A 140,721-nucleotide genomic window follows, 5' to 3' on the forward strand; every position below is an offset into this window, starting at 1 on the left:
TCACAGCGTTAGCCTGTAGAAAATGTATTTGTGTGTGTGTACAGCTTGCTGTGTATATAGATAAAACAGTAGGTTGTTCACCTTGTCTTTTTTCATATAAGAAATAGCATCGTATTTGTTTTGTCTGAATCCAGGTCCAAGGCCACCTTTAGCTAAATCAAGCAGTGTGATGTGCATCCCAGAGACAACTTATAAATATCCTGATTTGCCTATAAATCGATGTAAGGAAGAGGTAAAATTATTTTCGTCATAATGTAATTCTGTTGTTTGACTAAATACCGGTGACCCAGCCCTTGGTTTCTGGTCTGAAAGTGATGAGGTGCTTGGGCAGGCACCCTGGGGAGGTGGTTTTGTGTAATAAGCGTGTTGATGGCCTTCCTTTCGGCTGTGCTTCACTTGTTCAGCCTTCCCCTGAGCTCATCTCCTCATATTTAATTATTCACCTAGTCTTCCCTGCTCTGAAATAAGTGTGAGTAAACACCTGCTGGGCCCCAGGAGAGCTGCTTCTCGCAATACCGGCTGCCCAGACTTTTTAGAAAGCAAATAATGCCCTCAGCTGCAGTCTTCTCTAGCATTCCCCTGGGTTTTCTTTACACTCTGCCTCATTTGTTTGCCTGGTGGTTGATCAGTCATTGATACGTAATTTTAAGAACAGTGTTGGGCAATATAGCAGCAGGATGATTACACTTCTAATTAGTTACATGTTATTAAACATGGGTAAAAGTAAGCATATTGAAACCTTAACTGTACTAGCGGAAGAAGTGGTTATAGATAGGAATAAACTGTAAATGTTCTAAATTTAATTTTTATTTTGCTTTAGATCGAATCATGCAGCTTTTGTAGAGTAGATATACTTCATTAATTTTTAAGAGGCCAGTATTCAAATTAATTTGTATTCCCTGACCATGGCAATTGCTAGAGTGATAAGAGCTTACACATATCTAGGGTGGAGGCGGGGAGCGGTGGGGAGAGATCGGGCTGGCGTTCTCGGGCCGCTCCATGCAGTCTGTACGTGGCGCACGAGAAGTTCATTGTTTTAAAGTGTGTCTGAAGAGTTTCAAATGAGAATTTAAAGCCGCTTGAGTGTAATAACAGCTGTGTTTTCATGTTTCTCAGTAGAATTACACGGAGGTTCATTACAAAATAATAGAAATTTAGACTTAGCAAGAGCTATAGAAATTCATTTTGGTGTTTTCATATTTATAGACGAAGAAATTGAGACATAGGGATCAGTGAACTTGGCCTGAATTTCTGTGGCCGTTAGTTATTGTTCACAGTGTTCAAATTGGTTTCAAATTCAGCAGCCATTAGTAACCTTCTTTCTCTCGTTTGTGATGTTTAGGTGGTTAGGTAATAATTTAACTTTTAAGGATGAAAAGAAAATAAATTCTGAAAGTCTTTTTGAGATAAAGCTTTTGGTTCATAGGTAATACTTTATTACATCATTGTTAAATTTGTGGCAATTTTGAAGGTTTGTTTTTTGTTTTAATTCTAGGTCATCTCTTTGATAGAAAGTAATTCTGTGGTAATTATACATGGTGCCACTGGTAGTGGTAAAAGTACTCAGCTCCCGCAGTATATCTTGGATCATTACATCCAACGCTCTACCTACTGCAACATTGTGGTCACCCAGCCACGGAAGATCGGGGCCAGCAGCATCGCCAGGTGGATCAGTAAAGAGCGCGCCTGGACTTTGGGTGGTTTGGTGGGCTATCAGGTGAGACTGAGAGAGGGAGCCATCTCTCTCTGTTAATTTTTGTTTTTAATTTACTTTTTGGCCATGCCACATGGCATGTGGGATCTTAGTTCCTTGACCAGGGATTGAACCCATGCCCCCTGTGTTGCAAGCGCAGCGTCTTAACCACTGGACCGCCAGGGAAGTCCCTCTTTGTTAATTTTTAATTTTATATAAGTTGATGATAAGGTGTGATTATTTTCTGCTGGAAAAGAAAATGAAATCAGTTGCTTATAGAGCAGAATTATGGCATAATTTTAAAAACAGTGAATCTCTGAAGTTCTTGAAAATATTGATAACTTTAGTTTCTTTCTCAGTTGAATAGAAAAGAAGTGAGAATGCTCAGACTTGAGAATGGCTTTTATATAATTTTATCTTTCAGTTATATCTTTATGTTGAAGATGTCTTCATACACAATCATTTTAACATAAAAATGATACGGGAAGTACGACTAGATAGGCCAATCTCTCCACCCATCACCAAAGAAGAAGAAGAAGAAGAAAAATCAACTTGAGAATTTCAGTTTTAATTTAGACCCTATATTTTTTGTGATATACAGTAATTTTTTCCCCTTTCTTACCTTCATTATGAAATGAGCATAGCATTTTTTGGTAATTAAATGTGAACCATTTAAACTGAAAATTTTCTCCTTTCTTTTTCCCTTCCCCAATTTTAGGTAGGGCTGGAGAAAATAGCGACGGAAGACACCAGGTTAATTTATATGACAAGCGGGGTGCTGCTTCAGAAAATAGTCAGCGCCAGGAGTTTGATGGAATTCACACATGTCTTCATCGATGAAGTAGGTGCTCTGCTCTTCTGTTCATACTCCTGTTTGGTGAGAGAACACAGTGCAAGTTACTTGTAAAGTGTCAAAAAGTAATTTGGGTCTACATCTGCTTATTCTACTTAGAATGTTGATTTTCTGTTTTTATCCTTTGCTCTTACTTCCAAAATGCGGGTGGGGAGGTTGAGGACTGTGAATCCTTGTTTAGAGCAGGGGTTGGCAGACTACAGCCCTCAGGCCAAAGCTGGCCCCTGTTTTTGTAAGTAAAGTTTTATCGGCACACAGTTTTGCTCTTTGTTTATGATTGCCGGTGTTCTACAGAAGAGATGAATAGTTGGGACAGGACCGTATGTTCCGTGAAGCTGGAAGTATTTGCCCTCTGGCCTTTTACAGGGAAAGGCTGCTGACCCTGGTTTAGAGTGTTAGCCACATCAGACAATTAGAACTTTAATTGTCTGTAGGTATTTTTAGTGCCTTACAGATACTTTCCATCTAGTAAAACAAGGACAATAATATCTTTTAAGAAAATGAATAAAGTAAATAGATGATATTGATCTATTCACTTTTCTAAAAAAATCTCTAATAAAGTATTGTGAACACTGTCTTTGTGCCAGTCTTAGCTTTCTCGACTTTTCTCAGTAAGGATGGAATATTTAATTGATTTTGATTTGATCCTATTCTGTTCTGTTTAGGCCGTGCCACGCGGCTTGTGGGATCTTAGTTCCCTGACCAGGGATTGAACCTGCGCCCTCTGCAGTGAGAGCGCCGAGTCCTAACCACTGGACCACCAGGGAATTCCCAATTTTGTTGATATAGAGTTTTTTGAGGTGGGGAGATGCTGTGTTCAAACAGTTTTCCCAGGAGCTTTGGAAATGCCTCTACCCCAAACTCTTGAGTTTTAAACCTCATCAGTAATTATGCCTTGAGAAGCTTTACTTATTTCTTGTGGCGTTAGAAACATCAGCAAATAAATAGGATTTGTGGGAGACTGTGAGGTGGGGCTGGAGTACCTGAGAGAGGCTGGAATGAAACCTCCTGAGCAGCCCTTTAGGGAAAGGTCTCTCCATTCTCTGGACATGTGTGATCAGTATAATGCCAAGACATATACTGCCGATGGAGACAATCAGTAAACGGTGATGGGAATGGAAAGAGTGTTACCTGAGCCAAACTGAGGACTACAGCCTGGGACACACAGACGAAAGAAGCACTTGAATTGTGTTCTGCTGGACTACAAAATGGGGGGCTTATAAAGGCAAAAACTGAAAAATACGAGTTGTTGGTTGAGAATTAGGATTGGAGCTGGGGAGAAATAAGGGTGCTAGTTAAGCGGGGATTGGTTGGGGTCTGGAATGGTTGCATAGTCATAAGCGGAGACCTTGAGACCATAATAAGGTTGCAGTCGGCAGCTGCTGGCAGATACTGTTTTGAGAATGGCTGGAGGTGTCCTTGAGTCTGATACAGTTCAGAAAATCCAGGTTCCAAGTGATGGAGGAACGTGTCTGAAACCACATCCACGAGGGCCACCCGGCTCCGTTTTGGGTGCCTGAACCATAGTTACTCCATCCTTATGTTTAAGCGCATCCTCGTCGTTAATGGTTAAAGCAGATGCGCAATGCCTGTGTGACAAGCCGCAAAACAAGGCTCTTCTAATTAGCATAAAGTCCAGGCATGTCATGTATGGGCCAGAATGACTTCCCCATACCTCAATATGTGAAAATTTCTTCCATCGACACTGCAGGTAAAGCTGAATGGGTGCATTTACTAGCTTGTGTACATTGACTTGGTTTTAAATTACTGTTGTTTGGGAGAGTAAAAGGTGGAAAATATATTGTTATTCTTTGCAATGCAGTGTGATGTGCAGTATGGTTCCTAATTTTTCTTCATGACTTTTGGCAGTTTTGAGTGTCTTTAGGTAGTGATGAAATTCAAACTTAGGCAGTATGCCCAAAGGTGGTATTACACAGTCCACAGTAGTTATTACCATTTGTTGTTGAGCCTTTTACTGAGGCCTCCAGATAGCATGGTGTTGTGGGGTAGTTCACTCCAGAGCTCTACTTCTCATGCCTCCATTTATTTCTGTAGGTCCAGCAACTTTCTGACTGTGTTAGGAGGTGTCTTTGCACGCACACGCCTGAGTGGCGTGGACATGCCCATGCACACTGCGTTACTGGGTGCATTCTCTCCCGAAGCTGTGTGCTGGTAGTGTAGGAGCTTGTCCTGCAGGGGAGTGCCTCGCCACTTGGTTGCACGAGCAGCTTCCTGCTCTACCACCGCGTCCCCAGCGCCTCGTAGGTGTTCTAAGAACTATTTGCTTAAAGAATTAATGGGCTGGATAGACCTGAAGTTTCCGTTTTACAAAGAATACTGTTCCTATCGTGCAGGATGATTTGAATTCCGAAAGAATCTAAGAAGTTGAAGGTGGCCAGGCAGCTGAGAACGGAATGACCACGTCCTCCAGTTCTTAGCTCTCGAAAAAGAATAAACTAGCCGCAGGTGAATCATTCGTTTAGTGAACATTTTTTGAGTGCCTGCCTCATTAGGGGCTGAGGTTATAAAGATGCGGGAGTTGTAGTGTCTGCTCTTAGCCACTCTGCTGGAGAGACACATATCTACTGAGATATGTGTAATTATGGGCAACGGAGAAGGGCCTGGGGCAGGGAGAGGACTGTGGGCATCCTGGGATATAGGGGTGAGTGGGGTCCTCAGGGCAGGAGGGGGAGGCAGCCCGGCCTCCAGCAACTGGGAGAAGCCGGGTTGTGTGAAGTCAGAGCTCTGGAGGCTGTAGTGGTGGCGTGGAGGCCAGGGGAGTCTCAGCACTAAGGAGAGGTCACTTTGGGGCTCTTGCCTGAGCACAGCCTTTATTTTTCTTTGTTAAGTACGCGAGGCAGGATGTTTGTGTTGAGGAAGTGCTCTGGGGTTTGGTGAGAGAATGAAATGAGAGTTAGATTAATAAGGCGTCTGTTAGGGTTTCCAGCCGTTAGGCCAGAACGTTAAATACTTTTCAGCTGCTGTTTTTTTCTTTTCTCTGTACTACTTTTGTCCATACCTGCTTCAGTGGGAAGTGCGGCCGGGAAGGAGCCGGCTAGAGAACAAACAGCGGAGCCTTTCGCCTGGAGGAGAAGGGAGCACCCTCTTTCAGACTCAGCTAATCTCTCCACCTGGGCAGAGGAATGTCCCAGAGTAGAATCTGCTGTCCCCTTGTGCCTTGGGGAGCCCGACTAAGTGTAGAGAAACGGCCACACGTGACTTAGCCCTGGGTGTTGGCTGGTTCGGGACAGGCCCTCGGGGACTCGGCCTGGAGGGCGCTGTCTGAGCAGCAGGCCCCCCGGGGGACCCCGCAGCCCCATTTCCCCGGGTGCTACTGCGGGGCTTCCAATTGCCCTCAGCTCTTCACCCAGCCCTGCGCTACCTGTTCTGACTGAGCCAGCTCTTCCGGAGCCCACCCTGTGAGTTCCAGCCTGCCAGGCAGGGGGCACTGCTGCCTGGGCATAGCCACCGCCCTGCACTCCCTTGCTGAAGTAGTAGCGTAAACATGCCCATGCAGAGGGGTGCTGTGGGCCGGGAGCGGCACAGGGAGGCTGGTCTGCTGCTTCTCGGTGGTGGCATGCTTTGTGTTGTCACAGTGGGCAGGGCCGAGAGCGCTAAACATTCCTCTGTCCAGATGCCAGCAGGGCCCTACAGAGAAGCACGGGGGCTGGGGGCGACAGTGACGCCCACGCCCCTCGTGTGCTCTCTGGTTTGTGGGCCGCCGTTCTTTGCTTCCTCTTAACCAGGAGTGATAGTTTCCTGAGGAACGGCGTTTAGCGCAGAGACTTAGTCCCCAGGCCCCTAGGCGCACCGTTGAACCCCTTGCCCTCCGGTCACTCAGCGGTGACATGTGCCTTCCCACGTTGGGGGTGCCCTCTTTCTATTTTGCAGGTACACGAGCGAACTGAAGAAATGGATTTCCTGTTGTTGGTCGTCCGCAAACTTCTAAGAACAAATTCACGTTTTGTGAAGGTAAAGTTGATTTCATGAGTAACTGAAACATTTAGAGTTAAGATTTATTATTTAGTTTTGTTTCTCTTTATTTTAATAGAAGCTAGTTGTTCATTGTCTTGTGTAGTCCTCCAGATCTTGCTAGGAAGCTGGCTAAAGGGCGCTCTTGTATGATCAGACTGTGGAGTACTTTTTGGTTATTATGTTGCATTAAATTGTGAAATATTCTCCAGGCTGCAGGAAATGATCGGATGATAGTTGACGCTAATGAAATGCTAGGTATTAGAGCACTGCTTTTGGTTGAATAGGTACCATAATCTGTAGGTATGTGACTATATCTGTAATCTCTGTTTTAAAAGTAGCACTGAGTCACATTGAAGTTTGAGAATAGTTATATGCACTGTTATTATAGGAGACTTGAGTTAGGAGCTAACTGGAAGTCCGTGGCAAAAATGGTAAACATGGCTTACATTCTGTTTGAGCAAAAAGGACAAAGAAATGAACTAGGCCAAAATAGCAAAAGGTTTATAATTACGCAGTTTAGACATAGGTCAACCCAGCCATGCTAAGTAGGAGTCTTTCAGAAGCAGCAGTGATTGGGTGCATGTCATTCATTATATAAAGGAACTGTGGAAGGATTTGCTGTTATTGGAAAGCAGATGCCCTCTAAATCATAACATATTTTGTCTTCAAGTGTTTCGTCTCTCTGTCCGTTCAGGGAGACATTCCCACCCTGCCCCAAGGTGGGGACATCAACCTTAGGAGGCTCACAGTCTCACCTGGTGGGTGCTGACTAAGTGGAACCCGAAATTTGCAATAAGTTGTCTTATTGCTTGAGATGACTATAAAATGAATGAGAGAATTTGGCTATTTCATTCCTTTTTCTGAATCTTAAAGATGACATTGAAGGTTGTTCAACAAGTCTGGACCTTTCTTTTTCTTTGTTTTTTGGCCGTGCCGTGGGGCATGTGGGATCTCAGTTCCCTGACCAGGGATTGAACCCATGCCCCCTGCATAGGAAACGTGGAGTCTTAACCACTGGACTGCCAAGGAAGTCCCCAGAATCTGGACCTTTCTTTTTTTTTTAAATACATTTATTTATTTTTGGCTGTGTTGGGTCTTTGTTGCTGCAGGTGGGCTTTCTCTAGTTGTGGTGAGCAGGGGCTATTCTTCGTTGTGGTGCGCGGGCTTCTCATTGCAGTGGCTTCTCTTGTTGTGGAGCACGGGCTCTAGGTGCATGGGCTTCAGTAGTTGTGGCTCATGGGCTCAGTAGTTGTGACTTGCAGGCTCTAGAGCGCAGGCTCAGTAGTTGTGGCGCATGGGTTTAGTTGCTTCACGGCATGTGAGATCTTCCCGGACCAGGGCTCAAACCCGTGTCCCCTGCATTGGCAGGCGGATTCTTAACCACTGCGCCACGAGGGAAGCCCCAAAATTCCTTTTTTCTTACTTTTTAGAAAGAGAGTGGCTGTCAGAGACTTAGATGCAGGAGCACGGGCAGATGGGCCTTCCAGTCCCCCCTTCCGCTCCCCACCCAAACCTTTAGAGGTCCCTGGCTTTGTGCCATCCCCCAGCCTGCTGACCCTGCTGTCACCGCTGGCTGACCAGACTCAGCCCAGGCCACCCTGGACAAGCAGGTGTCTTGGGCAGGCTGTTGAATGGTCTGTCTGGAGGAGAGGCTGAGAGCTGCTTGGGGGAGGGCGCACGACAGGGAAGTTGGTGGCAGCGCGGAACCTCATAGCTTTGAGCAGTCCAGATTTGACCTTCTTGTCGCCTGCTGCCTCAGTAGAACAAAAGCCTTGCAGCTCCTTCGCCTCACTGTTCCTTGGAAGGTGGTTTAGAGAACATCTGCTGCAATGGGTGTGCCCCTTGGGGGCCACTCTTACACCCCAAGTGGTTTCTCAGAGCCTGCCTTCTAACCACAAGCATCTTGTCTCAGTGAGTTCTGGTCAGCAGGACTTTGACCTCTTGTATCTAACATTAGCTGGGAAAATGCAGACATTTTGTTTACCCAGTAAGTGTATTAATAATACCTGTGTAAAGTTTTTACTTTTCTGCTAAGATTTACACTTCAGAAACGTAGTAGGTAGTCAGTGGTCAGCAGATTGCTGTGTTTACCTCCTGCTTAGCATTTTGGAGACTGGTGGGTGGCGCAGACCCTTTGTAACGCTGCCACCTTCTCCAGGGCACAGCTGATGGGCTGTGGATGCTGCCTCTGGTATTCATGGCTGAGTTTCTTAAGGATGTCATCCCATATTTGCTTTTTGGCAAAACTGAAACCTGTGGTGAGTCCCTGAGCCTCTGCTGTCCCACTTGGTCTGGACTGGTTCCCCTGGGCTGCTGCACAGTGGCCGTCCTGGGGCTTCTCCAGTTTCTCGGCTTAGAGTCAAGGTTTTATGGGCCCCTTTTCTTCTTCCTCTTTCGTGCCTTTTTTTTTTTAAAGAGCTTTTGTATATTTTTAATAAATTTATTTATTTTATTTATTTATTTTTGTCTGCGTTGGGTCTTTGTTGCTGCGCGTGGGCTTTTTCTAGTTGCAGCGAGCGGGGGTTACTCTTTGTTGCGGTGTGCCGTCTTCTCATTGCAGTGGCTTCTGTTGTTGCGGAGCACAGGCTCTAGGCGTGTGGGCTTCAGTAGTCGTGGCACATGGGCTCAGTAGTTGTGGCTCGTGGGCTCAGTAGTTGTGGCTCGTGGGCTCAGTAGTTGTGGCTTGCAGGCTCTAGAGCGCAGGCTCAGTAGTTGTGGCACACGGGTGTAGTTGCTCCACGGCATGTGTGATCTTCCCGGACCAGGGCTCGAACCTGTGTCCCCTGCATTGGCAGGCGGATTCTTAACCACTGCACCATCAGGGAAGCCCTTAAGTTAGCTTTCTGATGCAAAGTGTCCTTTTAGGTTAATGGTTGTAATTTAGCATAATTGGAGAAATGTAATTTCTCACTTGATAAAGCAATTGAAGAGAAATTTAAAAGTTGACATCTCTGAGCATTCTTTAAGCTGTAATAATTTGAATTACACTGGAGATCAAATTGAAGTATTCAGTTAAAGTTTTGAAAATTATTAAAACAGAAGACAAGCCTAGAATTGTAAAAGTATTTCATTTCAGTTATTATTATCATCATCATTTTGTCTAATGGGGTTTCTTACTCTGTAGGTAGTCCTGATGTCAGCCACCATCAGCTGTAAAGAGTTTGCAGATTACTTTGCTGTTCCCGTTCAGAACAAGGTGAACCCTGCTTATATTTTTGAAGTGGAAGGAAAGCCCTATGCAGTTGAGGAGTATTATCTTGATGATTTGGAGCACGTTCATCACAGCAGGGTATGTTGGAACGCGTTGTTTCTTTCACAGTGAATGTACTTTTGTATTTGATCACACCTGCATTTATTAGCTACAACTGCAAGGCTCTTTTGGAGCTTAAAATTGGAGCAGAGAGATGGTGTGGGATGGGGCTGGAGAAGAATAAGAGGAAGGAAGCTCCGGGCTTTGTTGTCATAAACGTGAGCATGATAAGCACTCTGTGTGTCCCGGTGAAAGTTCTTCAAACTGCTTTTGTACTTTATTGATGTTGAAGAAGAAATGTCAGCTTTTGGTCAGCTACAAAATTGCAGATTCAGCTGAGGGTAGGAGGTAATTTTATTTCTGTTAAATTAAATTTTCTAATGTAAGTTGTATTGCTCTAAACTGAAGAAGGATTGCATTGTGGGAACAGTGTGTGATAACATATTCTTATGAAAAGTTGCAGTTGATTTACAGTTGTTTTCACGTGGGTAATACATTTATAGGATTTGAAGATCGAAGAGTATATGCAGGTATAAAATATCTCCTTCCTACTCCTGTCCATTGTCTGCCCAGTTCCCCCACTAAATTATTGTCATTAATTTCTCTGGATCTTTCCATATTTACAGACAAATATGGATGTATTGTTTCTCTTTTTTACAGAATGATAGCGTTCTGTGTGCATCTTGTTTTTTTTTTTTTTCACTTAACCTTTTCACATTTTTTACATGTCATATAGTTTCTTCATTTCCTTTTTAGAGCTACATAACATTCTTTTATGTGAATATAAATATAAAGATTATTCTTTTTTATAAATAGAAGTATGGTTGATTTACAATGTGTTAGTTTCTGGTGTACAAAGTGATTCGGTTATATATATATTGTGTGTGTATATATATTCTTTTTCATATTCTTTTCCATTATGGTTTATCACAGGGTCTTGAATATAGTTCCCTGTGCTATACAGTAGGACCTTAACTGTTTATGTATTTTATGTGTAGTAGTTGGTATCTGCTAATCCCAAACTCCTAATTTATCTCTCCCCCACCCCTTTTCCCCTTTCGTAACCAGAAGTTTGTTTTCTGTGTCTCTGAGTCTTTTTGCAAATAAGTTCATTTGTATCATATTTTAGATTCCACATGTAAGAGATATCATATGGTATTTGTCTTTCTCTGTCTGACTTACTTCACTTAGTATGATAATCTCTAGGTCCATCCATGTTGCTGCAAATGGCATTATTTCATTCTTTTCTATGGCTGAGTAGTTTCCCATTGTATATATGTACCACATCTTCTTTACCCATTCATCTGTCGATGGACATTTAGGTTGCTTCTATGCCTTGGCTATTGTGAATAGTGCTGCTATGAACGTTGGGGTGCATGTAGTAAAGATTATTCTTTATTTAACTAATCTCCAGTGTTTCTTTTCTTTTGTTATTAAAAACAGTGCTAAAGAGAACATCTTTGTGTATGTGAAGGTATATCTTGTAGGCCAGGGTTTCTTAGCCTCAGCACAGTTGATATTTTGGGCCAGGTAATTCTGTATGGCGGGGGCTGTCCTGTGCATTGGAGGATGCTTGATATTTAATAGCTCTGCTGGCCTTGACCCACCAGATGCAAGTAGGGCTCCTTCCCATCCCCACCCCCCTGTGACAACCAAAAATGTTTCTGGACATCCCTGGGATGGGAGTAAAACACCCCTTTCGAGGACCCCTGTGGAGGTTGTGCCTTCCTGGAAGTGGGTCAGAGGATGTGTGCGTTTAGAATTTTGATGCACGTTGCCAAATTGCTCTATGTAAGAGTTTGACTTTTATTAAAAACATCTGTAGGGACTTCCCTGGCGGTCCAGTGGTTAAGACTCTGGACTCCCAATGTAGGGGACATGGGTTTGATCGCTGGTTGGGGAACTAAGATCCCGCATGCCGCGCAGCTCGGCCAAAAAAAAAAAAAAAATCTGTAATGTTAAACAGTCTCTACTACAATGAGTTGACTGACTAGGGTTCACCTCATTAGAAGATGTGTTTTGTCAAATCTAATTATGTCAGAGGGAGGCCAGTGATGGCCATTAGAATGTAGCACTTCTTTTTTTTTCTCCCAGCTTTTAATTTTTTTAAAAAAATTAATTAATTATTTATTTTTGGCTGCATTGGGTCTTTGTTGCTGCGCGTGGGCTTTAGCTGCGGCGAGCGGGGCTACTCTCCGTTGCAGTGCACGGGCTTCTCACTGCAGTGGCTCCTCTTGTTGCGGAGCACGGGCTCTAGGCGCGTGGGCTTTGGTAGTTGTGGCACACGGGCTCAGTAGTTGTGGCTCGCGGGCTCTAGAGCGCAGGTTCAGTAGTTGTGGTGCACGGGCTTAGTTGCCCCGTGGCATGTGGGATATTCCCAGACCAGGGCTCAAAACCTGTGTCCCCTGCATTGGCAGGCGGGTTCTTAACCACTGCGCCACCAGGGAGGTCCTCTCCCAGCTTCTAAAATGACAGTATTTCAAAACAGAAAAGTTGAAAGAAATTTTGTAGTGAACACCCGTGTGTCCATCACCTAGAGTCTACAGTTAACATTTACTTTGTAGCACTTCAAAAAAACCCCAAACCTGTCAGAACTAAGAAACTAACACTGGAACATTACTATTAGCTGAACTTGAGTTTGTTTGGATTTCACTGGTTTTCCCTAATGTTCTTTTTCTGCTCTAGGATCCCACATTGTGTTTAGCTGTCATGTCTCCTTAGGTTCCCCTGGGCTGTGACAGTTTCTCAGACTTCTCTTATTTTTGATGACCTTGATGATTTTTAGGAGAACTGGCCAGGTATTTTGTAGGATGCCCCATTACTGGAATTTTTCTGGTGTTTTTCTCATGATTAGACCGGGGCTATGAGTTTGGGGGAGGAAGACCACCGGGGTGAAGTGTTGTTCCATCACATAATGACCAGCAGCACGGCTCATTGCTGGTGACATGACCTTGATCTCCTGGCCCCGGTGGTGTTTACCAGGTTTCTCCCTTGTAACGTTACTCTGCCCTCCTTTTCTTTTTCCATATATACATATGTGTGCATATATATATGTATGTATGTGTTTGTGTATATATATACGTGTGTGTGTGTATATATATACGTATGTGTGTGTGTATATATATATACGTATGTGTATATATGTGTGTGTATATGTATATACGTATGTGTGTATATATACGTGTATATATACGTATGTGTGTGTATATATATACGTATGTGTGTGTATATATATACGTATGTGTGTGTATATATATACGTGTGTGTGTATATATATACGTATGTGTGTGTGTATATATATATACGTGTGTGTATATATACACGTGTGTGTGTATATATATACGTATGTGTGTGTATATATATACGTGTGTGTGTATATATATACGTGTGTGTATATATATATACGTGTGTGTGTATATATATACACGTATGTGTGTGTATATATATACGTGTGTGTGTATATATATACGTATGTGTGTATGTATATATATGTGTGTGTGTATATATATACGTATGTGTGTGTGTATATATATACGTGTGTGTGTGTATATATATACGTATGTGTGTGTGTATATATACACGTGTGTATATATACACGTGTGTGTATATATACACGTGTGTGTGTGTATATATACGTATGTGTGTGTGTATATATATACGTGTGTGTGTATATATACGTGTGTGTGTATACGTGTGTGTATATATATACGTGTGTGTGTATACGTGTGTGTATATATACGTATGTGTGTGTGTATATATATACGTGTGTGTATATATATATATACGTGTGTGTGTATATATATACACGTGTGTGTATATATATACACGTGTGTGTGTATATATATACGTGTGTGTGTATATATATACGCGTGTGTATATATACGTGTGTGTGTATATATGCGTGTGTGTGTATATATAGATACGTGTGTGTATATATATACGTATGTGTGTGTATATATATACGTGTGTGTGTATATATATACGTGTGTGTGTATATATATACGTGTGTGTGTATATATATACGTATGTGTGTGTGTATATATATACGTGTGTGTGTGTATATATATACGTGTGTGTGTGTATATATATACGTGTGTGTGTGTGTGTATATACCTCTGTGTGTGTGTGTGTGTGTGTGTGTGTGTATATATATATATATATATATATATATATATATATGTTAGGTTAGTTTTATTGTCTGTCACTGCCCCCCCCCCCCCCAAGGTTATGAACAGGGTAAGGAGACACATTCTTTCCTTTTCTTACTGGACTCTGTGGTTGGAAACAAGTCTCTCTAAGTGCAGCCCGTATTCAAGGTGGAGGGGAGAGGGCCCATATTTATAACATTTAAGCATTGTGCCTTGTCTGACCCATTTTGGAATATGAGTAATAATGCTTTACTAGTCTTTTCACCTGGCCAATGTCTGATTGACTTCTGTTGATGTGTATTTTGTGTTTGATTCCTGTGGATGTGCTGAGGAGCGGGGTCTGGCCTGGGCACGTGCCCTGAGCCCGTGTAGGCCCTGGCAGCAGATGGGTGCATCGTGTTCACCTGCTAGAGGACATCTGGTCCCAGCGCTGTTTACCGTATGTCCTGATCGGTGTCACTTAGGGTTTCAATGAACCGATACTCAAGACTTAACTCTGTATTAATTTTAAGCCTTACAGAAAAGGTGCTTTATGTAGATTCTGTTATAATTTGTGGAGTCAGAGGGCCTTCGTTAAAATCACAGTTTTATTACCGTGATTAGTCGTGCTGTCATGTGATTACTCAGCACGCCGTCTCATGTTGCGAGGGAGAAGGTCCTCCTCCTCCAGAGCAGCGGCCTCTTCACCCTGTGGTTGTCTCATCCCTTCCCACCTCCTTAGGGGCCTCGTCTGATTCACTGCCCTCCTCTCCGTGTCTTTCCTAGCATCTTGTCCACATTTAAACGGCACTGAGTCTCTTTCATCTTAAAAGACACCCACGTTAGGTGCGCTGTTTCTAATAGCTTTTGCCAGACTTTGAACTCCCAGTGCCCACTTCTCCACCCTCCCCCCACTCACTGCCACCTCTCAGCCAAGACTGCACCCCCCAGTGTCACTAGTAACCACCTCGTGAAGTCCAGAGCACTCAGCCCTACACCCCCTGAGCTCTCTCTAATATTTGACACTGTTGGCCACTTTGATTTTCTTGAAACTCACCATTCCCTTGGGTCCCATGATGCCCTCCTGGTCTTTCTGTTACCAACTCTGGCTGTTACTTTCAGTGTCCTTTGAAGAGCCCTTTTCATGCTTCATTTTCAACTTTTTTTTTAATTGCCGAAAAACCCTCACAAAACCTGCCCATAGGAAAGGACATAAAATGTAATCACGAACTGGGATAAATTGTGGCCACCCGTAATCTGCAGCCTGGTCCAGCAGCAGAGCATGGCCCACTCCCCAGGCCTCCCCGTGGGTTCTTTTTGGAGCACACTCCACCACCCTAGAGCATCACTGTTCTATAATTCTGCTTGGTTTTGCTGTAATCCATTTGAAGGGGAATTGGGAGGATGGTGTGGGACGGGTTGCTTCCCGGACAGGCTGGTTGGCCTGGGCAAGGCCGACTGGGATGGAGGCGGACAGGCAGGGCTCCAGGGCCTCAGCTTGGAACAGAAAAATCATGGTCGCTGAACACTGGGCACCAGTGGGTGGGCTGACTGGAGCCACCCTGGCCCCGCCTCTGTGAATAGCAGCGCTTCCCTCCACAGTCCCACTCCTGACTGAGCATGCCCTCTGCAGTGCACTTCACTCCACTGCCTGCCCACACTGTGCTCTCCGGGAATGCGGAGGCTTGTCTGTCGTGCCTCCTCCTGGTTTCCTCTCTGCAAACAGAAGGGGATGGGTTCAGCAGGTCGATGGGTGGGCTGTGACTAGTGTATGTCCTTTGTCACCTGTGTCAAGGCTGGCTTGGAGAAAGCAGGGCTATGTTTGGTATCTTAGCAGTGTGTTCAAAAAATATTCTCTAGGCTTGGATTCTAGAACTCAGTGAAATCACTTGTGAACTGATGTCATGCTTTTCCCACAACTTGTTTGTAGGAAAACAATTCTAGATGGATTTGGATCTGCTGTTGGAGTTTGTGAAAAGTATACCTTTTCTTCTATTTCTTTTTTGTCTGGTTGTGTTATGGTAAATACTGGTTATTGTTTGGGTAAAGTAGCAAATTATTTAAAGGTTGAACGTCAAGAATGCTTATTCAAAATTATTTATTTATTTATTTTTTTAAACATCTTTATTGGGGTACAATTGCTTCACAATGGTGTGTTAGCTTCTGATCTACAACAAAGTGAATCAGCTATACATATACATATGTTCCCATATGTCTTCCCTCTTGCGTCTCCCTCCCTCCCACTCTCCCCATCCCACCCTTCCAGGCTGTCACAAAGCACCGAGCTAATATCCCTGTGCCTTGCGGCTGCTTCCCCCCAGCTATCTACCTTACTACGTTTGTTAGTGTGTGTATGTCCATGACTCTCTCTCGCCCTGTCAAAACTCACCCTTCCCCCTCCCCATATCCTTAAGTCCGTTCTCCAGTAGGTCTGCGTCTTTATTCCTATCTTACCCCTAGGTTCTTCATGACATTTTTTTCCCTTAAATTCCATATATATGTGTTAGCATACGGTATTTGTCTTTTTCTTTCTGACTTACTTCACTCTGTATGACAGATTCTAGGTCTATCCATCTCATTACAAATAGCTCAATTTCATTTCTTTTTAAGGCTGAGTAATATTCCATTGTGTATATGTGCCACATCTTCTTTATCCATTCATCCGATGATGGGCGCTTAGGTTGTTTCCATGTCCTGGCTATTGTAAATAGAGCTGCAATGAACATTTTGGTACATGACTCTCTTTGAATTTTATTCAAAATTATTGATTAAATAAGAGTCAATTTGTCATATTTATATTAGTAGAATTGTAATTTTAATGAAACACGGATTATTTGAATTCTAGCTGACTTAATTTACTCTAAGTAAAAATTGGAAAAGGAGTTTCTCCTGAAGTCTTCTGATCTGTTTTTCACAAAATCAAATGTTGTGTCTTTCATACAGTACTTGATAAGTAAAATTATTAAATAAACAAAATAAACAAAAATATTCTTGGTGAAAAAACTCAGTATGGCTATAAAATAGATTTTATGGCAACAATGACATAACCTAATGCTGGATATTCTGGAGAGATATGCAGTGATGGCCTTGGTCCTATGAACACTCTCAGCTCAGACTGGTAATTCTAACCTCACCAGGGAGTCTGTGGATGTGGTTGAACCCCAGTGTTCCAGAGAAGCACCTGAAGGGCAAGTTTAAAGGAACTGGCCTCCATGTGGCTTTGTCTTAATACACAATTAAAAGTAGTCTAGGGACCCCCTCAAAAAGCTTGGTAGCTATAATATGACATGGTTATATTATTACTGTAAATTGGCAGATACAGATGGGCTGTTGCCTTCTCCCGGTACTTGTGATTTTTAGGGCTACTTTCCACATGATGCTGTTGCAGTCCTCAGGCGCTCTGAGGTCGAGGGCATGAGCACTGCCTCTGACCAGAAGCTCTTCCTGGCTCCACCGGCATTGGGAGCAACTTTTCCTTTGTTTTCGTAATAGATTTCCCACCAGAGGTCTCACTTCTGTACGTGTGGACCCTGACTTCTCCGTTGCTCCCGCGACGTGTGTGCCGTGAGTGTCGGGTCCTTGAGAAGGGCTTGACGCTTAGCATTCACCAGATACTGGCTGCAAACGATGCCATGTTTATTCGGGGTATTTGTTATGGTGGTAAACTCGCGGGTCACCCATCCAACCCGAGTTTCCTTGGTGATCCTGTTTTGGCTTTTCCTCTTCCTCTTTCTAGCTTTCTCCTCACCTCTTGGAGGAGCCAGTGATAACCAAGGACATCTATGAAGTCGCTGTCTCCCTCATTCAGATGTTTGATGACTTGGACATGAAGGAGAGTGGGTAAGAGGTGCTCCACGTGGCAGTGTACTTGAATGTATCTGAGAATTAAGAAATCTTTATTCGTTCTGAAGCTTTTTACTGTTTTTATAATAGTAACTGTAGATACTGTTTCAGTAGTCACTGTGTATATTTTAAAATAACGTCAGTATCTTGCAAATTTTTTTACTGGAAACTTCTATTTTAAAGTAGTTAAAATCATGCTAAGAACGGTTTAGGACTGACTGTGTTTAAAGCTAGAAACTGCAGCCTGAAGATAGAATAGTTTTTCCAGACACACACAAGTCATGTCAGGGCTTCCCTGGTGGCGCGGTGGTCGGGAATCTGCCTGCCAATGTAGGGGACATGGGTTCGAGCCCTGGTCCAGGAAGATCTCACATGGCGCGGAGCAACTAAGTCTGTGTGCCACAACTACTGAGCCTGCGCTCTAAAGCTTGCAAGCCACAACTACTGAGCCCATGTGCCACAACTACTGAAGCCCGGGTGCCTAGAGCCCCTGCTCCGCAGCAAGAGAAGCCACCGCAATGAGAAGCCCGTGCACCACAACGAAGAGTAGCCCCCGCTCACCGCAACTAGAGAAAGCCCACGCGCAGCAACGAAGACCCAACACAGGCAAAAATTAATTAATTAATTAATTAAAAAGTAGAAAGATAAAACCAAAAGCTAATAAAAATCTTTAAAAAGAAAAAAAAAAAAAAGGAAGTCATGTCAGTCAAGTCACTCACAGTCCTAAGGTAAAACTCAAAGGACCACATTAGGAGAAACTGTTGAAAGCCTTTCTTTGCCTTTGTTTCCATTTACTGTGAAGATATATTCCCGATTCTAAGCAGTCTCCCAGTGTAATCCAGACGTTTTTTCATTTAGCTGGCTCTTTGAAACCTAGAACATATTTATTTTCCCTTAAGGACAATTTTAGGTTCCAAGTGGTAGTTAGAGTCTTAATTTTCAAAATATTATACCATATTAAGACCTTTTACTGTGCTCATTTTGCTACAGCTCATAAATACTATTTATATATTGGGACAACAAACAGAATATAGATTCCACCTGCTCGTAGTAACCAGCACTCGGTTGCTGGGAAAGCTGTTCTCTTATAGGCCCTGGACACACACAGACATGGTATTTCTCTTCTTTTAGATGTTAGTTGTGTAACGTAAACATACAGAAAGTGTCAAGGTATTCACTGTCTTTAGTTCCTCCTCAAGGTATTCATTGTCTTACGTTCCTGGTGAACAGTACCTTGCAGTGAGGTGGCTGTATTCTGTGCCTTCAGAATAGATTTCCTGCCAGACATTTCACTTTTGTGTGTTCGGATTCTGACTCCCCCGTTTCTCCAGTGCCGGGGTCAGGGATGTGCCAGGATCTCCGTGTGTCTGGGGCCTTGAGTAGTGCTTGACACGTGAGTTGGAAAATCCAAGTTACATGCAGCTCTGTTTTTAAGCTCCCACACTTTTTTTGTTGTTTTTAATATCAGTGTGTTTAGCTTTACTCAGATACATATCATTTTATTCATCATTGTTTCATCTTAGACTTTCCTTTTTTTACTTTTTCTAATTTCTTAAGTAACTTTATTGAGGTATAATTTACATATATTAAATATACCCTTTTTTATTGTCTTTCAATATTTTACGATATTTTCCCATAATATTCTGGCTTCTCTTATTATGGTGAGAGGTTACCTTTTGGTTCAGCTGTTCCTTGTAGGTAAATCTGCCTTTGCCTGGTTAACTTTCAGCCTCCTTCCTTGTCTTTGTCCTGTGGTTTGACTGCTGTGAATAGGTGTGGCAGTCTTTTCATTGATCTTGCTTGAGGCTCAGTGGACTCAGGGAGTCTGAATGGTGGTGGCTTGGGTGTTGCCCAGCAACCTTTCATCCAGTAGTATCCACTGATGCTCTCTCCTGAGTTGTTGGTACATTAGTGAGGTTCTGATTTTATCACTTGTTCTTATTATTCTCTGAGATTGTTCTATAAAGAGGAATTTTCCTTTTATTACCCTGCCTCTTTTCTCCTTATCTCTCTCTCTTTTCATGTCACAGTGGACTCGTGGATTTTTTTTTTTCCGTTTTAAATAGATTTTATTTTTTAGAGCAGTTTTAGGTTCAAGGCAAAATTGAGCAGAAAGTACAGATAGTTCCTGTGTACCCCCTTTCCTACAGATGCACAGCCTCCCCTCCTATCGAGTCTCCTACCAGAGTAGCACATTTGTTACAATTGACACGTCATTATCACTTAGAGACTATAGTTTAGGGTTCACTGTTAACCCTAAAGATTCCTAGAAATCCTCTGTGCTTGACCTGTTCATCCCTTCCTCCTCCATAACCTCTGGCAATCACTGACATTTTACTGTCTCTATGGTTTTGCCTTTTTCAGAATGTCATAGAGTTGGAATCGTACATGTTGCAGCTTTTAGATTGGCTTCTTTCACTTGGAAATAAGCAGTTAAAGTTCCTCCATGTGTTTTCAGGGCTTTTTAGTGCTGAATCATATTTCATCATCTGGATGCACCACAGTCTGTTTACCTGTTCACCTACTGAAGGACATCTTGGTTGCTTTCAAGTTTTGGCAATTGTGAATAAAGCCACTATAAATATCCAAGTGCAGGTTTTTGTGTGGATGTAAGTTTTCATTTCATTTGAGTAAATACCAACGAGTGCATTTGTTAGATCATATGGTAAGAGTATGTTTAGTCTTGTAAGAAACTGCGAAATTGTGCTCCAAGGTGGCTGCACCATTTTGCATTCCCACCAGCAATGAACAAGAGTTCCTGTTGCTCCACATCCTCTCCAGCGTTTGGTGCTGTCAGTGTTCTGACAGTTATAATAGGTATGCAGTGGTATCTTGTTTTAATTTGCATTTCCCTGATGACATATGTTGTGGAGTATTTTTTCATAGGTTTATTTGACATCTGTGTGTCTTATTTGGTGATGTGTCTTTTCAGGGCTTTTGCCCATTTTTTACTTGGATTGTTCATATTCTTATTGTTGAGATCTAAGAGCATTATATATATATTTAGGATAACAGGTCTTTTTATCATATATGTGTTTTGCAAATGTTTCCTCTTGGTCTGTGGTTTGTCTTCTCATTCTCTTGAGACTCATGGATTTTATTTATTTAAAGTGTCAAAGTTAATCAGTTTTATTTTTTTAACAGTCAGTTGTCCAAAATTTGGCCAGCGGGAGCCTTTGGTAAGTTGGCTCCTGTATTATTTGACGTGACTTCCTTAGTTTTGGGGCATTTATTTGCTTTCTGGCACAAGGTGTTCCAAGCCATTCATCTTGTTCTTTCCCTGCACTAGACCAAGAATCATTTCTCCAAGGAACTGATCCTTGTAGTGAGGAATGTTTTTAGAAAACAGGATTTGGATTCTAAGTGTGCTCATTGCTACTGGGGTGTCTGTCATTGCTTCTAAGTCTTTTCAGTGGCTGTAGCTGGAAATGTATTATTTATTTATTTTATTGAAGTATAGTTGATTTACAATGTTGTGTTAGTTCCAGGTGTACAGCAAAGGGATTTGTGTGTGTGTGTGTGTGTGTGTGTGTGTGTGTATATATATATATGTATATATATATATATATATATATATATATATATATATATTCTTTTTCAGATTCTTCTCAATTAAAGGTTATATTCCACTGGAGTAATATTTCATTGTATATATGTACCACATCTTCTTTATCTGTTCATCTGTCAGTGGACATTTAGGTTGTTTCCATGTCTTGGCTATTTGAATAGTCTGCTGTGAACATAGGGGTGCATGTATCTTTTTGAGTTATAGTTTTGTCTGGATATATGCCCAGGAGTGGGATTGCTCTATCATATGGTAATTCTATTTTTAGTTATTGAAGGAACCTCCCTACTCTTCTCCATAGTGGCTGCATCAACTTACATTCCCATTAACAGCGTAGGAGGGTTCCCTTTTCTCCACACCCTCTCCAGCATTTGTTATTTGTAGACTTTTTAATGATGGCCATTCTGACTGGCGTGAGGTGGTACCTCATTGTAGTTTTGACTTGCATTTCTCTAATAATTAGCAATGTTGAACATTTTTTCATGTGCCTGTTGCCCATCTGTATGTCTTCTTTGCAAAAATGTCTATTTGGAAATGTCTATTTCTGCCCATTTTTTGTTTGTTTTTTGTTGTTGTTAATTTATTTTAACTGTCATACATGAAATGATATTTAAACTCAAATTTAATATTGTTCTTTTCTTAGCTTTTCTTTTATATGTTCGTTACTGAACCAAACTCAGGTCTGCTCACCCATGTGCAGTAAAGCCAGTCTACTGACACTGGTGGTGGTGAAGAAAAGTGCAGGGTTTATTGCAGGCGCCAAGCAAGGAGTCCAGGCAGCTAATGCTCAAAAAGCCCGAACTCCTTGAAAGCCTTTAAAGGCTTTTAAAGACAGGTTTTTAAAGACAGGGTGAGGGAGAGTTGTGGGGTGCGTGATCAGCTCGTGGACGCTCGTCTGATTGGTTGTTGATGAGGTAATCGGGAGTTAACATCCTCAGCCTTCTGGTTCCAACTGGTCTGGGGTCTACAGGCTTGTGGTCACCATGCAGTTAACTTCTTCTACCTGGTGGGGGTTTCAGTATCTGCAAAACAGCTCAAAGGATGTGGCTCAGAATAGTACCTATTGCCCTTGAGGAGGAACTAAAGGTCCTTGACTTTGTTTAATGGCTAAACTATTATTATTTTGTCTTGCTTGACTGTTTTCCTTTGTTTCTGCATTTTTTCACTTCTCTGATTAAATTTGCTCTTTGGAACTCTCAGAAGGCCTAGGAGGCTAAAGTTTTTCTACAAATAAGAGGAAGGTGGAGGACATGGTGTGTGTGGGGGGTGGTTTCTGTCCTGGGAAGGCCCCATAGGGTCCTGCTTGATTACATTTTTAGTGCTTTTCTTAAACACCAAAACTTTTGGTTGCTAAAGCATTATTATTTGTTTTCCCCCATAATATAATAAAAAAATAGTTTAACAAGTAAATAGTGATAGTCCTTCTAAAACTAAACCTGTGAGTGAAGTATAAAACTGCTTTGCTGTTCCTTTTGTTCCTAGAATATATCTCGCTGGATATACAGTCAGAGAGAGCTATTTTCAAATATTACTTTAAATAATAATTCTCTCTGTTTGGTAATCAGTTTATTTTACACCTAGGTTCATTTGTTTATTAGTTGCCTATTTAAAACATTTTAAAGAACCCTATTTTAATTGATTATTTGCCATAATTTCCTTCCTTCCACTTTTTTGGTTTACTTTGTTACTGTTTTTTAACTATTAAATTGATTGTTATTTTAGTTCATCCTTTTATTTTATCGATAGAAGTATTTAATCCATGAATTTTTATTTGGTGACTTCTGTGATTGTATCCCGTATGTTCTGACATGTAGTGTTTTTGTTATTTTTGAGACAGTCTCAATTTTGGCTTATATTTCCCCTTTGACCCAAGAGAAATTAAAATTTTTTTGATAAAAGGGCCTTTAAGCACTTTTTACTAATAATGTCAGGTTCGATGGAATTGTATCATAAAATATTATTTGTATTATTTTTGCTTCATGGAACTGAAGTGTTTTCTTTCTGTGATCCAGCACATGGTCAGTTGTCATGAATATTCTGCATGCCCTTGAAATGACAGTTTTTATTATCAGAGTGAAAAGTTTGACATATGGTCATAAGTTGCACACTGTCCATTATGTTGTTAGCTTTTTAAATTTATTTATTTTTTTAGAGTTTTTTTTTGATGTAGACCATGTTTTAAAGTCTTTATTGAATTTGTTACAATACCGCTTCTGCTTTATGTTTTGGGTTTTTGGCCCCAAGGCATGTGGGATCTCAGCTCCCCGACCAGGGATCAAACCAGCACCCCCTGCGTTGGAAGGCGAAGTCTTAACCACTGGACCGCCAGGGAGGTCCCTAAATTTATTTTTTGACCCTTGGGATGGTTGTGGAATGAGACTGGTGTGTGAAATCTCCTCTTACTAGTGTATTTCTGTTTCTCCCTTCATCATGTGTGGTTTCTGCTTTGTGAAGAGGGCTGCTCCAGTCTTTTGCTGCTAGATACTCATAACTGTCACAGTGTCGTGAACTATGGCCTTCTGCATTATACTGTGCCCTTCTTTGCCTTGCCTAATACTGTGGAGTCTGAATTCTACTTTGTCATGTATCAAGATTGCAACTCTTGCTTTCTTTGGTCTTTACCTCTAAAATCGTTGCCATCCATTTGTTTTCATTTTCTGAATTGCTCAGTGTCTAAGTGTGAGTTTTGCGTATAGCAGAGAGTTGGTTTTGCTTTGTGAGCTACTTGAGAATCTTTTTCTTTTGCTCATTGGCTTCAGCCATCCAGGCTTACTGATGTATGACTCATGTGTTCAGCCTCAGATATGTCATATTTATTGCACGGTCCTTCCTTTTCTTTTTATGTTTTGAATTTTTTCTTGGTAGTTAGGGATGTTTATACTTTTGTTTTTGTGTTTACCTTTAATACCTTTATATAAGGCCCATATGTCACATAGGCTTCTTATATTTGTTTTTTTTTTCCAATTTTTTTAAACTGACATATAGTTGATTTACAATATTGTGTTTTAGGTATACAGCATATTGATTCAGTTTTATATATGTGTGTGTGTGTGTGTGTGTGTGTGTGTGTGTGTGTGTGTGTATGTATATATATACTTTTTCAGGTTATTTTCCCTTATAGGTTATTACAAAATATTGAGTATAGTTCCTTGTGCTATACAGTAAGTCCTTGTTAGTTATCTATTTTTTTGAATTTTATTTATTTTTTTATATAGCAGGTTCTTATTAGTCATTCATTTCATACACATCAGTGTACACATGTCCATCCCAATCTCCAAGTTCAGCACACGCCCCCACCCCCGCCCCACTGCTTTCCCCCATTGGTGTCCATATGTTTGTTCTCTACATCTGTGTCTCTCTTTCTGCCCTGCAGACCAGTTCATTGGTACCATTTTTCTAGGTTCCACATATATGTGTTAATATGCCATATTTGTTTTTCTCTTTCTGACTTACTTCACTCTGTATGACAGTCTCTAGATTCATCCACATCTCTACAAAGGACCCAATTTCATTCCTTTTTATGGCTGAGTAATATTCCATTGTATATATGTACCACATCTTTATCCACTCGTCTGTCAATGGGCATTTAGGTTGCTTCCGTGACCTGACTATTGTAAATAGTGCTGCAGTGAACATTGGGGTGCATGTGTCTTTTTGAATTGTGGTTTTCTCTGGGTATATGCCCAGTAGTGAGTGGGATTGCTGGGTCATATGGTAATTCTGTTTTTAGTTTTTGAAGGAACAACCATACTGTTCTCTGTAGTGGCTGTATCAATTTACATTCCCACCAACAGTGCAAGAGAATTCCCTTTTCTCCACACCCTCTCCAGCATTCGTTGTTTGTAGATTTTCTGATGATGCCCATTCTAACTGGTGTGAGGTGATACCTGATTGTAGTTTTGATTTGCATTTCTCTAATAATTACTGATTTTAAACAGCTTTTCATGTGTTCCTTGGCCATCTGTATGTCCTCTTTGGAGAAATGTCTATTTAGGTCTTCTGCCCATTTTTAGATTGGGTTGTTTGTTTTTTTTAATATTGAGCTGCATGAGCTGTTTGTATATTTTGGAGATTAATCCCTTGATTTGTTTGCAGATATTTTTTCCCATTCTGAGGGTTGTCTTTTCGTCTTGTTTGTAGTTTCCTATGCTTTGCAAAAGCTTTGGAGTTTCATTAGATCCCATTTGTTTATTTAATTTAATTTATTTATTATTATTATTTTTTGCGGTATGCGGGCCTCTCACTGCTGTGGCCTCTCTCGTTGCGGAGCACAGGCTCCAGACGCGCAGGATCAGCGGCCATGGCTCACGGGCCCAGCCGCTTCGCGGCATGTGGGATCTTCCCAGACTGGGGCACGAACCCATGTCCCCTGCATCGGCAGGCGGACTCTCAACCACTGCACCACCAGGGAAGCCCCCATTTGTTTATTTTTGTTATTTCCATTACTCTAGGAGGTGGATCAAAAAAGATCTTGCTGTGATTTATGTCAAAGAGTGTTCTTCCTATGTTTTCCTCTAAGAGTTTTATAGTGTCCAGTCTTACATTTAGGTCTCTAATCCATTTTGAGTTTATTTTTGTGTATGGTGTTAGGGAGTGTTCTAATTTCATTCTTTTATATGTAGCTGTCCAGTTTTCCCAGCACCACTTACTGTCTTTTCTCCATTGTATATCCTTGCCTTCTTTCTCATAGATTAGTTGACCGTAGGGGCGTGGGTTTATCTCTGTGCTTTCTATCCTGTTCCATTGATCTATATTTCTGCTTTTGTGCCAGTACCATATTGTCTTGATTACTGTAGCTTTGTAGTATAGTCTCAAGTCAGGGATTCTGATTCCTCCAGCTCTGTTTTTTTTCCCTCAAGACTGCTTTGACTATTCGGGGTCTTTTGTGTCTCCATACAAATTTTAAGATTTTTTGTTCTAGTTCTGTAAAAAATTGCCAATGGTAATTTGATAGGGATTGCATTGAATCTGTAGATTGCTTTGGGTAGTATAGTCATTTTCACAATATTGATTCTTCCAATCCAAGAACATGGTATATCTCTCCATCCGTTGGTATCATCTTTAATTTCTTTCAACAGAGTCTTACAGTTTTCTGCATACAGGTCTTTTGTCTCCCTAGGTTGGTTTATTCCTAGGTATTTTACTCTTTGTTGCAGTGGTAAATGAGAGTGTTTCCTTAATTTCTTTCTGATCTTTCATTGTTAGTGTATAGGAATGCAAGAGATTTCTGTGCCTTAATTTTGTATCCTGCAACTTTACCAAATCCACTGATTAGCTCTAGTAGTTTTCTGGTGGCATCTTTAGGATTCTCTGCATATAGTATCATGTCATCTGCAGACAGTGCCAGTTTTACTTCTTTTCCAATTTGTATTCCTTTTATATCTTTTTCTTCTCTGATTGCTGTGGCTAGGACTTCCAAAACTGTTGAATAATAGTGATGAGAGTGGGCATCCTTGTCTTGTTCCTGATCTTAGAGGAAATGCTTTCAGTTTTTCACCATTGAGAATGATGTTCGCTGTGGGTTTGACATATATGGCCTTTATTATGTTGAGGTAGGTTCCCTCTATGCCCACTTTCTGGAGAGTTTTTATCATAAATGGGTGTTGAATTTTGTCAAAAGCTTTTTCTGCATCTGTTGAGATGATCATATGGTTTTTCTCCTTCAGTTTGTGAATATGGTGTATCACATTGATTGATATGCGTATATTGAAGAATCCTTGCATCCCTGGGATAAATCCCACTTGATCATGGTGTATGATCCTTTTAATTGTTGTTGGATTCTGTTTGCTAGTATTCTGTTGAGGATTTTTGCATCTAAATTCATCAGTGATATTGGTCTGTAATTTTCTTTTTTTGTAGTTATCTTTCTCTGGTTTTGGTATCAGGCTGAAAGGGGCCTCATAGAATGAGTTTGGGAGTGTTCCTTCCTCTGCAATTTTTTGGAAGAGTTTGAGAAGGATGGGTGTTAGCGCTTCTTTAAATGTTTGATAGAATTCACCTGTGAAGCCATCTGGTCCTGGGCTTTTGTTTGTTGGAAGATTTTTTTTTTTTTTTTTTTTTTTTGTGGTACGCGGGCCTCTCACTGTTGTGGTCTCTCCCGTTGCGGAGCACAGGCTCCAGACGTGCAGGCTCAGCGGCCATGGCTCACGGGCCCAGCCGCTCTGCGGCACGTGGGATCTTCCCACACCGAGGCACAAACCCGTGTCCCCTGCATCGGCAGGTGGACTCTCAACCACTGCGCCACCAGGGAAGCCCGGCAGGTGGACTCTCAACCACTGCGCCACCAGGGAAGCCCTTGTTGGAAGATTTTTAATCTTCAATTAAATCTTTAGTTTCAATTTCATTGCTTGTGATTGGTCTGTTCATATTTTCTGTTTCTTCCTGATTCAGTCTTGGAGGTTATACCTTTGTAAGAATTTGTCCATTTCTTCCAGATTGTCCATTTTATTGGCATAGAGTTACTTGTAGTAGTCTCTTAGGATGCTTTGTATTTCTGCAGTGTCTGTTGTAACTTCTCCTTTTTCATTTCTAATTTTATTGATTTGAGTCCTTCTGTCTTTTTCTTTTTTAAAAATTTTATTTATTATTTATTTTTGGCTGTGTTGGGTCTTCATTTCTGTGCGAGGGCTTTCTTGAGTTGCGGCAAGCGAGGGCCACTCTTCATCGCCATGCGTGGGCCTCTCACTATCGTGGCCTCTCTTGTTGTGGAGCACAGGCTCCGTAGTTGTGGCTCACGGGCCAAGTTGCTCCGCGGCATGTGGGATCTTCCCAGACCAGGCCTCGAACCCCTGTCCCCTGCATTGGCAGGCAGATTCTCAACCACTGCACCACCAGGGAAACCCTGTCTTTTTCTTGATGAGTCTGGCTAATGGTTTATCAACTTTGTTGATCTTCTCAAAGAACCAGCTTTTAGTTTTATTGACCTTTGCTGTTGTTTTCTTTGTTTCTATTTCATTTATTTCTGCTCTGATCTTTATGATTTCTTTCTTCTGCTAACTTTGGGTTTTGTTTGTTCTTCTTTCTCTAGTTTGTTTAGGTGTAAGGTTAGGTTGTTTATTTGAGATTTTTCTTGCTTCTTGAGGTAGGCTTGTATAGCTATAAACTTCCCTCTTTGAACTGCTTTTGCTGCATCCCATAGGTTTTGGACCGTCATGTTTTAATTACCATTTGTCTCTAGGTAATTTTTGATTTCCTCTTTGATTTCTTCAGTGATCTCTTGGTAATTTAGTAACGTACTGTTTAGCCTCCATGTGTTTGTGTTTTTTATGTTTTTTTCCCCCTGTAATTGATTTCTTAATCTCATAGTGTGGTGGTCAGAAAAGATGCTTGATATGATTTCAATTTTCTTAAAGTTACTGAGGCTTGATTTGTGACCCAAGATGTGATCTGTCCTGGAGAATGTTCTGTGTGCACTTGAGAAGAAAGTGTAATCTGCTGTTTTTGGATGGAATGTCCTATAAATATCAATTAAATCTCTCTGGTCTTTTGTGTCATTTAAAGCTTGTGTGTCCTTATTAATTTTCCGTTTGGATGATCTGTCCATTGGTGTAAGTGAGGTGTTAAAGTCCCCCACTATTATTGTGTTACTGTCAGTTTCCTCTTTTATAGGTGTTAGCAATTGCCTTATGTATTGAGATGCTCCTATGTTGGGTGCATATATATTTATAATTGTTATATCTTCTTCTTGGATTGATCCCTTGATCATTATGTAGTGTCCTTCCTTGTCTCTTGTAACATTCTTTATTTTAAAGTCTATTTCATCTGATATGAGTGTTGCTACTCCAGCTTTCTTTTGATTTCCATTTGCATGGAATATCTTTTTCCATCCCCTCACTTGCAGTCTGTATGTGTCCCTAGGTCTGATGTGGGTCTCTTGTAGGCAGCATATGTACAGGTCTTATTTTTGTATGCATTCAGCCAGTCTGTGTCTTTTGGTTGGAGCATTTAATCCATTTACATTTAAGGTAATTATCGATATGTATGTTCCTATTACCATTTTCTTAATTGTTTTGGGTTTGTTGTTTTAGGTCTTTTCCTTCTCTTGTGTTTCCTGCCTAGAGAAGTTCCTTTAGCATTTGTTGTAAAGCTGGTTTGGTGGTGCTGAATTCTCTTAACTTTTGCTTGTCTGTAAAGGTTTTAATTTCTCCATAGAATCTGAATGAGATCCTTGCTGGGTAGAGTAATCTTGGTTGTAGGTTTTTCTCTTTCATCACTTTAAGTATATCCTGCTACTCCCTTCTGGCTTGCAGAGTTTCTGCTGAAAGATCAGCTCTTAACCCTATGGGGATTCCCTTGTATGTTATTTGTTGCTTTTCCCTTGCTGCTTTTAATATTTTTTCTTTGTATTTAATTTTTGATAGTTTGATTAATATGTGTCTTGTTGTGTTTCTCCTTGGATTTATTCTGTATGGGATTCTGTGCTTCCTGGACTTGATTGACTGTTCCCTTTCCTATGTTAGGGAAGTTTTCAGCTATAATCTTTTCAAATATTTTCATAGACCCTTTCTTTTTGTCTTCTTCTTCTGGGACCCCTGTAATTCGAACGTTGTTGTGTTTAATGTTGTCCCAGAGGTCTCTCAGACTGTCCTCAATTCTTTTCCTTCTCTTTTCTTTATTCTGCTCTGCGGTAGTTATTTCCACTGTTTCATCTTCCAAGTCACTTACCCGTTCTTCTACCTCAGTTATTCTGCTATTGATTCCTTCTAGAGAATTTTTAATTTCACTTATTTTGTTGTTCATCATTGTTTGCTCTTTAATTCTTCTGTATCCTTGCTAAACGTTTCTTGTATTTTCTCCATCCTGTTTTCAAGATTTTGGATCATCTTTACTGTCACTACTCTGAATTCTTTTTCAGGTAGAGTGCCTATTTCCTCTTCATTTGTTTGGTCAGGTGGGTTTTTTTCTTGCTCATTCATCTGCTGTGTGTTTTTCTGTCTTCTCATTTTGCTTACCTTACTGTGTTTGGGGTCTCCTTTTTGCAGGCTGCAGGTTCGTAGTTCCCATTGTTTTTGGTGACTACCCCCAGTGGGTGAGGTTGGTTCAGTGGGTTGTGTAGGCTTCCTGGTGGAGGGGACTAGCGCCTGTGTTCTGGTGGATGAGGCTGGATCTTGTCTTCCTCGTGGGCAGGGCTGCATCCGGTGGTGTTTTGGGGGGGGGGTATGTGAACTTAGTATGATTTTTGGCAGCCTCTCTGCTAATGGGTGGGGTTGTGTTCCTGTCTTGCTAGTTGTTTGGCATGGGGTGTCCAGCACTGGAGCTTGCTGGCCGTTGGGTGGAGCTGGGTCTTAGCGTTGAGATGGAGATCTCTGGGAGAGCCCTCACCAATTGACATTACCTGGGGCTGGGAGGTCTCTGGTGGTCCAGTGTCCTGAGCTCGGCTCTTCCACCTCAGAGGCTCGGGCCTGACATCAGGCCAGAGTACCAAGACCCTGTCAGCCACATGGTTCAGACGAAAAGGGAGAAAAAAGGAAAGAAAAAAAAGTTTAAAAATTATTAGAATAAAAAAATAATAAAAGAAAAAAAAGAGAGCAACCAAACCAGTAAACAAACCCACCAATGATAACAAGTGCTAAAAACTAAACTAAGATCAACATGAAAATCAAACAAATCAGTCGCAGAGAACAAACCCCAAGTCTACAGTTTCTCCCAAGTCCACTGCCTCAGTTTTGGGACGATTCGTTGTCTATTCAGGTATTCCACAGATGCAGGTACATCAAGTTGATTGTGGGGATTGAATCCACTGCTCCTGAGGCTGCTGGGAGAGATTTCCCTTTCTCTTCTTCGTTTGAACAGCTCCTGGGGTTCAGCTTTGGTTTTGGCCCCTCCTCTGCATGTAGGTTGCCCTCAGGCATCTGTTCCCGCCCAGACAGGAGGGGGTTAAAGCAGTGGCTCATTAGGGGACTATTGCTCACTCAGGCCAGGGGGAAGTGAGGGGTAAGGTAGTCATAATTATAACGCAGGGCGAGCCTGCAGCGGCAGAGGCGGCTGTGATGTGGCAACAGCCTGGGGCATGCCGTGTGTTCTCCCGGGGAAGTTGTCTCTGGATCACGGGACCCTGGCAGTGACGGGCTGCATAGACTCCCGGGGCAGGGGGTTGGGGGGTGGATAGTGACCTGCGCTTTTCACGCTGGTTTTTTGGTGGCAGCAGCAGCAGCGTTAGCGTTTCATGCCTGTTTCTGGGGTCCAAGCTGATAGCCGCGGCTCATGCCCATCTCTGGAGCTTGCTTAGGCGGTGCTCTGCCTTCTGTGGGTAGGCAGGGAAGGAATCCCCTCTCTTGCACACCCCGAAACAGTGGTCTCTTGCCTCTTAGGCAGGTCCAGACTTTTTCGCAGACTCCCTCCTGGCTAGCTGTGATACACTAGCCCTCTCAGGCTGTGTTCACGCAGCCAACCCCAGTCCTCTCCCTGGGATCTGACCTCCGAAGCTCGAGCCTCATCTCCCAGCCCCCATCTGCCCCTGGGCGGGTGAGCAGACAAGCCTCTCGGGCTGCTGAGTGCTGGTCGGCACGGATGCTCTGTGCAGGGATCTCTGCGCTTTGCCCTCTGCACCCTGTTGCTGCGCTCTTCTCCGTGGCTCCGAAGCTTCCCCCGCCACTCCCCGTCTCCGCCAGTGAGGCGTCTTCCTAGCATGTGGAAACATTTCCTTCTTCACAGCTCCCTCCTAGAGGTGCAGGTCCCATCCCTATTGTTTCTTCTGTCTCTGTTTTTTCTTTTTTCTTTTGCCCTACCCAGGTACATGGGGATTTTCTTGCCTTTTGGGAAGTCTGAGGTCTTCTGCCAGGGTTCAGTAGGTATTCTGTAAGAGTTGTTCCACATGTAGATGTATTTTTGATGTGGAAGGAAGGTGATCTGCATGTCTTACTCCTCTGCCATCTTGAAGGTCCCCAACAATTGATTTTTGTTTATTGATCTTATATTCTGCAACTTTGTTGAACTCATTTATTAGTTCTAGGAGGATTCCTTAGGGTTTCTGTATATAAGATCATGTCATCTATTGAATAAAGATAGTTTTATTTCTTCTTTTCCAATCTGGATGCCTTGTATTTCTTTTTCTTGCCTAACTGCCCTGGCTAGAACCTCCAGTACATTGTTGAAAAGAAGTGTCAAGTGTGGATGCCCTTGTCTTGTTACTGATCATAGGGGGAAAATATCCATCTTTCTCTGTTAGGTTATCATGTTTGCTGAGGGCTTTTTGTAGATGACCTTCATCAGGTTGAGAAAGTTCACTTCTATTTCTAGTTTGTTGAGTGTTCTTTTTTTTTAATTAATTAATTACTTTATTTATTTATTTTTGGCTGCGTTGGGTCTTTGTTACTGTGCATGGGCTCTCTCTAGTTGCAGCGAGCGGGGGCTATTCTTTGTTGCAGTGCGCGGGCTTCTCATTGTGGTAGCTTTTCTTGTTGTGGAGCGTGGGCTCTGGGTGCGCAGGCTTCAGTAGTTGTGGCTCATGGGCTCTAGAGTGCAGGCTCAGTAGTTGTGGCACACGGGCTTAGTTCCTCTGCAGCATGTGGGGTCTTCCTGGACCAGGGCTCAAACCCGTGTCCCCTGCATTGACAGGCGGATTCTTAACCACTGTGCCACCAGGGAAGTCCTGCTGAGTGTTTTTTAAATGAAAGTGTGTTAGATTTTATTAGATGATTTTTGTCTATTGAGATAATCATGTGATTTTTGTCTTTGTTGATTTTTTAGATGTTAAATCAACTTTGCATCCCTCGGATAAATCCCACTTGGTCATGGTGTATGCTTCTTTTTATACGTTGCTGGATTTGGTTTACTTAGTATTTTGTTGAGGATTTTTACATTCATATTCTTAAGGTATTGGTCTGTAGTTTTCCTATGTCTGTCTGGTTTTGGTATCAGGGTAATACTGGCCTCATAAAATGAGTTGGGAAATGTTCTGTTTTTTTGGAAGAGTTTGTGAAGAATTGGTATTACTTCTTTGAATGTTTTTTGGAATTCAGCTGTGAAGCCATTGGGGTCTGGGCTTTCTTTATGGGTAGTTTTAAAATTACTAATTCAGTCTTGTTGTTTGTTATAGATCTATTCAGATTGTCTGTTTTTTCTTGGGTCAGTTTCAGTAGTTTGTGTCTTTTTAGGACTAGTAGTAATGTCTTCTCTTTCATTTCTCATTGTAGTATATGGACTCGCTTTTTTTCTTTTGGTCAGACTAGGTAGATTTGTCAATTTGTTGATCTTTTCAAAGAGCTAGGTTTTTGTTATTCTGTTGTTTTTCTTTTTCTATTTCATTGATTTCCACTCTAATCTTTATTTTTTTCTTGGAACAGTCAAGAAACAACAATCCATGCTGTGCCTGGGAACAGTAACTGCAAAGAAAGAGGAGGGGGTGAGAGGGGTAAACTAGTAACTGCAGCTCCGTGGCTCTTTGTCCCCTCTTTGTTCTTGTCACGGTCTTACTGCTGAACTGAAGGGGCTGATTCCCTTGCTTCTTGTCTGTCTCTCTAGCTAGAATGTAAGCTCCAAAGAGTGGGGACCTTGTCTGTCTTTCTGCTGTGCCTGCCTGCTGGAGGAGGGCCTGGCACAGGGGAGGGGCTCAAGGGTTTGTGGAGGAATGAAAGTTCTGACTTCGCACAACTTAAATATGTTGCTAACAGCAGGGAGGCGAGAGGACAGTTTGAGATCTTGGTCTATAAACATGCTTTCTAATAATAGTTTGGATTCCTTGGAGTTGAAGTTTTGTTTGTAGTAGTTTTTCTAAATGTTTTGTATTTTGAGGTTCTGGATTACAGCAACTGAATTTCAAAGAAGACTTTTTCAGATAGTCAGTTTTTATGGGAGAAAGTAGTCAAGAGGCTTGGGGTCCCTTGGGTGATCCTGGGGCTTTGGACAGTGTCTCACGTCCTGGGGCCTCTGTGTTTTCTTATGTAAAAGAAGGAAAATTATACTCGATGACCTAGATGTAAGAACCTTTCAGGGTCAGAAGCCATAATATGAGGATTCTGGAAGAACAGTGGCTACTTAGCCTTGATTAATACTTGTGCACTTCACATTTTAACAGGACCAAGACCTGGTCGGGCACCCCGTTTGTGTCAGAGCGGAGCAGTGTGTTGGTGTTTTTGCCAGGTGAGTGTCATTCTTCCGTGATCTAGAATCTGCGCTGGATGGAGACTAGTTTGTGTCTCGCACATATTGTGAAAAATGGTATTTGTAGTGCGGGTTTATTCTTTTTAGACTCTGGGAATGTGAATAAATGTGATTTTCGGTTTGACTTCTTACTATAACCTTTGTGTTGCTAAAAACGTTGATAATGAACAGGTGAACTTTTTGAGGGCAGTCTGACCCCCTTCAGAAAAAATTGGCTATGTTAAATTTGCTGTTTCATACATATGGTTGTAAATGTGAAGTAATTGTCATCTATCTGTATTTAAAGCTTATTTAATAACAATACCATTATTGTAATACCATGAAAATCATCAGGGTAGCCCTTGAGTTCCTTTTTCTTCAGTATTTGACAAAATAATCTCTTAAGATACTTAAAGATTAATTTTTGTTAAATTGTACTTTTTCAAAATGATGATTTTGATTTTTTAATCAAGTGGTATAGCTGAGGAAACCTTATGACAGTAATTCGTGTATTCTTTGCTGTTGCAAGGTAATATGTAGAACATGAGTATTTGTGCTACTTGTGGTGGAGAACAAAAAGCATGAATAAAGTAACATTTTACTTTGGAATGCAGCGTGGGAGTTTAGAACTTTGATCATGTTTTGCTTAGGTTGATACGGATTAGCTTTATATCCAGGAAACAAGCATTAGCTGACAGTGGTATGGAGTTGCATTTGTCCCAATAAATATTTGTCAGTGATTGCTGTGTGCATAATATTGTATCAAGGAAGAAATGACCAAAGTAGAGTCAGGGCAGTACTATCTTAAGAACACCTGATGTGAAAGAAATGCTTTCTAACTGCTAAACATTGCCTGAATAAAACATGTATAAATGGTACTTTACAGTTTAGTTTGTTGTTTTTCTTTTATGTGTTTATGTGAGTTCATTTGACAGTACATTTATTTCATTAATTGATCTTTGGGGAGTGGTTCTGTGTTAGTTTTTTTAGGGCTACTGTAACAAAGTGCTATAAACCAGAAAGCTTAGAACAAGAGATCTTTCACTCTGCTGGAGACTAGAAGTTCAAAATCAAGGTGTCAGCAGGGCCCTGCGCCCTCTGAGGCTCTGGGTAGTATCCTTCCTTGACTCTTCCCAGCTTCTCTTGGCCGTCAGTCTTTGGCCCTCCTTGGCTTGTGGCTGCAATACTTCTATCTCTGCCTTGATCGTTACGTGGCGTTTTCTGTGCAGGTGTCTTCTTATGAGGACACCAGTCCTATTGGAATAAAGGCCTATTTTTCTCCACTGTGACCTCATCTTAACTAATTATATCTGCAATCATGCTTTACTTACAAATATGAACCTTATGAAAAAAAGTTAAAACATCTCTGTGACAAAGACTTTTTAAATATTAATTTTTGGTTGTAAAATTTTGCATAATCAAAGTAGGACATTTGGAAAACCAGTGGCGGGAAGAGAGGAATGTAAAATTACTCATCTCCTATGGCCAGCACTCACAGGCCATTGCTGTGGAAAGGAAAACATAGAAAGAATATGGTTTTTCTCATATTTTTGAGTTAGTGGTAGTCAGTGTCATTATGCATTTTTCACTTGTAATTTTGATATATTTAGGTGAAGAGGATAAAAAAGTCAGATAAAATGAATTGGTAGAGCCATATTTATAAAAGATGTCATCTTAATTTAAAGGTTGTTTTCTAGAAATAAATACAAATCTTTTTTTCCCCCTCCACTTTTTTTCTTCCCTAGGTCTGGGTGAAATAAACTATATGCATGAACTTCTCACAAACATGGTTCATAAAAGGTGTGTTTAAAATGATACTGTTGTATTTTTACTTGTAAAGCATTGTATTGTTTCTAGCTTAAATAATTTTAATGATCTCAATGAGTAGTTATTCATTTTCATATATATCTAGTCTTTATGGATATTTTATTTCATTTACTTCTTTCTTAGGTTACAGGTCTATCCACTCCATTCAAGTGTGACTTTGGAAGAACAGAATAATGTGTTTTTAAGTCCAGTGCCTGGGTACAGAAAGGTAGGACAGCTGGGAGACCGTTTCTGAGCACTTAGGTACATTTTCCTTAGAGACTCTGCTCATGAGAAGTGCTGACATTCCAGCTGTTTGTACGATATGTTCTGTAGCTGGTGGTTAGTCACCTAAACAAGCACTTGCCTGATGAGTATGTTATTTCATTTTGTCTGTATTTTATAAGTCAGTTTGCTAAGGTTTTTTAGTTCCTCAGTCTCAGGACCTTGTTTCTAGTGGATTTCAGTGCCTCTTACCCCCAGCAGTTCTCAAACTGTGGGACTGTTCTCTTGTCCCTGGCACTGTGCTGGAGGTTTTGGTTAGAACCCACATTCTTAGTCCTGGTTTAAGAGTATTTCTTTAATTTTCTTTTTTATGTGTGAATGATGGGATTGTCTTATCACAACCCTTCTAGTGCTGCTTGAGATCATCAGGGACTCCAGACATGCAGCCCAGTCCCCTTGATTCCAGTGAGAAGGTTCTGCATCTCTAGGGGCAGCCTAGACCTTGCATGGCAACTCAGGGCTCTTATGTACTACAGACCTTCCTGGGAACTTTAGCCTGGTTGTGCTCTGTGCCCCTGGGTAATTCCAAGACCCCCTGAAGCTATCATATCTGAGGTCAGGGAGAGCTGTCTTTGCCCTGTTTCTTGCCTGCTGCTTTTATGCAACCTTCTGTGTTGCATGGGCCTGGTTTTCGGTACATCAGGGGCTTCCACTGGACCCCTGGAATGAGTCCACCAGGAAAAGGCTGTACCTTAACATTGAGGTGTAGGGGTTAAGAGTATGCGTGGGGAGTTGGACAGATGACATGGGTCTCTGTCCCCTGTAGGTGTGTGCCTCTGAGCACATCGCTTCTCAGACTTAATTTTACTGTTGGAAAGTAGAGTCGATAACACTTACCTTGCAGAGCTGTTAGGAAGGTTAATTAAAATAATATATGTCCGACCTTAAATTGTGGTAATGCTGCAGTGCCTGACACGAAGTAGGTGTCCAGTGATTGGATGCTGGCGCTACAGGTAATAGCTAATGTTTATTGAGCACTTGGTTCACGCCTGGAGCAGTTCTAAGCGTTTCACGTTTATTAACTCAAGTAATAGGGAAGATATTATTGTTATCTCCATTCTGTAGATGAGAAAACTGAGGTTACGTAGTCCAGGGTCCAGCGCTGGGGTCGAGCAGAGCTGGGATTCAGAGCAGGTTTGGCTGCTGAGTCCGCGCTGCACTGACTCCTCCTCGTGCCCCGCCCCCAGGACCCTTGACTAACTGTGACTTCTGTATGAAATAGAAAAAATGGCTAATTTCAAAATTTGAGCCCAGTACCTAATGCTTTCCTGTATACAGTGAGCGTGTCAGATCCTTTTTGATGTTTGATAGGTCATTCTGTCTACCAACATTGCGGAGAGTTCTGTCACGGTTCCAGACGTCAAATATGGTGAGATCCTGCTGTTCTCCTCACAAAGTAAACCATAGTATTTGTAGCCTGTGTCCCCCTCAGGAGTTGTGCTTCCCCGTCTCTTCCCCTGTTCTGGAGGAGAGAATGTAGGAAAGTGGGTTCCGAAGTTCCTCCTGTACATCTCTCTCCCCGACCCTCCTCTGAGCTCACGTGTCTGTTCAGCCGGGCAACCTCTGCGGCGCAGCTACTAACACACACAGGAAGCGATCGGGGGCGTCCCCGGGGCACTGTGGGCAGTAGGAGAGCTTTGGGGCTGCCCCTGCTGGACATAGTGACTGGAGGGAGGGGCCCGAGCCCGCCCCGTTGCTGCAGGTCGTTAAGAAAAACACCACGTCAGCGCGGGGTGAGGCCACTCATAGTCTGGCCTCCCACGTGTGTGTCCTTGATGACGCTGTGAGGTTGCGTTAATTCGTGTTCGGGAACCTGACGCTTGCCGGGCGCTGTTCTCGGTTGTGGGCAGGCGGACGGGGCGAGTGAGGCGTGTTGTCTTCCGGTGGGAGAGCCAGGCAGTTAGCAGGGGAAGAAATAGGTGCAATTTCAGGTCGAGGTAGATGTTATGTAGGGAAATAAATCAGAGAAAGCGGTTACAGTTAATTGGGTAAATGACCTTTTAGATGGGGTGATGTGGGAACACCTCTGTGAGGACGTGATAGCTGAGGAAGGCGTGACTTGGGTGAGGAGTGAGCGTGGAAAGAGGCGGGACAGCGTGGGGAGCAGCTGCGAGGAGCAGCAAGGTGGCCAGTGTGGCTAGGACAGGTCAGCCGGCGCCACGGCAGCCCTCCGTCTGGGCCAGCGGCCGTCCAGGTGCTGCGGGGACAGTGCACAAACAGGCGAGGCTCCGTTCTCCTGACACATGGGGGGCGGGTGTTGACACGCAGGCAATCAGTTAGACAAACAGCCACGTGCCGCCAGGTAGACTGCCGCATGTCCAGAGGAAGAGGTGGAGGAGCGGGGCAGGGGTCAGGGAGGGGCAGCCGGAGCTGCGGGGGCAGCGGCCAGTGGGGGCATCTGTGGGAAGGGCGTTTCTGTAGAAGGGACAGGAGGCGCCAAGTCCCTGAAGGAGCGCAGGACAGCCGGGAGGCCGGGCGAGCTGGACGGGGCGAGGTCAGGGGGGTCACGGGCACCAGGGCACCGGGCGCGGAGGCCACCAGGGCATCGGAGACTCCAGCTTTTCCCGAGGGAGCCGGGGACGTCAGCGACTTGTGAGGGAGGAACGACGTCACGTCAGGTCCGCTCGACAGCCTGTGGGGGACATGGTGGGGGAGACGGAGATGAGGCCGAGGAGAGGGCCGGTGGGCGTCGGGTGCCTTAGGAGGGGAGCCCGGGGGGCGGAGGCGGAGGCGGCCATTCCTGGGTGGAGCCTGCAGGGATTTGACTTGCTGAGGGGTCGGGTGCAGCGGTTTCATGGCTCGTGGTGACTCCCCGCCATGCGCCCCATCCCCGGGAGTCAGCGGAGACTGGCCCGGGCTGTTGAGGCGGCGGCGGATGTCCTGGTGGCGGCCTTGAGGAGGTTAGGGCGAGGGCTCCGCGCCGCCCAGGGATCATGAGCGGGCGGTTCAAGGGGGGAGCCTGTGGAGGCGCGGCCGGCTTGGAGGGGTCACGGAGGGTCGGCGCCGAGGCACTGGGGGTCGTGAAGCCAGACGGCGCTCCTGAGGTGGTGTCTGTGACGGGCGGGCGGAGAGCCGGGGCAGCGGCCGGAGCGCTGGCGGGCCGGGAGAACGTGTGTGCCAGGCGGCGCGGGGCCCAGAGGTGCAGAGGACGCGTGGGAGCCGGCCGTGGGGGCGGGGCGAGGCACCTGGTGGGCGGCTTGGCTCCCATCCTGGGGAGGAGGCCGATGAGGGCGGAGGGGTGCTGCCGAGGGGGTGCAGGGTCCTCTGATGGCCTCTGCGTTCCCCGTGAGCCAGAGGCCAGGCCTCAGCTGAAAGCCAGCGGGACAGGAAGTGCCGGAGGTGTGAGGAGGCTGGATGGACGGGGCAGCCTGAGTCCCGAGGGCCGCTGGCGACCGGGAGCTTAAAGGGCACCGTCAGCCTACAGCCCGTTTTGTTTCTCCCCTCTCCCGCTACTTGGGCTGCGCGGTGTAGGTGGAGAGCTGTGATCAGGAGGCCTGGGGTCGAGTCAGCTGAGCAGAGCAGGGTGACAGGAGGCCAGGGGTCAAGGCAGATGTGTGGAGTGGTCACAGTGGGGGCTGGGAGCCCGTGGCTTGGTCAGGAGGGAAGGAAGGTCATTAGGCGGAGGGGGGGACAGTTAGCAGCAGGCCCTGACGTGCACAGATGGCAGGTCCGTTTGTAGGGATTAAGGGTAGGGTTACAGGACGGGGGTGGGGGGGTGGGAGGGGAGGAAAGCGGCCTGGTGCCAGGGAAAGATGCTTGCGATTGAGATTGCGGGGGGGTCAGGTAGGGTGGTGGGAAGGAGATGCTGAGACAGGTGGGAGATGGGGTCTCGAAACCGAGGGCCTTGGCGCTGCCAGCACCGTTTTTATGGGAATGGAGATCCCCAAACGCTATGGCGGGAGGAGTGTTCAAGAGCCCTGGGGAGCCAGCAAGGAGGGCTGGTGGTGGTAGCGCAGTCAGTGAGCAGGAGGTTGCTGAGGAGGGAAGCGGCGCTGAGGAGCAGGCCGAGGCCGAGGCGGGCCGGGACAGGAGCCAGCACCGCCCCGCCAGCTGCCTGCTCTCCTTCCAGGGGCTGGGAGCGCGACACTGCAGCACAGAGATGCTGAGAGCGGCTGTCCACCCACCCCCCCCGCCCCGCCAGCGCGCACACGGGATTGGGACCTGGCAGTCCCCCACTTTACCTGTGCTCCTGCGCCGCCCGCGTAGGCTCGTATTATGACGTGTGGGCTCTTACAGGGCATGTGTTCTTTCTGCCCAGACTCCCAGGACTTAGAAGAAAGAATGGGACCCCGGCCTCCCCGTCCTAGGCAGTCGGGAATGGCCGGTGCATTTCCAGAGGCTTCTGTGTGTACACTAATTGTAAAGGCTGCGTGTTTCATAAATTGTCTTATCGCTACGCATTGTGATTGTTACACAATTATTTTTTGCTAGCCTGGTATTTACATTCTCTTTTTTAAATGACAGTTATAGATTTTTGTTTGACTAGAACTCTGGTTTGTGATGAAGATACGAATTACCAGAGCCTGCGATTGAGTTGGGCCTCTAAAACCAGTTGTGATCAGAGAAAAGGTAAGGCATTTGTGTTCCAGCACAATAATAGGAGTTGGTGGCGCATTCGGGTGTCTTCTTGAATTTTTTGCTTTTTGTACCTTTAGTCATACTCAGAGATTTCCTTTATTGGAACTGGTTTTAAGTTCTAAGCAACAGCATTTCATACTGTCAGGCTCTCTGGTCAAATCCACGATCCTCCTCGTGTCCATTGAAGTAGGTAAGAGCCTTTGCACATACTGGATGAGAGTCCTGTCATCTTTCACAGTGACTAGTTACGGAAGCCGTGTGGGTCCCTTGCAAATTGCTGTTAGTCCTTCCTGTGACTTCTCTCCAAGTTGTCCTCCTTCCGGGATGATCTTTCCTGAGCTGAGCCGGCTCCACGGAGGGGCATACTTTTCTGCGAGTGCACACGGTGTATTGCTGGGGAGATGAGGATGTGGAGTCGTTTGTCGGGGCCAGGATGTCGGGGGGTGGGGGGGGCTTTGGCCACAGTGGCCGTGCAATTGCCTGCGGGGAGTGGCCCCAGGGCACAGCCTTCTCGCCATGGACTGAGACGTAGCTTGTGCTTTATGAGAGAGCCTTCAGGGAGGACAGCTGAAGGACTGCTCCAAGAATACCTGTTGGGTTGGGTCATAAAGCTACCACATCAAAAAACAGAATAGAGGCCACATTTACTGAATGCTCGCCACAGGCCAGGCACGAGTCTAAGTGTTTTCCGTGTACTTACGCATTTACCCCTCATTCCCCCAGTGAGATAGCGCGCTGTTAACACCCCGACTTCTCAGTGATGCAGCCGACACACAGAAGGAGTAGCCTGCTCGGGTTACCCTGGGAAGTGCTGGGACCGAGACTAGGACCCGGACGTACGGCTACAGCCCACAACTTTAACCATGTTGTCGTGTTACCTCTCTTGAAATGACTTGCCTGGAGAGGGATTAAGAGAATGATTAAGGGACTTCCCTGGTGGCGCAGTGGTTAAGAATCCGCCTGCCAGTGCAAGGGACACAGGTTTGAGCCCTGACCCCACAGGCCACGGAGCAACTAAACTCATGTGCCACAACTACTGAGCCTGCGCTCTAGAGCCCGTGAGCCACAACTACTGAGCCCGTGTGCCACAACTACTGAAGCCCGCACGCCTAGAGCCCATGCTTCGCAACAAGAGAAGACACCGCAATGAGAAACCCACGCACCGCAACGAAGAGTAGCCCGCGCTCACCGCAACTAAAGCCCACGTGCAGCAATGAAGACCCAACACAGCCAAAAAAATTAATTAATTAATTTTAAAAAAAGAGAGTGATTAAGGAGTCACTGAAATATGGTCATAGAGAGCTTCTCATCACCTTGGGAAAAATTATGTATTGTTATAATCATCTCAACCCCCACCCCCGCCAAAAAAAACCCAGAACATAAAACTATGCTTAGAAGAAGTGATTAGAAATATTGTTGGCCAAAAAGTTCGTTTGGTTTTTGCCATAAGGTGTAATGGAAAAAAGCCAACCCAATAGATACACAAAAATGTTTAAAGTGATTATTTTTGGGTCAGTCTTGAGATTATAGGAATTGTATCCTTTGTCTTTTTGTATGTGCAAAATTTCTATGATTAGAAAAATTTTCCCATACAGGAAGTTGCAAAAAATAGTACATAGAGTCCCTTGAACCCTAGCCCCAGCATCTCAGCTTGTTAGTGGTGACACCTCCTACCTCAGTGCAGCGTCAGCCCAGGCAGCTGATGTCAGCACAGGGCTGGACCGCGGACCCTAGTCAGTTGCCCAGGTTCACACTGTGCAGGCCTCTCTCCAGTTGATCCCATGTGTAGCCACCGCCACGGTCAGGACACAGAACTGTTCCAGCTGCCTTGAAGGCGCTGCCTGGTGCTGCATCTCTAGCCACACTGTCCCCTGCCACTCTCTGCCGACCTCGAACCCCTTCTTCATAGCCATAGCTGTGGCCTTTCAAGGACATTATTTAGGTGGAATCATACCGCATATAACCTTTTAAGATTGGCTTTCTTCACTTGTAGTGAAGTGTAGTGTCCTTAAGCTCCATCCAAGTTGCTGCATGTGTCAAAAGTTTCCTTTTTATTGCTGAATAATATTCCATTGTATTTTGAAAATTAGTAAAGGGAAACCTCTCTAAAATGGAGGGGGAGGTCAGAAGGGGGCGCTCTTGTGCGGTACCACCTGAAGTACCACTGGAGCTCAATTATAGGAAGAATTGTCAGCTTCAGATGCCAACAAGAACCAGCAACAGGAAAAAAGCATCAGTTATAGGCTCCAACAGGAAAAACTGTGCCTTGCATCTCCCACAAGAAGTCATCTGCCCCAGCAACTCGGCCAGTGAGAAACCGTCCCCACCCTGAACTCTCACTTTTCTCCAGTGGACTTGTGTTCAAAATAACCCCCCCAGCTTCCTCCTTTTTCTCTATAAAATAATGTTCCTCTTCTTTATATGGGACTTGCCTATGGTTTTGGCCATAGCTTGCTTGTCCCAAATTGCAATTCTCTGCTATTTCTGAATAAACCCATTTTGCTGGTAAAATTACTGTTTTTATTTATTTATTTTGAATATTTATTTATTTGGCTGCACCAGGTCTTAGTTGCGGAACTCGGCATCTTTTAGTTGCGGCACTTGGGATCTTTTGTTGTGGCACGCAGGATCTAGTTCCCTGACCAGGGATCGAACCCAGGCCCCCTGCATTGGGAGCGTGGAGTCTTAACCACTGGACCACCAGGGAAGTCCCAATTACTATTTTATTTTTAAGGTCAACAGTACCATTCACCTGTTGAGGGGCATTTGAGCTGTTTGTAGTTCTTGGCGATTACAAATAAAGCTACTGTGAATATTGATGTACAAGTTTTTGTGTGGACATAAAATTGCATTTCTCTGGGATAAAAGCCCAGGAGTGCAATTACTGGGTGGTATGGTAAGTATATGTTTACTTTTATAAGGAACTGCCCCAAACTTTCTCCATGGTGGCTGTACCATTTTACAGTTGTACCAGCAATGTGTGAGATCTGTTTTTTTCACATCCTTGCCAGCATTTGGTATACCACTATTTTTTATTTTAGCCATTCTAAAAGGTACATAATAATATCTCATTGCAATTCTAATTTGCATTTCCTTAATGCTAATGAGGTTAAATGTCTTTTCTTATGCTTATTTGTCTTCTGTATCTCTTCAGTGAAATGTCTGTTCAAGTCTTTGGCCCATTTTCTAACTGGATTGTTTGTATTTTTATTGTTGAGTTTTGGGAGTTCTTTATATTATATATACTAGATACAGTCCTTTATTAGATAGGTGGTTTCCAAATATTTCACCCAGTCTGTATTTTGTCTTTTAATCCTCTTAACAGGGTATTTCATAGAGAAAAAGTTTTAAATTTTGGTGTGGTCTAATTTATCAGTTTCTCATTTTATGGATCATGCCTCTGGTGTCATGTGAAAAACTCTTCACCTAGCCCTAGGTTGCAAAGATTTTTCTCCTGTGTTTTCTTCTAGACATTTCGTAGATATGTTTTGCATTTGTATCTGTGATCCATTTGAATTAACTTTTGTAGATGGTGTGAGGTTTGCTTATGGATGCCCAGCTGTTCCTGCACCACTGTTCTCCTCCCGTTGAAGGCTTCTGTGCCTTTGTGAAACATCGCTTGGGTGTACTTTCCTGGGTGTATTTCTGATTCTTCATTACGTTCTATTATCTGTGTGTTTTTCTCTCTACCAATACCACATTGTCTTGATCACTGTATAGTAAGACTTATCACGAAACAGATGGATTCCTCCCACTTTATTCTTCATTTTCAGAATTGTTTTAGCTATTCTACTTTGCCTTTCCATATAGACTTTAGAATAATCTTGTCTATATTCACACACAAAAAAGCCTCCTGTGATTTTGCTAGGAATTGTGTTAACCTGTACATCAGTTTGTGGAGAATTGATATATTTGCTCTGATGAAGCTGCGTATCCCTGAACATAGTGTGTCTCCCTTTATTTAGGTCGTCTTTGATTTGTTTAATCAGCATTTTGTTATTTTCAGCATACAGATCCCTGTATATGTTTTGCTAGATTTACACCTAAGTAATTTGGAGGGATTATAACAATTGTGATGGCGTTTTTATTTTTATTTATTTATTTATTTATTTATTTATTTATTTTTGCGGTATGCGGGCCTCTCACTGTTGTGGCCTCTCCCGTTGTGGAGCACAGGCTCCGGACGTGCAGGCTCAGCAGCCGTGGCTCACGGGCCCAGCCGCTCCGCGGCATGTGGGATCTTCCCGGACCGGGGCACGAACCCGTGTCCCCTGCATCGGCAGGCGGACTCTCAACCACTGCGCCACCAGGGAAGCCCTGTGATGGCGTTTTTAATTCCGGTTTTCACATGTTCGTTTCTAGTGTATAGAAATGTGATTGATTTTTGTGTGTTGGTATTGTGCCCTGTGACTTGCTGATTTCACCGATTAGTTCTAGGAGTTGATTTTGGTTTTGTCATTACCTTGGGATTTTCCATTTAGACAGTCCTGTCATTTGAAGATACGGTGGATAGATGGTGGCGGAGGCAGCATTCTGGACTCTGCACTCAGTCTCCTGTGGCAGGACAGGTGGGTGGGGGCAGAAGGGGATGGGGGTCCAGGCTCCACAGGTGGGAAAGGAAAGCTCCTCCCTGGGCTGCCCTGTTTTTTAAAAGCTGAGTATTTGTGAAGGATCCCCCCTCCCCACCTGTCTCCTGTCTCTCAGATTTTATTGTGTTTGGGGATAAAGGAGTTTCCATTGCACAAGCAATACCATCACAAGAGAACAGTCGTTTATAGGATGGTCTCCGTGGTCCAGGCCTGGTTTTGAGCTGTTTGCGTGTGATCACTCATTTCATATGAAGCCATTGTCTTGAAGGACGCCTTTGCAGAGGTGTTGGGATGGGTAACAACCAGCCGTTTCACTGGGGCTTCTCTCGCCAGCTTGATTACTTTTGTTTGGTGACCTCTGTATTTTTACCAGTATGAACTATGCATTTGCAGGAGATGTGTGGTATTTAAAATGTTTAGATTGCCATTGTATTTTGGGGCCAAGGTGGTTCTCTTTAGAAATATGCATTGGATTTTCCACTATATATCACTGAGTAGGAGTCAGCACTTAATCTGTATATAGAAGATCACTTCTAACACTTATTCTGAAGTTTTTACCAAACTGACCTGGTTTGGTAGAAGATAACGGAAGTTTTTCTTAATATTTAATGGTTATTCTTAAGTATATCTTTATGCTAGTGTTAAAGTAATTAACGTCAGAGTTTGAATGTTTCTCCTTTGCAGGCCGTGCTGGACGAGTGTCTAAAGGATACTGTTACAGACTCATACACAAGGATTTCTGGGACAGCTCCATCCCCGACCATGTCATTCCTGAGATGTTGGTAATAAACTTTGGTCATCTTTATGACATAGTTTGTTTTTGTAGACAGTTTTGCTGAATAGTTTAATATAATTTTGAGTGTCGTATGATTTTGATCCCAGAAAAATCACTTCTGATCAAACTCGTCTTTAATCACAGAACTGGCTTCTAGGCACTAAGCACCAGTGAGGGACTTCACACCCATGTCACGTTTCTGGCCCTATAGGAGGACTGTCCACAGACGCTGCTGCTGTGTGTTTATTTATTTAGTTATTTGTTTGTTTATTTATTTTGCGGTACGGGCCTCTCCCTGCTGTGGCCTCTCCTGTTGCGGAGCACAGGCTCCAGACGCGCACGCTCAGCGGCCATGGCTCACGGGCCCAGCCGCTCCGCTGCATGTGGGATCTTCCCGGACTGGGACACGAACCCGTGTCCCCTGCATCGACAGGCGTACTCTCAACCACTGCGCCACCAGGGAAGCCCTGCTGTGTGCTTTTATAGTTCATGCTGTGGAACTGGCTTCTGTCTTTCCTCTCCTGCCTCTCTCTCCTTTCTCTCCCTCTCTCCCCGCTTCCTCTCCTTTCTTTCTCACCCTTTCCCTTTTCCATCTTCCCTTCTTTATCTCTGTCTCTCCTCTTCCCCCATCTCTTCATCTCCCATTTCTCTCTCTCCTTCTCCCACTCCTCTTTCTCTGTTTTCCTTTCTTCTTTTTCTCTCCTTCTCTCTCTAAAGTACTAGTCATGTGAATAGGTTAATTGATTTACTTAGTTTTACTGTTTCTGAGTTTAGGTTTTGTTCTTTTCAGCGTTGTCCATCAGGAAGCACAATACTGAAAGCGAAATTACTTGATATGGGCGAGCCGAGGGCCCTGCTGGCAGCAGCCCTCTCTCCACCTAGCCTGAGCGACATGGAACGCACCATCCTTCTGCTAAAGGAGGTGGGGCCACCTGATACTTGTTCGTCTTAGGAAAAGCTAAGATTTTTGGGGTGAATTTTAGAAGTTTCATACTGTGGATATCTTTAAGGTATTCTGACAGTTGTAAATAATCAGCATTTCCTTGGAAAAGCATGTCATGACTAATTTTTGATTCCAGATTTTATATATGTTGTTCAGACCAGCTTTGTTAGTTGTCTGAAGGTGAAGCTCCTACTCTCTCACCCGCCCCCGTGGGGGATTGCTGTTTGTTGGCGGGGCTGGGAAGCGCTGGATAGGAGATGGCAGCCGTAGAGCTCTGCTCTCCTGCCCTGGCTCTGTGAGCCTCCTCCCCACGTCCCCTCTAGTTCTGCTCTTCACCCTCATGCTAGCCTCTCCTCTTCCTGTTGCTGGAAGCCCTGCTCTGGTCCTGTGCATTCTCTGACTCTCCTCTGACCCACGCTCCGCTTTTGCTGCGTGCAGTGCCCGGTGCCCCGGCCTGGGCGCCTCCACCTGTTGGGCTGTGCACATCCTGCCTCAGACCCTCAAAGCTGGGGCTGCCTTTAGTACCTTGGGTACCTGCCTGGGCGTCCGTAAAATACACTTAGTCAAGTTGAGGATGTCGTTCTCTGCACAGTCTGTACGTTTTGGCTGTGAGTGACCACGTGACGTGGTGGTTGGAGGTTTGGTTTAGTGCTGTGCGTGCCATGTTCGTTAAATCTGGGACTTCAGTAGACTTTTGTGGGGGTAGCTTGAGCATCACCTCCCAGCATTAAAAAATAATAAAATGTGTTCTGAGTATCAAAACACGTATTAAAAAACTTTAGTGTCAGTCTTTCATAAGTTGACTTAGGTATCTTTTAGAGCCTTATTCACCAAAATTTGGTCGTTTCCTGTTTTAAACTCCCTGCCTTAAGGAAGAAAAGAGTGTGAATAAATCAGTGCTTGCTAATCGCACTAATTTATTTTATAAAGGTTGGAGCACTTGCGGTGAGTGGGCAGAGAGGAGATGAGAACCCCTATGATGGTGAATTGACCTTCTTAGGAAGAGTTTTAGCCCAACTTCCTGTTAATCAGCAACTTGGTAAACTCATAGTCCTCGGACATGTGTTTGGATGTCTAGACGAGTGTCTTATTATAGGTGAGTGTGGGAGCCGAGAAGCGGAAATGGGGGGTAATGTAAGGCTACTCCAACAGTCTTATCTTCTCTTTGTTTTTTCTCTTGTTAGCGGCATCTCTTTCTTTGAAGAATTTTTTTGTGATGCCTTTTAGGCAGCATCTTGATGGATACAGGTATTTAACATTCATATTTGTTTTTTGTTGTTGTTGTGTTTTTTTTTTTGCGGTACGCGGGCCTCTCACTGTTGTGGCCTCTCCCATTGCGGAGCACAGGCTCCGGACGCGCAGGCCTAGCAGCCATGGCTCACGGGCCCAGCTCCTCCGCGGCATGTGGGATCTTCCCGGACCGGGGCATGAACCCGTGTCCCCTGCATTGGCAGGCGGACTCTCAACCACTGCGCCACCAGGGGAGCCCCAACATTCATATTCTTAAAAGTCACTGTGTTTTAGTGGTGTCAAGTGACACTGTTCATTGTCTGTTTATAGGAACAAAGTGGATTTCTGTGGCAACAGTAAGAGTGACTGTGCTGCGCTTGTTGAAGCGTTCAGGGTAAGTTTTCCCAGCGTGAGCTGTGAAGGCGGCTGCCACCGCTTGTCAGCACGTGCCATCTCTATCAGAAGCACTGTGAGGGTTGCCGATGTCCATTAGTGAGCAAAGTGTGTTGGGAGATGGGGACTTCCCTGGCGGTCCAGTGGTTAGGACTGCATGCTTCCACTGCAGGGGGCGCAGGTGCCATCCCTGGTCAGGGAGCTGAGATCCTGTAAGCCTTGCGGCACAGACAAAAAAAAAAAAAATTGTGTTAGGAGAAGTAGATGAGGGTGGGAGTCCAATTCTATGAAGTAGATTGGAAAAATTAAATTTGTAAATTTTCTGTGGTCAGAATGTGTTGAAATTGGACTTACTTTATTTGCTAACCGAATTTTTTTATTTTGAAACTCTGGATCATTTGTTTTTAGGCTTGGCAGACTTGCAGGCAAAGAGGAGAGCTGCGGCATCCGAAGGTCGGTGAGCTGTTTCTTTGTGGATGGCTGCCTGTGTCGTGGAAGCTTTCCGAGCCTTCTCTAGCTCAGCCTCAGCGCTGTGTGTGAACCGGCAGTGTTCAGCCTGAGCGGAGGTCACTGTGGATGGTTCTTAGGGCCCGCAGTCCAGGGCAGCTCCTGGGCTCACCTTCAGCTGTAGTCACTTCCCAGAGGCAGCCGTGCTGCCTGTCGCCCACCCCTGGGTAGTAGTGACCCTTCCTGTGTCAGGAGCCTCTTAGCTGCCAGTACTGAATACTTGTGGGATGTGCCTCGGCGTGTTGGCTCAAAACTAGGAAACCCGAAGCTTTTCGTTCTGCTGTTTTCAGCAAAGTTTTAGATAACGGGCTTGAAAAAACCAACCTGTTAGCCTTCATTTTTGGGGGTGGGCGTGGTTGCGTGTTGTTCTTCTTCTAAACTGACTAGGTTCAAAAGATTGTTGATAGGTCTGTGTGTTTAAATTTGCCATGCCTAGATGTATCCTTAAAATAACTACGTGAGTTACTCGTGAAAGTCACCTTTTACAGAGTCAGCCATATTATTTTTCTTGTTGGTGTATATTCTTTTTGGTGTATACTTTTAGCTGAGATATATGGATTACAGTAGCCAAATTAGCTCTAATTTGTTACGTTAATATTGAATATTATCCTTTTATGTATTTAAAGGATGAACTTGACTGGGGACGGTTAAATTACATTCAGATCAAGAGAATTAGAGAGGTAAGTTATAAATTCTTTGAATGCAAGTAAAGATGACTTATCAAAGTTTATCAAGTACCAGCAGTACCCAGGGTAGCAGAGAGTATTCCAAGAAGTACATCCTCGTTTCCAGCTTTGGTAGAATTTATGTGTTCCATTCACGGTTACATTGACTACAGCTGAAGGACACAGATTAAGGTCAGCAAAGGTAAGAGGCGGGTGGGGAGGAGCCAGGAGAGACCAGGTGCCAGCTTGCAGCCGTCCTCTCCCGGTGGAGTCTTCTGGGCAGCTCGATGTGTGACAACCACGTGAAGTACTGCAAGCCAGGGAGGCTGTCCCGAGCCTTGGCGTCCAAGGTTTTATTGAGGGTTGGTTACATAAGTGTGGGGTGCCCACATGGCTGACCTTAACTTCCTTAGTTTTTAGCCCCTCCAGAGGTTACTGATACTGTATGTCCTCACCATACAGAAGTCACATTTCTACCATGAACTGTTTATTGTGTCCAAGGCCTCAGGTAAACAAAGTCACTCTTACAAGGCAGGATATTCCAAGGGCCTGGAGGTGACCTGCCAGGAGCCAGACCTTTCTTTGGAATGTCCAGGGTGTGGACAACCGGGCCTACTGACTTAATCCTTTACTGCACAGTTTGCAAGACAGTCTGTCTTTTTTGTTTGTTTGTTTTTGTTTGTTTTTTTATGAATCTGTTTTATTTTTATTTTCAGAGAACTTACTCTTGGTTTGATTTGTCAGTTTTACTGTGCAGGTGTTTTGAGGGAAGGGGAAAGGTGGAGGATTTCAAAGGATTGATTTTTAATTTTTTCCATTAATTTAGTTTTTCTGTGTCTCTTGGTTTACGTTTTTAGTCTTACTGGGATGAGAATTTAATTTCTTAATACTTTCAGTCTTTCTAATTAAAGGTATTTAAAGCTGTGAATTTTCTTATGAGCACAGTTTGGGGCACATCTCATTGATTTGTGACATGTAGGGATCTCATTGTTTTCCTTGTCTGTAACTTATTTTAGTGTTGGTTTCCTCCTTGATTCAGAGTTTTTAGAAGAATATTTGAGTTTACAGGTAGAAAGAAATACTTTTAGGTATCTTGTTTTTTTGTTAATATTTTTGTTTTTATTGCATTTTGATCAGAGAAAGTGACTTGCATAAGTTTTAGTTGATTTTTAATTAGAGAAGTTGTATGTATCAATACTACAGCCTTACAGAAGATTTTTTTAAATAAAATTATTTTTTATTTATTTATTTTTGTCTGCATTGGGTCTTTGTTGCTGCACGCAGGCTTTCTCTAGTTGCGGTGAGCGGGGGCTACCCTTCTTTGAGGTGACTTCTCTTGTTGCAGAGCTCGGGCTCTAGGTGCGCGGGCTCAGTAGTTGTGGCACACGGGCTCTAGAGCGCAGGTTCAGTAGATGTGGCGCACGGGCTTAGTTGCTCCGTGGCACGTGGAATCTTCCCAGACCAGGGCTCGAACCCGCGTCTCCTGTGATGGCAGGGAGCTTCTTAATCACTGCACCACCAGGGAAGTCCCCTCTTAGCTTGTGTTTAATCACAAAAGAAGTATACGTTTATGGCAGAGGTTTTGGAAGTATTTAAAGGACTTGAAGCAAAGGCTGTGATCATAGTCTCCTGTTCCTCTGACACCTGTAGATGACTGTGTTTGTGCATTTGCAGTGGTTTCCTGTGTGTGCTTATAAACTGGGATCATGAAGCATATACAGCTTTGTATCCTGGTATTTTCTGTTAATATTGTATTGAGCATCCTTTCCATTCTTTATTAATTAATCTTTAATAAGATGGTTCTTTAAATGAGTTTTTAGATTTTTTCATTTATTTTTTTGGCTGCATTGGGTCTTCGTTGCAGTGCAAGGGCTTCTCATTGCGGTGGCTTCTCTTGTTGCGGAGCACAGGCTCTAGAGCATGCGGGCTTCTGTAGATGTGGTGCGTGGGCTCAGTAGTTGCTGCTTGCAGGCTCAGTAGTTGTGGCACACGGGCTTAGTTGCTCCACAGCATGTGGGATCTTCCCAGACCAGGGCTCGAACCCGTGTCCCCTGCACTGGCAGGTGGATTCTTAACCACTGTGCCACCAGGGAAGTCCTAATAATATGGTTCTTCATAGCTGCAGTGTTTCATCCCATAGACATACTCATGCTTTCCCCATTATGTACTACTTTTCTAAGTGCATTTGCTATTCTGAATAATATAATCACTTGGAGACATCATCTCCCAGTGTGTTTTTCTTAGGTGGCTGAATTATATGAAGAATTGAAGACTAGAATCTCACAGTTCAACATGTATGTTGATTCCCGGCGGCCTGTCATGGACCAAGAGTATACATACAAGCAGCGATTCATCCTGCAGGTACTCTGGAGTTTCCTGGATGTCTCTTCCTGGTTCTTTCTGCTTATTAGGTCTTGTGGTTTTGACGGTGCTTATTTCCTCCTCCTTTTTTTTTTTTAATGATTTGGAAAGCTTACAGTTATTAATTAGAAATCTGACGGCTTTTTAAAATTTTTAATTAATTTTTGGCTGCGTTGGGTCTTCGTTGCTGCACGCTGGCTTTCTCTAGTTGTGGTGAGCGGGGGGCTACACTTCATTGCGGTGCGCGGGCTTCTCATTGCAGTGGCTCCTCTTGTTGCGGGGCACGGGCTCTAGGCGCACGGGCTTCAGTAGTTGTGGCTCATGGGCTCAGTATTTGTGGCTTGCGGGCTCTAGAGTGCAGCCTCAGTAGTTGTGGCACACGGGCTTAGTTGTGCTCCACGGCATGTGTGATCTTCCCGGACCAGGGCTCGAACCGGTGTCCCCTGCATTGGCATGTGGATTCTCAACCACCGCCCCAGCAGGGAAGCCCTAGTTCCCCTTTCTGATACAAATCATGCCTCACAGGAGATTTTAGGTCCATAGTGCTAATACTGTGTTTGGGCACCAAGAAAAACTCTGGTCTTATACCTAGTTTAGGTTTTCCATGTCACTGAGTTGATGATCCAGACCCATTTCTAATCTCTGGAGTAGTGTTTCTAAAGACTGCTAAATGTTATTACTGCTTCTGGAGAGATCCTTTTGTTTTGGCGTTTAAGAAAGTAAAAATGCTGTTAACATTATTATGTCGTTCTTCCCTTGCACTGAAAAATTATTTTAACTTTGGAGGCCATGATCAAATTAGCTTGTTGGATGGAACCATCTAGGCATTGTGTAGAGGGAAGTGTGTCCTAGAAAGGTGGCCAGTACTTCTGATGTAGGGGCTCAGAGGAGGAGTACCTCTTGTATGTGTCAGTGTGTTGGCTGACGCATACAGAATTGGGTTCTAGGTGGATCCTGTAAACTGGGGGATGCTGGGAAATGGAGTGTTTCTCTGGATGTAAAGTTACTTGAAGTTTAGGAGAGACTCTTCCATGGGTGTATGTTTCATATAGTATATTTTTATTGAAGAAGGGACTCCTCGCAGCATGCTTTTAGAAGTGAATATTCGATGCAAGCCTGCTGCTCTAAATCTAAGTGTCTTAATTGTAATTTTATCTAAACATTTGGGAAAGGGCCTGACCCATAGAAATAAGTATGTCAGGGAAAATGTAGAAGAAGTTGGCTAACCCCCGCGGCTCTCTGTGTACAATCATTTGTATCCTTGCTCAACTCACCACTGCTTTCTAAACCTCATTCTGAAAAGTACTTAGGCTCCTTGGAGGAAAGACCATGCAGAAAGTGTTTCGGTTATGGGGAAGTAACCAGAGTTGTGACTTTCTGCTTGATTGGTTTAAAGGTCCAGTGTTTTTTTTTGTTTTTTAACATTAAGCTCATCTTTTATATTGTAGATGATACTCTGGGATGAGGTTAGTATATTGGTGAGATAAAGTGATAAAATAATGCTGTTACTTCATGAAAATAAGTTTCTCTTCCAGGTTGTATTGGCAGGTGCTTTTTATCCAAATTACTTTACTTTTGGGCACCCCGACGAAGAGATGGCAGTGAGGGAGCTGGCGGGCAAAGACCCAAAGACAACCATTGTGGTAGGTGGAGAGATAGGCAGCCTTCTCTGGGGTGGAGGCCAGGTGCTCAGTTTTCAGATGAGCTTCATTCCAATGTGGCGAACACGGAACATTTTATTTCCCCACTTGCCTCTATATTTTCATAAGTACTAAGTGGATTTTTTTCCCCTAAAGTGAATTTCATGGCTTGTCTGACCTTTTCACATGCATCCACTAGTTTCTCAGTCTCGCTTCCTGTTTTGCAGACCTAGCCTTAAAAAAGGAAGCCTTGCAGAGTTAGGTATTCATGGCTAACCTTGACTGCTCATGTCCCATTTTGAAGGATTTAAGATACTTCTCCATAAATTTAAGAACATTTAGTTAATTGACAACTTCATCTTACACAAAGTAAAGAGTTATATGGTTGGCACCTTTGTACTGTGATTTAAACTCTGATCCCCATTCATGCTTAATAGAATCACCTAGAGAGTGTTTATTTTGAAATTCAGATTTGAGGCCCCATGGCACAGAATCTGAACTAGAAAGTGTGGCCTGGAAATCAGTGTTTTAACATGAGCTTTGGGCAAATCTGATGGTCAGTCCCAGGCACTGACTATCAGATCAACATTTGTGGACCCTTTGTTTAAACCTGAGTACAGGATCACTTCAGGGTAGGCAACTGGAATAAAGCATTTGGCAATCGGGCTTTTAGCGGACCCTGGGTTCCATTACCGGCCTATATCTAATAAAAAGGGGGTATAGAGCACGTGGCAGAGTTGCTGGCCTAAAGTAAACATGCCATCATTGCCAGCTCTTACTCCTCTTGTTGTTTCCATCACACTGTTACTGAAGAAGTAAGAGTTCACAAGGGAGAGGGTCTCTGCAGAGCACTGGAGAGGAGCTGGTGCTCACACTGGGGACGAGAGGCAGCTGAGATGCAGTTTGTACCTGGGGGCGGGTTTTACCTGAAGGGGCCGTCATTAGATCCTTTTTGCTCTCGAGGAGGTGTGGCTGGGCCTCTGCTTGTACTGACCGTCATGGTGGACCAAGCCCTTCTGGTTGGCTTCCTCTCACGCCTTGGTGGTGCTCCCTCCTGACCTGTGCACCAGGGGAGGGACCCCACAGCACATTTCCTCAGACGTGGGCTGTGCTTGCCTCCTTCAGCCTGTTCACCTTGCCAGCCAGGGGCCAAAAGGTTGCCTGCTGTGTGCGTTATAAAAACTAAGTGTGGCTAGTGTTTACGTAGCGCTTATCATCTGTGAGGGCCTTTGTCGAGTGCTTTTTACTCATTCTTCTCTGAGCTTCACATTGGCTCTCTGAGTCGAGGACTTATTGTCCCCCTTAATTAGTGATGTGGCTGTTGGCTCCTAGGGTGGCTCCATAACTTTCTGCCTGCAGAACCCTGACAAGCCAGGACTTGAGCTCAGACCTGAGTCCCCAGCCCTTGCTTTTCAGCCACCCACTGCCTCTCATGGAGCTGTGCTGGGCTCTGAGATAAGCAGGTCACGGGGCAGGGGACTCCCAGTTTCCAGCTGGAGCTCGGAACACAGATTGCCCTGGTGGGAGGGAGAAAGCACTCGGACAGGGAGGGGTTGCTGCAGCTTCTTTCCTGTTAGAGCAGCCTACGGGGCGAGGATGCACCCCCTCCTCCACCAAGTGGTGCATTTCCCTTTAACATTTAAGTTCCTGCTGTTGCCTATATAGAAATACTATGTTTTAAAAAGATGTATTTAGTCAGCTTGGTTATTTGAAGGTAAAAATGAAAAATAAGTCTTAACTTTTCTGTATCAGACTTTTGGACTCTTTTAACAGGGGAAGAATTAGCCTTTGTTTAACATGTATTATTAAAACTTATTATAATTTAGAAGTCATTAGTCCTTAAATACCCTGCTGTCGGGTCTACGTCTTGTGCTTAAGGACAGCGTGCTCTGTTTTTGTGGACGTTATGACTGTGAGCTCTGTGTTTGCTCCTGTTAATGCAGTGTGGTGTTTTACAGCTGAAGCACGTTCCTCCCTATGGATTTCTCTACTATAAACAACTGCAGTCTCTCTTCAGACAGTGCGGCCAAGTCAGATCCATCGTGTTTGATGGTGCAAAGTAAGTAGTGTATTTTTGTAATCCACCGCAATTACGAAAGAACCACGAGATTTTATGTTTACAGGGGCTGATTCTTTCAACTTGGGGGCGTGTGGAAATGGGTCATCAGATGGGCTGCTGAGGACAGCTCTTAAAGCACAGCTGTGGTTTATCTTGTCGTCAGGAGCAGTTTATCTTCTCTTTGAACCACGTTCCTCCTAAAGGACGTCTGGTGCCGAGAAGGTTCAGTAGGGTGATGAGGTTCAGGGCTGGCGTGATGAGGTTCAGGGTTGGCGCTCTGGAAGTGCCCTGCACTCGGGCGTGTCCATCTGAGATTTCACAGTAAGTTGCCAGCCGCCAGAGATGCCTGCAGGAGAGTTTATCTGCTTATAGTTATTTAGAACTTAGATGTTCTGAATATTTTTGGAAGACAAATATTGCAAAACTCAGTTACATTTGGCCTATTTTAATTGCAGATAAGGAGTAAGTGGTGTGTTTTGGAGTATCACTTTGAGTTTTCATTTCCAAGAGAGAATGCTTATGCACAGAAAAAGCTATTAGGGTTTTTTAATTGATTTTTAATTTTTAAAATTGGGGGCTTCCCTGGTGGTGCAGTGGTTATGAGTCCGCCTGCCGACGCAGGGGACGCGGGTTCGTGCCCCGCTCCGGGAAGATCCCACATGCCGTGGAGCGGCTGGGCCCGTGAGCCACGGCCACTGAGCCTGCGCGTCTGGAGCCTGTGCTCCGCAACGGGAGAGGCCACAGCAGTGAGAGGCCCGCGTACCGCAAAAAAAAAAAAAAAATTGGAAAAAATTTTCTCGTGTCCTACACATTTTATTAATTTACAAAGTTTTGTAAATCTAGTAAATACTTTTAGTTTTTCTTTGCTTAATGTCCAGTAACTCAGGTTGAGCATATTCACTCTGCTTAACTTTTGGATTAATTGCCTCACACATTTCAAGTTCCGTTCCTGTGACTAATATATTGATTTTCTTTGTAAGCATGTAAATGCCTCACATGGCAACTATATAACCCTAATAAGTAAAGTCTTTCTAGGTGCTTCTAACAACTGTTACAGATTTAATTAAACTTACAGTGTCTCAAGTTTTCTTAAATATTCTTATATAAATTAGCAGTCAAATTCTTAATCACATATCCAAAATTACTTACTTAAAAATTGGATCCTCGTAGCTACACCATCTTTCTTGAATATGGAAAGTCCATTTGCCTTGCTGAGCCTCCAGTTCCGTGTGCGTGGGTGCTCTTCGTACTGATTTGGATGGTGCAGTCTGGGCTCTCGCTAAGCTTGCAGCGGCCTCTTTCCTTAATCCTTACTGCTGGATTGCATTTGGTGTTCATTTCTTCTTCTTTCTGTCAGGGTTATCTATATAGGTATTCTAATTATATTTTACTCGATTCCTCATAGATTTCTGGTGTTTAGTCATAATACCAATGTCATACCAATTACTTGGGGATGTAACCGTGTTCTTCTGGTGATACCAGTCCTGTGCATCAAATATTAAAGGCAGAGAATGACATAAAATAGTTGCTGAGTCAAGACTGTCCTCCCCCTTGGGATCCAGCAGGGCCTGCTGTGTGCAGGACCAAGGGCACTGGAGCACAGGCCGTACGTGGGCGCACGTTTCCTCCTGTGAGACATTTTCAAATTAGTGGTCGGCGTGGAGAGTAAAATCAGTTCCACAGATGTTTGCCCATCGTGAAGTGTCCTGGGAGAGGCCTGGGGGGTTGGAAGAAGATATCGTATCTGAGGCTCGGAGTAGGAGCAGTGACATTCACCTGGGCCTTCCTCTGGAGGAGTTGGAGGGGCCTGGAGGGGAGGCAGCCCTGGCAGGTGGGGCAGGAGCCCAGTGTGAGCGGAGCTGTGGTTTGGGAAAGCGTAGGGTGTGTGCCAGGCGCAGCCAGAGCCCTCTTGCCGGGAGCTGGTTTTGTGTCAGATTGAGTCTGAAGAGTGGGCGTCAGGCGCTGTCTTTCGGATGGTATTTGTAGCCAGCTGACGAGTATGAACGCCAGTAGTGGGTATTTAGAGAGCCCTGGGTGTTCTGACTAGAACTGTGTTTTGTAGAACTTAATTGGGGAGTGATGAAGAGGAGACGAAGCCGGCCAGCATAAACTTGGCAGTCGTCCAAGCCCAGGTGACTTTTGACATGAAAAGGGGGCAGCGGATGGGAGGCAAGAGCTCTTGGATTCGGCTGTTGATGGCCCGTGGAGGACCAAGATGAGATAGGAGCCAGCGAGGGCCAGGACTTCAGCCGGGGGGAGTGGACAGGAGGGCAGGGCTGGGGGCTGAGGGGGGCGCGGGGAATGTCACGGGTTTGGCTCTCGCCACGTGTTGAGTTGAAAATACTCAGGGAAGACGAGAGTCTTGGAAATGTGCTATAGAGTATTTGAAAGAAATTATTTCTAAGGAGAGACTTAGGCTCCTTCTAGAGAAAGATGGCAGAAACGGAAGTGAATAAAGGGAGCTGAGGACAGGAGGAGACTGCACGTGCTCACTTGTAAGCTCATCCAGGGTCAGTGGAGGAGGCTTGAAAGGGAGCCGAGGGCAGGGGGACAGTGCGGTGCAGACAGGAGGCTGCAGAGAGGCCAGAGGACGGGGCGGGATGGGACGCGACAGGCTGCTCTTCATCAGCTCAGGGTCCTTCCAGGTCACCCAAAATCACACATTTCCATGACAGTAGTTGAAGCAGTCGTAAGTCTATTTTTCTGAGTATGATGTTTTGCTCCGGGAGATTTTGACATGCATATACAAACAAATGTAAACTTGAAGATTTTTCCCTTTTTGCAAGGAAGTGTCTGGCAGGCACCCTTACTGCATGTTTTTCTTTTTTTTAATTAATTTATTTTTTGGCTGCGTTGGGTCTTCGTTGCTGTGCGCGGACTTTCTCTAGTTGCAGCGAGCGCGGGCTACTCTTCATTGCGGTGCGTGGGCTTCCCATTGCCGTGGCCTCTCCTGTTGCAGAGCACGGGCTCTAGGTGTGCGGGTTTCAGTAGTTGTGGCACACGGGCTCGGTAGTTGTGGGTCACGGGCTCTAGAGCGCAGGCTCAGTAGTTGTGGTGCACGGGCTTAGTTGCTCCGCGGCATGTGGAATCTTCCCGAACCAGGGCTGAAACCCGTGTCCCCTGCATTGGCAGGCAGATTCTTAACCACTGAGCCACCAGGAAAGTCCCCTTACTGCATGTTTGATTCTTATTCCCCCAGAGGGAGGAATGTGATAATAGGGCGCTGCGATGTGGTTGGGTCGTAAGGTGGGGCATACCTCAACATTACTGGGTGATAAACTGGATGGTTTTTTGGATGGAGATCAGAAAGATCACTGAACTACTCAGTTGTGTGCTTTTCTCTGTCTGATTTTTATTTTACAATAAAATAGAAGAAAACAAAAACCCGAATCTGTCACTTTGTTCTAATGATGAGAATTAAGATTTCTTAGCCGAAAATTCCTTTTGAACTTAATCTTTATTCTGCATTATACTGAGTAATACATGAGGATGATACTTGGTTTTAATTTAATGGTATGTCATTGTAACTTTTATTTCTCTTAAGTGAATAATTTTCCCTTAGATACGTCTTCTTGATTAATTATTGAAGGAAGAGTTGCTGGTATTTTGAAGAGAGGTGTTACTGAAAATCTCTGTCTAAACTTGAGAGAAATTAACATGCCTCATAAACTTATTTTTTTAATTTACATTTGTGGAACAGAGCCTTTGTGGAGTTTTCACGCAATCCAACAGAGAGGCTTAAAACTCTTCCTGCAGTGTATATGGCCATTAAGATGTCTCAGCTGAAAGTTTCCCTTGAACTCAGTGTTCATTCTGCAGAGGAGATTGAAGGGAAGGTGCAAGGAGGGGCTGTTTCCAAGCTCAGGAATACAAGGTATTTTCAGAAGGGAGGCGGGCACAACTCTGTCCACCTGCTTTCACATTCTCAATATTATTTTTAAACAACTGTTTAACCTTGCTTAAGTTCACACTAAAAGCACTGGCGTGGTAGCCTGGTTTCATCATCTCCTAGCTGTGTGTGCTTGGGCACATTACTTGACCTCTCTGAACCTCAGTGTTTTCATCTGTTTAATAGCTATGATACCGATTGTACAAGGCTGTTTGGAGGATTGGGTAGAACCATTTGTGTCATTTTCAGTTTAAATCGAAGGGATTGACCCTAATGTTAGTTTCCTTTCTTCCTCCTTACAGTTACTGCCTTTCTCTTCCTAAGCAGAGGAGAGTCTCCCTTGCCCTTAGCAGAGCCAGCAGTGGGACAAGACGCAGGCGCAGTTGGGAGCAGCCCACCACTTGCCAGCACAGGCCACCCGTCCCTGTTGAGCAGGGTGGGGGGGCCGGACTGCCTGCAGGGGTCTGCTTGGCCCCCAGGCAGCTGCTGTGCAGTTCGCAGGCTGGCTTCTCTTGGACCAAATTAAATCGCCCTTCAGTGTTTCTGCCAGGTTACTTTGCCTTTCAGTCATATTCACACAGTGCTGTATGTAGGAATTCTCCCGCATCTTTTCTTGCTTGTAATCTTTTTAACCCCATGAGGAATTTGACAGGGATTTGAGGAATTGCTGAGGTAGGGAAGTATGTTCCATCGAGTTTCATCCAGTGTGGGATGGTTTGATTCTGCGAGTTTGGGAGTTGAGTGGGTTCAGTCTGTAATAACGTGGAGTAGGCCTGTCTTGCTGGGTAGCTTAGCCTGAGTCACTCTTGTTTAATAAGTGGGTTGGAAAATTGGGAAGAGAGGTGGATCAGATCTCTTATAATTCTTCCTCTTCATTTAAGAATAAAATTATTAGGAAAGGAAACTTCTTATCAATTTATGTTTCATCTCCTGGAATTTTAGCATCTATTACATTATTGCTTCAAGGGATGAATGATAATTCTTCAGTTTATTAGAAAATCATGTATGTGTTTCCTAAGAGCATTAAATAGGCTTGGATTCTTGTAGTTTTCTAAAAGTCAGAGTCAGTCACCTCTGAAACCACAAGTTAGGAAACATTGCAGGTCCTAGATTTAGAATTTATATCCTTAAAAGTAGATATTCTGTAACAGTCTTGACCTTTAGAATATATTCCTGAAGGGTAGTATGTAACTACTGGGGTACACACCCTCCCCCAGGGCAGCTCAGGAAGCCATCAGAAACTCACATTTCAGATAAGATCGACTTCGTTTGTCATCTCGGCTTTAGGTATTTTATTAAAATGTTCTTTTCTTATAGAAACAGTGGAATAGTTCAAGCAGTAACTTCATATATGTAAACATGTTTTCTTTGTAATACTTTTATTGCCTTTTAAAATAAATTGTGTCAAATAGGGTGAATGTGGACTTCCAGAAGCAGACAGTTGATCCTGTGCAAGTCTCATGTAACACGTTAGACAGATCCCAGATGATTACAGATCTCTTCTTAACAATTGATGTTACAGAGGTAAGAATGGTGTGGTCCAATCATCAGAGCTTTTCTGTCTTCTTAATCTAGAGCTGTCATGTTGTATACATGAGATAGTGGATGTATAGAGACACTCGCCCACAGCCTGTGTACCTTAGTCATCTACACTGGACCCTTAAACAGTGTGGGGCTAATCCATGGGTAACTCACTGTCGGCCCTCCGTATCCGTGGTCCCACCGCATCCTCAGATTCGACCAGCCACGGACCATGCAGTCCTGTAGTCTTTACTGTTGAAAAGTATCCGGGTAAGCAGACCCTCGCAGAGCAAACCTGCCTTGTTTAAGGGTTACCTGTAGCAAATCTAGGTGAGCTTGAATTACTCTCACTTGCTGAATTGAAATGTGGCTGTAACACAAATGTGTAAACACAAATATTCATTCTAGAGTCAAAGTTTAATTTTTAAAATGTTAGTACATTTTAAAATCAGTTTTGGCGACAAGATACATGTAAAAATGTTAATTGGCATCGTGCTATTTGCTTGTGTAATTCAATTTACATCCACAAAACTAGCATTGGCACCATTATTCATTGGGGTATAGTTTTTACTTCTTCAAAATAAAATTTCAGTTAAAATGCATCGGGCTTCCTGGTAAATCCGTAGTTACCCTTCACTGGGAGACTTCCCATAGAAACCTGGATGCCAGGAGACTGGAGAGCTCCAGCAGTGCGGCCCTGGCCATCTTGCAGCGGCAGCAGGCGAGGACATCCACTCTCCCGTCCCCTCACTGCTCTTCCAGGGGGCTGTGCGTTCACCTGGCACCCAGCCCTCGCCACCCAGAGGGCCCCTGGGGCCCCTGGGGTCTGGTCAGGGATGGAACAGCCCTGTTCTCACGTGCCCCCCAGAGCCTACAGTGCTTGTGTGCCCGCAAGTCTTGTGCCTCCAGACAGCGTTCCTCACCTCGCTCAACCCGGGCACCCCCTCCCCCGTAGAATACTTAGGGACCGGGGAATCTGGCTTGTGGCATGTAGTAGGGTGGTATGCCAGGGCTGCAGTTTGAGAGTCTGTGCCTCTTGACGGAAATCCTCTCTAGAGTTCATCTCTGCTCTTCCTCCTCCTTTTTAGGTGGTTGAAGTGGGGCACTTTTGGGGATACAGGATTGATGAAAAAAGCTCAGAGATTCTGAAAAAGCTTACTGCTGAAATCAGCCGTCTGAAGTTGGTGCCCTTGCCCGTTCACCCACATCCAGACTTGGTCTGTCTGGCTCCTTTTGCTGATTTTGATAAAGAAAGCTACTTTAGAGCACAAATCCTTTATGTTTCTGGAAATTCTGCTGAGGTATGTTTTTCTGTAACAAATCACTGAAAGGGAAATGAAACAGACTTATAGCAGTTGATGGAAAGTCTTTTCTAACCTCAAGTGGAAATTAAATATAAACTAATTACAGTTAGAAAAGTGGTCTAGTAGCAAAGTTACTTCCCTCAGTGACGTGAGGATTTAAGCCCCAGTCCCTGGGAATCCTGTGATGACAGAGCTGGGATGGACGGCCGCGTGGCCGTGGCGCGTGGCACAGCGTTTGCCTGGGCCTGTACTAACGGAGGCACTTTCCTCATCCTCTAGGTGTTCTTTGTAGACTACGGAAACAGAGCGCACGTAGCTCTGGACGTCTTAATGGAGATTCCCTGTCAGTTTCTTGAACTTCCCTTTCAGGTAAGGTCGAGACGCTCCTGTGGTCTGAGAGCGTAAAGCTAGAAGGGTTCTGGAGGCCATGTGGTTGCCCCTCAGCTTATGGACAGGGCCAAGGCCCAGAGGGCTGGCATTCGTTTTGTCGTGCTCTCCGAATTTGGTTTCTGCTTTTTCCCAAAAATATATTGCTGTAGATATTTTTGCTAGTACTGCTTTTGGAGCAAGTTAAAATATATGGAGTGTTTCACACTTAGCAAAAAAGGTAGTTTTAATTCAGCAGTAATTTCTAATGCTTTCCCACATAAACTTTCTAAAAGTTATTCTAAACTTTTTTTGTTTTCGAAAAGGAAAAACAAGGGTTTTTTTACCTATGAAATCCTCACTTACCCTGAAACTGTTTTCAGTAGGATTTGTAGGAGATCACTGGTGAGGATCCCAGCACCAGGGTCACTTTTCAGTGGTATCTGGGGTGAGTGTCTCGCACATTTATAAACTGGCTCAGCTGTGCGCTTCTGTCCCGTAGGCTTTGGAGTTTAAGATTTGCAAGATGCGCCCATCCGCGAGGTGTCTGGTGTGCGGCGAGCACTGGAGCGGCAGGGCCAGCCGGCGCTTCTCCTCGCTGGTCAGTGGCCGCGCCCTCCTCGTGAAGGTCTTCTCCGTGGTGCATGGCGTCCTACATGTGGACGCCTACCTCTCCTCGGCGCTGCAGGACGCCGTCAACGTGCGAGACGTCCTCGTCAAGGAGGGCTATGCCGAGCTGGCCGAGGAGCCCTATGAGTCCAAGGTGTGCGCTTCCGTCCTCCTTTTAGGAACGTGTGTGTGTGTCTGAGTGTGTGTGTGCAGAGGGCGGGGGAGTGAGAGAGAAGGGGGGCCCTTTTCCTCTCTCAGGATATTGGGGGGTGAAGAGCTGGACAGTGTTCAGTGTGTTGAGGTCTGTGGTGCCCTCGTAAATGTCTTCTAGTTTCTTTGAGACCAAATAATGGTGGTCAAGTGCTGTTCTTGTTGGTTTCTGATTATGGAGCTGTTTTTTTTTTTCTTGGAATGAAGATTATATGTGAAAATGTTCTCTGTTTGGGGATTTTTTAAAAAATGGATTCCAAGATTTAGCTCCCTAAGGAAAGTAATCATATAAAATATTAGTTTCAAGTATTTTGAACATTTCAAAATGTCTTTCAGCTGTTTCTTTCAAAATCAGTTCTGAAGCTATTTTTCTTGACCTGAAGGTTTGAGGTGCCACATTGAGGCTCACGTTGAAGGTGGTTTGTTTTTCCTTCTGTAATTTCTTCTGGGGATGAGGTGCTGAGTTGGGCAAGGGACAAACAAGCAGGAAAATGTCACTCTAGAGCTGGCTGGGTTGTGTTTCCATGTGGGAAAACACTTCCGGGGATCCTGGTAATATTCCCAATATGAAACTGACTTTTTTTTTTTTTTTTTTTTTTTTTTTTGGCGGTACGCGGGCCTCTCACTGTTGTGGCCTCTCCCATTGTGGAGCACAGGCTCCGGACGCGCAGGCTCAGCGGCCATGGCTCACAGGCCCAGCCGCTCCGTGGCATGTGGGATCCTCCCGGACCGGGGCATGAACCGTGTCCCCTGCATCGGCAGGTGGACTCTCAACCACTGCGCCACCGGGGAAGCCCGAAACTGACATTTTGTATACAAAAAATTCTTTTTCTCACTCTTTTCAGTTATTTGATGGCTGAAAGGTAGTAAAGGCTAATGAATTGAGCCTTTAATGCATTCTGTTTTATTTCTTTTGTTTGAATTTTAAAATGTACTTGAGAAGATTATCTTTTGATACCTTAATAATCTAAAGATCACCTAAGAATAAGGTCATGCCTGTGAAATACTTTGATTAGCTTGGAATAAAGTGCTTTTAGTACTGGTTTTCCTTTTAGCAAAACGAACTTTTCTTATTTTGTTCAGCAAAGCCATGAAGTTCTCAAGGGTCTCTTTTCCAAATCAGCAGAATATGTGACAGACATGTCCGTGCCATCCGCCTTGAGAGACGACAAAAAGTATCTGATCCGGATTTTGTTAGAGAGCTTTTCTTCCAATAAACTGGGTAACCCAAACTGCAAGGTAATTTATAGGAGTTATTTTAAAATACAGTTAAAATTAAAAAAAAATCATTCTACATTTATAAGCTGAATTGTAGCTAGTAGTCATGGTGGTTTTTTCTTTACTGTTTTTTTTTTAAATTAATTTATTTTTGGCTGTGTTGGGTTTTCGTTGCTGCACGTGGGCTTTTTCTAGTTGTGGTGAGCGGGGGCTGCTCTTCGTTGCGGTGCACGGGCTTCTCATTGCTGTGGCTTCTCTTGTTGTGGAGCACGGGCTCTAGGTACGTGGGCTTCAGTAGTTGTGGCACGTGGGCTTCAGTAGTTGTGGCTCATGGGCTCTAGAGCACAGGCTCAGTAGTTGAGGTGTACGAGCTTAGTTGTTCCGTGGCATGTGGGGTCTTCCCGGACCAGGGCTCGAACCTGTGTCCCCTGCATTGGCAGGTGGAGTCTTAACCACTGTGCCACCAGGAAGTCCCTCTTTACTGGTTTTTAACTGTTACTTTTCTCACAATAGAGCCTATATTAGTAAGACCAAAACCCAGGGTTTAGTATAGAGCAATGCTTTGACTAGTTCTTCTTTTCTTCCAAAAAAAATTTTTTTATTTCTTTATTAATTAATTAGCTAGCTAGCTATTCCGGGTCTTAGTTGCAGCATGTGGGATCTAGTTCCCTGACCAGGCTCGAACCTGGGCCCCCTGCATTGGGAGCGCAGAGTCTTAGCCAGTGGACCACCAGGGAAGTCCCATGACTAGTTCTTTTTAAAAACTAACCTTTCCAAAGGCGATGTTGAGTGAAAAAAATGCACAGCCTGAAAGTTGAGGATTATATTTTATTTGGCAGACTTTCTGAGGACTTGAAGCCTGGGAGGCAGTCTCTCAGGTAGTTCTGAGGGACTGCTCCGAAGAGGTGAAGGAGAAGCCAGGATGTATAGGAATTTTGCAACAAAAACCAGGCAGTCGGACAGCAGGCAGCATTTTTCAGTCACAGCGACCAGTGCTTGTCTATCAGAACAAGGGGAAGCACAGTGTGTGGGCTTTTGAGAACCAGCGTCAAGGCTTAGCTTCATCCTGTGGAGGTGCTCTAGTCACTTGGCCCGTTTGGAGGAGGGCTGACAGGGACTCACTCTTACACTGCCCCAGCCTTTGGCTGTGTGGTCATAGACCTGCTTATTTAACTGGAATAGTCTGCTGCCATGAAAAGAATACTTTCACTGAAGTATTTGGCAGTGTTTCCTTTTTTTGACCAAAGTATGTGTATGTATTTATATATAGAGAGAGAGGAAGGTTAGCAAAACCATGGAAGGAATCAGTTGCATACCAGAAAAATACCTCCTTTAACGCATTTTTCTCCCATTAAATCTCAAAGATGTTATGACTGACGAAGGTGTAGCTTTTTCCTTTTTTTAAACTATGAGCTGGCTTTTGGATTTTTTAAATGTATGTGAAGTGACATTTTACTTACTGGTAACATCTTGTATATTTTATGTGTACAGGCAATACTTCATGGGCCTTTTAACCCTTATGAACTGAGGTGTCATAGTCTGACCAGAATATCCAAGTTCAGGTATGATTAACTTAAGTTTCCCATGAAGTTATTTTCTCTGGTTCTCTTTTTACAGAGCTCATCAGAAACTATCTTTTTTTTATACCTGACCTGTAGGAATGTGTTACTTTTTCTGACTCCTTCCAGCTTCTCCACTAGCTCCAAATCTGCGGTTCCCATTCTCTCTTATGTGAAAGCCATTCTGTATAAGACATGTTGGAGTATCTTTCATCAAAGCCTTCATTTTTTCTGTTCTTACTGTAATTGTTATACATTCAGCAGGTCTGTGAGTGCCCCCTGTGTCCTGGGAGCAGTTGGGGAGAACAGTAGTGAACAAACACAGTTGGTGTCCTCCCCCAGATTATGGGTCCAGTGGGCAGAGGGTAGGACAGAGAAAGCCACTTATTTCAAGATAGGTTGATGAGGGTCTTGTTAGGGGCCATGGAACATTACGAAGGCATCTAAGAGGGGCCCCTGTCCACAGTCGGAAGGCCGTCGAGATTTTCCAGGGAAATCTGAAACCTGAAGCTTGCAGAGGAGTTAGACCAGGAGAAGTCCAGCTGTCAGGGCAGGCAGGGTGAGGGCTGGGTGGGGAGGGTCCCAGCAGCAGGCATATGGGCCTTGGGTCACCTCTGAGGAAGTGGAGGGAAAGTGCGGGGGCTGCAGAGCCTCACAAGCCACGTGGGAAGCCTCACTGTGTGTACTTTATTTTTTTAATTTTTTATAAATTTATTTATTTATTTTTGGGTGTGTTGGGTCTTCGTTTCTGTGTAAGGGCTTTCTCTAGTTGCAGCGAGTGGGGGCCACTCTTCATCGCGGTGCGCGGGCCTCTCACTGTCACGGCCTCTCTTGTTGCGGAGCACAGGCTCCAGACGCGCAGGCTCAGTAGTTGTGGCTCACGGGCTCTAGAGCGCAGGCTCAGTAGTTGTGGTGCATGGGCTTAGTTGCTCCGCAGCATGTGGGATCTTCCCAGACCAGGGCTCGAACCCATGTCCCCTGCATTGGCAGGCAGCCTCTCAACCACTGCGCCACCAGGGAAGCCCTGTGTGCACTTTAAATGGTCACTTCGGCTACAGGGTAGATCCTGGCTTCTCGAAGTCTCCTCCAGGACCAGCAGCAGATGTGTCCTCAAGAGCTTGTTAGGGATGCAGGGCTCAGCCCCACCCAGACCTTTCGAACCTGCATTTTCACAAGGTGTTCAAGTGCTCTGTGAACACTTTAAAGTGTGCAGAGCTCCAGCATGAAGGACGCTCGGGTAGGCGCAGACCTCTGAGGCTGCTCACACTGTGCTCCAGAGCAGGACCGCCGTGGACGGTGCCGAGTCCACGACAGGAGGTGCAGAAGTGGGCAGCTTTGTGAGAGCTTTCGGTGTGGACCCAGCAGGCCGGTGCCTGATTAGAGTTGGTGCTGGGGGGAGGAGTGGGAGTGGAGGGCGCCCTGCTGGGCTCCGCTGAGAGGGGGAAGGGGGCGGGTGGCCACGGCACAGAGGTCTGGGGTGCAGGTAGAGGTTCGGGCAGCGTCAGCACGTGGCTCCAGGGATGGCTGGGATCACACGAGGGGTGGAAGAGCGGAAGGGGTGGAGGACCAGCCCCAGGGCTCCAGCGTGAGGAGGCTCAGTGCAGACTGGGCCGTGGTGTATTGCGCTTGTTGGGCCTGTGTTTGCATGTTGGACTGTCTTTGAAATGTGTTCCTCGTGGGTTTGGCATCACTCACTGCCTCGCGGCTGGAGGAGCAGCCGTCTCCCGACAGCTCTCCTTTCAGGCGTGTTCGGATTGAGAAGGAGAGCATCAACTCTGTCATCGTCAGCGACAGCCCCGAGGACGTCCACCAGCGGATGCTGGTTGCAGCTTCCCTTTCGGTTGACGCCACCGGTGAGTGAAGGCCTGCTGTCCCTGTGGTGTTGCTCTTCGCTTCTTCCCCTTGACTCCAGTTCCCGGAACAGTTTGTCTTATAATCAGTGAACAGCCTCACGCCTGTGTGCCATGTTTTAGACTGTTTCCTGAGTACGTTGGCTGGTGGGAGTTTAAGAACTGGAGCATCATCACCTTTCCCGCTGTGCAGGGGTGCGTGGATTGATTCCTTAATCATCCATTCATTCCACTGTGCTTGGCCACGAAGGAGAGCAAATCCAAGAGCCTGGCCCAGGGACAAACCCGATAGCCTAAGGAGGAGAAAAAGGCGAGAGTAACCAGACAGGACGGGTCCCCAAACGGGGTCAAAGCTTGAGCCTTAGGATAAGGGGTTCCTCTTGGGGTGCTGTGGGGACCGACACCAGGGAGCACTTCTCTGCTGGGGCACATCTGTGGGGACAGACTCAACACAGGGAGGGAGGCCTGAGGACAAGGAGGAGTTGTGGGGAGGGAAGATGGCACACTCATTACGATGCGCCCAGCGCTGCCCTTGGCCGTGACTGTCCACAGGGTCCACCATGCTGCTGAGGGAGACCTCGCTGATGCCGCACATCCCCGGCCTTCCTGCGCTTCTCAGCATGCTCTTTGCACCAGTCATGGAGCTCAGGTATGGGCTGCTCCCTTGTCTTGTCCCCAGGCTTTGGTAAGATGCGAACCCAGTGGGAGAAACGGGGCCCCTCCCTCCTTTTGGAGAGAAAGCGCTGATGGAAAAGTGTCCTTGGCAGGTCTGGAGGCCGGCCGCACCTCCCCCAGCTTCAGTGTGATTGAGGGAGGCATTAGGGTTATTTGTGGAGCTACGCTGAGACTCAGTTTAGAAGGAAGCTCAGAGAGCTGACAAGGACCTGCAGCCTCACACAGGAGCGTGACTTGAAGTGGGGCAAGGGATCAGAGTGGAGGTGGAGTTGAGGCCCAGCATCAGCACCGCGCTGATGGACGTCCTGTTGTTAGTGGGCTGTGGTTGTGACACCAAGTCTCCTGGCACCGGTTGTCAGTGGGAAACCATGCCCGTCCCACTCGCGATGGTGCCACGAGGTAAGACTGCAGCGGTGGCTCTTTCTCGTGCCAGGATCAGACAGGAACTCCTAGAGGCTTTAGTAGAGAGAAGTGTGTCAGTGAGCAGGGCTTGCTTTTTTTTTTAAAATTAATTAATTAATTTATTTTTGGCTGCATTGGGTCTTCATTGCTGCGTGCGGGCTTTCTCTAGTTGTGGCGAGCGGGGGCTACTCTTCGTTCCAGTGCGTGGGCTGCTCATTGCGGTGGCTTCTCGTTGTGGAGCATGGGCTCTAGGCGTGTGGGCTTCAGTAGTTGTGGCATGTAGGCTCAGTAGTTGTGGCTCACGGGCTCTAGAGCGCTGGCTTCAGTAGTTGTGACACACGGGCTCAGTTGTTGTGGCTTGTGGGCTCTAGAGTGCCAGCTCAGTAGTTGTGACGCACGGGCTTAGTTGCTCCACAGCATGTGGGATCTTCCCGGACCAGGGCTCGAACCTGTGTCCCCTGCATTGGCAGCCGGATTCTTAACCAATGTGCCACCAGGGAAGCCCCTCAATATTTTCTAATAACCTATAAGGGAAAAGAGTCTGAAGAGGGATATATACACATACATACATATATATATCCAAATTGCTGTGCTGTATACCTGAAACTAACACAATATTGTAAATCAACTATACTTCAATAAGTAAATAAATATATATATACTATCTGTATATATAAAATAAACTCAGGCTGCCCATTCAAAAAAACAAAAACAAAAAACCCCGTGGCTTAACAATTTTGAAATATTAACTTTTCTCAAAACTTTTCATTTAGAGTTGATCGAGATGGCAAATGCTATACTGGAGTCCTCTGTGGTTTGGGGTGGAATCCGACTACAGGGGCCCCTCTCCTGCCGGAGCATGACATGGAGCTCGCATTTGACGTGCAGTTCAGCGTGGAGGATGCCATAGAGGTAAGGCTGCTGAGGTCATCATAGAGGGGGAGCTGCTGCTCGCGCTCGTTTTGCTGGTACAGCCGTTCAGCAACAGGAGCTGTGTCTGAGGCCGTGCTTAAAATGCAGGCGCACACCTCCGGTCCTGGAGGTGCTCGCTCTCCCTTGACCTGCCTGTTTTACTTTTCTGTGCAAAGTAGCTTCCCGACAGGTGGTGCTCTCTGGATTTCTCATTAGGTGCCTCCCAGCACAGTAAGCCTTCCTGGGCAGTAGGACTGAGCAGCAGGCAGCAAGACTGCCGTGCATGTCTGCCCAGGCCTCACCCCACGTCAGGACCAGCTGGGCATCCTTGCTAGTTCCTGTTGGGGACTGAGGAGAGTCCTGCCCCACTCGGTCCTTTCCACGCACACACGGTGGGGGGCTCGCTGGGCTGACCCTTGGGTGCAAACTCGACTCTGCGGCGGAAGTACCTATGCTGGTCTGGGACCAGATCGGTGCACAAGTTAAGGCTGACCATTTAGAGACTTGGGTGACAAAGTAATTTTATAGCTTTTGAATTTAATAATGAAAAATTTGGGCTTATGTTTTGTATGCTTTTGTTTTTGTATTTCACTGTTGTAGTAACTCAGTTCTGTTGCATTTTACAAAATGAGAAACAAAGCTGGTCTTTCAGGACAGCTAGTTTGGAAGCAGTCCTCCAGAGTGCTAGAAGTTCCATGGAGTCGCTGAGGTTGGCGTAGCTGTGCAGGAGGGGGTGGGGTGGGGGAGGGGCGCCGGGTGAGGCCTGCGGTCTGGTCCTTTCTCCAGGGGGCATGTGGCTTTGTTGATTGAACTTGACTGCCCTTTCATGTAAAGGGGCTTCGGGGCTTAAAAGTACTCCTTAGATCATAGGCCTAGTCATGAAATGTGAAGCTGTAAAACTCCTAGAAGTAAATACAGGAGAAAATCGATATGACCTTGGGTTTGGCAGTGAGTTTGTAGATGCAATGAAGCATAATCTGAAAGAAAAAATTGATAATTTGGACTTTATCAAATTAAAACCTGCTCTGCAGAAGACCCTGTTAAGAGGATGAAAAGACAAGCTACACAAGGGGAGGAAATATTTGCAAATATGTATCTAAGGAAGGACTTTTGTTCATAATGTGTAATGAACTCTTAAAACTCAATAAAATAAGCAACTAAATTAAATATGGATGGCAATAAACCAATGAAAAGGTGTTCAACATCATATGTCATTAGGAAAATGCAAGTTAAGATCTCAGTGACGTACCTCTGCAGACCTATTAGAATGGCTAAAATCCAAAAAACTGAAAATACCCAGTGCTGGCAAGGATGTGGAGCAACAGGAACACTGTTACTGCTGGTGGAAGTGCAGAGCGGGACTAGTGTTTGTGGAGGATAAGGTTCTTCAAAGTTAAACATACACCGACCGTAAGACCCAGGAGTCCTACTTTTAAGTATTTATCAAAGAGATTTGAAAACTTACATCCACATAAGACCTGTTTGTGAATATGGATTGCAGCATTCATAATAGCTAACAACTGGAAGCAGTCAAGATGTCCTTCAGCAGGGGATGGACAAGCTGTGGCACAGCCGTATACAGTGGAGTACTCCTCAGTAATAAAGGGAGTGAGCAGTTGATTCCTGCAACAACGTGAGCGAATTTTAAACGCATGTTATTAAGTGAGAGAAGCCAGGACTCGGGCGGGGGCTGCAGATGGTATGATTCTATTCATATGACATTCTGGAAAAGGCCAGATTATCGGGACGGAAAACAGATTCGTGGTTCCTAGGGGCAGAGGAGTGATGGACCACAAAGGATACCACAGGGACTGGAGAGTGAAGGAGCTGCCCTGTGTGTGCTGCGGGGGTAGATGCATGGCTCTGTGTGCTTGTCAAAACCCGTAGTCTGACTACCAAATGTAAAATAGATGGCTAGTGGGAAGCAGCCACATAGCATAGGGAGATCAGCTCGGTGACTTGTGACCACCTAGAGGGGTAGGATAGGGAGGGTGGGAGGGAGACGCAAGAGGGGGGGATATAGGGTTGTATGTATGTATATAGCTGAATCACTTTGTTATACAGCAGAAACTAACACAACATTGTAAAGCAATTGTACTCCAATGAAGATGTTAAAAAAAACAACAACAAAAAAACAAAAAATCCCATAGTCTGGGGCTTCCCTGTTGGTGTAGTGGTTAAGACTCCACGCTCCCAGTGCAGGGGGCCCGGGTTCGATCCTTGGTCAGGGAATTAGATCCCACGTGCATGCCACAGCTAAGAGTTAGCCTGCCACAACTAAGGAGCCCACGTGCTGCAACTAAGGAGTCCACCTGCTGCAGCTAAGACCTGGTGCAACCAAATAAGTAAGTAAAAAAATAGTTTTTCCCATCTTGCAAGATGGCGGGTGAAAAGGCTGAGAAGCCAGATACTAAGGAGAAAAACCTGAAGCCAAGAAGGCTGATGCTGGTGGCAAGGTTAAAAAGGTGAAGCAGGTTAAGAAGGGGAAGCCCCACTGCAGCCGAAACCCTGTCCTGGTCAGAGGAATTGGCAGATATTCCCGATCGGCTATGTATTCCAGAAAGGCCTCGTACGAGAGGAAGTATTCAGCAGCTAAATCCAAGGTTGAAAAGAAAAAGAAGGTGAAGCTTCTTGCTACTGTCACAAAACCAGTTGGTGGTGACAAGAATGGTGGTACCCGGGTAGTTAAACTTCGCAAAGTGCCTAGGTATCATCCTACTGAAGATGTGCCTCGAAAGCTGTTGAGTCACGGCAAAAAACCCTTCAGTAAGCATGCGAGAAAACTGCGCCAGCATCACCCCTGGGACCATCCTGGTTATCCTCACTGGGTGCCACGGAGGCAAGAGGGTCATTTTCCTGAAGCAGCTGAGCAGCGGCTTGCTACTTGTGACCGGGCCTCTGTCCCTCAATCGAGTTCCTCTGCGGAGAACACACCAGAAATTTGTCATTGCCACTTCCACCAAAATTGATATCAGTGGTGTGAAAATCCCAGAACATCTCACTGATGCTTACTTCAAGAAGAAGAAACTGCGTAAGCCCAGGCACCAGGAAGGTGAGATCTTCGACACAGAGAGGGAGAAATACGAGATTACAGAGCAGCGGAAGGTTGATCAGAAAGCTGTGGACTCAAATTCTGCAAAGAATCAAAGCTGTTCCTCAGCTCCAGGGCTACCTCCGCTCTGTGTTCGCTCTTACAAACAGAGTTTATCCTCACAAAGTAGTGTTCCAAACTTCTTACAAAGAACCTAATTAAATAATTGGGTCCAAAAAAAAAATAAGTAAAAAAATATATAGTCCGTGCCCCGTGAAAGAGTGGAACTCTGATATATGCAATCCACACACACACACACACACACACACACACACACACACACACACCCAACACCGACTAGGATTTGGGGGATAATTGCATTGAAGGGGGTGAGGGGAAAAGGAGCTTTGGAAACCACTTTTAACTGGAAATGGTAAGGCTCCTGTCTTCTACTTGGTAAAGTTGTTTCTCATGGAGTGCAAGTTGTTTCTGAAACTGTGTGCTACTGGGCTTGAGCACGAGTAAACGGACGCAGGAGCCAGGTTTCTTATTACTAAACTTAGAGGTGGACTTAGAAAGGAAGGCTAGAACACACCCTGTGGGACAGGGTGACGGAGACATGGTTCAGTAGGAATTCACATTTAACTTCATGCAAGTAAGTTACGTGTGTATACATGATTTCGTACGCACGCACCAATAACCTAGCTCTCTGAGCGCAAGAAACGATGACACCCCAGTAGCCACGAACTACCCAGGGCCCAGATTGCGGTTTCTGATAGGATTTTCCAATAAAAGGAACCAGGGCTCCTTGGAGAAATGGGCAGAGGAAACACAGGATGAGCCTGGAGCTTCTTGTAGAGCCAGGAAGTAAAGAAGCACTCAAGAAACAAAAGTATGCAGCCTGTCACAGGGACATGGGAGGCCAGTGGCCAGGGTTGGGACAGAGCAACAAAATAAATCATGGGGTATTGGGTTATAACTCACGGTGTCCAAAGGGTGTAAACAAGTGCTTGAATAAACAAATGGGGATGAGGAGACAAATCTTCCACTCAGGAGAATTCCCAGCAGTGCCCAGGAGGTGGAGCTTACACCTCCCCTGTTCCCTCCTCCCCGCTTTGAGAGTGGACTAGACTTAGTGACTGGCTTCCACGGAGCCTGGCAGACGCTGCCTCGGCTAAGTGGCCAAGGCCAGCATCACCAGTGATCCGTCCTGGCGATGGCACACATGTCCTGACGGGATGGGATGAGAAGGGCCCCCACCTCTGTGGGGTTCTCCCCGGAACTCACCACCCCAACCTAATCATGAGAAAGGCGTCACATAAGCCCAGACTAGGGGGCATCTCACAAAATACCTGACTAGAAATCAGAACTGTCAAGGTCTCAACAGGAAAAGGCTAAGAGACTGCCCTGGACCAAAGGAGACCGGGGAGACGTGACAACAGGTGCAGTGTGGTGCCCTGGATTGGGTCCGGGGATAGAAAGAGGACGTGAGTGGAAAAGGTGGTCAAATCCACATGGAGCCTGGACTCCAGTTAATAGTGACGTGCCCAGGTCAGCCTCTGAGTAGTGACAGATGGACTGCGGGTGGAAGGCGTTCGCATCCGGGAGGGGTGCACAGAACGTCTGTTCTGTCTTCGCTGCTCTTCCTAAATTTCAGATTACTCAAAGCAGAAAGTTCATTAAACACTATGACACAGACTGGAACAAAATATGGCACGTTGTTGCTCTGGGGGCGCTCCTCAGGCTTCTGTGGGAACGTTGCAAACAGGGCGACAGTAGGGGCCGAGAGGGGCGGAAAGGGTGAAGGGGTCAGGTACATGGTGACCGGTGGTAACTGGACTTAACTGTGCAGTGTATACAAGCACCGAATTATTCTTTTGTACCCCTGCAACTAACATACTGTCATGTACCAATTGTACCTCAATTGAAAAAACACACACAAGGGACTTCCCTGGTGGTCCAGTGGTTAAGAATCCTCCTTCCAATGCAGGGGACGTGGGTTCAATCCCTGGTCGGTGAACTAAGATCCCACATGCCGTGGGGCAACTAAGCCCATGTGCTCTAGAGCCTGCGTGCCACAACTACTAAGCCCACGTGCTCTGGAACCCGTGTGCCACAACTAGAGAGAAGCTCGTGCTGCAGCGAAAGGCCCCACGTGCCTCAACTAAGACCTGATGCAGCCAAATAGATAAATATTAAAAAAAATAAAGGAAGAAAAGCACACACAAAGTGAGAGGAACGTATGTCCTCCCTCGGTATCTGTGGGAGATTGGTTCCAAGACCCCCATCAGATACCAAAATCTGCAGAAGCTCGAGTCCCTTATATAAAATGGTGTAGTATTTGCATATAACCTGTACACACCACCCATACACTTTAGATGATCTCTGGATTACTTATAATACCTAATACAATGTAAACCCTATGTAAATAGTTGCCAGTGTATGGCAAATTCAGGTTTTGATCTTTGGAACTTCATGGAATTTTTTTTTTCTGAATGTTTTTGATCCAAGGTTGGTTGAATCCACAGATACAGAGGGCTTACTGGGTATGTGATACAAGTAGATTTTGAACAGTGTAACCCCATGGGTTAAACTATTAAATTTTAGTAGAATTTTAAAAAGTGTGCTTACACTGAAAAGTCTGAACCTTCCTTGCTGTTTTTTTTTCTGTTATTGCTTCTTAAATTATCGCTAGTGGTTATTGGTGTTATTTGTCTCGTTTTGATAATTTCTTCCAGAAACGATACTGATGGTAATCATGAAAATATGAAATCTGAATGCTTATGAATTATTTAACTATGGAGTGGAATTCAATTATAGAAGAACCATATGAGTACGTTGCCATTTTATTTACAGATTAATATTCTCAGAGCTGCTATTAACAAGCTAGTGTGTGATGGACCAAATGGATCGATGTGTCTTGGGCCAGAAAGGATCACACAGTTGCAGGATAATGCTCGGCAGAAACTTTTAGGGTGAGTTGTGTGATGACAAGTTTTCTTTCTTAGCTGTCTAGATTGTGAATGCCTTGAATTGTTTATGAGACGTGATAGACTGATCCTCTGACGCGGGGCGGCAGCTTAGAGGTGCCAGACGGAGGCACCAGCCACCTGTGTCCTGATCGTCAGCCAGGAGCCAGGCAGCAGGTAGGGGCGGCTTGAGAATGTGATAAAGAGACCCTTTCAAATGGCACAGGCAGGTCGGAGGGAAACCACAGTGGGCACCTCAGGGGCAAAGGGAGGGAAGGGGCCTGGGCTGTGGAGGCTGAGAGGCTGTGTGGAGAGGACCAACCTACAGGAGTGGGCCCCGCTGTCGCGCTTCCCCCTCCCCCTCCGACACTTGCTGGGCTCTCCGTTGGCCAAACCCAATCCGAATCCCTAGGACAGGGGCTCTCGTTGGTGCAGCCCGTGAGCCCAGGTCAGCCTGGACAGCTCAGAGGAGGCCGAGAAGGGAGGACAGACATGGGGGAGGAGCAAACAGAAGGCTCCCGGCACATCCAGTCCTGCGTGAGAACAGGGAGCAGTGGACACCTTTCAGAAAGGCGTTAGATAAACAGAGCTGCCTTAGCCATTGTGATAAAGGCTGAAAATATTTTTACGTGAACTTTGTGTTGAAGTTTAACATACATACAGCGCACAGGTCAGCTCAGTGTGTTTGCACGCAGTGAATGTGCCATGTGACCAGCAGCTGAGGGAAACCGTGTTATAAAACATACGAAGTGCTCATAAAGCTAAAAGAAACCACCCAAAATGCATATGGGAAGGAGCGGCAGGTCACCAAATTGGCAGATGCTCCCTGTTCTTACACAGCTCTGCTCCCAACAGCACAGGACGCCTTCTCGCCAGGAAGGACCAGTCACCTGGTGCTCCTTTGCCTCTCCTTATCCCCTCTCTCTCCACCCCCGACGAGGGTGGCCGTGTCCTGACTTGCTGTGCTCTGGGTAGGTGGGGGTTAGGGTAGCAGTTCAGTGGTTTTAGTAAGTTTGCGGACTTGTGCTAACCATCACCACAACTCAGCTTTACAACAGTTCTGTCATCCCCAAAGGTTCGCTTATAAATACCTTAGAACAGTTGTGGTGATAGTCACACAAATCTATAGATTTACTAAAATTATTAAATTGTGTACTTAAATTAATTAGTTCATGGTACGTACCTCAATAAAGCTGTTTTTAGAAACACAAGTTCTTACGTTTGTCAGCAACTCCTATTCCTACCCCCACTCTGGGCAACCACTGAGCTGCTCTTGGTCTCCATAGATTTGCCTTCTCTGAAAATTTTATATAAATGGCATAATGTTTTTTTAAAAAAAAAATCTGGCTTCTTTCATTGAGCATAATATGTTTGAGGTTCATCCGTGTTGTAACATGTTTGTTCTTTTTAACAACGGAATAATACTCCACTGTTTGTGTCTGCCACATTTCCTTTATCCATCCATTCCCCAGGTGATGAAATGGTTGGATTGTTTCCAGTATTTGGCTGTTATGAATAATGCTACTCTGGAAAGTCATGTAAAGTCTTTGAGTGAACATATATTTTCTTCTCTCTCGGGTAGATATCTAGGAGTAGAATTGGTAGGTTGTATAGTAAGTTTATGTTAATTTTTTAAGAAATGGACAAACTGTTTTCCAAAGTGACTTGCGTATTACATTCCCACCAGCAACATATGACAGTTCCAGTCTCTTCACATCCTTGCCTGCACCTGGCATTGTCAGTGTATTTTTTGTTGTACTTAATCTAGTGGAGTTATGGTAGTATCTTATTATGGTTTTAATTTGCATTTCCTTAATAACTAATGATATAAAAGATCTTTTTATATCCTTATTAACCAATCATACACCTTTTCTGGTGAAGTATCTTCAGATCTTTTCCCTGATTTTTAATTGGTTTGATTGTCGTCTTATTGAGTTGTAGAAATTCTTTATAAATGCTAGCTAAAAGTCTCTTCCGAATATGCCATTTGCAGATATTTTCCCCATCACATAGCTTGTCTTTTCATTTTCTTAATGGCGTATCCTAAAGAACACGTTATTAATTTTGATGGTGTCCACTTTAGCTTTTTAAAAAAAAATTTTATGGTTTATGCTTTTGGTGTTATATCTGAAAAATCTTTGCTAAACCCACCTTCACAGAAGAGTTTTCTTTCTCCTCTGTTTTCCTCTAATTCTTATATTTACTTATGGTACTGAGGTCTTTGATCCATTTTGAGATGATATTTGTATATGGTGTGACGTGTAAGAGTCTTAAGTTCATTTTTTCACATATGAACATCCAGTTGCTATAACATCATTTGCTGAAGAACTGTCTTTTCCCCCTCTGAATTGCCTTGGCACCTGTCAAAAATCAATTGGCCATAAATGTAAAGGTTTATTTTTGAACTTTCCTATTTTGTTCTGTTGATTCATGTCTGTCTTTAATAGAAATTGGGTAGTGTTAGTCCTCATATTTTGTTCTTCTTTTTCAAAGTTGTTTTTTTTACTCTTTTAGATCCTTTTACTTTCCATATAAAATTTAAGATCGTCTTGTTCATTTCTACAACAAACCTTGCAGGGGTTGTGATGGGGATTGTATTGAATCTGTAGATCAGTTTGAGGAGAACTGCCACCTTAACAGTATTGAGTTGTACAATGCACTGAGCTGGAATGTCTGTTAGATATCCTTTAATTTCTCTTAACACTTTTTATGGTTTTCAAGTGTGCAGTATTTTGTTAAATTACTTCTATTTTAGTCTTTTTGATGCTATTGTGAATTTAAATTGTTTTCTTTATTTTTGCATTGTTCATTGCTAGAAATGTTGTGGCCTCTCCCATTGCGGAGCACAGGCTCCGGACGTGCAGGCTCAGCGGCCATGGCTCACGGGCCTAGCCGCTCCGCGGCATGTGGGATCTTCCCGGATCAGGGCACAAACCCATGTCCCCTGCATCGGCAGGTGACTCTCAACCACTGCGCCACCAGGGAAGCTTGATTTTTATATATTGATCTTTTATCCTGTGACCTTGTTAAACCTGTTAGTGCCAGTAGTTTTTGTAGGTTCTTTAGGATTTCCTACATACAGGATCATATCTATGAATAAAGACAGTTTTACTGCTTCCTTTCCAATCTGTGTGCTCTTAATTTCTTTTTCCTGTTATATTATACTGGCTAGAACCCTCTGTATTGAGCTGAATAGAAGTGGTGAGAACATACATCTTTGCCTTGTTCCCAGCTTTGGGGAGAAAGCATCGTTTTTCACTACTAAGTATGTTAGCTGCAGGTTAGCTGCAGGGTTTTTGTAGAGGCTCTTTATCAGGTTGAAGGAGTTACTTTCTATTCCTAGTTTGCTGAGAGCTTTCATAAGGAAAGAATGTCACATTTTGCCAAATGCCTTTTCTGTGTCTGTGAGATAATCATGGTTTTTTTTCTTTGATTTGTATGGTATATTACATTAATTGCTTTTTGGTTGTTAAAACTAGCCTGCATTCCCGGGATGAATTCCACATAGTGTGTAATTCTTTTTATAAACTTGTTTTATTTTTATTTATTTTTAAAATTTATTTTTATTTTTGGCTGTGTTGAGTCTTCGTTGTTGCATGCGGACTTTCTCTGGTTGCAGCAAGTGGGGGCTACTCTTTGTTGCAGTGCGCGGGCTTCTCACTGCGGTGGCTTCTCTTGTTGCGGAGCTCTAGGCGTGCAGGCTCAGTAGCTGTGGCTCGCAGGCTCAGTAGTTGTGGCACACGAGCCTAGTTGCTCTGCAGCATATGGGATCTTCCCGGACCAGGGCTCAAACCCGTGTCCCCTGCGTTGGCAGGCGGATTCTTAACCACTGCGCCATGAGGGAAGTCCCTATAAACTTGTTTTATAGCAAGCAAGTTAAAGGTTTTTAATAGGTTTTTGCTAAAGATTTTTCATCCGTGTTCATGAGGGTTATTGGTTTCACAAGATACCACAAGTTTTCTTGTGATATCTTTGTCTGATTTGGTATCAGAGTAGCACTGGCTTCATAGAATGAGTTAGGAGGTGTTTCCTGCTATTTTCTGAAAGAGTTTATATAAGATTGATATTTCTTTAAATATTTGATAGAAATTACTAATGAAATCATTTGAGCTTGGACTTCTCTTTGTGGGGGGATTTTAAATTACTAATTTCTTGTGTTTTAGGTCTGTTCAGATTTTCTTTCTTCTTAAGTCAGTTTAGCTTAGCTAAAGTTTATTAATTCTGTTGACCCCTTTAAAGAACTAACTTTTGGTTTTGTTGATTTTTTTTCCCCCTAGTGTTTAACTTTTTTCTGTTTCATTGATGTTCACTCTCATAATGATTATTCCCTTACTTCTGATTGCTTTGGGTTTAGCATGCTCTTTTTCTAGTTTCATAACTTATAAGCTTAATTATTGTTTTGAGACCTTCTTTTCTGTTACAGACGTTTAAAGCTATACATTTCTCTCCGTTACTGTTTTTGCTGCATCCCATACTTCTTGATTTGTTGTATTTTGATTTTTATTCTTTGTAAAATATTCTCTAGTTTCCCTTGTGATTTCTTCTTTGATGGGTTATTTAGAAGTATATTGTTTAATTTTCAAGTATTTTGGGATTTTTCAACTTTTTAAAATGTTGATATATAATTTATTTCTGTGTAGGTATTATACATACTTGGAATGATTTCAGTCTTTCAGAATTTCTTTTAAAATTTATTGAGACTTGTTTTATGGCCTGACATACAGTCTTTCCTGGAAAATGGTCCATGTTCACTTGAGAAGAATGCACGTCTGTTGTTGGGTGGGGTGTTTTGTAGATGTTGGGTGGATTGAGTTGGTGTTCTAGGACTCACTGTCTTTGCTGGTTTTCTCTCTAGTTCTGTAATGTTGAAACTGGGATATTAAAATTTCTAACAAATTATTGAGTTATTTCTTTTTTCAAGTCTGTCAGCTTTTCTTTTATGTCCTTTGGGGCTCTGTTAGACACGTTTATGTTTATAATTTTTGTATCTTTCTGATGTATTAGCCCTTTTGTCATTATGAAATCTTTTTATTCTAGTAATATTTCTTGTTTTAAAGTCTATTTTGTCTGATATTAATATAGCTACTCTGGCTTGGTTTTGTTACTGTTTGCATGGCATATCTTTTCCTATCCTTTTACTTATAACCTATTTGCATCTTTGAATTTTTGTAAATGATTTTTCTGCCTAATTCCTGCTCTCCTCTCCTTTGGGACTCCCATTTTACATGTGTTTGTGTACAATTGATGTTGTCCCACTGATCTCTGAGGCTCTGGTCATTTTTCTTCAGTCCTTTTTCTCTCTGTTGTTCAGATTAGTTGGCTTCTGTTGATCTATCCTTAAGTTTACTGATTCTTTATTTGTCCATCTCACACCTGCAGATTTTGGTCTCCTACATAAGGAATTTTCCATTTTAGTTATTGTACCTTTCAACTCTAAAATTTCTCTTTGGTTCTGTGTATAGTTTTAAATTTTTATTGAGATTACCTTTGAGTCATTGCCATCATATTTTCCTTTATTTCTTTAAACACAGTTTGCTTTAAAGTCTTACCTGCTAAAACCACATCTGAGTCCACTCAGTCAGCTTCTGTTGGCTGTCCTTTTTTTTATTCCTGAGTATGGGTCACACATTCCTGTTTCTTCACAAAATATCTCATGATTTTTGCTGAAAATTGGGCATTTTAGATCATGTAGTGTATTAATGTAGGGTTTTGATTACTCCCTGCAGAATTCTGCAGAATCAGTTTCCCCACCATGTTGTAAGGCCACTAATGCCTGTTTTTTTAATTCTCCTTTTTATTTTTCAGCCTGGCTTGTTAGGGGTCATCCTTGTGTCTGCATTGCCTAGTGCTCAGCCAATGATTAGTGAGAAGTTGTGCTCAAATACCGAAGTCATTAAGGCTTCTGCCCGCTGCCGGTGGGTCTCTGTGTGGGTCATGTAGTACATCCAAAGTTCAGGCAGTTTTGAAATCTGGCTTTTATTTCTTGCCAGGGCTTTCCTGTGCGGGTATGCCACCTTCTAGTCGGCCAGGGCTGTGTGGCAGGCCAGGGGCCTTCGTAGGTCTCTGCCGCACTGGTGTGCGCAGCTTCTCCGTCAGCTAGGGAGTGTGTGGTGAGCCCGACTAGCCTCTGCGGCACTCGTTTCCAGGATCTCCCTCTTGCGTTTCTGGATTGTCAGCTGGTCTGCTGCTGGCCCCAAGCAGGACCAGGGCAGAAGGCTCCCAGAGCTGTGGGCTTTCTCCATTTATTTCCTACTGAGGTTGCCATTTTTACTGACAGTGCTGCCAGGCATGAGGGTTTTTACCCTCTGCTCCAAATCAAGTAAATTCAGTCTGGCAGTGAAGATGCCTGTTTTCACCCTGGGAACACTAGGGTGCCAGGTGGAGCTGGTGGGGTGGATGTGAGTGGTGGGTGGGAGTAGCCCCAGGCATGAATTCCACAGACTCCGCTGTTGTTACCTGGAGTTCAGCAGTTTTTCGTGAATGAATGCTTCTGAATTTGCTTTTGGTTAATATCCAGAGTCTTCAGGCATGTTTTTTGGACGATTTTGTCTAGTTTTATAGTTGTTTGGGGGGGTGGTGCAAGATTTGCAGACTTCTTTACATTCTTATTGCTAGAATTCTCTGTCTCTGCCTTTTTAAGCTGATGACATTTCCAACTTGTCATGGCTGCTTAAGAATAAATGGTATAAAAGATCCTCTTACATTTCCTAGAACTTGACTCGGTAACCCAGGCGACGTGTGGTAACGGAGCAGCTCCACTGGTTACTAGGGGAACACAGAAAACAAGGGTCAGTCTTATGGACCCACGTTGCTCCATTTTTTTTTGTTTTTGAATGTATAGGGGGTTAAAATATTCTCTGATCATAATTACATAAATTTTGACCTTTCAGAAACTTATTGGAGTTACAATTCTGAGGGAAAGTACATAGGATTTAAGTACAAAGTACATAGGATTTAAATTTCATTTTAAAAATCACGGTAGTGTTTTCAATTGCTAACGTATAATTAAGGTGACTTAAACTCTCTTTTTTTAAATTTTAGTTTGTTCTGTCCATTGAAACCAAGAGAGAAGATTGTTCCTAAGTGGCATGAAAAGCCATATGAGTGGAATCAGGTGAGTGAGAAATAGGTGGCCATGTGAGCAGCCTACCACCAGGATTGATGGGAACAGAACTCTTGATGGATTCAGGGGCTCCAACAGGGTTGGTGGAGGGTGCCCGGGGAGCAGAGGGAGCCTGGCGGCAAAGTGCGTGGTTCTTTGGTTAATGGGGCAGGGTCACAGGCCACACAGGCTGTTTCTGGATAGTATACTTTGTGTAATGTCTTGGTGAAAAATTAGACCTCAGGCTAATTATCCTTTAATTTTGGATAAAACAGGTATGAGTGTTTGGATAGGGTACATTGGTTGTTGTTGGAGTGGCTTGGAGACATCCACCTTCTCACTGTGCCCTCATATGGCAGAGAGAGTGGTGTCTCTCTGGTGTCTCTTCTTATAAGGGCATTAATCCCATCCTAATCCCATCATGGGAGCCCCACCGTCATGACCTCATCTAACCTGAATAACCTCGCAAAGGCCTCATCTCCAAATACCATCACGTTGGGGATTTGGAAGACACAATTCAGTCCATAGCAGTTGTGAAGTAGGGCACGGCCCACATGGGGCACCTTGACATTTCCTGTCTGTAAGATTTAGAGTAAAATGTAACTTCAGGAAAGGAACTCAGGGAGGAATTTGAAGCTTTAATCCTAGAGCCAAGGATGTCTTTATAAATAAACCAGCTGGGGCACTAGTTCCTCATCCCTTTGGCAGTAGAAGTAGGCTACCACCCCTGGAGATGGTGTTGTCCCACTCTGAGTCTGGAAGTTACTTCTGCTGCAGAATGTTCCTTCTCTCCATGTGCTCCCTGACTGGTTTCCCCTGTTAGAGCCCTGAGGACCAGTCCCTGGAGCCAGCTCCATCATGTGCACAGAGCTGTGCCCCAGCCACCTCTCCTGCAGCCTCCACGGGGGTGTTTGAAGCTAATAGCAGGGCTTAATTTGAAAGCAGAATTTCATTCTGAGGTTGATGTGGTTTAGAAAACTTACATGCTTTAATGCCTCTGTTCACGTTTACTGTTCACAATTACATAGGAAGGAATGTATGGCAGATTTCTGGGTAAACATTGCCATATTATTAGGATGAATTAAAGATGAAATAGCAGATATATAGTATTTATTGTTGTGAGAATAGAGAAGCATTCTGTAAATATTTTTGGAAAATTAAAAGAGTAGTTTCTGCCATCTTATGTGTCTATGTATATGTGTGTGTATAATTTTATTTGTTTTACTTTATGTCTAGAAAAGTCCCATTGCAGAGCCTGACTGGTCCTTTTGCCCCGATAGGTTGATCTGAAACTGGTGATGGAGCAGGCGGACCGCGAGAGCAGCAGAGGGAAGAACACCTTTCTGTACCAGCTGCACAAACTGATCGTCCTCAGTTCCTAGACGGGATGCAGGCTGTACCCAGCCCTCCTGGGGGCCACGGAGGCCTGTTAAAGGCTCCACCCGCAGGCTGCCTCCCTCTGTCCACTCTGTCTGAAAGGCCTTCTCGGTCCCAGTTCCTTTCCTCTTCGGATGGTGGCTGGAAAGTGGTATTTCTGTTCAAGTGAAAGATTGGGAAAAGTCTAGTCTTTTCTAGAAACAGAAGATCACTGTATTAATAAACACTTTGGGAAAAGTTATTCTGAAAGAAGACTTCATTTGGAAAAAGAGCTGTATTTTGCTTTCAATTTACTAAGGTAAATATAAGTGGCTAATTTTTCATGTAAGGTTCTAGAACATGCTTGTATGTCCTATTCTGTTACACTGATTTAAACCTGGGGCACAGGAGAAACCAGGGCTCCCAGTGTACCACAGGGGGAAAGCTGTGTGTTTTTTTCAAAACCATGTGCCATTTTCAGATTTTTTTTCCATGAAGGAAAATACCTAATTTTGGTAAAACTACTTCAGTTTTGTATATTTTAGGTTTCTACTTAAGTTAAATTCTTAGTCCACATTTTGGAAATTAGAGAGATTACCTGGTCACTAGTATATCTATGTTAAAACAATAAAAGCATTAGACTAAGTTTGTTTCTGACGGTTATTAGAGGAGATTAAAAGGTATTTCATTCTGAAAAAAATCCAAATTTCTTTTTTTTTTTTTTTTTTTTTAATTTATTTATTTTATTATTTATTTATTTATTTAGGCTGTGTTGGGTCTTTTGTTGCTGTGCACGGGCTTTCTCTAGTTGCGGTGAGCGGGGGCTACTCTTCGTTGCAGTGCACGGGCTTCTCATTGCAATGGCTTCTCTCGTTGCAGAGCACGGGCTCTAGGCACATGGGCTTCAGTAGCTGTGGCACACGGGCTCTAGAGCACAGGCTCAGTAGTTGTTGCATACTGGCTTAGCTGCTCCGCAGCATGTGGGATCCTCCCAGACCAGGGCTTGAACCCGTGTCTCCTGGATTGGCAGGCGGATTCTTAACCACTGCGCCACCAGGGAAGCCCAAAAAATCCAAATTTCTAAAACTTATAAAGGAATATAGACTTCTTTTTAAAAGTCAACTTTTGTCAGGGTTTCACCAGAAAAGCAGAGCCACTGTAAATGCAGCAGTAAATGAGATCTGAGTTAGCTCTTACACGAGCGTGACAGGAGCTGGAGTGAAGGTCTGGAAGGGCCAGTGGGCGGATCGGAGAAATGGTCCACCTGAGCCGGCTGCTTACAGGCGGACAGTTTGAGGCTTGTGAGAGCGCACATATTTGGTCAGCAACGTGGGGTCATGACCAGGAGCTCATGTAGAGAACTCGAAAACCACCCCGTCTAGGGGAGCTTCTGTAAACTGGGGGCCTGGCCAAGGGCTGTGCTGGGCCGGCAGCCGGGAAGCACGCTGGATGCTGAGGGTGCCGGCAGCAGCGGCTGCGCCCGACACGACCGTCTGAGCACATGGCCCCCACTTCACCTGTGCCCCAGTCTTGCTCAGCTGCTTCTGAGGCAGCCCAGAGCAGAAGCATTCCAGTGGGGGGTTTCTGGGGAATGCGCTTCCCACCTTTATGCAGGAGGTGGTGCTACCAAGCTAGCAACACACCATCCTTTGTTCAACTTTAAGGTTAAGATTTCACCTGCCTTGTGAAAAGAAGCAGGATATTTTGACCCTGCTGTTTGCTTTTTGCTTTGCCAGGTGGAAGTAGTTAGCCCATGTCTGCAGAGTGAGCACATTGTGGGGTTAGCAGTGCAGGAGGACAGACCTGAGCCGATGAGCACCCGTTCTGCTTGTTAGCTTTTGAATAAAAGTTCTGTGAATGGTTAAAAAATTAAATAGTACCAAAAGGCTTGTTTAAAAAAAGAAAAAAAATACAGTTTTTTGATTTCTCTGGTTCTCACCCTCAAAGAAAACCATTCTAACTCTTACCTGTTTTGTTTTTTGGAATTGCCTCCATCTTGATAAGTACTTTATTAAGTAAATTATGCTTTTTCATGATTTCTGCTTTAGTCATTAATTGCTGCTATAATAGTTGAAGATTGAGCTCTTTCCATCTTTCTGTACCTTATTTTCCCCATCCCTCATACAGTCATGTCAATATTGCTGGTTAAATCAGTCATCAGTGTTTATAACATTAACTTTGTAAATATTATTTTCTGCAAAACCAGGTAGTGTATTTGATGGCATCTCCTTCCACATCACTTTAATTTAGAAGGTAATTGCCTTGCTTTTCATGTGCATAATTCTCTAGTCACATACTTTTAAACAGTTGTTTATTTTTAAAAAGTTATGTATTACTTGCTAAGTAAGTAACTTTATTTAAAAAGTTACTTAGGGGCTTCCCTGGTGGTGCAGTGGTTTAGAGTCCACCTGCTGATGCAGGGGGCACGGGTTCATGCCCCGGTCTGGGAGGGTCCCACGTGCCGCGGAGCGGCTGGGCCCGTGGGCCATGGCCGCTGGTCCTGCGCGTCCGGAGCCTGTGCTCCACAGTGGGAGAGACCGTGGCAGTGAGAGGCCCGTGTACTGCCAAAAAAAAAAAAAAAAGTTAGTAATACATATCCGTGATGTGAAATGAAAAGGTTTTAAAGGGCAGTTAGGAAAAGTCTGTCTTCCCATCCCACCAGCGCTGAGCTCTCCTCTGAGGCGGCTGTGGTTTCTTCATTTGCACAGTCCTTCAGCGGGTGTTTATTAAGCACATACTGTGCCCCAGGCACTGGGGCAGGTGCTTACGGACACTGACACCCTGAGCTGACCTCAGAGTGTGTATAGACAAAGGACGGGCAACCAGGCAGGCAGTGGTAAGAGCTGTGAAGTCAGTTGAAGGGACTGAAGGGATGGGGCAGGAGGTGCCTGCTGTCTATAAAGGGCCCAGTGGTAAATGTCCTAGGCTCTGTGGGCCACGTGGTGTCTGTGCTGCTCGTCAGCTCTGCAGTTGTAGCTCAGAAGTTGTCGTAGGTGATACTTAAATGAGTGGGCTGCATTCCAGAAAAACTTTATTTATAAAAACAAGTGTCAGACCATGGTTGTTGGTTTGCTGACCCTACAGTAGAGGGCAGGGGCAGGTGCAGGGCAGTGACACTGTCCTGTAGACGGCAGTCAGGGAAAGCCTTCGTGATGGGGGGACAGCAAGTAGAGATCCCATCTGGGGATATCTGGGAAAAAAGGTGTTCTGGGCAGAGGAAAATGTGCCCAGGCCCTGAGGAGGGAGCACATGCTTGGTGTATTTGGAGAGCCAGCCAGGAGGCTGGGGGCAAGGATGGTTAGGAGGGGACATTAGACAGAAGCCAGGTCTGGAACCGTGGGGCAGAGTCCAGCTTTTATTCTGAGTGAGGTGGCAGGCTCACAGAGGGGCTTGAGCAGTAGTATCATGCCTCAACTGATTTTCTGAGAAAGACCATCCTGGCTGCTGCCTGGGGCCCAGGGTGAGACACTGGTGCTGAGAGCAGGTGGCCGGACTGGGGTGTGTTCCAGAGGGGAAGGAACACGAGGGAACAGGGTTGGATTTGAAAAATCAGAGAGGAAGAACGTTCTCGGGACACCAGTGTAGTGGGCTGAACTTCCCCTGAAAGCTGTGTCCACATCTTAACCCCTGGGACTCTCTGTAAATGTGATCTTACTTGGAGAAAGGATCTGATTAGGTAAGTTAAGGATGCTGAGATGAGAAGATCATCCTGGATTTAGGGTAGGCCCTAAAGCCGCTAATCAGCATCCTTATAACAGACACATAGAGGACCCAGAGGGAAGAGGCCATGTGAAGATGGAGGCAGAGATTGGAGCAACGTGGTCCTGAGGCAGGGACCACCCGGAGCCACCAGAGGCTGGAAGAGGCAGGGGGAACCTCCCCTAGAGCTGTGGGAAGAGTGGAGCCCTGCTGGCCCCTTGCTCTCAGACTCCTGGCCTCCAGAGCTGTAGAGAGTCCACTTCTGTCGTGTCAAGCCCCCAGTGTGTTACAGCAGTCACAGAAAGCTAAAAAATGGACACAACTGTCATCTTTCTAAGATCTAACACGGGAAGAAATGGCTCCAAAGAAATCCCACAGTGACAGAAGCTCTGACTAATGCAACTCTAGATAGGACACACCTCCCCAAACATTCTCTGTTTAGAAAATTGAGCAGGGAATTATACAGATTTAGTGAAATTCATTCCAGAAAATACTTTTTTCAGTGAAAATTTTCATTGTTGATATAATGCTAATTAATGTGTTTTAGATTCACAAACACTTTGTCAGAATGGTGTCAGAATGGCAGGCGAATGCCTTGTAGCTGAAACTTCCTGCCCGATGTCTAGTTGCTGCCCCTTCTCCCGTCCTCCGCCCTGTGGCATGCACGTCACCTCAGTGCTCAGATGCCTCTAGTCCAGCCTGGACACGCCTTTGGCTGTCGTGTCACCACACAACCTTGCAGCCTGGGTCCCAGTGCCATGGGGCTATTTCTCATCATTTCCTGAGCATTGCATGTACTTGGGTATTCTGTCCGTGCACACAGTGTTCCTTCCGCTTGGACTGACTTCTGCCCCTGCTTGCCCCTGGTGAATTCCTCCTCTGCCTCTGTACACCCCCAGCGATGCCCCTTGTACTGCAAAGCTGTCCGTAAGTCTCTGGACAGAATTAAGTATCCCATTTCCTGGGTGGTCCAAGCATCTGCTTATGCTCCCAGAATTAAGTGGTTCGTTTATTCCACAAGCATTTTTGGATTGCCTTTTGAGAGGTTAGGGTTAAATGACCCCGCCCCTTAGTAAATGCTAAGAGAGGGGTTTCACATTATATGTCTCTTAAGGGTAGAATCTGTATTAATTTCTGAATCTGAAATACCTGACACCTACTTGGTATTCAAATACGGTTTGAATAGAACCCACCACAGCCTGGGGAGGGAGGGAGGCATCGGCATAGTGTCAAGAGGGGAGGGGCTGAGGGGTGGCCCTGTGTTGAGAGGAGCAGGAGGGCCGCGGGTGGGGTGAAAGCCACGGGCATACACCCAGACGGTGCTCCTGCCTGTCCAGGCTTCTCCGGCAGGGAAACCCGATGGCACTGGCCAGTGCATGTGCCTCGAGGCAGCTGGCAAAGCCACCTCCTGTCACGGGGCTTATTGCCATGGAGATGTCAAAGTGCTGTGTTCAGATGTTAAGAGCGACTTGCTAAATGTGAAGTGGATTAGTGAATCCCAGCAGTTCTGACTTAGAAGTGCAGAAGGAGATTATCAACATAAGTAGTTTCAGGAAGAGGCAGCTTTCTGGACAGGTGAATACCTGCTGGCACCAGGCACAGGGCGCTGGAGGTAGAAGTGAAGGAGGCTTCCTGCCCGCAAGAGCTTATGGTTCAGTGAGGAGACAGTGTTCAGGAGGAGCGCGGTCTGTGTTGTCACGGGGCAGCCGGGGCCGCAGGGGGCTCTTGTCGAGGGCGGGCCTTAGCCTGGTGCAGGTGGGCGTGGGGGGAGTCTCCCCGAACTTGGCGTTTCTGCTGAGCTTTGAGGGCAGGTGGAGAGTCTGATGAGGAAACTGGTTGGGGCCCGGAGGGGCAGCTGTGTGAAGACGCTGGAATGCCTGCACGGTTGGGAGACTGAGCGGTTCTGGGAGGCTGAGTGGTTCTGGAAGGTTCCGGAAGGCTCAGGTGTAGGATCGAAGACAGGGAAACCAGCCCGAGGGGAGACTGAAGGGGTGGGGAGCAGCTGTTTTTCTGTCTGCCCTGCAGTACCTCCCCGACCCTGTCCTGAGAACTCTGGACACTGGACACCCCCTTCTGAGTATTGCTTCTCCTCCCAGGCCATCTGTGTGGTGGGCCCCATATTGATCCAGAAGTGGGCACCTGCCTTCACTGGACCACTGTGCCCGTCAGGTTTTTAAATTGGAGATCAGGGCGTCAGGCCACTCTCGAGTGGCTGAAACAAGAAGGCCTGAAGCTCTGGAGTTCTCTTCCGTGGGGAGAAGGCCAGCCTGCTGCCTGAGTGATGGCTGAAGCCATCATGTCCAGAGAAGCAAGGATGGGAGGGGCAGGGGAGCTTGAAGGACATTTGAGTCCTTTGTTCTGGCCTCAGTCCTGCCCCTGGGGTCCATGACACCGTCCAGAAGTCTAATAATAAACTCTGCTTGACAGGTAGGCTGGTTCAGGTTGGGGTTTTGTCTGAGAGAATGCCAGCAGACAATGGAGTGTGGGGTTTTACAATGAAGGCAGTGCCTGCCAGCGAGGGGTGTTAAGCAGAGCAGTGACATGATAACGTCTGAACTATAGATAATTCCGGCTTCAGGGTGATGAATAGATGGGATGAATAGGAGCAGAAAATGATGAGACCAACGACTGGGAGAACAGCTGCTCGGGCAGGAGGAGGGGACCTTCCAGGACCGAGGCAGGCAGGAGCTGGGGAGAGAGAGAAGAATGGATTTTCAGACCCCTGAAGGAGGTAGGCTTGATGTATAACTGAGTGATGAACAGTCTTCTGGGGTGGCCTTTAGGGTTTAATTTAGATAATTGGGTCAATGGTGACATCTTTTGCCAGGAAAATAACAGTTTTGGTGGAATGGGGAAGATTATGGATTTGAGCTTGAATCACCCATGGGTAGTTGAACAAAGATGTATAAGAAGCCGTGAGGTGTCTGGAGGTCAGGAGAGGCATCTGGGTGGAGGGAAGGGTCTTGGATGGAGCAATTTACAGGTGGTCACTGAACTATTTTATTTTTTCTCTTAGAATTTAATTTCCAAAACACGTCTGCAGTTCCATCATGTGTCACCATCTTGGTGGCCACCAGCATCTCTGATCCAGTAACTTCCTGACCCAGTCTCTCCGTGGCTTCTGTTTTCCTCCGCTTCTGCCCATTCTTCCTTTTAGAAGTAGGGATCCGATCATAAAATTCAGTGTTCCACAGGCCTCCTGGGCCATGGTTAGTGTGTTGGGGAGATGGGGGAAGAAAACATCTTGGCGTGGGAAGTACTTGGACACTAGTCTTCACGTGATGGCCATGGTCACAAGGGCCGTGGAAGGCGGGGAGCCCTGAATGGGGACTTACAAACAAGCAAGGGGAGAGATGCAGTGGCTGCAACCTGGGCAGACCAGGAAACTGGGGAGGGAGTGGTCAGAGGCAGTCCCTTCATGATGAGTAATAAACATGAAGGTGAAGGGAACAGAATCAAGTGTTAGTTATTACGTGGACTGAATTTTCCCACCAAAGGACAGGTACCTAAATAGAGCTGAGAAATAAACAAAACCCAGCTCTACACTACACAGCTAACACAGCTTCAAGTGTTTTAAGAGAACACACTTAAAGTGGTGAAAGTTGAAAATAAAGACGAGGGCAAAGATACCAGATAAATGAGAACAAAAAGCAGAATGTACAGTTAACATCTGACGAGGTGATGTTTAAGGTCAAGTGTGTTGAATTAAGAGGAATGTTATGTAATGTCAAAGGCACAGTTAATGGTGTGTCAGGAACACGTGTGCACCAAGCAGCACAGTGATGGAGAGCCTGAACAGAAAGTTCCTGGAAATGCTGGGAGAATTTCACGCAAATACATGCTAATGGGTGATCTCGGAACACCTGGGTTCACTCCTGAGCATTCTAATTGACCAATTAGGATACAGAAGTTAAATCATACAGTCAATAAAGCTGATATAATATGTATGTAGAATCCAGCATCCCTCACATTTCAAGTATCCTTTCCCTTAGGTTTGTGAAATGTTTACAAAAATAGATCATGTACGTGACGACAAAGAAACACTTTTTTTAAATCAGAGAATTTAAAGGCCACATTTTTTTGGTTATAATCCATTAAAGTTGGACATAAATAATAAAAAGGTGTCCCCCTCCTTTCCGAATTTTAACTGCTTGGAAATTAGAAAAAGAAGATGCACATATATAACTCGGATCAAAAGAAGAAATTAAAAGAAAAATCACAAACTGCCAAGAATGCAATGAAAAGATGCTCTGTGCTGAAATGTGTACGATTCTCAGGCTAAAAGAAAAAGGAACTAAGTATTCTTAAGAAATTAGACAAAGAAAAGCAATTGCTGGGACTTCCCCGGTGGTCCAGTGGGTAAGACTCTGTGCTCCCAGTGCAGGGGGCCTGGGTTTGATCCCTGATCGGGGAACTAGATCCCACATGCTGCACCTAAGAGTTCGCATGCCACAACTAAAGATCCTGCATGCCACAATGAAGACCCGTTGCAGCCAAAATAAATAAAATATTAAAAAAAAATTTTTTTTAATTGCTCGGAAGAGAAATAAAGATATAAAATCAGGAAATAGAAATTAATCAGGATAAATAAGTCCAAAAGCTGGTTTCATAAAAATAGATAAGCCGGTCACAAGTCTGACTAAGAGAAAAAATAAGAACGGGAGCAAAACAGGCTAAATGGAGTAAAATTCCACTAAAAAAGGGTCTGGCATCAGCTTGGCTCGCAGCCTGCAGAGAACAGATGACCCAAATGCTGACTAATCTCTCTCAAGCCACCTTCAGTTCATCAGAAGAAGCTGGCGCGTGACTTTCATGTCACTACACAGAGCCCACTTAGGAATACAGGCAGAAAAAACTAAATTATCACCAAACGGAATCCAGTGATGTTAAAAAAAAAAACAAAAAACTGACAAAGCAGGGCCTATTCCAGGAACGTAAGAGCAGTTTCATGTCAAGAGCCATCAGTCAAGTCCCACATAAATGCAGGAGGAAAAGTGTGTGGTTCTCTTCAATGGATGCTGAAAAGGCATTTTATGAAATTTAGCATCAATTGCTAAGTCAAAAGAAAAAAATGAAGTAAAGCAGACACAGTAGAGAGTTGCAGGCAGTTCTTGCTTGCACAGCAGGCGGGGCGGCGAAAATGCAGACAGTCTGCGAAGCTGTCCTGTGAGATGCTTGGTCAGAACAGTAGAACACTGTCCGCTTCAAATACAGAGAATAATGAAAAGAATAGCCAATCTAGTGCATATCGTACACTGTAATTTAAAAGATTGGAAACACTGAGAATTAAAGTGAAAAAACAGTGGTTTGAACAGCGCTTCCCTCTTTTCACCGTCTAACTTTTGGCGCGGAACCTTCACAGTCCTTGCTAGGTCGGGACGCGCCTCCAGCACCGCCCTCTTGCCAGAAAGCTGGTCCTGCTCCCTCGGCGTCCTCCTCCCCGTTGCCCCAGGTCCCGGGCCGCGCACCTCGAGCCCCAGAGCAGCAGCCACAGGGCCTGCGTCCCCTGCAGCCTCTCTTCTAGGGGCGTTAGGGTCCACTCCGATTTCACTGCCAGCGTTATCAGCGCTTTTCCTATCTTTGCTGCACTTTCACCTCAATTGGCCGATTTCCTCTTTCAAGTGTCCGTTTTTGTAAGACATCATGTGAGTTTGTCCCTGGTGAGGCAAGGAGGCGACGCCACTACAGAATTTGCAGTTTGTGTGTGAGTAAAATAACACACTCGGTGATCAGGGACCGACGGACTTCGGGAGAAACGCAGTGTGGACGGAGGAGCTTAGCGTGCGCCCGGCTCGTCCCGGGCGCAGTTGCTCATGGTCACCACGCTGCGGGGACTGGGGTCTAAACCGAGTTGTTGGGAGGCTGGTGCTCCTGAAAAGGAATGAAAGCCCAAAATCCACAGTAAGTGTTCTCTTCAGTGGCAAAGCATTCAGACCATTCAGTTAAAATTAGGAACTGGACGGGGATGTCTCCTGTCCCTATTGTTTAAACGACTTGAAGGGGCTTCCCTGATGGCGCAGTGGTTAAGAATCTGCCTGCCAATGCAGGAGACATGGGTTCGTGCCCTGGTCCGGGAAGATCCCACATGCTTCGGAGCAACTAAGCCCGTGCACTGCAACTACTGAAGCCAGTGCGCCTAGAGCCCGTGCTCCGCAACAAGAGAAGTCCCCACTCGCCACAACTAGAGAAAGCCTATGTGCAGCAACGAAGACCCAACACAGCCAAAAATAAAAACAAATTTATTAAAAATTAAAAAAAATAAAACGACTTGAAGGTTCTAGCAAATGCAATAAACCTAGAAAGATGGAATAGCTGATACAGCATTAGACATAGATAAAGCTCTTTTTTGCTGGTATGATGTATAATCTGTGTGTTGGGGTCCCTAAGACCTCCTCCAGTTTTGATGATTCCCTAGCAGGACTCACAGCTAAGAGTTATGACAGCAAAAGGATACGAAGTAAAATCAGCAAAGGAAGCAGGCACATGGGCAAAGTCCATGAAAACAGCAGGTGCAAACTTCCAAGAGTCCTCTCCCAGGGAAGTCACACACCGTTAATTTGTCCGGCAATGAGCTGTGACAGCCTGTGTGAAGTGCTGTCCACTGGGAATCTCCTCGGAGTCTCAGTGCCCAGGGGTCGGTCATCTTGGAGGGTGTTCGCCTAGGCCCCCTCTGTCCCACATGCGCTGCGATGCCAGTCTCCCAGTTCGGCATAAACCTCAGCGTTTATGCAAAGGGTTTAGGCTCAGTGAGTCGCCCTTATCAGTTAGAGAACGGCGGGAACCCTCCTGAAGTCTAAGCTCCCAGATGCCAGTCAAAGGCCAGCCCTGCAAGCAGAGGCCTTTCCAGGAGTCCAGGATCGTGCCTGCTGTGTGAGCTCTGCAACAACAAGATCCTTTGGTAAGGCTTCTGGACACACGCTAGGGATACAAAAGTCATTAGCTTCCGTGGCAACGAGAGCCTAGAAGGCCTTCCATGTACATCCTGAAAAAATATGCTTCAGAATAAAGGTGGAGCATCTATACCCTCATGAAGAAAACTGAGACGGTATTGAAAGACAGAAACAAAATCTGAACAGATGAAAAAGCATACTTGGGAAGATTTTACATCATGAAAGATGTCGTTGGTATGCAAATATAGTACAATTCCAGTAAGAATCCCAATGAGGTATCTTTTTGGATTTGGATGAAAATATCTTAGAATTGTATGCGGATGAGTAAATGCCCAAGGATAGAATCCTGCTTGATGTATGGGCAGCCCCTTATTAACCTAGATGGGAAAACCAGAAGCTATACAAGGAGATACAAACATATTTGATTAATGCTGAAAAACGTCGTATGGCAAAAGACACCATAACCAGTCAACGGGTAGAATGGAAAATATTTGTGATGTGGATGACCAAGGGCTAATATATACTGCGCAAAAACCTTAAAAAAAAAACCCATCAGGAAAGAGCAACAATCAAACAGAAAAACAACAATTATATGAATAGAAGGTCTAGAGAACAGCAAATCTTAATGGCCAGAAACATGAAAATGCTCAAATTCCTTAGGAGTAAGGGAAATAGAAACCAGCGAGTTTTATACCCACAGACTGGTGGGCAAGACTTTTTAAAGTGCTGTATCATACAGCTGCAACTATTCCCTGACGACGGGTAGTCACCACTTCTCTTCTGCCTCACACTGTACAGCTGTCCTGACATATCAAAGTTAAAGGAGAGGCCTGTTTTCAATTTTCACAGATGTTGCCAGATTGACTTCCAAAGAAGCTAAAACACTTCATATTTTACCAGCAATATATATATATTTTCCCTTCCACCTCCACATCAGCAACTTTTAAAATGATACAGCACTTTTAAAAAGATCCGGCCGCCGCCGTTAAAGAGTGAGCTGAGATTTAGAGCTGCTCCCTGAAGGGCGAGTGGGAACAGAGAGGTGCGGAAATGTGCATATTATCTCATTCTAAAAATAAGTAACCACGTTACATGTACACGTGTGTGTATTTGTGCTTATGTTTGTCTGGAAGGGACTAAGAGCACAGAGAAAAATGTGGAAGGATACATTCTAGATAATGACCTCTGTCATCTGGGATGGGATGGGCCCTTTTAGATTTCTTCCTGCTGCTCTCCTGGAACACAGACCTGATGGCTGGTGCTTCAGCAGCCATCTTCAACCTTGAGATGACCTTGATAGTGGAAACCACCCACATACAATGGCAGAATCTGGGTTCCTGTCAACCAGCCATCCCACTAGCCCTGGACTGCCTACCTCTAGACTTCTTTTATGTGAGAGGGAAATTAACTTTTTAAACTCTGTTACTTTTGGTCTGTGTTACAAGCAGCCGAACATAGTTCCTGTTTGATACAATATATACTTTAAAAAAAAAAACTTAAAAAGTAAGAGAATACACGTTCAATCAACAAAGTGCTCAGTTACGGGAGGAGTATTAAAAATCGCAAGAAGAGACCAAGGCAAATGGATATCGTCTAGATTCAGTGCAGTCATGGATATTTGCTTCCAGGCTATACGTTCTGACTTGGCTGAATTCAAAGTAACTCTTGACCACCTGCTTCCCACTCTGAAAAGTCCAGGCTTCCTTTTAGAAGCATAGACATTACCCAAATTGCCAGAATCCAAGTGAGTAAAGCATCTTCTCTCTCCACCATGAAGTTACTCTGTACATTAAGGAATGCAAAAGATGGATCTGATCCAGTCCCTGACGGCAAGTTAAGACTCCCTAGAAACTAGAGAACAATGGCTGAGGGTGCACTTAAATACCACGTGAGGAAGTGCTGCAGAAGGTAGCGCTCTGCTTTCTGTCATGTCATGGATTATTCCCTGGATTTGCTTTTGAATCGGAACCATAGTTTTAGAACATTAACTGGAAAAGATTTTTTTTTCAAGCAAAAGAGAAAAATGGCTTTATAACCTCAGAGAAGTGGTATAATGTTGAAAGATGATAGGCAAAGACTTCAGAGGAATCTTAAATTAGACTGTGCTTTTGAAGACCTGCAGTTAGAGAGAGGCGTGTTATCTCTTACATAATATTTTCTTGCTTATTTTACATTTCATAATGAGCTACTTATACTTGGGTTTCAGGAAACCAATTCCAGTGTGGGGAACATGTCTTTCCTCGCAAGTGGAGAAACATCAGAATGACAGCACTGCCCTCTGGCGCCTCTCTCCTGGAACTACAGGTTTTGCCTCAGCAAAAGGCAACGCTTTTGAAGCTTTTCTGAATGTTAGCTTGCAAACTGGTAATGGTAGGGACTACCTCATAAATGAAAAAAAAATTGGAAGTACTGATGAGAAATTATGACCAGAAAGCAGAATTTCTTCCAACTTTGTGGAAGCATCTTTATAAACAATATGGAGCGTTATATAAGTTTTATTGTTTGTATATTATTGGTTGCTCGGGCTTATTACAAAATAACTTGATTTGGGAGCGCATAAAACAAAAAGATAGTGCCCGGTCTTTTTATGTTCTCTCCTTTTTTCATATAGCTCTAAATCAGCGGTTATTTTTGCCTTTTCTAAAAATGGAGGCATCGTTTACACACAGGGAGTGTATGGATCTGAGTCATAGTTCAGCGAATGCTGAGGGACTCATGCAGCCACACCTCTACTAAGAGAACAGAATGTCTCCATCAGCACTGACGCTTCCACGTGCACAGCAAGCACCGTTCTGACTTCCCTCACTGTACAGTAGTTTTGACTGTTGTAGAAGCTCATGTAAGTGGAACCCTACAGCGGAACGTACGCTTTCGGTCAGGTTGTTGTATAAATCAATCAATCGTTTGTTCTTTTATTGTCCATTGTACGAAAACAGCGGTGTATTTATCCACTCTCCTACTGATGGGCACGTGGATTGTTTTCACTTTGGGCCTATGAACGAAGCTGCTGTGAACAAGTCCTTACAGATACATGTTTTCATGTCTCCTGGATAAATACCTGGGAGTGGTGAGATTACTGGGTCCTAGAGCAGATGGCGGTTGGACTTTATAAGGAGTTGACCAAACTTTCCCAAGTGGTGGCTGCTTGGAGCCTTCTCTCCCTGTAGTCTTTAGAATTCTGTCTACCCCACTAAACTAAAGTAGTTAAGCCCCTCTTACGAATTGTTCTTTGTATTAAATTTTACCTGTATCTTCCTCAGTGAAGTGTTTGCTCAAGTCTTATGCCTCGTTTTGGGGGTTGGTGTTTTTTTTTTGTTTGTTTGTTTGTTTTTGCGGTACGCGGGCCTCTCACTGCTGTAGCCTCTCCCATTGTGGAGCACAGACTCCGGACGCGCAGGCTCAGCGGCCATGGCTCACGGGCCCAGCCGCTCCGCAGCATGTGGGATCTTCCCGGACCGGGCCACGAACCCGTGTCCCCCGCATCGGCAGGCGGACTCGCAACCACCGCGCCACCAGGGAAGCCCCTGGGGGTTGGTGTTTTTATTACTGAGTTGTAGGAGTTCTTTATTCAGGATATAAGTGCTGTGTCAGGTATATGTTTTGCGAAAATTTTATCCTAGTCTATCCTTGCCTATTCATTTTATTGTAGTAAAAACACAAAACAATTACCGTTACAAAATGTTAAGTGTATTTACATTGCTGTGAAACCCGTCTCCAGGACTTTTTCATCTTGTGGATCTGAAACTCTGTGCCCCCTGAAGAGCACGCCCCCCTCCTCCTTCAGCTCCCAACGCCCACCACTCTCCTTTCTGTCTTACCTCACATAAGTAGGTTTATGCAGTATTTGTCTTTTTGTGCCTGGCTTATCCCATTTAGTGTAATGTTCTCAAGACTCACCTGTGTGGCAGCCTGTGCCAGAACTTACTTCCTTTTTAAGGCTGAGTAAGAATCCATTGTGTGGATGGATGTTAGGCTTTTCCGTTCATCCATCCATGGACACTTGGGTGGCTCGCACCTCTGGCTGTTGTGAATAGTGCTGCTGTGAGCACGGGTGTGCAAAGATGTCCTCAAGACACTGCTTTTATTTTTATTTATTTATTTATTTATTTTAACCATCTTTATTGGGGTATAATTGCTTTACAATGGTGTGTTAGTTTCTGCTTTATAACAAAGTAAATCAGCTATACATATACATATGTTCCCATATGTCTTCCCTCTTGCGTCTCCCTCCCTCCCACTCTCCCCATCCCACCCCTCCAGGCTGTCCCAAAGCCCCGAGCTAATATCCCTGTGCCTTGCGGCTGCTTCCCCCTAGCTATCTACCTTACTACGTTTGTTAGTGAAGACACTGCTTTAATTAGTGAAGACACTTAATTCTTTTGGATGAATACCCAGAAGTGGGATTGATGGACCATATGGTAGTTCTAGTTTTAATTTTTTGAGAACCCTCCATACTGTTTTCCATAGTGCCTGCACCATTTTAAAATCCTGCTGGCAGTGCACAAAGCTTCCAGTTTCTCTACCTTCTCACCCCTATTTGTTGTTTTCTGTTGTTGTTTTTTATAGCAGCCACGCTATTGGGTATAAGGTGACGTCTCGCTGTGGCGCTGTTTGCATTTCTCTGATGACTAGTCACGTTGAGCACCTTTTCAGGTGCTTATTGGTCATTTGTATATAATCTGGAGAAATGTCCATCCAAGTCCTTTGTTCATTTTTATTTTATTTTTTATTTTAAAATTTTTTTTGCGGTACACGGGCCTCTCACTGTTGTGGCCTCTCCCTTTGCGGAGCACAGGCTCCCGGACGCGCAGGCTCAGCGGCCATGGCTCACGGGCCCAGCCGCTCCGCGGCATGTGGGATCTTCCCGGACCAGGGCACGAACCCGTGTCCCCTGCATCGGCAGGCGGACTCTCAACCACTGCGCCACCAGGGAAGCCCCTTTGTTCATTTTTAAAGTGAGTTATTTGATTTTTGTTGATTTGTAGGAACCCTTTATATATTCTATTAACCCCTTATCAGGTACCTGATTTGCAAATATTTTCTTTGATTCTGTAGGTTGCTTTTCACTTTGTTTATTGTGTCCTTTGATGCACAAAAGTTTTAAAGTTTAATCTCGTCCCATTTGTCTGTCTTTCTTTTGTTGCCTGTGCTTTTGGCGTCACATCCAAGAAATTATTGCCAAGTCCAGTGTCATGAAGCTTTCCCCCATGTTTTCTTCTAGGAGTTTTATAGTTTTAGGTCTTACGTTTAGGTCTTTTAGCCATTTTGAGTTATTTATTATATGTGGTCTATTCATTTTTTAACAGTGTCTTGAGATGAAGTGTAGTTTGGGATTTTGATGTTTATTAATTTAAAATTTTTATTTTATGGTTAGTTCCTTTGAGTTTCCTAAGAAATCTTTGTCACAGAGAAATGCTTCTGTGTTTTCTTCTAGAAATGTTATAGTTTCAGCGTTTGTGTTTGCGCTTGTGACCCACGTCAGGTTCACTCCTGTGTGGGGTGAGGTCGGGGCGGAGGGTATTTTCCCTTGGAGGGGCTACTGCGGCAGACCTCCCCGTCCTGTTGGATGCTGTGATGCTCCACTGGCTTCCCCTCAAGGTGACAGATGTTCTCCTCCAGCTGGCAGGGCCCCTCGGCTGTCAGTTCTCTCTGGGGACGTTTTTTGCTGAAGAAGCCCTGCCCTTCCCTGCTTCCCAAATCACACTTTCCTCCAGAGGAAGTGTGCGTCCAGTGACTGATCCATACAGGGCTTGAAAACACCTCTCTCGAAATCCAGACAGCTGTGCAGGCCGGCCCCGAGGCCCTGGGCTGGCTGGGGTCTCCCTGGGGCTGGACCTCCCCCCCCTGCAGGGCTGCGTCCCAAGAGCACCCCCCAATCAGCCTACCCCAGGGCCCGGCCACGCCTCACACCTCCTTGACTGGGGGCAGGGGTGGGGCTCCTGCAGGGCGCCTGGACCCTCCGGAGAGTGGGAGGGCAACAGCGGCCTACTCTTCCCAGAGCCCCTGGTCACACGCGTGGCACGGTCTTCGCGTGCAAGGCATCCACTTGGTCCCTTTCGGCTCCTTGTACCAGTTTCCAGGCGGGGTGTTTTCCTCCTCACCTCCAGCAAGCAATCCCTGGGCCTCAGCAGGTGCCTGGGACGTCCCGTCAGCTCTCACGTCCAGGGATCAGCCCTGCAGAATGGTCCCCCCGCCTCACACACACGTCAGACCCCAGTCACAAGGCTCGGTTGTCACCTGGGCTTCTGACTGACCGTCTGTAGATCAAGGTGTCCGTGACCCTCTCCTCAGGTTCAATTAACTTGCCAAAGCGGCTCGCAGAACTCAGGGAAACATGGTTAGTCCAAAAGGGCTGTGAAGATTAATGGAGGGAAACCTCACTGAAACGGGGTCAGGAGGCCAGAGGGGGCGCCCTCATCACGGACCACTCAGATCAGTGCAGCTCCCGGTGGGTGGACACTGCAGGCCAACGCTGCTTTGTTGCCCTTTGCAGATACCGTGTGTTTTTACAAACGGAAGCTTTGTGGTGACCTTGCGTCAGCACATCTGTTGGCACTGTTTTCCCGGAAGCATTTGCTCACTTTGTCACGTTTTGGTAATTCTCTCAGTATCGCAAACTTTATTATTATTACCGTATTTGTTATGGTGACCTGTGACCTTTGAAGTTACGTTGTCATTGTTTTGGGGCGCCTTGAACTGCACCCATGTCAGCCGGCAACCTTAATGGACGGATGTGCCTGTGTTCTGACTGCTGACCGGCGCCCCCCCACCCCGCTTCTTCCCCCCAGGCCTCCCCATCCCCTGCGGCACGACAGCACGAAATCAGGCCAGTTAACCCCCCTACAAAGGCCCCTAAGTGTTCAAGTGAAAGGGAGAGTGGCATCTCTCTGCAAGCCACACCCCGCATCCCCGCAGGGCCCTGCCCTGCAGCCCGACACCACCCTCTGCATGGCTCAGAAAGGCTCAGCCTGGTGCCCGGGTCACCCTGGGTCCCTTCTAGCCCGTCCCTCGTCCTCCACACCGCCCTTTGTCCCCAGAGCAGTGGGCTACCCTGTGACAGCTCAGAGTGTCCCGAGGCGGTGAGAGGCAAGGCCTGAGTCCGGTGTGCAGTTACCAGCAGCCTGGGCGGGCATGCCAGGGAGCCTGCTGCCACCCTCCCGGGGCTGAGTCCCGGGGTGGGAACAGCTGCTGCCCCCGTGACCGGGCTCAGGCAGGAGCGTGTCAACGGTGGGTGTGTAGAGCCGCAGCATTTGGGAGGAAGGCCCGAGCTGGGGCTCCGAGCTCGGGGGGCCATTTGGGCTTAGCCGAGGAGGCTCCCCACTCTTCTCCCCGGTTCCCATCCCCCATCGGGAGGGCTTCTTTGGCGCCTCTCCCTCCCGCGCCTCCCGCCGTGTCCCAGGTGCAGCTCTTCTCCCTGCTCTGTTCTCTAGCCTCCTGTTGACAAAAACATTCATCCATATTCAATCTAAGAAAAAACGGAAACTTTTATTCGAGCCAACCTGAGGATTCTAACGCGGGGGACAGTCTTTCAGAAGCTCTGAGGACTGTTCCTCCCCTTAGAGGTCAAAGCACAGTTGTATATGTGTTTGAGACAAAGGGTTATACGTCAAGGTAACATGTGGACACTTTACAGAGTCCAGCAAGGGGAGTGGTGGGTCATCGTGACCCCTTACGGGATTGAGAAAGGAATGTTATCTCCTAAGGAGTGACTTTGCTGGCGCCAGGGGAACCGGCCTTTTGGGCGTGTCTCGCGGCGGGGGGGTGTCTAGTTAGTGTGTGATGCAGACGGACAGGGCGTGCTGAAGGGGGCCAACGGCAGAGAAAATTTTATGTTAACTTTTTCTTTTCTTGCCTTAAAAATCACCTTACCTCGTCATTTCCACCTGACGGCCCTCAGTCGCCGCTGCAGCCATTTGAGCCCGTGCCTGCTGCCGCCCCCACGTGCTGTCCATAGGCCCGCCCTGCTCACTGGCCACAGGAGCCTCTGGGAGCCTCAGGGGTCTCACGTGACACACAGGTGCGTCCCAGGCCAAAGGAATCGTGTTTGTGAGGGTGTCCCGCAGTGACTGGCCCCTCGGATGGCTTTGTTAAAGGGGGAGAAGCTGAGGGAGCCTGTGGCCCCCCGGTGTCTGCCGGGGCCTCGGGAGAGAGGGGGTGCGCTTTTCCCAGAGGACTGGTGGGGGGCTGCTTCCCCAGTGCCCACCATACCTTCAGGACCCGCGGCTGCTCTGCCCCCATGGAGTCCCACGTGTCTCTCTGCAGAGGCCGGGCCCTCGGACCGCTGCTCGAGACCCGTGAGGGCAGAGGGGACGACCAGGGACGAAAGCCTGCCCCAGTGGGTGGGCTGAGTGGAGGGGGGTCCCCATCTGCCACCGGAAGGCCAGCCACCACGTGGCCACCGGTTCTCCGCCGGCCGCTCCCCACACCGCACATAAGCGTGTGGACGTGACTGTCCCCATAACGCTTCATTTGCGGGGACAGCTGGGCCACATTTGGCCCTTGAGTCATGGTTTGCTGGCCCCTGGTCTAGGCCCGTGGTTCTCAAACTTGTGCTTGTGTCATTGTTCCCCCGCGGGGGTATCGGAGCATAGATTGTCGGGGTCCACCCCCGGGTTTCTGAGTCAGGCCGTCTGCCAAGTGTGCCTTTCCAAGTTCCAGGTGAGGCTCTAGGCCAGGGCTGGCTTTGAGAGCCCTGCTCCGGAAGACGGGTACGAGTGCCGGGTGGGCAGGGAGCAAGTAGATGGGGCTGTGGGTGCATTGGGACCAGCCAGGAGCTTCCAAGCCCCAGACACGCCTCCCCCGCCGTGATCCCGCTGTCTGGGATGGGGCCGGGCGTCATATTTTATAAATGCCCCGGGAGGGGTTCTGACCCCGAGCACCCCTGCGCTGGGGGCAGGGAATGGCTCTAGCAAGGGTGTGGATGGGAAGAGAGAGAGAAAAGAGGGTACGAGGGGTCCCTGGGGGTCCAAGAAACAAGTTCCTCTGAACAACTTGAGAAGTAAAACAGATAAAGTCAGGGGTTGGGGTGACCTTGATGAGAACTGATGGCCCTGCCCAGGTCCTCCAAACCCACCTCCCAGTCTGGGCACCACTGGCAAGGCTTGACCAGTGGAGGAGCCTTGGGGGATCCTGGAACAGCTCTTCACTCCAGGGAGAGGGTCTGGGACAGTTCCCTGCCCCCAGTGGGAGAGAGAGGGTTGGGGACAGCTCCCGCCCCAGGGAGAGGGCTGCACGTGTCATCACCCCCAACCACTGAGTTGGGAAGACCGATCCCTGTGGGAGGAGCCAGATCCTCCGGCAGGGGCACGATGGGCACTGAAGCAGCCCTCCAGGGGTCGTTTGTCCCCTCTGCTCCACAACAGGGGGTCAGGTTGCCCAGGGCCTTCATCTTCCTTAGGGTCCGGGCACCCCACCCACCCATCCACACACACACACTCAAGCCCTGGTGTTGGCATGTGGACCCCACCTTCACCCCTGACTCTCCTGGCTTCTCCCCTTTTCCTGGCTTCACAGCTGCAATGCCAGGGCCTCGGTCTCCCTGCTTCCACTCCAAGACACCTTGTTGCCATGACTTTAAATGTCATCCCTGTGCTCTTGACTCTAGAGCATACAGCTGTTGTTTCCTCTGGGCTCTCCAGGTGGCATCTCAAACATAAGGCACCCAGCATGGCCCCAGTTCCTGCCCCAGGCTTTCTGGACTTGGGAAAGAGCATCTCCATCAAAGGTGCTGCTCTGGTCCAAACTTGAGTTGTCCCCGTTTTTATTTTTAGTGTTCCAATAAAACTTTATTGGGGATGGGGATATATGTATACCTATAACTCATTCACTTTGTTGTAGAGCAGAAACTAACACACCATTATAAAGCAATTATACTCCAATAAAAATGTTAAAAAAAGAGAACAGAAAACTTTATTGGGAGACTCCCCTGGTGGCGCAGGGGCTGAGAATCTGCCTACTAATGCAGGGGACACAGGTTCGGGCCTGGTCCGGGAGGATCCTATGTGCCACGGAGCAGCTAAGCCCGTGCGCCACAACTGCTGATCCTGTGCTCTTGAGCCCACGAGCCACAACTACAGAGCCCGTGAGCCACAACTACTGAAGCCCACGCGCCTAGAGCCCGTGCTCCACAAGAGAAGCCACCACAATGAGAAGCCCGCGGACCGCAACGAAGAGTAGCCCCCGCTCGCCACAACTAGAGAAACGCCTGTGTGCAGCAACAAAGACCCAACGCAGCGAAAAATAAATAAATAAATAAGTAAATAAATTTACTAAAAAAAAAAAAACTTTATTGGAACTGGCCCAAGTGGTGGGTCAGATTTTGTCCATGGGTCACTGTTTTCCACTTTTGCATTAATCCACTGTCCAGTGGTGTGTTTTTAAAAAAATTTTACAGTGATTTTTATTTATTTATTTATTTATTTTTGTGGTACGCGGGCCTCTCACTGCTGTGGCCTCTCCCGTTGCGGAGCACAGGCTCCAGACGCACAGGCTCAGCGGCCATGGCTCACGGGCCCAGCCGCTCCACGGCATGTGGGATCTTCCCGGACTGGGACATGAACCCGTGTCCCCTGCATCAGCAGGCGGACTCAACCACTGCGCCCCCAGGGAAGCCCTGATTTTTAGTTTTATACAATTTTATTTTATTTTTTAATAATTTATTTACTTTTGGCTGCGTTGGGTCTTCACTGCTGTGCATGAGCCCTCTCCAGCTGCGGCGAGCGGGAGCCACTCATCGCCGCAGTGCATGGGCCTCTCACTGTGGTAGCTTCCCTTGTTGCGGAGCACGGACTCTAGGGGCGCGGGCCTAGCTGCTCCGCGGCATGTGGGATCCCCCTGGACCAGGGCTCGAACCCGTGTCCCCTGCATTGGCAGGTGGACTCCCAACCACTGCACCACCAGGGAAGTCCCTTTTATACAATTTGAAAGGTTACTTTCCATTTACAGTTATTACAAGATATTGGCTGTATTCCCCTAAATATATGGAACACTTCGCGAATTTGCGTGTCATCTTTGTGCAGAGGCCACGCTAATCTTCTCTCTATCGTTTCAGTTTTCATATATGTGCTGCCAGAGTGAGCACGAGTCGTCCCTGAGTCTTGTCTTTGCCTCACACCCCAAGCTTCAAAACATGCTCCCGGGATGACCACCTCTCACTTCCTCCCCAGCCACTGTCATGCTTCTGCGGGACCCTGACTGCACAGCCCTCAGCGGCTCTCCTGACCCCTCCTGTCTGCCTCTCTCCACACAGCAGAGCTTAAGTCGAACCAGCCAGCCCTCTGGGGGCTGACAGTCACATTTAGGGTTAAACCCAGGGTCCTTACCTGGCTCCACGACCCCTCAGCCAGCATCTGACCTCCTGGGCATTGCTCAGACTCTCAGGCTTGTGCCTGCCTGGGGCCCTGGCACCTGCCTCTTTCTGCCTGGCATGCTTGCTCTCTGCTTAGGCTCTGCTCAGACATCAGCCCTTCAGAGAGACTGTCCCTTGCCACCCTGTTGGAAGCAGGACCATCTATCACTCTACTCCCTGTTGTTCCTTACAGCACTTGTCATCGGCCGACACTGGGGGAGGGTTGTCTGTTGCTGCTCCTCCCCACCAGAAGGTGTGCTCCAGGAGGACAGGGGCTGAGTCCCCAGGGCCTAGAGAAGCTCCTGGCACACAGCAGGGACCCACACACGTGTCACGTAAACAGTTAAGTAAGAGAACGTTTAGACGTAGGTAACCGTAAGCAAAAATACAATCAAAGCAGAATAGTGAAGAAGGCTGGCAGAGGAGCTGAGCTGCCAGACGGTGTCTGCCAGTGACATTCAGTCACACACCCTGGAAAAGAATCCGCTGTTAGGATATCACCAGAAAAGCCCTGCCCGACATACAAACTTGGTTTCCTGGGACTTACGGTTAACCAGTGGGTTGTAAAGGAATGGCTTCCCAAGGTGAATTGTGGCTCAGACAGACAGAGGAGCACGTATGAAAGAGTCTACTTACCCCACAGGCAGGGGCCCAGGCAGGTGTTAGGACCCGCTCCAGGGAGAAGCCCAATGACAAACACACGTATAGAGCAGGAACGGTGATGTGAATGTGCAAACAGACGCAAAACTGGGCTTTCTGGGTGGAGGGGCTGAACTGTGTCTCCCCCTATATTAACACGGTGAAGCCCTGACTCCTCAGCACCTCGGAATGTGACTGGCTGTATTTGGAGACAGGACCTTGAAAGAGATGATTAGGTTAAAACTAAAAAAAAAATGTGGCCATTAGGGTGGGTCCTAATCCAATCTGACCGGTGGGTGTTCTTTTAAGAAGAGGAAATGTGTTCACTCAAAGAGATAAAGAGATGTGTGTGCAGAGAGCCATCCACTTACCAAGGAGAGGCCTCAGAAGAAACCCACCCTGCTCAGCTTGACATGGAACTTCCAGCCTCCAGAGCTGTGAGAAAATAAACTTCTGTTGTTTAAACCACCCAGTCTGTGGTACTTTGTTGTAACAGCCTGAGCAGTTAACACAAACGCTCCCCGGACAGGTTCATTTGCTTGTGTGTAGACAAGAATTACTTTTGCATTGTTGTCAGTTATCAAAATAACTTCTGTCAATGAAAAACATTAATCAACAATCTAAGAAGCAGATGGAAAATTTTATTTGAACCAACCTGAGGATTATAACCTGGGAGACAGTCTTTCATAAAGCTCTGAGGACTGTTCTGTCTGTTAGAGGTCAAAGCACACTTATGTAAGATACTTTGAGAAAAAGGGTTTTATGTCAAATGACATATTGACAGTTTACACAATTCAGATCTACATGTTCAAAGTGAGTAGTGGGTCATCGTGACCCCTTACAGGATTAAGAAGGAAGCTTGTCTCCTAAGAAGTTAAGAATGTGGTGGGTCATTTCGACCTTTACAAGATTAAGAAGGAATGTTATCTACTAAGGAGGTCTGGTTAATGCAAATACACAATGCACACTACGGGGGAGGGAGGAAACCCAAACAGGCAGAGAAAATTTTTTAATTTTTCTTGTCTTGCCATAAAATATGAATTTTATTTCATCAATTTCCCCCTTTTGATCATTAATCTTTTGATAGAAAGCATTAGGTGGTCAAATGTTTGGTCCCTCAATATCAGGGTGGCTGCTTACCTGCCCTGAGTCCATCATGTCCCTCAGTGTTGGGTCTTAGTAAACCCAGTTCTTTCTTTCCCTTTGCACTAGTTGCAAAGTAAGATATTTGCACTAGTAAGATATTTGGCAAGGACTAATGGTGAATTCCAATTTGTCCAACAGGACTTATGCCGATTTTACCTTGCATGTGCATTGTGTATGTTCATTAATTTACAGAGAGCCATAGGTGTGAGCAATAGTTTCAAGTTGTTTAGATATCATCTTAATAGAAGTAGGTGATACACAGACCGAAAGGCAAGAAACTATCACTTTACTTTTTAAAAATATTTATTTATTTAGCCTGCCCTGGGTCTTAGTTGTGGCATGCAGACTTCTTAGTTGCAGCAGGCAAATTCTCAGTTGTGGCATGCATGTGGGATCTAGTTCCCTGACCAGGGATCAAACCCGGGCCCCTTGCATTGGGAGCCCTGAGTCTTAGCTACTGGACCAAGGAAGCTACTGGACCAGGAAAGTTCCAAAAAGCTATCACTTTCTATGTTATACAAGCTGTAATCAAAATCGATGATAACAGTAACAATGTCATTAGTAAAGGTTTAAGCAAAGGTCCTGCTAAACCATACCATTTTCCTAGTATCTCCCCTACACTGGGAAGAGGATTCTTCAGACCTGAAATCTGATTCTTCATATGTATCTTAAGATGAATTATGTTAGAAGATTCATCAGGTATAAAAACCCAATATTCAGTGTGTGTCATAACGCACGTTCCCCCTTGGAGAGCAGTTAGAGAATATTTAGGGCTATACGATTCTGCAGGACTGATTTTCTCATCATGAAGACTTCTGAATCAAGCAAGCTAATGGCTTGATGACTACCATTCAAAGCTTGCTGAGTAAATTTTGTTGAAGCCTCTGTGGTTAATGTTATATTCTATTCCAAGTGAAGGAACAAATATTGCCACCAAGTGGTCATACCATTGGAAAATCGATCAAACCCGGTGTGCTCACATTACAGGCAGATTGGCAGGGACTGTCTCCAAAACTACCCACAGCTGACCTTGAGCCAAAGGGAGAAATACATTTGGTTCATAAGCAACAGTGTGAACAATTGTCAAAGTAATTGGTATACGAGCCTGGTCTTGTATACCATCTTGGGTCAGGCGTCTACTTCAGACGTTTGTTGTCGCCTCATCCTGGTCTGGTAGTGCTGGTCTTAGTTGAAGTAGGGTGTCAGAAACAGGAATTGCAGTCAATTCAAGAGAGGAGGACTGTTAGGTCCCTTCCAACCTGGCTGTAAAGAATCCTTTATCGGATGCCTTTTCCAGTATGCATAATCTCCTTTTCGAAGTTCATGGGGCATCTGATCTTCATCCAAAGACAGATTATTGTGATAAGATTCAGAAACAAACTTAGAATGTCCTTTTAAGATAATCCAGTTAAACTTTACGGTAATGTAACATAGCAACAAGGAGCCATCTGGGAAGTGATTCTTAGGTAGTAAATACAAAACAAAAGCAAAAACACCCTTAAAGACAACAACACTAGAACTTAATGTTCACTGAAATGTAATATTTTTCTCTCTAAAGTTACCCTCATTTCTACCAATGATATAGCCAAATTAAGACTAATTAATTTGCAAAATAAGTCTGGTTTCAATAAACTTGGCCTGATTATTTCCATAAGTGTAATTGATCATACGGGTTCTTACAATATGGCTGTGCTGGAACTTTTTATAAAGAATCTCAAATTGAACTTTTAAAAGACCTCTCTGGGCTTCCCTGGTGGCGCAGTGGTTGAGAGTCCACCTGCCGATGCAGAGGACGCGGGTTCGTGCCCCGGTCTGGGAAGATATTCACATGCCGTGAAGCGGCTGGGCCTATGAGCCATGGCCGCTATGAGCCACGGCCGCTAAGCCTGCACGTCCGGAGCCTGTGCTCCGCAACGGGAGAGGCCACAGCAGTGAGAGGCTCGCGTACTGAAAATAAATAAATAAAAAAATAAAAATAAAAATAAAAGACCTCTCAAGGCCAGGAAAGCCATGCCAAGGTCTTGTTATCAGATTCTGCCTGTAATATCTACAGATTTGGGTGGATTCCTTTCTTCTAGAGGTCCCCCAAATATCTTGAGATTCTTGCACCTGTCAGGAGGTGGCCTTCCTTGTTCACCTGGAAAGGCTGCTGGGAACTTAAGAGTTTCCAGTTTCTGGAGGGATCAGGTAGAAAGAAAAGATAAATGTTTCAGTTCTAATTACAAAGGTATAATTTACCAAATTTAAGTCATAAGTAGCTTAAGGGGAAGGGTTTCCTTATACCTGGAAAACACAGATTAAAAACCAGTAATATTCCAGACGAAAACCCAAAAAATTATAACCACACTCATCAGGCTGCTCGGTCTATGTGACTAATCCTTAATCTTCTTTGAACAGCTTTATGAAGTCACCAGGTTGAAGAATTCTTTACTTTCTTACCCAGCTCAGCAGTACAACCTGAAAGTGATCAGAGGCCTGTACTTGTCCAAAAGCCCTTTATATGAATCTTCTTGAAGATGGAGCATTTTTGCAAAAGCATCTGAGTAAAACAATAACTATCTATAAATGACAAAAGACTTTAAAAGGCATGGTTAAAGATCTGATTACAATGCAATTGACAAACTTCGTCACTGTTGTGACATACAACACTTTAAGATGTTAACTAGAATTATAATTGATAACATTTTATCAGGATATACCCGATTTTTAGGAGTTCCATATAATTTCTTTTTTTAAAAATAAATTTATTTATTATTTATTTATGTTTTGGCTGTGTTGGGTCTTCATTGCTGCACGTGGGCTTTCTCTAGTTGCGGCTAGCGGGGGCTACTCTTCGTTGTGGTGTGCGGGCTTCTCATTGGGTTGGCTTGTCTTTGTATAGGAGCACAGGGTCTAGGTGTGTGGGCTTCAGCAGTTGTGGCACGTGGGCTCAGTAGCTGTGGCTCGCGGGCTCTAGAGCGCAGGCTCAGTAGTTGTGGCACACGGGATCAGTTGCTCCGCGGCATGTGGGATCTTCCCGGACCAGGGCTCGAACCTGTGTCCCCTGCATTGGCAGGCAGATTCTTAACCCCTGCGCCACCAGGGACGTCCCTGTATAATTTCTAGACTATCTATTTGAATAAAATTTACCCATACAATATAACCTAAGAAGGTTATGATGATGCTTCCCTTGTAATTTAACAACCAAATAAGCCTAGTTAGTTTAATATGCTTCTTTGATAAGAAGAGCAAACAATTCTCTTGAGGTGTTCTGGGGGCCTTTGGGAAACCTCAGAGTTAGTCAGAGGTCAGACAAACTTCAATTAGAATTTGATCTTTGTCAAAAATATCAAAAAGGCTTTAAAAACCCTTTGTCAAATAGGATCATAGGTCTCTGTGAAACAATACTTATTGACTTAACCAAGTGACAATAAAAGATTTCAAAGGCACATACATAAAGTTACAATAGATTAATTAAAAGGTAAAGCAACCTTACAATCTGTTATCAAAAGCAGATTGATATTCTAAGAAAACTTTGTTCTCTTAACAAAGAGAAAATCATACTCCATTTTTGCACCAGCCTTTTTTTTTTCTTTTTCTCGCTGCACAGCTTGCGGGGTCTTAGTTCCCCAACCGGGGATTGAACCCGTGGCCCCAGCAGTGAGAGTGCCGAGTCCTAACCACTGAACTGCCAGGGAATTCCCACCAGCATTTTTTTTTTTTTGCTGTACGTGGGCCTCTCACTGCTGTGTTCTCTCCCGTTGCGGAACACAGGCTCTGGACGCGCAGGCTCAGCGGCCATGGCTCACGGGCCCAGCCGCTCCGCGGCATGTGGGATCTTCCCGGACCGGAGCACGAACCCGTGTCCCCTGCATCGGCAGGCGGACTCTCAGCCACTGTGCCACCAGGGAAGCCCCCACCAGCTTATTTTTAATAACAAAATTCATTTACTCAAATTCTATCTAAATCTTAGTCCTGACCACCATAGAATTCCTTTATTTTTTTTATTTTAAAAAATTGATTAATTAATTATTTGGCTGCATCTGGTCTTAGTTGCGGCACACAGGATCTTTGTTGTGGCATGCAGGATCTTTTGTTGCGGTGCGCGGGTTCTTTGCTGCAGTGCGTGGGCTCCTCTCTAGTCGTGGTGCTGGGGCTCCAGAGTGCACGGGCTTAGTTGCCCTGCGGCATGTGGGATCTTATTTCCCCGACCAGGGATCGAACCTGCGTCCCCTGCATTGGAAGGTGGATTCTTAACCACTGGACCACCAAAGAAGTCCCTAGAATTCCCTTCTAAAGATCTTCCCCCGCCCCCGCAAACCTTCTACAACTTTCTCTATCCATATTAAGTTGTGCTTTACTTTCTATACTATTTAGAAATAGCCAGCTTTAGGACAAAATTACTTCCTTTTCCTTTACAAAAACACACGTCCATTTCTTTTACCTTCTTTCTCCTTGCATACACTAGTGTTTTCCTTATTAATTTTTAATTATATATTTTAATTACAATTTTTAACCTTAGTTTTAAAACCTTAAAAAACCTTAGTGAAAACCAAGGAGAAGTTAATTATGAACTATTTATCATACCAGCATTTCCTGATTGGCAAATTTAAGAACATAGTCTAGAAACTAATTTCTTTCCTCAGTGGGATACAAGACCTGTCCAATGAACAAAACATCTTTAGTTTTTCTCTAATAAGAAGACTAAAATAAGGGCTTCCCTGGTGGTGCAAGTGTAAAGAATCCACCTGCCAATGCAGGGGACACGGGTTTGTGCCCTGGTCTGGAAAGATCCCACATGCCACAGAGCAACTAAGCCCGTGCGTCACAACTACTGAGCCTGCGCTCTGGAGCCCACGAGCCACAACTACTGAGCCCGTGTGCCACAACAACTTAATCCCGTGCGCCTAGAGCCCGTGCTCCGCAACAAGAGGAGCCACTGCAATGAGAAGCCCACCCACCGCAATGAAGAGTAGCCCCTGCTTGCCACAACTAGAGAAAGCCCGCGTGCAGCAATGAAGACTTAATGCAGCCAAAAATAAAATAAATAAATAAATAAAAAAAAGACAAAAGTAGGTAAACTTAGACTTGTTTAGCAATGAATGTTTCAGTATCTTATTTGGAAATGATATGGATATTCAATGAATTCCCATCATTTAACTTAATTTAGCAGTTTCAAGTTACCAAAAACCTGGAGAAACTATTTTTAAGTAGACAGTCCTAAAACATACTTTTTCCTAAAGAATTCACCTAGAAACTCTTATTTACATTTCATTTACTTAAAAGTTTCATCATATCATGTTATTTTTCTTGCTGACAAATTTTGCAACAGGAATAAGATTTTTGTTTTTAAAAGAACTAAATTTTTAAAAAAATTTTATTTATTTTTGGCTGCGTTGGGTCTTTGTTTATAGAATTGCTTAATTCCCTTTAAGCCAGTTAAATAGAGCTCCTTTACTAGTTAAATTTGGCGACACCACACAACTACAACACACACATATATATAGATACAACACACAGACACAGAGACTCCATAGTTCCCATTCCAAAATTTCAGCCATGAATCAGGTACAATAGTACAAAATCCATCAGTTACATACAACACAGGGAATATAGCCAATATTTTATAATAACTGTCAATGAAAAAGCAATCGGTCGATCTAAGAAAGAAATGGAAAATTTTATTTGAGCCAAATTTGAGGACTCTAACCTGGGAAGAGCATCTCAGAAAGCTCTGAGAACTGTTCTGCCCATTAGAAGTCAAGGCACAGTTCTATAACTTGTTGAGACAGAAGGCTGTACGCCAGATGACGTATTATTGACAGTTTACATAATCCAGATCTAAGCGTCATCCTGGTGAGTCATGTGACCCCTTACAAGATCAAGAAGGAATGTGACCATTGGAGGAGCTGTCTTATCGACGCTAGGAGAAAGTTCCTCTTCACGGTTGAGCAGGTATTCCTGCTGATGGGGGAGGGGGAGGTCTGGTCGATGCCTAACGCAGACACACAGTGCACGGTGTGGGAAGTGAGGAGGCCAAAGGGCAGAGAAGAGTTTTTATGTTCAAATTTTTCTTGTCTTGCCATAAAATATGAATTTTGTTTCACATAACTATAAATAGAGCATAACTTTTAAAAATTGTGAATCGCTATATTGTACACCTATAACATATAATGTCTACATCAACTGTACTGCAGTAAAAAAAATAATAATAAAAGGTAAAGTTACCCCCGCAAAAAATCTCATCAGTTACAAAAGGGGTTGGCTTCAAATTGGGTTTCTTGCAGATGGAACAAATCAAGGTCACCTGTTTGGATGGCTAAACCCTTTTTACTAATATACAGGGAGAAGACATTTGTATCTGTCCTTGACAAGTCAAGTTCCAAATTACCTATCCCTCCCCTCCCTTTTGTTTTTTCTTAGGTTAAGAGTTACCGTCCTGAAATTTGCATTTTTAAAAGACGGCCGGGATTAAAGTTCCCAGAGAGGACCAGGTAGAACATTGACATCTGAAAGGCATAGGAGAAAAGCAAGTTCCTCCTAGGAAGATTTTGTTCCCTTAAGGCCAGAATTACTTTTATTCTTGTCTTGACAGAAAATAGGAATTTTATTTCATCACTTCCATGGAATCAAAATCAAGTACGGGGAGGGCTCTCTCTGGAGAGGAATCAGTTTTCCAGCAAACCACGTCGTGGTCCCTGTCGTCCCCCCAGCCCGCCACCGCTTCCAGTCAGGGTACAGGGCCTTGGGTGTGCCGGCACCCAGGGAGGGAAACACGGACTCAATTGCATCTGAGATGAAGCCTGCGGCTTGTTCCTCCCGGTACCCTGCATCCCCCTTCCCTTCCCTCCGTAGGCTCTCCTGGGACTGAAGGTGGTGGGCTCTATCTAGCCCTGGAGGGGGTCCCCTCTGGCCCTTCTGGACGGTGGTGAGTGGGCCGGCTGGGGTCTCTGCCTGCCCCCGCCATCCCAGGCACTGGACACCGAGGGCATGGTCAACAGTGCTGGATCTACTGGAGCGCCAGGGCCTGGGGGGACTGCCTGGGAGGGGAGGGCGACCCCGCTCCGCATTGGGGGTCCTCGGGCACCACTGTCCGTGAGGCACCTGGCCTTTGAGCCACAAGTCACAGCTACTCAAAACGCCCCGGCCCCGCTGCACTGAAGTCGGATCGCCTGGGATCGCCTCCGGGACCTGTCCCCTATCCGCCCCCCCGGGACCGGACCCGCCCCTCCCCTCCCCCTCCCCTCCCCCCCTTCCCTCCCCCTCCCCCTCCCCCATCCCGGGACAGGCCCCGACCCCTCCGGCGAGTATCCGCCCCCCGCAGGTCCCTCCCTCCCCCGCCCCGCCCCCGGCAGGCTCCGCCCCTCCCCCCCGCAGCCCTCTGCGCGCCCCGCCTGCCGTCAGTCCCCCCGGTCCCCGGTCCCCTGGCTCACGGGCATGGCGCGCGCGGCGGGGCGCGAGCGGCGGCTCCTGGCCATCTACACCGGATAGGCACCCATCGGCATGCGGAGCGAGCGCGGCGGTGAGTGGGTGCCGGCGCCCGGGCACCGCGGGTGGGGTGGGGGTCGTCCGCTCGCCCTTTGGCCTGTCGGGGGTCGCCAGGCCCCGCGGGGCCGCGCACCTGACCCCGCCGCTCCCGGTGGGCGGTCAGCCCGCCCGGGGGCACAGCCTCTCCCCCGCGCTGTCGTCGGCTCCTCCCGGGGCCGAGCCTCGACCACCGTGGCGTCTGTCTGAGCGCCCTACCCCGCACAGACAAGACGGTGGGCAGGTGTTCAGAGTCTGCCGAGGCCCCTCACTGGGGACCACCGAGCGGCTGCAAGGCGACCCCAGCCGTTCCCCGCTGTTCCCGGCCCGGGCTCGGCAGGGCAGCGGGCACCAGACACCTTTGGGAAGTGTTCACGTGCACGAGCAGTCCGGGCAGGTTGGGCGTTTCGTTTCTCTGCCCCTGGGACGTTGGCCTGAGTGGGTCCTCGAGGCAGTGACTGCTGGGCCGGGCGCTGAGCTCTGCGGGCCACTGGGGCAGGGGTGCCCCCAGGCCGGGCAGAGCACCTTCGGGCAGGGACCGGGTTTGGGGAGCCTGGGGCCCCGCAGGAGTGGGAAGAGGACTGTACACACCTCCAGAATGTTCCAGCGCTCCCGGGAGAGCGGACACTGTCTGTGCCCTCCACACAGGCCCCCCGGGCTCCCTCCCTGGCCCCAGGTGCCTGTCCGGGCTGTCCTCACACCTGGCCCTGGAGTGTCCCCCTACTCGGATCGTCTGCCAGCTCCATGGCGGGGGACGTGCCAGAGCTGCCCGGTGCTAACAGGACGGTCGCCTTTGCCCTTGGTCCTGGGGCCACTTCCCCAGCGCCCCCTCCTGGCCACCGTTTCCACTGAAGCAGCTATGCAGATGCCACTAGCACTTTCTTGCTCCAGCAACTGCTTCTGGGTCCTCTGGGCCTGTTCGTGCCACCCACCGACACTGGCTGCCAATTCGCAGACGTCTCTTGAGGCCCACTCCGTGCTGGGCCCCAGGACTCAGACCCCCAAAGAGCCCTGTCCTGGAGGCGCTCAGGGATGGAGAGCATGGTTTCCACACCCCCTCACACCCTCCCCCCCCAAGTTACTCCCCCCGGGCTGCTGGGGAGTCTGCCCTGTGCTGCCCCAGGGCTGGGGCAGAGAGCGGGAGTGGCTGGCCCTGTCTGCATCCCTGGACTGTCTGGGGCCCTGGCCTACCCCTGTCGCTGCCCCTCCAGGCTTGGCACCTGGCCAACTGTGATCGCTGAGATTCCATTGAGCTCTCCTCATTGTTCTCCAGGGTCCAGGCTGCAGGGACAAGGTGGACTCTGACCTGGATCCCACCTGCACTGCGTCTTGTCCCCTCACAGCCCCCCACCTCCCCGGGGCCCCTTAGGCTCACTCTCCCAGGCGCTGCATTTTCCAGAGAGGATGTAAACTCCCACGTCTGGAAGGTGACCTGGAGACTGACTCTAGAAAGACGGGGTGTGGTGGGAGCGCCTTTCAGACAGGCAGGAGTCATCCACGAGACCTCAGGACAGCACCCCAGGCTGGGGACGGAGCCAGATGGATGGAGGAGCCAGGCCTGGGCCCGGTGGGCCGCCGTGCTCTGCCGGCCTCTGCCCTCTCTGAGCCCAGCTGGGGGCTGGGGGGACGCAGACACTCCAGGCCCTTCCTGCCCGGGGAATTCTGATCCGGAGGGCGGAGGGCATCAATGATTAACTTGCCTGGCACTGCTGATATGGGCTCCGGCCCACGAGGGGGTGGTGAGGGGCGGCCACAGCAAAGCTGTTTGGATTGTCGCTGTTGGGAGCCCTTCTGCACCTGCTGGTAAACAGTGGCCTGCAGGGCACTCGGCGCCCCACACGTGAGCTCTGCCAAAGGTCAGGATGGTGACGGGAGGGCAGAGGCCGTGGCAGCTAGGGACGCCCGTCACCCATCCCCTCTCTGAGTTTGGGGAAGATGTCACTGGTCAAGGGACATCGTGAATCCCAAATCAGCCGATCACCCCAAGCCCAAGACCGAGCTGCGTCACGGCTGAGGAGCCCTGACGCCCTGAGCGTCCCTCGTGGGCCTGGCTCCTGGCGGGCGTAGCAGGGTGAGTAGAGCCTCGGAGCCTGGCAGCTGAAGGCGCCAGGACATCCCAGGAGGCCACCGGAGGGCCTGGCAGCCAAGCCGCATCCGGAGGGGTGATGTCCATGGCTTCTTGCGCCCTTGGCCTAGACCCCCTTCCTGAGCGAGTTGCCACACGTTCACGAGTTCACTGTTTTATAGCCTGAGCTGTGCTGGGACGGCCCTTACAGATGAGTGGGTCTCGTGAGCCGCTGCCAGTGACAGCTCCCGGCCTGCACGGCCTGGGGACAAGGCCTGGGCAGGGCGGCTTCTGCTTCTGTAGGGCCTGAAGCTTGGGGGCCCGTGCTAAGAAAGAGACTACCATTTACAAAATCGGAATTAGATGAGAAAGCAGGTGTTTGTTGTTTGTTTGTTTCGTTGTTGTTAGTTTTTTCGGCTGCACCACGCAGCACGTGGGATCTCAGTTCCCCGACCCGGGCTCGAACCCGTGCCCCCTGCGGTGGACGTCTTAACCACTGGATTGCCAGGGAAGTCCCCTTGTGTTTGTTTTTTTGGGGGGGGGACAGGTGTTTATTTAGAACGATGCAGGAAATCACAACAAACTGCTAGTTCTGAAAAGCCAAGAACATTACAAATCCCAGAAAAATATGTTCTGTCCGCTGACTTCTGAGCCTCCTCAGGGCTGTTTTCCCCACACCTTTGGCTGATCGGTGTAATGACGTGTCGGCAGAATTTTGCACAGAGCGAATAGCACAGAAGGAGAGTTTAGCCTTCTCTTCGGCTGGTTTTGCCTGTCCACCCACACGCTCCCCAGGCGGGGACACCAGGGTCTGGGCCGCGTGGGGCTGGCCTCGCTGGCCCTGCACCTTCCTGCCGCCCGAGGCGTGGGGTGTCCCCGGAAGCCAGTGTCCACCGTCCACTAGCAATAGCCTCGCTCTGGGTGGAGGTGACCGTGCACATCACCTGCCCCGTCAGTGGATCCCAGGTTTACATGGACACCCCAGTGCCACCCACTGGGAGGGCAGCTAGCGTGAAGAGGGGCGTGCGGGCTTTCCTGCGGCTGCCCTGACCCGTGGCCACAAACGGGGGCCTAGAGCAGCAGACGCATCTCTCGGGAGATGCTCCATCACTGCAGGCCGGTGTGTTCGTGTCTCTGCTCTGTCCCTACACAGCCTTCTCTGGGTGTCAACTCTCTTCTGTCTCTGTCTTACAAGGATGTGAGTGGTGGCACTCGGCACCCACCCGCATAAGCCAGCATCATCTCATCATCTCAGGACCCTAACTCAATCACGGCCTCAAAAACTTTGCATTCAGGTCCTGGGGGTCAGGAGGGGACACCTTTTGGGGCCTGACGCGGAAGGGTGGGTGGCTCTGAGGACTCCCTCAATGCCCAGGGTTTGGAGTTCAGGCCTCCTTGCTGTCAGGGCTGACGAGTCCAGACCTTTGTGGAGGCAGGGGTGTGTGTCCTGGTCACACTTCAGGCATCTCGGGAGGGTGGCCGGGCTGGCAGTCACGCACGGATGTCCCCTCTGTCTACTGAGCGCCGTCACTCCTGCAGCAAAGCATATGGAGCCCCTAAAGGGCGCTTCCTGGGTTGGGGGGCTGTTCAAGGTGCTCCCCCTTGGGTCTCCTTCTCTGGGCTGGGGAGAACGGCACCACGAACATCCTTGGGCCAACGCAACTGTGTTTACTGGGGGTTGGCAAGAGCTGGGCCTGGGATTTACTTGGGACAGTTTATTACGCGGCAGCAGGAGACTGATACAACGGGCAAAGGGTGAAGGCTGGGAGCAGTGTTGTCGCCCAGGGTGACCACTGACCCTGGTCCTGAAGGTCTTACATGTTTCAGCCTAGGGTGCTTCCCGAGGGGGAACCCTGCTGTTCTCGCCTCTGTGTCCAGGTGTTCGACATAGCCAGGCGTGTGGGAGACGCCCAACAGAACCTCAGTGAGGGGTGCATATGCCCAGAGAAGTTTAGCCGACTTGACCAAGGTCACGGAGCTTGCAGGGAGCAGGGTGGGGCAAAAAAGCCAGGGCCCCAGTGCAAAGATTCTTCTGGGAGCCTTTGCTGCGGAGTTGTTTGTTTCCAGGAAACACTTGTGACTTCTCAGGGTTTTCTTAGAACACACACCATTTCTGCCCAGTGCCTCCTTAGATGCATGTTTCTGGACATGGAGGCTGCAGGCAGAGGGCCTGGGCTGGACCCTGAAGGTGTCACACACAGTCCAGGTAGGGAGAAACGGTAACAGGGAGCGTGTGGGAATGGCACCGGCATCTGGACATCAAGGAGGGCTTCCTGGAAGTGGTATCCTGAGCTGGGATGAAGCACCTGCTGGGTGAGAAGCGGAAAGGAGTAGAGGACTTCCAGGCAGAGCCAACGGCGTGTCCACGGGCAGAGCGGTGTGGACGTTCTGGGAAGTGGGGGAAGAAGAGTGGGCACATGTGTCCGAGTTGTGAGAGGGCCAGGGCCCCCTGAGCCTCGGTGGCGGAGCCCTGGGGCTGTCCTGGGTGAGAGTAGCAGTCCCGACACTGGGCAGCTGCCCATCCTCGCCAGGGCCCGGGGCAGCTGCAGGCCCGTCTGCCCAGCCTCTGACTTCCCTGAGGGCCAGCTCCCAGCCCCCCACCCCTGCTGCCCGGCCCCCAGTGAGGAGGGAGGGGCCGGTGGTGGAGGGTGTGTGTGGAGGGGGCGGTACTGGTGGTGGCTACCGGCCTCTGACCCCGCCTCCCTGCCCCACCCCGCCTGCAGTGCTCGTCCCTGGCAAGGGCCTGGCCGCCGTTCTGAGGACACTGCCCATGTTCCACGATGAGGGCATGCCCAGGCCTGTGGCCTCCCCGAGGACACCTTAGTGCTTGCCGTGAGTGTCGGCTCCTCGGGGGTCCCGGGCAGGGACGATGGCCAGCTGTCATGGGCTGGGGGGTATCCTGAGACTGGCGCCTGCCAGGCTGTGGCTTCTCAGTGTGTCCATGGCGAGCTGCTAGAGGATGCTGTCCCCACGGGCTCCCACTTCCATGGCTCTAGAACTGACTACAGCCCCCTTTCAAGTGAGCCCTGTGGGGACTGAAGCCCATAGGAGAGGCAAGGGCTGGCCCCAGGTGCCCCGCCTTGTGAAGGTCCCTCTGTTTCCCAGCTCGTGGGCCCAGGCTGTCCGCTGCTCTTCGCTGCTGGGCCGGCTAAGCGGGGAGTTGCCCTCCCGGTCACTGACCTCCCCTCCTGCCAGCAGCCCTCCTCCAGGGTCGTCCTGGCTCACCGAGGGGAGGGGACACTGCTCTGGAGCAACCTGGCCTGGCCTGTCCTTGGCCCCTCCCGGGACCACGGTCCTTGCTCCTGGGGCCTCGAGTGGAAGGGAGCCGGTGGGGATGCAGAGCCCACGGCCACGGCCCTGGGTGCGGGGGCCTGGCTGGGCAGAAGGGAACGGGGCCGCCGAGCGAGCAGGCAGGCGGGTGCAGAGTGCGAGCCTGCTGTCCACCTCCTGCAGGCCTGCCAGCCCCACCTGCCCCGACCAGAGGGTCATGTACACGGTGCTGGAGTGCCAGCCTCTCTTCGACTCCAGTGACATGACCATCACTGAGTGGGTTCAGATCGCCCAGACCATTGAGGTGAGGTGACGGGGGAGTGTGGGCGGGGCTGGGGCCAGGAGCCAAGTGGGTCGCACCTCAGCTGCAAGGCTCCCAAGGCCCTTTTACCTGCACCCGTGAGGGTGGGCATCGAGGGACCCCATTTCTCACCTTCCTCCCTTAAGAAAGCCCGCTCCCCACAGAGAGGCTTGTCGCACAGCCTGCCCCTTCCTGGCTGCAGGGCGCTGGCCCCAGTTCCATACTTGTCCGTTCTGCTGGGCAGGACGGCTTCCGGGGCCTCACGCCTCTCACGGTGAGCGCCTGGGACCCGCGTGCGGCCCTGGGCCCGGCCCTTGTGTCTCTGAATGCCCGCAGCCGTGCTCTGGGGCAGTCTCCCTGCTCTGTGGCCAGCAGCATTCTACAGTTGGGGCCCGACCGCTTCTCTGAACGCCTAGGGCCGCTGTCCTGGCCGCAGAGGCCAGCCATGCGCAGATTCACTGTGTGGCCAGCAGAGGGCGCCCCAGCCCGCCACGTGGCTCGGCTACCCTGCAGCTACGGGCCCAGCCTGGCTTGGTCTTTCAGTGGGTCGCGAGAGATGGTCCCCTGAGGTCCCCTTGTCTCCCGGGACCGTGCCCCTCGCAACCACAACCCAGGCCAGCTGCCCACTGAGGCCCAGACTTGGCTGCCCGCTAGGAGGTGGTGGCCGGGGCTGCATCCCTGCAGAGGTGGCCTGTGTGCCTGGAGGCACCTTCCCCATGTCCGCCTGTGGGCATCCTTTCCACCTCCCACATCACAGCCGGCTCCCAGCACTGGATGTGCCTCGTGTCCGCACCTGGCCCTACCCACTGGACCGAGAGGCTGGCGGACTGCTCACCCCTCAGCCCCTGCTGCCCCAGGGGCAGTGGTCACTGAGCAAGGGGCCCTCCAGGAGCACCGAGCTGACCAGTGTGCTCGGAAGCCCAGGCCGGGCATTTGCACGGGGCAGACCTTCCCACCCCCAGATAAGAGTGTTCAGAGACCCTGACCTGAGTTCTCCATGGGTTTAGGGGTGTCACGGGGATGGCCCGAGGGGACGGGAGGAGGCTGTCCTGGGCGCGAGGAGAGCACGGGCGCCGGGACTCCAGGCAGAAGCTCCATTTCCAGCGCGCTTCCCCGGCCAGCGGTGACCTGGGTCCCACTGGCAACCTCTCCGGGTCCTTCCAGGTGTATGTGGGGCCCTTACCTTCCTTTTCCTGGTGGCCCCGAAGGCCAGGCCTGCCTGAGCTTGCCGCCCCTCCTGCAGAGACACTACGGGCAGTACCATGGCTTTGTGGTCATCCATGGCACCGACACCATGGCCTTCGCCGCCTCCGTGCTCTCCTTCATGCTGGAAAACCTGCAGAAAACCGTCATCCTCACTGGTGCCCAGGTAACAACCCGGGCTGTCCAGTGGGCACAAGGTCCGGGCCTTCCTGAGGCCACAGGGCAGTTCAGCACTGCTGGGGGCCCAGGTGGGTCCCCGGGCTCCTTGCTCGGTCCGGCAGCTCCCCGAGCTGGTTCCTGCTCTGCCTGAGCCGGCCAGCGCTGGTCAGTGCCCTGGTCCTGCCTGGTGCCAGCCCTGCCACCCTGGGGGTGGGTCCACAGCCTGCTGCCGGCCTTGTCCAGCTGCCCTCCTTTTGTCGCTGTCATCCTCTTCCCACTGTGGTTCCCACCGCTGCCATCCCTGGGCACCTGGGCGCATGCTACCCCCTCCTCTCTCACCCTGACCCAGCACAACCCCCAAAGCCAACAGGTGGAATATTCTAGAAGACTGCTGGATTTGAAGGGGGGTGGTGGGGGAAGCCTGGACCCCCGTCAGGGCCTGCGTCAGAGGCTGCCTGCGGTGGCGTCACGGGGCCAGCCCTCCCCAAGGCCCTGGAGAGCCTTCCCCGGGGTCAGAGGTCGGGAAATCCCGTTGCCAGGTGCTGACCCGGCTGCCTGCCCTGCTCTGTCCATGTCCCCGCGGGTGTCACAGTGGGGCGGCCCCACTCAGGGGAGGCCCAGGGCCGCACCGCACACACCCCATTGCTGCCGAGCACGTCCCACTCGGAGCTTGAGTGGAGGGATGGGGTGCAGGCTGGACCCTGGCCCTTCCCAGACCCTCCTGAGCCCCTGGGTGTAGGTTCGCCATCAGGCCTCTGCCAAGGGACGAAGGGGGAGGGTTTTTTGAGCACTGCCGGCCCCGGGAAGGATCACGCACCCCCGCGCCGGCCCTGACGAAGCGTCCCTGTTATAACGCAGGGGAGGACTGAGGCTCAAGGCGCGGGGCTGCTGGCCCACTGCCCACACCCCTTCTGAGGACCCAGGACTGTGGCCCCAGGCCAGGGCTCATCCTCTGGAGGCCCTGCGCCCACCCCTGCCCAGCCGGCCCGTCTGCACACCCCTTTGTTGCCTTCCTGGGCAGGAGGGGTGGGGATCTGGGTACGGGTCAGCGTCAGCCCCCGGGGGCACCGGCCCTCACGTAGACACGGGAGCAGGACTGGGACCTGGTGCTCGGAGGTCCCGCGTGAGGCTTCTGGCTGTCGCGTCCACCCACGGTCAGCCCTTGGCCACCCGGTCCAGAACTGGCCGGGGGCAGTGAGGGAGCAGGGCCTCCGTGCCCCGGGGCCAGGGAGCTGGGCTGGGCAGTGGCGGGTCCCTGGGCAGGAGCCCATCCGGCCGGCCTCCGGCAGCGGGCACTGGGGCCTGCGGGGAGCAGAGGGCGCTGGGGTGCAGGCCAGGCTTGGCATGGCCAGCAGGTGCAGCTCCCCGAGCAGCGGTCCTCACCGACCCGAGCCTGCCTGCCCCCTCTCCTGGACCCCTGCCCGGGCTCCTCACTGGCTCCCTCCTACACTGCCCGAGCCTCAGCCCCTCTCCTCTCCGTGGCCTCTCCTCCAGGTGCCCATCCACGCCCTGTGGAACGACGGCCGTGAGAACCTGCTGGGTGCCCTGCTGCTGGCTTGGCCAGTATGTGATCCCCGAGTACCTCCTCCTGCCTCCTTCCTGCGGCTCCTGGGAACCCAGGCCCGTGGCTCGGGGTGTGGTGCTCAGGGGGACACACGGGTGGCGCGTCTGGAAGGGTTTAAAGATCTGTCTTTCCCCTTGAACGTGAAGTACACCGTAGAGAAAATGGGAAAATAGAGAAGGCGGCAGGAGACGGTCACTGCCTCTCACCCCCCGAGACGTCTGCTGCTGGCAGTGTGGTGGATCTCTCCGGGTCACGTGCATATATATGTGGTTTACGTATATTTGTCTCATGCCTATGATATGGTGTATGTTTGTTTACACCACGTGCATATGTACGTGTGCACGTTCCCATCTGTAGGTTGTACTGGTTTTGGAGCGGGCTCTTTTTCCTCTTCATCTCTCCTGGTCACGTGGTGACACAGGGAGGCATTTACAAGATCCCCCCTCACATCTCAGGGGACGGGGAGAGGAGCCCTGGGAGGGGTCGCCCCGCCCTGGGGAGGGGCTTCATGGAACGCCGTCAGGGCCTGTCTCACTGCCGAGGTGCCCAGCCCGCCCCACGGGAACAGCTCCTGAGGCGGGGTGGGGGCTCCCCGGCGCTGAGCTGCTCCCCGCCCCCCGCAGGTCTGCCTGTTCTTCCAGAACCAGCTGTTTCGGGGCAACCGAGTGACCAAGGTGGACACACGCAGGTTTGCGGCCTTCTGCTCCCCCAACCTGCCCCCTCTGGGCCACCGTGGGCGCTGATGTCACAAGTAAGTGAGCAGGGGTCACGTCGTGCAGGGAGCTGCTGCGGGGAGCTGCTGCGGGGACTGTGCGGGGCCTCCTGGGTGGGAGCGCACGGCTCGGGTTCTGCCCTGGGCTGCGGAGAAGCCGGGGGCCGGGGGGCGCTGCTCAGAGTGGGGAGGCCCCAGCAGGTAACCCCGGCTCGGAGCCGGGGGGCCATCCCGGGAGGGGCCACGTGGCCCCAGGCCCCAGGAGTCCCTCAGTGACGGTCAGTGGCTCTGCCACTCGCCTCGGCCCTCCCGGGGACGTGGTTCTGGTAGCGCAACCTCGTCCTGGGGACTTTCAGGGATGTTTCAGGCTGCCCAGCCCCCATCGTGGGTTGCCCGACGCTTCCCGTGGGTGGTGGACCCTGAGGCCCTCCCCCCCGGGGACCCCCGACGCCGGCCCTGGTGAGGAGCCGTCTCCAGCCCAGTCCTCGGCGAGCGCTGTGGGGTTGGTGCTCAGGCCTCACCCCGACTCAGCCACCCTCATGCCGTGGAGACTCTGTCCACCCAGGATGTCCGCTCTCCTGTGTGTCTCCGGGGACCCCCGCCCCCGCTCTGGGTCCGCCGTGGCATGGCCAGCCCCTCCGCGAGGCGGCGTGACGGCTTCGCTCCGGTGGCCTTGCTGTCCGCCTGGTCCCTGCCGTCTACATGTTGCCCCCTCGCCCCCCGCACCGTGTCTCCTCCTGTGCCTTTGAGACGTGGGCATCCAAGCGTGGTGGCGGGCAGGACCTCTGCCAGGCGGTTGTGGGGCTACAGCAGGAGGAGGGAAGGACCATGCAAGGAGGCATTGTGGCCTCGAGCCCTGACTTCATTCTGGGGGCCTTACCCTGCATTTCCCTCCCCCTGCCCACCCACCCTGCTTGCCGGAGCGGCCTGGGGGTTGGTAAGGCCCAGAATGGTCAGTGCATCTAAGGTGTGTATAGCACGCCCGGGTTCTCGGGGCCGGAGTCAGGAAGGCTTCCTGGAGGAGGTGGCCCATGTGCTGGTACTGGCAGATGGATCGCTTCCTTGCTGTGGTGGGCAGTGGCGCTCAGCCCTCCTGCCCCGGTGCCAGCCAGCCGAGGAAGGAGGAGTGGGCGTGGAAGGAGGGGGCGGCCGCTGTGCAGGGCCTCCCTCCCCCGTGGGGGCTGAGTCACACCTTCTCTGGGGCTCAGAGGGGAGCTCCCAGGACGCAGCCCACTGGCAGGTGCGGAGTTCACCCTGGATCCCCAGGCCCCTACCTGTGCCACGCCAAGCCCGCGCCGGTCTTGAGGTGCAGGGCACACTGGTGTGGGCTGGGCTGGCCGGCTGGCCGGGTGCGGGGCTAAGGCTGGCCCCGAGAGGAGAGGCCGCCCTTGGACCCCCAAGCCCGTGATCCCAGGAGGATTGTGTCCCCCCAGCCAGGGTGCCCGTGTGGTGTGTGAGGGTCCCGGGCTGGTCCCGGCACCTGGTGCTGAGAAACACCAGCCTCTGCCCGGGGTGTGCCCGGCGGGGCCCCTGGGGAGGCGGGGAGCTGGGGGCTGCCACCAGCACTGGGGCGGCCGGCGCCCTCTCACTGCTTTTTGTTGCGTCTTCCCTCCCCTCTGTGAGGCTGTCACAGACGAGGGGCTCGGGGCTCGGGGGGGGAGCTGTGCCGGGCAAGGAGGGGTACACAGCGGGGGGTGGGGTGCTGGCACCGCCCTTCCCCGAGTGGGTGAGGCACGTGCGGTCACACCGGAGCCCCAGGTTCTCGCTGTGCAGAAGCCCTGGCCCCAGGGAGGGGGAGTCGGGGCCGACAGGCTCGGGCCAGCGGGGTCCCAGCTGCTGAAGGGGACGCGGGACCCAGTGTCCCCTGTGCACGTGCGCTCCCGCTGCGTGGCCCTTGCAGTGGCAGTGTTAGGACCGAGCAGGGACGGTGGTCCTCACACCACCTTCCCTCCTCTCGGCCCCTCTGCGCATGGGGACAGCGGTCCCCTGGTGTCCAGTAGGCCCAGGTGGAAGGACTTGGGGTCCCATGGACTCTGAGGGGGATGGGCTGGCCGGGCAGGGCGGCGTGGGCCTGCTCTGTCTCCGTAAACCCCCCTCTGCAGCCGTCACTCCTGGCTGGTGGCCTCGCTCCCACCCGCCGCCGTCTTATCTGCTCGCCCAGCTGGGGCCGGGGCCCGAAATTGAAGGACGCCTCTCGCTGCTGACGGATGCTGCGGCCGCCCTCCTCCCAAGCCCATCCCCCAGAGCCCCCGCGTCTCCCACCCTCCCAGCTCCCTGTGAAAGGGCAGCACGTGTCTGGAACGTTCCTCAGTTTATTATCATATGAGAATTGCTCTGGTGGAAACAGCAGGAGGCCCGCAGGCTTGCACCCCCCTCCACGGGACCGGGTTGGTGGAGGAGCCCTGGGCGGGGGCCCTGGAGCCCGCATTCCCCTCCGGGCTCTGCACCTGACTCTGGGCAGCCTTGGGCAAGGCCCTTTCCCTCCCTGGGCCTCAGTTTCCCTGGGCTGGACAATGGGGCCTCCTTGGTACCTGCTCCCTCAGCCCGGCCTCTGCCTGCTCGAGGCTGCCATGTGCGAGGGGCTGAGAGAATGGGACCCTGGGCTCAGCGCCGGGCTCCTGAGGGTCGAAGGCCAGGCCTGCCGCCCAGATGCCTGCCCCCTGCCCATGGCTGGAGCAGAAGGCCTGGGAGGCCTTTGGTCCCCGCAGAGCAGCAGCCTTTAGACCCACGGAGAGGCTGATCCCCTGGGGAGTTCTCGGCATGGCAGGCACTGACCCCACGGAACTGCCCCCTTCACGCTCCACGGGGCTTAGGAGCCGCCCTGGGCGTGGAGAGCGGGCTGGGCTCACGTTAGGCCTCTGAGACTTCAGCGTGAATGAGATGGAGGCTTTCTTTCCCCAAAGGTTAGGGGTCCAGAAGACTCATTCATTCATTCATTCACTGACTTGCTGGGCCGTGGGTCAGGTCGGTGCCCAGTAAGGGGCTCGTGAGGCTGGCTGGTCAGAGGATGCCGCCCTGACTGCTCCTGGGACCCAGGATTGCAGGTTCCTGGTGATCCCCCAGCTCTGCCCCGTGTGCTGTGCTTCTTGCTGTTGCACGTGGCGTGCCCTCTGCCTGGAAGGCCCTTCCTCCACCTGCCCTTCCCCTCTCCTGCACTGGCGTGGCCTGCTGGGCTCTGGAGGCCTCTGTCCCTGCAGGGTCCTCTTCGCCCCCTGAAGCCCACGCCTGCCACGGGGGCTGGCTCAGGCTGGAGCTGCGCCCCTCGCCTGAGCGAGCTGGGAGAGGGGGGCAGGGGACGGGACTTCCGGAGGCACCAGACAGAGGCCGGGGGGTCCGGGGAGGCTGGGCCGGGACCGTGGCCTGCAGATGGCCGGAAGGTGTGCATTCGGCCCCTCTGTCCTCACAGTCAACCGGGAGCTGGTGCGGAAGGTCCGTGGGCAGGGCCGGCTGGTGGTGCACGGCAGCATGGAGCGCGACGTGGGCCTGCTGCGCCTCTACCCCGGGATCCCCCGCCACCCTGGTAGGGACCCCGGCTCAGCCCCCACGGTGCCTGCCTCCTGTACCCCCTCCCCTCCCCACCTTCGTGTCACTGGGACCTGCACCCCCTCCGCTGCCTTCTCAGCCCGTTCACCTTATTTGTGACCTGGGCTTGTCCCCGGGGACGTCACAGCACCGGGTTCCGAGGGCTCCTCTGAGGCTGAGGGAGTGTGGCCCTGGACTCTGCTCTTTCTTGTGGCCGCTCTGGTGGTCCCTGCCGTCCACCCCTTGGCCACCAGCTGTTCCTGGGGCGGACACAGCGCCTGCCTCCATCCTGCCCAGTGAGTCAGGCCCAGATGCTGGGCTGCCAGTTGGATGGAGGGGTCTTGGGTAAAAGCGTCTCTGGGCATCTCTGGCACTGAGTGCGGGGCTGCAGGGGCTCAGAACACGCTTGCTTAAGTGCTGTGACCGGCGGGGCACTGCAGCCCCCTCTTCTACCCTACACACGTGGCTTCCCAGGTGTGTCGCTATACCTGGGGTGGCCTGGCATCGGGCTGCCTTTAACCTCTGGGCCACAGTCTGTGAACTGGAGCCTGCTCCCCTCCCAGGGCGCTGGGGACAGACGGGGCAGAGCCGCGTTGGGACCAGAAGGGTTTTGCTGGAGGCGCGCTCCAGTGAGGGCTGCCCTCGAAGATGAGGGTCGTCCCAGGGGCTGGTGGCTGGATCCCACGCACGGGTCTCACGTCGTATAGTAGCCAGAGGCCACTGCACGAGGCTGCCATCTTAAGTGGGGCTTAGCTGCACAGGCTCCTTCTGGGAAAGCATGCCGGCCTGTGAAGTCTTTCTAGAACATGCCGTAGCTGGGGGAGTGCAGAGCCATAAGCTGCGCCGAGCTCAGGCGGGGGGATGGGACCCCCAGGGCTTCGCTCGACGGGGACTTCTGGGCTGTCGGGGCAGGGCCTGCTGCTGGTGACCTAGTCTCCAGCGGCAGCGGGTCCTGGTCTCCAGTCTCCCCGTTCCCGGGTATCTGCCAGCAACAGGTCTGCTTTCACCTTTGGCCTCTACCTGGAGAAGCAGAGGGAGCCGATGGCAGTTCTGAAAGGCTCTGATGGGGGCACAGCCAGAGGGCTGGACGCCTGCTGCACAGGCCAGCAGCTTGGCCTCTGGGCTCCCCCTGTGTAGCAGGTTCAGGGACAGACAGGGCTCAGCCCTGGGGCCTCTGTGCTGACACGGGGCATGGCTGAGCTGGGCAACAGGTGTCCCCGCAGGGTGGACTCTGAGGGGACCATCCTTGTTCGAGGTAAACCCCAGGCCCTGTCCTCTTCTTCTTCTTTTTTTTTAAATTAATTAATTAATTTTTGCCTGTGTCGGGTCTTCGTTGCTGCACGTGGGCTTTCTCTAGTTGTGGCGAGCGGGGGCTGCTCTTCGTTGCGGTGTGTGGGCTTCTCATTGCGGTGGCTTCTCTTGTTGCAGAGCATGGGTTCTAGGAGCGCGGGCTTCAGTAGTTGTGGCACTGCGGGCTCAGTAGTTGTGGCACATGGGCTTAGTTGCTCCACAGCATGTTGGATCTTCCCGGACCGGGGCTCGAACCTGTGTTCCCTGCACTGGCAGGTGAACTCTTAACCACTGCGCCACCAGGGAAGCCCCCGTCCTCTGTCTTCCGAGTGGAGCCTTGCAGCCTTGTGGGATGTGCGGACAGCACCCTGGCTTAAGCAGAACCCTGCATGTGTGTTTAGCTGCAGGGCCCTTTCCCCACACACTGGCTTGCTGGGAGCATCACCTGTTGTGTGTCAGACGGGGCAGAGCTTTGGACCGGATGGAGGGGCCAGGGGCCGGGAGGGGCGGTGTGGTGGCCCAGCTGGGATGGGGGGCCCTTCACTCCGTGAGACCTTTGATGGCCCTTTCTCATCTCCAGCTGGCTCCTTGTGACCTCTGACCCATTTCCACGGTGTTTGTGGCCTTAACACTTAGAAGGGGACAAGGTTCCCTTTGGGGGGATGTGTTGGGGAGCGTGGCGGGCACCGAGGGTGCAGGGCCAGCCTGTTGGTCCCCATTGCTGGAGCAGGAAGCCAGGCCCCTCACCCTCGCCTCCTGGCCCCCGCAGGTCCGGGTCTTCCTGCAACCCCCCCTAAAGGGTGTGGTCATGGAAACCTTCGGATCGGGAAACGGGCCCACCAAGCCCGACCTGCTTCAGGAGCTGCGGGTGGCAGCTGAGCGAGGCCTAGTCATCGTCAACTGCACCCACTGCCTTCAGGGCGCCGTCACCTCGGACTATGGCGCTGGCACGGTGGGGCGGGGACACCGAGGCCTTGGGAGGGAGGGCAGGGGCAAGTCCGGCTGTGACCCCGTGCCCCATCGTCCGCCGGTGCCTCCGTTCCTGCAGGCCCTGGCGGGAGCCGGCACCATCTCAGGCTCCGACATGACATCGGAGGCGGCCCTGGCCAAGCTGTCGTATGTGCTTGGCCTGCCGGGGCTGAGCCTGGATGGCAGGAAGGAGGTGCGTGCCCCTCCGGCTGGGGACCCGGGCCCGCACTGGCGGGCGGTGGGGCCCAGTCCGGGGGATGTGTGCCTGGGTTTGGAAGGGGGGGCGAGGACGGGGGGCTCCCCCGAACGGTTGCCACCCCCAAGCCCGGGCACTGCCTGTCCACACCTCGAGGAGCCCCAGGTCTGGCTTGGGCTCAGGATCCCCAAACTGCTCCCAGGGTGTCCCCTCCCTCTTGCTTTTCAGGCTGGCCTCAGACACGGCTGTCCCCGGGCCCTGGGGCTGGGCAGAGGCCACAGGGGTCTGGGGAGACCCTAGGCTGGAGGGCTGGCGGGTGGGGCCGGCCTGGTGTGGGGATCTGCCTGGGGTTAGGCTCTGGCCTCAGGCATGGAGCCCGAGGGAGGAGTTTCAGGCCCTGGGCAGCCCTCTCCCGGGGCCTGGGGTGCCTGGCCTGCGAGGTTGGTCTGGGCTGCTGGGTCCGGGCCCTGATGGAGCTGGCCCGGCTCTCCGTGTGCCCCCCCTGGCAGCTGCTGGCCAGGGACCTGCGCGGGGAGATGACGCTGCCTGCCGTGGACGAGCTCCGGCCCTCTCTGCGGGGCAGCACGCCGGGCCGCGGGGTTGCCCGGCTCCTTAGTCTGAGCCAGGTATTGTCCAGCGTGGGCGAGGGGGTCTGGGCGGTGGGTCCCTGAGGGATGGGCTCCCGCCCGCTGGCATTTTGGTGCCAGGAGCAGAAAACCACCAGGCACGAACTGGTTCTGGGCTCGGGGCCACAGTGGGGAGGGTTTGCAGGGACTCGTGGGCCAGTGTGTGGGAAGGGGCCAGGCAGTCGAGAGGGGCCCTTGCAGCGTGCACACGGTACTCAGAACGTGGCCGCTCACCCGGTGGGCAGCCGGGCCAGGCCTGCTGGCCCTGCTGCAGGGCCGCCTCGCGAGGGGGGCGCTCTCAGGCAACATGGGCGCTCCGTCCGTCCTGCTGCTGGCGGGAGAGAGGTGTCTGCTCTGGGGTCTCCCCGGGAAGAGGGGCCAGGCTTGGAGCTCCTTCCCCTTCTCAGCCAGGGTGCCCAGGCCCAGGAAGGGACCGAGGACTTGCTTTAGGGCCTGGGATCTGAGATTTAAGCTGGGCCAGGCTCACGGGGGTGACTGGGGCCTCCTGGTGCCCCACCTTACCACTACCCCCGGCACTGGCCTCTGGGAGAAGTGTCCAGACCTGGTGCGCCTGGCAGGAGATGGGCACTGTGTCCCGTTGCTGACCCGGGTCACACCACGTGCCTCAGTTTCCCCTCTGCAGAGTGAGGGTGGGAGAGTGGAGAGTGGCGGGAACTTAACCTGCTTGCCAGGGATGGGCAGCAGCCAGACGTGTGTGGCCTGTCGTCACAGTGGATGCCTCGGGCCTTAATGACTCCAGATCTCAGGCCCTGCCATGGTGCCTGGCGCGGGGATGCCTACGGGGGCCTCTGATGGGACCCCCAGCCGTCTGGCACCTTGGGGAGCTGTTAGGTGACCCATGGAATTCCCAGCACGGGGTCCAGGCGTCCCTTCCTGCTGGGGAGGGCCAGGCACCCCTTCCCACCCTCCCCCAGGCAGGTGCCCTATGAGTTACCCCTGCCTCCTGGCCCGCAGGAGAGGCAGGCGAGGACGTGGGTCTCAGCGGGCGGGTGGCAGGCCCCGGTCACACAGCTGATGGGACAGAGCCAGGTGGTGGCCTGTGTCCTGCCTGGACTTTGCTCCCAGGGCTGGGGGTCCCGAGTAGGCCTCGGATGTGGTGCCTAGCCCCTTCCTTTTACCATGTTGAGTCTTGAGGGGGTGCTGGACCCCATCCTGGGACTCACTGCCGGCACGGTGTGTGGGCCAGCAGGGTTCCCACGGGCCCTGCGCCCCACCTCTGCCCACCTGTCCCCCTGCTCCTGGCCCTGCCCACTCCTGGGGGCGGTGAGGACCCCAGGAAGCGGCAGGGGTCCCAAGGTGCTGTGGCGCCCCCTCACCCCAGGAGGCTGAGGACGTGCGAGATGCCCTGGCACCCAGCCTGGCCTGCGCCGCGGCCCACGCCGGCGACCTGGAGGCCCTGCAGGCGCTTGCAGAGCTGGTGAGACCCCTGCCCGTCCTCGGGGACCAGCTGCAGCTGCACCAGGCCCCGGGGGGTGGGGCGCTGCGCAGATGTGGGCAGGACTGCCTGTCCCGGGGCTTGCTCGCCTCCCTGCAGCCGAGGGGGGCACGTGGCTGTGTCAGGCCCCCCTTGGGTGCACCCCGACCCTGTCCCTTCCCTGTGGCCTACCTGGCCCTGTCCAGCCTCCCCTCAGTGGGTGGTGATCCCTTGCACCGCCCCAGGGCAGTGACCTGAGCCTGGAGGACTTTGGTGGTCAAACTCCGCTGCACTCGGCTGCCCGAGGGGGCCAGGCTGGGGTGGTCACCATGCTGCTGCAGAGAGGGCTGGACGTGAACGCACGGGACAAGGATGGCCTCAGCCCGCTGCTGCTGGCCGTGAGGGGCAGGTACTGGGCTGGGGGGGGGCGGGCGCTGTGGCAGATGTGCGGGCAGGGGTGCCGTGTGGGGCAGGGCCTGGACAGGAATGCCTCAGAGGGGGCCTTCAGTGTGCCTGTGGTCACACAGCATCCCCAGGCAAAGCCAGGTGGGACCAAGGACGCCTGCTTCCTGGAGCCTCGCCCACCTCCAGCTGGGCCCTAGGCACTAGCGGTGACCTTGCCAGGTGTGAACAGGGCCCAGACCGGGAGGACTGACTCTGGGCAGGGTGGTCAGGGAGGGCTTCCTGGAGGTGACCACCAAGCTGAGCCAGGCAGGCCCGGCAAGACCCTGGCACGGAATTTCTAGAAAAGAAAAACGCTTACAGAGCACAAGGGGTCTCATGTGTGTTCCCTCCGTCCTCCACCTGAGGGGCTGGGGGTGGGGCAAGGGGAGAAACCCCCAACCCAGCACTGGGATGCAGCAGGTACAGAGCAGGTGACATAGAGCCAGACGTTGGGCTGGGTGAGCACAGGTCCCCAAGGGGGCAGGCTCAGCATGCATGCTAGTGGGGGGGTCCCCCAAGCTGGCCCCATCCAACATACCCTGGCTTTTTAGGGCAGGGCCCCAGCCTGGGTTTTTTTGGGGGCCTCCACCCAAGTGGAGAGTTGCAGAGCTGAGCTCTTGCTGAGGCCCGAGGGCCCTGGGCAGTCATTGTGGGCACCTGACGTCTGGTTCCTTCTAAGGAGGAGCAGAGGCCCCCTGCCCTGCAGCCAAGGCCAGAGGCTGGGGCCCCCTGGAGGGGCCACCCTGTGTGCTCACCTGTGACGTGCACTGCAGGCTGGGGCGGCGGCACCTTGCAGGGCAGGTTGTGTGAGGATCGACGTGAAGGAAAACACACGAGCTGGTGGTCACCACCCGGGAGCCGGGGTCACAGGCTCTGACCCCTTCCCTTGGGGTTGGGCCTGGCGGGCGGGCAGCCAGCCAGCCGAGGCCGGAGGAGCAGGCATCGGGGCTGGTGAACACCTGTACCCGTGTCCTCTGCTGGGGTGGCTGTCTCCTTGCCCTCCCAGGCCCGCCTGGCATCTCTCCGAGGGGCAGGCCTCTCTTGCTCTGACGGACAGTTGGAATTCATGGCGGATGGGCACGTGTGGGGCCTGGTAGCCACTTGGCCCTGCATTCTAGGGGCTTACGTTGCTCCGAGGCCTGGAACTTTCTGGGAAGACCTAGGGGCAGGGGCGGGACCTCTCTCCCACCTGTTTCCCCGTCCCCTGCCCGGCAGCTGGGAGGGGCATCACATACGTGTGTGTGTGAGAGTGTGTGTGTGAGCGCACTGGTGAGCACGGGTGTGAGGGTGTGTCTGGGACACGGGGATCACAGGCCTTGCTTTCCATCTCTTGTAGTCTTGCTGTTTCCGAATGCAGAGCTGGTCTCGGTTTAGCGTCTGCCACAGGCCCCGGTCCCTCCCCAGGGGCTCTCGGCCTGCAGGACCCTGGGTTATTTCTGGGGGTCACATGAGTCTTATGGAGAGCCCAGGCCACCAGACCGCTCGGCTCAGTCCTGGGCCAGGGCGCCTCACCCTTGGGGCAGTGGGCAGTGGGGAGCCCCTCCCTCCCGGCCTCCTGGGAGCATCAAAGGGTTCTCAGGACAGGCAGGGGACCGAGGGGGAGGGCTGCACGTGGGGCGTGCCCATGGCGCCCAGGCCGGGTGATCTGGCTGGAGACTGCAGCTCACACTTGGGTGTGGGTGGCAGCACGGTGAGCTCACCCCGTCCTGGTCCCACCCGCTCGTCCCCAGCTGCTGTCACGGCAGCTCCCTTGCCTCCCGAACCGGTCTCCCGGCTCACCCCCCGGCGGGCCCTGCTGTGCCCTGGAGGGGCTGGCCTCACCCTGGAGGGCTCCGGGGGGGGTGGGGGGGCCCCACTCTCCTCCCCAGCTCCCTAAAAGTGGGGTGACCATGCAGTTGATGGTACACCCCCAAACTCGGGGCTCTGTGCTCTCTGTTCCTGGGCTCGGAGCAGGTGCCTCGACACCCACAGGCCTCTGGGCCCTGCTCCGGGCCGGCCTGACGCCCATGTTCTTCCGTCAATGTCTCATGCCCACCCCGTCCCCAAGGGCAGACTACCGGCCCAAGGGATTCCGTTTTCCCAGACTCGGCCCTGGCGGGTGTGAGCTGGGCAGGGAGGCTCCTCCAGTGTGGGCGTCCGAAGGTGCCCAGAGCGGGGCCTCGGGGCCTTTGGCGGGGGTGAGCTGGGCAGGGAGGCTCCTCCAGTGTGGGCGTCCGAAGGTGCCCAGAGCGGGGCCTCGGGGCCTTTGGCGGGGGTGCTGCGGACGGAGGTGCTGCGCAGCCAGGGCTGACTGACCACCCTCTCGGCGTGGGTCTGGGTGCCGGGGACCGAGGTGCGGTGGCCCTGGTCTGGGGAGGGCGGGTTCCTGGTCTTGGGCACAGGACAAGGCCCTGCTGGCGTCTCGCAGAGGCTGCGGCGGGCAGGCGGTCACCGCGCTGTTTCTCACGCAGGCATCAGGCTGTCATTGGGCTGCTGCGGGCGGCTGGGGCCTGCCTGTCCCCCCAGGAGCTGGAGGACTCGGGGACAGAGCTCTGCAGGTGAGGGTCGCAGGCGTACCTGCGCTTCCCGGGACGTGGGCTTCAGAGCGGGGAGAGCCCATCGTGCACCAGCTGGGCCCTTGGAGCACTTGAGGGTGGGGTTTGTTCCTAGAAGAGGGAGCAGTCCAGCAAGGGGGTGCGTGTGAGCGTGTGCGTGCGTGTGTGTGGGTAGAGGAGGGCCGTGGAGGGGTCGGCTGGGAGGGTGCCTGGGTGTGGGCTCGGGGGAGCCTGGCCTGCGTTTGGGGAGGTTGGGGGCACGGGGTGGGGGCAGGGCAGTCGGCAGCTCTCACGCGTGGCCGTGCTCCCCCGTGGGGAGGACACCAAGGCCCAGCAGCTGCCCTGCCCTGGTCGGCGTTCGGCTGCCAGCTGCCAGCAGGACTCGGACCTCAGCCACTCTGAGTGACCACCAGGCAGACCTGGGGAGGCTGAGGCCCGGGAGGGGTGGTGGTAGGCTGGGCTGGGGGCAGGCCCAGGGCTGCCAGCCTCCGCTCCTTCCTCCGTCCCTGGGACCCTCCCCGTGGCGCTGCAGATGTTCTGTCGCTGGCTCCCCCCCACCCAGCCCTGCCCACCAGCCCCTCCTGTGTCCAGCCCGGGCTGCCCTGGGCAGGTCTGAGGCCTCGAGGAGGGGAGGGGCCGAGGGGGGGCAGGCTGGGGGCCGGAAGCACCTTGGAAGTCAGAGCCCCCAGGCGTGGGCTGGGTGACAAGGGCGGTGTCTTAGACCGTGGCTGCTGTGGTGTGAGGAGGGGTGGCTGCCTGCTCTCCAGGAAGAGGACCTGAATCTCTGGCCCCCTCGTCCCCACCGGCCAGCATCCCCCCACCCCCGAGCCTTGGAGGCCCCCGTCCTAGACACAGTGGGGTGCAGAGAGCCCACTGGCCCCAGCCTCAGCCCCTCCCTCCCTGGAGTGCAGCGTCACTGGGGGGCCGAATCCTGCTGGCTGACCTGCCTCTTCTCGGCACCGACAGGGCTAAGGCGGGCGGGGCTGGGGGGTCTCAGATGTGCGGGATGGTGGCGGGGCCCAGGCGGGGAGGGTCTTGGCTCTGAAGGGACTTCTGAGGTGACTTGGTTCAGAGCTGCACCCCAGGTGGGCCTCGATGGCTCCGTTGACAGATGGGGAAACAGGCAGAGGGGGGATGTGGCAGCCAGCTCCCACGAGAGTGGGTCATCTGACCTGAGCTGCTTGGCTGGATTTGTGGGGGGCCCTTGGCCAGCTCTTCCAGGAGGTGAGTGTGTGTGGGAACCAGCGCGAGAGGCCTGCAGGCAGATCTGGGGGCGGGGCGGGTGGTGGCACCGTCAGCGTGATTCACCTCAGGGATGACCCAGCGCCGCTTCGGGGGCTGCTGCTGCCGTTTCCTGACCCAGAGGGAGTCCCTAGGGCCCCGTTGGGGGATGGCCCTTCTGCCCGGCAGTCCTGGCCAGCACACCTGGCTTGGACCCCTTCCCTGCCTGGTCCCAGGGTGAGAGCAAAGGGAGGATGCAGACGGCCCCACGAGGGCCCGGGAGGTGCGCTGTGAGTCCCCCGCCACCTCCCTAGGGCAGGCAGGCCCAGGCCCCCTCCTAGCCAGGAAACCCCCATGCGGCCTGCCTCTGTGGGCCCCGCCAGGGAGAGCTGTGTCGTGAAATATGAAACTGGCGGGCGGCACTCAGCCGGTGGGGTGTGTGTGGTGTGCATCCTCACGCGTGTGCCTTCGTGTGTGCACCCTTGACCTGAGTCCCAGTCACCCCTGCTGGGTGAAACCAGACTCCAGGCCGTCAGCTGGCCCGCAGCGACTCCTGCGCTCCTGCCCCAGGGCTCGGGCACTGCTGGGTCAGCTGTTTGGGGCTGGCTTTGCAAAAGTGCCGGTGGGCAGATGGACGTGTGCCCGGTGGTCTCTGACGCTCCCCGTCCTCCACTCCCCCTCCCAGGCTGGCATGCAGGGCAGACTGTGAAGGCCTGCGGGCATGGTGGCAGGCAGGGGCCGACCTGAGGCAGCCGGGCTATGATGGGCGCAGCGCCCTGCATGTCGTGAGTGCCACCAGTGCCCTCTGAGGCCACCTCGTCCAGGAAGGCCCCCCTGACAGCTTCATTGGCTCCCGCTTCCCAAATGCCCAACTCCTGCTCTCCGGGTGGATGCACTTCATATGCGGGAACCACAGGGGTGGGAGGGCTGTCCCTTTTCCTGTCCCAGGTTCCCTCCCAGGGCCGAGACCTGTGGGGACAAGGGCAACGGAGGAGTCATGGGGTCCTTGGTACACGGGTGGGAGGGCAGCCTGGTGGGCCACTGGGGGTGGGAGGCGGGGTTCAGGGCCAGGTTGCTGGTCCGAATCCCTGAGGCAGCCCCTCCCGCGTTCCCCTTCATCCACCCTGCAGGCAGAGGCAGCTGGGAAGCTGGAAGTGGTGGCCCTTCTGCAGAGCCTTCAGGGTGGGGTTGGTGACCAGGCCCTGGGCCCAGTAAGTCCCCCACCCCCCTGTGGGGTTGGACCTGGTGGGGACTGTGTCCTGGGGACAGAGCCGGTCTAAGTCAGTGGGGCCTGCAGAGCCCCTCCTGTGGGTGGGGCGCACCCTCTGTGGCAAGCTGCAAACTGCCTGGAGGGAGGGCCAACCCCAGACCCCCTGCTTCCGTCCTGTCAGGCCGCCCCATAGCGCACCCTGCCCCATGGCGCACCCTGCCGCGGCACTGGAGGCCCCAGCCATGGTCAAGAAGCTCCCTGAGCCTGGAGGGGGCCTGCCCGCCCTGCCCCGCCCCACCAGGACCAGCACCCACTGGGCTGGGTGGGCCAGGTTCCAGCTGACTCCTCACCCCCACCCCATCAGCTGGCCTTCCGGGAAACTCCAGGCTGGTTGGGTTTGCTCAGGTCCTTGGGTCCCTCCCCTGTGAAAGGCTGCTTGCCACTGACAGGTGCCCGGGCTTGTTTGTCTGCTCTGCCCCCATACAGTACCTGGGCCTCCCCTCCTCTAGAGACCTCCCGTTGTCAGGAAGCGCTGCCTGGTGTCTAACCTGAAGCTGTCTTGCTGCAGCGTGAGCCATTCCTTCCTGTTGAGACCTGCCGGAAGGATGAGAGCAGCCCCCCCCACCCCGGCTCTGACTGTGCTGTGTGCCCTCTGCCCCTGCCCCCGTCCTCGCTGCTGGAGCTGCTTCCCATCCTGTTGGCAGAATGCAGCCTAAAGGTCTTTGTTGGGTAGAGTGGCAATAAAATCTCTCCGAGGGCCATTCCCTCCCGAGATCCCCAAAGCCCGGCTCCAGTGGGTGTGTCTGGGTCCCAGGACCGTGGGTATGTGTGTGGGGTGTCAGGCCCCAGGCTCTGGGTCAAAGGGCCGTGTCTTCAGCATCCTGGGGGGGAGGGGCGCTCCGCCAATCCTTCCCAAGGCGCCAGGAGTGAGTGTGAGCCCCTGGGTGGGGTGGGCAGGCTGTTCCCTCCCCAGACAGCCTCTGCCCCACCTCCTCTCCTCCCAGACCTCCTCTTGAAGCTTGGGGTCACCTCCTCCAGGCAGCCCCCACCCACATCGTCTTCTGCCGAACTCTCCTCATGGAGACCATCTCTCTGTCTCTCCCGGTGCCCCTCGTCCGTCCTTCACAGGGGCCTCTGCGGTGTGCCGGCCCCTTGGCCCCATTCATTGCAGCCCCTGATCTGCCGGTAGCGCGGGACCTGCTGCCTCTTATGAGCCAGGCCCGTCCTGGGGAGCCTGGGTGGGTGGGAGCGCCCTGCTGTGCGCAGGTGTGGGATGGGCAGGGCAGGCCCGGGCCTGGTGGGTGTGGCTCTCTGAGGCCAGTGTCACTGCCTTACCAGAGGCCCTGCTGGGGTTGAAATCAGGTGTTTGGACCCACGGCCTGAACTGGAAGCACCGGAAGCAGTCCGGTGGGGCGACAAGGGCATGACCTTGGGCCTGGGCTGGCCTGAGGCCTCCCGCCCCCGCCCCGCCCCTGGCCCTGCTGGGCGTGAGGAGCCTCCCCGCTCCAGGTCCCCCACCACCTTGGCCCCTCGCTAACTGCCCCCATAAGGACTGCCTTCAATCTGTCCGTCTGGCCCCTGAGCTG

The 140,721-nt window shown here is 49.0% G+C and overlaps 3 protein-coding genes and 1 non-coding gene across 8 annotated transcripts; 3 read left to right on the forward strand and 1 right to left on the reverse strand.

The window, feature by feature from the left end:
* The first annotated feature begins 5,870 nt into the window (after nucleotides 1–5,870).
* TDRD9 (tudor domain containing 9) lies at nucleotides 5,871–85,452 on the forward strand. 5 transcript variants are annotated; one of them, XM_032624147.1, is made up of 32 exons: nucleotides 5,871–5,965; nucleotides 6,438–6,518; nucleotides 9,646–9,810; nucleotides 17,635–17,738; nucleotides 34,322–34,386; nucleotides 36,132–36,186; nucleotides 36,337–36,421; nucleotides 37,789–37,846; nucleotides 40,942–41,046; nucleotides 46,329–46,426; nucleotides 47,210–47,341; nucleotides 48,293–48,458; nucleotides 48,547–48,610; nucleotides 48,923–48,986; nucleotides 49,394–49,438; nucleotides 50,119–50,172; nucleotides 52,402–52,518; nucleotides 54,054–54,161; nucleotides 56,117–56,217; nucleotides 59,918–60,091; nucleotides 61,519–61,630; nucleotides 62,716–62,928; nucleotides 63,211–63,300; nucleotides 63,800–64,060; nucleotides 65,200–65,355; nucleotides 66,826–66,896; nucleotides 68,637–68,746; nucleotides 69,296–69,392; nucleotides 70,594–70,732; nucleotides 76,620–76,738; nucleotides 83,774–83,846; nucleotides 85,115–85,452. In XM_032624147.1, the coding sequence occupies exons 2-32, from the start codon at nucleotides 6,459–6,461 to the stop codon at nucleotides 85,214–85,216; spliced, it is 3,363 nt and encodes a 1,120-aa protein (XP_032480038.1). In that variant the 5' UTR covers nucleotides 5,871–5,965; nucleotides 6,438–6,458; the 3' UTR covers nucleotides 85,217–85,452. The 5 variants fall into 5 exon arrangements, with proteins under 5 accessions (XP_032480038.1, XP_032480037.1, XP_032480039.1 ...); XM_032624146.1 differs by lacking the exon at nucleotides 5,871–5,965 and having other exon boundaries at nucleotides 6,084–6,518; XM_032624148.1 differs by lacking the exons at nucleotides 5,871–5,965; nucleotides 54,054–54,161 and having other exon boundaries at nucleotides 6,084–6,518.
* LOC116749611 (60S ribosomal protein L6-like) lies at nucleotides 73,112–73,992 on the forward strand. The gene is given in 3 exon segments (XM_032624151.1): nucleotides 73,112–73,148; nucleotides 73,151–73,520; nucleotides 73,522–73,992. Coding segments are annotated over 3 exon segments (867 nt in total). The 3' UTR covers nucleotides 73,982–73,992.
* A 19,993-nt stretch (nucleotides 85,453–105,445) lies between the features above and the next one.
* On the forward strand, nucleotides 105,446–139,911 carry ASPG (asparaginase). Its single transcript, XM_032621768.1, has 16 exons — nucleotides 105,446–105,503; nucleotides 116,268–116,412; nucleotides 121,933–122,053; nucleotides 123,294–123,419; nucleotides 124,907–124,989; nucleotides 125,598–125,727; nucleotides 129,095–129,208; nucleotides 131,270–131,452; nucleotides 131,549–131,662; nucleotides 132,175–132,291; nucleotides 133,634–133,729; nucleotides 133,972–134,135; nucleotides 136,621–136,707; nucleotides 138,611–138,710; nucleotides 139,056–139,136; nucleotides 139,645–139,911. The coding sequence occupies exons 1-16, from the start codon at nucleotides 105,446–105,448 to the stop codon at nucleotides 139,849–139,851; spliced, it is 1,926 nt and encodes a 641-aa protein (XP_032477659.1). The 3' UTR covers nucleotides 139,852–139,911.
* On the reverse strand, nucleotides 106,753–106,859 carry LOC116750050. The gene has a single exon (XR_004348794.1). It is a non-coding gene; the product is annotated as a U6 spliceosomal RNA (small nuclear RNA).
* Nucleotides 139,912–140,721: the final 810 nt, after the last annotated feature.

This window comes from Phocoena sinus, chromosome 2 (assembly GCF_008692025.1).
Source record: "Phocoena sinus isolate mPhoSin1 chromosome 2, mPhoSin1.pri, whole genome shotgun sequence".
NCBI classification, from domain to species: Eukaryota; Metazoa; Chordata; class Mammalia; order Artiodactyla; family Phocoenidae; genus Phocoena; species Phocoena sinus.

What these genes read in the sequence shown, in the direction of transcription:
- TDRD9 (XM_032624147.1), top strand. Translation starts at nt 6,459, where the DNA reads ATGGATTTCCTGTTGTTGGTCGTCCGCAAACTTCTAAGAACAAATTCA. An exon ending in TTGGACATGAAGGAGAGTGG is followed by an intron (nt 17,739 to 34,321) that starts GTAAGAGGTGCT and finishes ACATTTTAACAG; the next exon opens with GACCAAGACCTGGTCGGGCA. An exon ending in TTTCTGGAAATTCTGCTGAG is followed by an intron (nt 62,929 to 63,210) that starts GTATGTTTTTCT and finishes CTCATCCTCTAG; the next exon opens with GTGTTCTTTGTAGACTACGG.
- ASPG (XM_032621768.1), top strand. Translation starts at nt 105,446, where the DNA reads ATGGCCCCAGTTCCTGCCCCAGGCTTTCTGGACTTGGGAAAGAGCATC. An exon ending in CATGCGGAGCGAGCGCGGCG is followed by an intron (nt 116,413 to 121,932) that starts GTGAGTGGGTGC and finishes CACCTCCTGCAG; the next exon opens with GCCTGCCAGCCCCACCTGCC. An exon ending in CTGCTGGCCGTGAGGGGCAG is followed by an intron (nt 134,136 to 136,620) that starts GTACTGGGCTGG and finishes TTTCTCACGCAG; the next exon opens with GCATCAGGCTGTCATTGGGC.